Source organism: Mustela lutreola, chromosome 14, assembly GCF_030435805.1.
Source record: "Mustela lutreola isolate mMusLut2 chromosome 14, mMusLut2.pri, whole genome shotgun sequence".
Taxonomy (NCBI): domain Eukaryota; kingdom Metazoa; phylum Chordata; class Mammalia; order Carnivora; family Mustelidae; genus Mustela; species Mustela lutreola.
Genome location: NC_081303.1, coordinates 59158680 through 59302858, shown reverse-complemented (window position 1 = coordinate 59302858; position 144179 = coordinate 59158680). Strand labels below are relative to the sequence as shown.

At 33.6% G+C, this 144179-nt stretch overlaps 1 pseudogene; it reads left to right on the top strand.

Annotated features, from left to right (window-relative positions):
- The first annotated feature begins 41202 nt into the window (after nucleotides 1–41202).
- LOC131814466 (translin-associated protein X-like) lies at nucleotides 41203–132931 on the top strand (annotated as a pseudogene).
- Nucleotides 132932–144179: the final 11248 nt, after the last annotated feature.

Sequence of the window (144179 nt, the reverse complement as noted above, 5' to 3'; positions counted from 1 at the left end):
AATATTGTATGAAACTACTGGATTCGATGCTTCTCTCACTCCATTGTTAAACAAAACAGAGCAAAACTAACAAACACAAAAGGAGAGGGAAAAAAAGTCTAGATTTTGAATGGTAGCCAAAATTTGTGAATTACTTTCTAAAATAATGCATGATCTTAATGGAAGGCAGGCAGATACCCAGAAAAAGGACCTTTTATGATGTGAAATATACTACACTACTTCCAGAGAGAACCTATCCTTTCATGAAAATTTTGCCCTTATCAGTTTCAATTTTCCAAATAAAGCCTTTAGAAATGTTTGTCCTCAAAGTACATCCAGATATACCTACCTTTAAAGGGAGGTGCCCTCTAAGAGAAGACCTACACAAAGACAAAGAAAATAAACCACAGCTGACTACAATTAAAAATAACTCTCTTTCATGTATATGTTTATTAACAATTACATCCATGGTGGGGGGGTGGGGTCTTTGTATGTCTGTAGTGTAAGCTGTGACAGTTGGGTTTTCTTTTTGTAATGCAAGTGCCTTATTTAAGCTTTGATGGTGGAAACATCCACTTCAAAAAGACTCATCCACTTCACAGAGGCCTCTGCTTCACTAAAGGCTATCTAAAATAAACATTTTGTCAGCCACACTACTAGATAAAGATTCATGCCACTTTCTCCCTGTGAGATTCCTTTGTTTTAGAGATCTTGGTTGATTTCTATAACTGACCATTTGGTCCACTGGGTTTTCCTCTTCCCATGTTTCAAATTCCTACTCTTGTGTTTTAAATTCACCAACAGTGAGCCTGTGAAACCCTAGGTCCTTACCCTTGACCCCAATAAACAGAGAAACCCAGGTCAGTCTGTACATCCGATCTCTCTCTCTCTCTCTTTTTTTCCCCCACCCACCAAATTTCTCTCCACCTGTGACTTCAGTGTGTGTCCCCTGGTATGCCTTTTATTCTCCAGGGCTTATAAGCGACAAACTATGTTTTTCTTCAAAGTTTTCTAATGGTTATGGCGGAAGGGCATCTTGGAATCGTAAAAAGAACCACAAAGGTTAGTTTAGTTGTAACACTGGCTAAGAAGGGGAAATGTCTGAGGGAAGCTCACTTATATTTAATTTTTTTTCTTCCAAATTGTCCAGGCATTTCTAACCCATAGCATTACTACAGATAGGCTCAGGCCAGCACAAAACAATGTCTAATCGATTTCTAAATAGTTTCAAAAGAATTTTTTATTTAGAAAAAGAAACAGCTATCAAAAGTACTCAGAGAACCATAGATTTAAACTTGTACAATACAAAATAAAACTTCAGTTCCTACATTAAATAAGATAGTGCATGATTAAACACAAATTTTTTGATTTGTTGCAAACTTCCAAAAAATATTTCCAACATATTTGTTGAAAAAATCTACATATAAATGCATCCTTGCAGCTCGAACCTATGTTATTCATGAGTCAACTGTATAGGACATTCTTGGAAAGGCAAAACTATGGATATAGTAAAAAGATCATTGGTTGCCAGGGATATGCGTGGGGTTGGGAGATGGAGATGAAAAGGCAGAGCATACAGGATGATAATGGCAATAAAAGTACTCTATATGACCTTATAATGATGGCTATATGTCATTATACTTTTGTCCAAATCTATGGAATGCACCATATCGAGAGTGAACTGAATGTAAACTATGCACTTTGGGTGATTATGATCTGTTGATATAATTGCATCCTCAGTAAAACATACCCCATCTGGGGGATTGTTATTGGTACTGGGGGATGCCCTGTGGATGCGAAAAATCTCTATATCCTCCTCTCAAATTTGTTATAAATATAAAACTGCTTTTAAAAATAGTCTTAAAAATAAAACAGAATGTATACGTTTTTATTCCAAATTGCTTTGGACATTCTTGGTTATGTATATTTCTGTATAAATTTTTGAATCATCATACAGTTTCAACAGAAAAACACTCTGGATTATTAATTCATAACACATGAACCTATCAATTAGTTTGGGGGAAAATTCACTTCTTCCCAAGATAAATACTTCCAATCCATGAAAATATACTTTCTACATCAACAATAATGTGATAATCAAGCAAATAAAATTATTTTCCCTTTCTGTTTCTAACTGTATTTTATTTTTAGTTTACTTATTAATTTTTTGGTGGGAGGGTAGAGTAGAGAGAGAAAGAGAGAGAGAAAATCTAAAGCAGGCTCCATACCTGACATGGAGTTCAACTTCACAACCCTGACATCATGCCCTGAGCTGAAATCAAGAGTCAGACACTTATGATTATCATAAGTAATCATGATATTCCTTATGCTCCATGCTTATTTGTGCAGCATAAGGAATAACACAGAGGACAAGAGGAGATGGAGAGGAGAAGGGATTTGGGGGAAATTGGAGGGGAAGATGAACCGTGAGCGACTGAGGACTCAGAAAAACAAACTGAGGGTTTTGGAGGGGAGGGGGTAGGAGGTTGGGAGAGCCTGGTGGGTATTATGGAGGCACATATTGCATGGAGCACTGGGTGTGATGCATAAACAATGAATTCTGGAACACTGAAAAGAAATTTAAAAAATAAATAAAAATTAAAAAGAAAAGAGTCAAATACTTAATTGACTGAGCCACCTAGTCACTTTATTATTTATTTTGAGATTCATTGTACCAATTTTTAAAAATAGACTTATTGAGACGTAAGTCACAAATCATATAAACCACTTAAAGTGTACAACTCACTGATGTTTAGTGTAGTTACACATTTGTAAAACTATCACTTCAATCTAATTTTTGAATATTATATCATTAGCAGTCACTCCGCATTCCTTCCCATCTCCTACTCAGTCCTATGTAATCTAATCTACTTGGCCTATAGATTTGCCCATTCTACACATTTCCTATCAATGGAATGACAGAAAGTGTTCTTTTTGGCTGCTTCTTTCATTTGAGTTGGTACTTTCATGGTTCATCTCTATTTCTGTGTTTCTCTACTTCATTTTTATAATACCTAAATAATATTTCATCATATGATATACAACATCTTACTTTTTTATTCATCAGTTGCTGGAAATGTGGGTTGTTTCCATTTGGGGGCTTTTATAAACAATGCTGCTATAGACTTTATGTGGGCACATTTTTAATTTCCTTTGATTATACAACTAGGAAGAGAACTCCTGTGTCTAGTAGAAAGTCTGTGTTTAAGAAATTTGTTATTCTGGGGCACCTGGGTGGCTCAGTTGGTTAAGCATCTGTCTTCAGTTCAGATCATGATCTCAGGGTCTTGGGATCTAGCCTTGCAAAGGGCTCATTACTTAGGGGGAAGTCTGCTTCTCCCTCTCCCTCTGCTGTTTCCCCTGCTTGTGCTCTCTCCCTCTCTCTTTTTCTCTGTCAAATAAATAAATAGAATCTTTAAAAAAAGAAGTTTGTCATTCTGATTTCCACAATTACTGTTATCATTTTATATTCCTACTAGCAGTATATGTGGGTTCTAATTTCTCTACCTCTTCACCAAAGGTTGTTACTGTCATTTTGATTATAGCCATCCTAGTGGGTGTTGAGCAGCATTTGAGTGAGTGTTTTGATTTGTATTTCCTTAGTGATTAATTAACTTTTGATTTGGCCAATTGTATATCTTTTTGGATAAATAGCTTCTCAGATCCTTTGCCTGGTTTTTAAAAATTAGTTTGTCTTTTGAATACTGAGTTGCCTAAATTCTTTATATGTTCTTTTTTCTTTCACATATTCTTGATACAAATCCCTTAACATTACATAATTTGTAAATATTTTCTTCCATTCCATGGGCTAGCATTTTAATTTTTTCATTGTATTATTGTACAAAACCTAGTTTTTTAAAAAATTAATATATAATGTATTATTTGTTTCAGGAATCATCAGCCTCACACAATTCATAGCACTCACCATAGCACATACCCTACAACCTAGTTTTGATAAGGGTTTTTGTTTGTTTGTTTGTTTTTGTTGTTTGTTTGTTTGTTTGTTTGTTTAATTATACTAAAGAATCACTGCCTAACCCAAGATCAGGAAGATTTTCTCTTTTCTCAATTAAGACTTACATTCTTTTAATTTACATTTTAGCTTCATAAGTTATTTTTAATTTATTTTTGTATATGGTACATGGTAGGGCCCAACTTCGTCCTTTTGCATAAACAAATACACTTATCTCAGAGCCATTTGTTAAAAAGACTACTTCCCCAATGACATGTGTCGACACTCTTGTTGAATAGTAATTGGCCATAAGCAGGGGTTTATTTTGGACTCTTAGTTAATCTATACATCTATCTTTATGTCTTGATTACTATACCTTTATAGTAAATTGAGAAATTTTTTGTAATTTTTATACTAAATTTTAAAGTTAGGAAATTTCTCTAACTTTTTTTCTTTTTCAAAATAGTTTTGTCTAATATAAGTCTCTTATCTTCCCATATAACTTTTAAGATTTGATTGTCAATTTCTACAAAAAAGTCAGGTCTGATTTCGATAGCAGTCAAACTAACTTTCAGAGTATCTTTACAGAATTCTAACTCACATCTGAGTAACTTTACAGTAGCCAAAATCTTTGTTAACAACCATATTACTAAAATGCATAAATGACATATGTTTATATTCTGCTGGAAGTCATGGTTACAAAAATTAGTTCCCCCAACCCCTGCATAAAAAAAAAAAAAGCCAAAAAACCCAAACAAAAAACATTAGTTCCATTTAAAACATATGAACAAATCTAATGGCCAGATAGTAAATTTTAATATTTTCAGGTCTCTAGGTAGGACAAGTCCTAAGTTGCTTAAGTATAAATGAATATGGATGTTAACCAATCTTTAATTTAGAGTAGTAGGAATTGTGTTTCCATCCAATTTGAATAAGAAAATACCACAAAGTTCCATATCATTGTTAGAGAAGGCTGGTATTCTTCTTCTTCTTCTTCTTTTTTTTTTTTTTTGTAAGTTTTTTTTTGTTTTGTTTTGTTTTGCTTTGTTTTGTTTATTTGACAGACAGAGATAACAAGTAGGCAGAGAGGCAGGCAGAGAGAGGAAGGGAAGCAGGCTCCCTGCTTAGCCAGAGAGCCCAATGTGGGACCCGATCCCAGGACCCTGGGATCATGACCTGAGCTAAAGACAGAAGCTTTAACCCACTAAGTCACCCAGGTGCCCTGAGAGGGCTGGTATTCTACTCATAAAATCAATTATTTTATATCTGTTGTGAGAGACCTAAAAATAGAAATAATCTTCAGAACTGAGGCAAGTTTATTGGTAAAATATAGGAACACAAAAGTCTGTAGCTATTTAAAACATATTTGAACCAGTGTGCTTCTTCCATTTATTCTTTGTGATATACCTTGTACTGGTGCATCACACCAGTCTGCATTTTCAGCTGTGGTTGAAGCCATGACTCTCCCATTATGCTCCTTAGTTAGGACCAACAGCATTAGAACCAAAGGTGAAACAGAAATGCAAATTCTCAGGCCCCAATCCACAACTACAAAATCAGAAAATTTGGTGTATTGGATCCTTCAGTTTGTGAATTAACACGCTTTCAAGATGACTCTGATGGCAGCTAAAGTTTGGTAGCCTCTGAGAAATGGTTTGAGAAAAGGATATTCTAAATTTGCCATATTGATTTAACACAAGCCTTGCTTTCTTTTCTCATTTCCTCTCCTGGATTCTGTATTTATAATGTTATTTTAAAATTCTGGTTAGCACCTATTGTAACATCCTGCATGTCTTTATCTATGGTTAGTGTTTTACAATTTAAGAACCTTTTGTGGAGAAGGTAATTACATGTGGTATTTAGGGCACAGCTAAATAGTTAAAGTAATGTTTTATCCTTTTAAAAACTTTACTTGTTATCATGTAGTTTTATTTATAGTAAAATTTAATATTTATTACTTGCAATATATTACAAAGACTTAGTATACATAAACACATGCACACATATATGTACATATACACACATAACAGAATATTATGTGTATTTATATTAGATATATATATATTTATATATACATACATGCATATATATGTATTCAACAACTTACATAAATACATACATATTATTTTAATCATAATGGTTAACTCAGGAAAATAAAATTATTAATATTCCCATTATACAAATGAGGAAACTGAAAACAGAGAATAATGAACTGGCCCCAAATTTAGAACTCTTAAGGGGCAGAGGGATTTAAAAAAGGCAGTCTGGCTCCAATTCATGATGCATGCTGGGGAATATAGACTGAATAAGCAGCATATGTTTGCTTTCCCCATTACGCATGATGTAAAATATTGGCACAGAACATATCTGTAGCAAATGAACTTGGATTCATAAACCATCCTGCAACTATGTGGGAATGATTTCCTATACACTGGCTACTTCTAAGCCAGTTAAGCTGCCTTTTGTAAAGAAAATAACCCTAGATATGTGATGAATACACTTCTGGCAAAATATGGCCATGGTTATATTTCTTAAAGAATAGGATCAAAATCAGATTAATAGTAAAAGTATACTCCACAACCAAGATATACTGTGATATCTTCAGGGGAAAAAAAAATTTACAAACTCAAGATGATGAAACGTTTTTTCCTTGCATGCTTTGGAGAAATGATGGCTTGCTACCCCTGGTGGGGAGAACACTGCTTTAAGTGCTGAACACTCCTCCCCAATCAGAGCACGGAGAAATCTGGACAAATAAAATCCTCCATCTGACTTAAGCCTGAGCTGACAGAGTGATCAGACATGAGGAGGAACACAGCACACACACATCTTTATCACAGTAGAGACAGACCATGGAGACAGATTTACGGACTGGCACATGTTAAGTATTAAATAAAGGTTGCTACAAATAAACAAAATTGCATGATAACAGGTAAAATTTCTTTTTAAAAAAGTCAAAAGAATCCTATTATAACTAATTGTGAGTGAAGGAAGATTATAGGTAGGTAGAAATGGGAGAAGCAAGTCATAGCATCCATTCAATACTCTACATGACAAAAGAATGAGTAAGCTAGATATAATCACATTAATGTTCCTCTGATTCAGTAATGCTTTGGAATGCTTATCTGAACCATGTAATAGAAGCACTTCAAAGTGTGTGTATTCCTGGTTTTAGGAAATGATTTAAGGAATTCTATATATCCTCTGCAAGTACAGCATGCCCTTCACTTCTCCACTATTCTATGAAAAGTTCTATGAATGTGGAAACTACTGCATTATTCAAAATGTAAAAAACTTCCCAACACATTTTATGAAGCCAGGATTACGCAATGACATGAAATACATAAAACAGATAAAGATATTACAAGAAAGGAAACCCAAAGACCAATATTCCTCATGAATATAAATGTAAGAATCCTCAACAAAATATTAGTAAACCAAGTACAATAATTTATAAAAATAAGTATACACCATGAGCAAGTGGGATTCATTCTACTTCTATAAAAATGTTTCAAAAAATAAGAATCTAACAATGTATTCCTTCCACATCAAAAAGATAAAGAAGAAAATCACATGATGATATTAAATGAAACAACAAAGTATTTGGCAAAATACAACACCTACTCATGATTAAATTTTCAGCAATTTAGGAATAAAGAGGAACTTTCTCAACTTGATAAAGAACATCTACATAACAAACACACACACACACACACAAAAAAAAACCTAGAACTAACTTTATACTTAATGGTGAGCATGGACACTTTCCACTTATAACTGGGAAAAAGTAAGGACGCTCTCTTTCATTATACCCATTCAATATTGTACTGAAATTCTTAACTAGTGCAATGAAACAAGAAAAGAAAAAAAATGAGTACAGACTACAAAGAAAAAAATATAAATGTTTTTATCCATGGATGATATGCTTTTCTATGTAGGAAAACTCAAAAATTCAAGTAAGAAATTCCTGGGAAAATAAATGAATATATCAAGAGCATAGGATACAAGATAAAACTTCTAGAGATAAATAAAAGATTAAATAAACATTGACTTGGGTTTGATAATGAGTTTTTATATACAACACAAGAATACATGATACATGAATAATGAAAGTGATAAACTGGACTTTAATAAAATTAAAAACTTCTTCTGTATGAGATAACTTATCAAGAAAATGAAAATATTAGCCACAGATTAGAAGAAGAATATAAGATGTTGCAAAATACATATCTTCTATAGGACTTGTTTACAAAATATACAAATAACTATTAAAACTGAACAACAAAAAATATCCAACCCAATTAAAAAATGGGCAAAAGATCTGAACCTTACCAAAGAAGTTATGTGGACAATAAATAATCATATGAAAAGATAAGAAACATCATTTGACATTAGAGAATTACAAATTAAAATAGTAATATGATACCACTACTTACATATAATCATGGCTAAAATCCAAAAGGAGTCAAGACCAATTGCTGATTATACAACAGAGCAATTCATTCTCTGCTGGTGGGATTGCAAAAAGGTACAACCACTTTTGAAGACAATTTGACACTTTCTGAGAAAACTAAATGTAATATAGCTGCAGGATTCAGCAACAGTGTTCCTATTGACCCAATGATTTGAAACTTATATCCACATAAAACTTACATGCACATAAAATCCTGCATGTGAATATTTATAGATACTTTATTCATAATAGCCAAATATCAAAAGCAACAAAATGTTCCTCAGTAGAGAACTAGATAAACAAGTCATGATACCTCATATAATAGAATATTGTTCAGTGATTAAAAAAAAAGAGCTATAAAGTCATAAGAGGATATGGAGGAGACTTGAATGCATAATCTCCAAGTAAAAGAAACCAGCCTAAAAAGGCTATGTACCACACAATTTGACTTATACAACATTTTGGGAAAACCCAAACTATAGAGCCATTACAAAGATCAGTGTTTGTCAGGGGTAGGGAGGTGTGGAGAAGAAAGATTTAAATAAATGAAGCACAGGGAGTATTTTAGGACTACGAAACCATTCCAATGATACTATAATGATGGATACATGGCACTATGTATGGGTCAGGACCCACAGAAATTTACTGAACAAAGAGTATAAATTAAATAGGAGATCAAGTGATTTCTGGTAAAAATATAACATGTGCAAAAAGAAACTATTATAAATGTATGAAACAATTTCACTTAAAAGAATGGAACAAAAGTTGCTATGTAAGTAATTCTGGAAATAAATGGATTAAGACTAAAGCAAATCAAAGCAAACCAAACAACCTAACAAACTTTATATCTAAGCATTGTACTCTTATTCATTGTCATTTCCTGTGGAGTTACATGTTAACAGTTCTGATACTGCTACACATATATATTGGAAACGAACAGTTAAGTAAATTGATACTGTTAATAGGAATCAGGTTCTTCACTGATGGAAGTGTCTACAGATAAGCAAGTTTAGGTGGCTGAAATGACTCAAGTGGTAATGGATTACAGTTGGACATACTAGCACAACTCATATTTACTTTTTTATAAATTCATATGGTTACAGACAGAAATATGTATAGATGCACGCATATACACTGTTTAGTATACATACATATAGATAGATACTTAGTTGGAAAAATCTAAACAAATACAACCCAGTGACAATTATCTCACCAGGTGCTAAAATTTGGGTTTCTAATATTATTCTTAATTAAAAGAAAGAAAAGCTCCTCGGATAAATATCTAATTCTAAGTAATTGTACAAGATGAGGGTAGAGCATCCACAAAATAATAAAGTGTGCACACACACGTGCACGCACGCACACACACACACACACACACACACAATTGAGGTACGTCGAAGGGACAGAGGAGATAACTGAAAGAACTCCCAATAACCAAAGCTGAAAAAATTTGAATAAAATAAATACAATTATATTAAATTATAACTCAAAGTATGAAATGAATATCATGAGCCCATAGTTATATAAATGAATGAATGAAGAGAAAGAGGAGACAAATATTTTCTGAAAAAGAACTGCAAACGATTTATGCTGATTCTTCTTCCCCAAGGATAAGAAACACAATTCCAACTCCTTTAGGTGGACTTCACATAGTAACTTCCTTTCAGATAGATATACATATAGATTTATAGATATAGATCTCTGTGGATATATATATATATATATATATATATATATATACATAGAGAGAGAGAGAGAGAGAGAGATGGGGGAAAGGGAGAAAGTAACTTTGAATTTGAGAAACCTTTCAAATACTATTTCAGCCAAATAATCGAGGTTAACATAAACAGTGATAGGTACTATTGATATTACGTGCCATTAATAGGATGTGATACAATGTCACCTTATCGGTGTTCTTCCTCCTGCAAACATATAATTCCATTCCAATGAGAAAGAAAAATTCAGATAAATCCAAATTAATTCAAAATACCAGTGCTCCTCAAATCTCTTAAGGTCATCAAAACCAAGGAAATTCTGAAAAAAAAATTGTCAAAGCCAAGAGAAGTATCAGAAGATAGGACTATAAAATACAAAGTGGTATTTTGGATGGTATCTGTAACAGAGTAATACTAGGTAAGAACAAAGGAATCTGAATAAAATAGGGACTTTAGTTAAAAATAATACATCAGTTGATGTTCAAAATGCTCTCAATGAGTTCCAATCTAATCTAAATTCTCTAAAAGCTAGGGTAACTGAGACAGAAGATAGAATTAGTGATCTGGAGGACAAACAGATAGAGAGAAAGGATCAGGAGCAAGCCTGGAACAAACAGCTTAGAAACCACATAAACGGAATCAGGGAAATAAATGATGCCATGAAATGTTCCAACGTCAGAACTATTGGAATCCCTGAAGGGGAGGAGAAAGAAAGAAGTCTAGAGGATATAGTGGAACAAGTTGTCCATGAAAATTTTCCCAATCTCATGAATGGAACCAGCGTTCATGTACTAGAGGCAGAACGGTTTCGCCCCAAGATTATAGATTCTTGATAGTCCTCAAGACACCTAATAGTAAGAATGAAGAGTTATAATTGTAGGCAGACCCTCTTGAAAGCAGCCAGGACAAAGAAGCTCCTTATGTACAGAGGAAAGCCCATCAGAATACCGTCAGACCTGTCCACAGAGACCTGGCAAGCCAGAAACGGTTGGCAAGATATATTCAGGGCACTAAATAAGAAGAACATGCAGCCAAGAATACTTTATCCAGCAAGACTGACACATTCAAAATGGATGGAGAGATAGTCTCCAAGACCGGCAAGGCTTAAAAGACTATACAACCACTAAGATGACACTGCAGGAAATATTAATGGGGGGTTCTATAAAAGAGAAAAAATCCTAAAAATATCATTGAACAGAAATATAGAGACAATCGACAGAAAGAAAGAAAGAAAGATAACACGATGTCAATAAAAACATATCTATCAATAACCACTCTCAATGTGAATGGCCTAAATGCGCCCATAAAACCACACAGGGTTGCAGATTGGATAAAACGACAGGACCCATCCATATGTTGTCTACAAGAGACCCATTTTGAACCTAAAGATATACCCAAACTGAAAGTGAAGGGATGGAGAAGAATCTTTCACGTCAATGGGCCTCAAAAGAAGGCCAGGGTAGCCATTCTCAAATCAGATAAGTTAGATTTTAAACTAAAGACTGTAGTCAGAGATACAGAAGAACATACATAATTCTTAAAGGGACTATCCACCAAGACGATCTAACAATTGTAAATATCTACGCCCCCAATATGGGAGCAGCCAATTACATAAGAAAACTATTAATCAAGATAAAGAGTCATATTGATATGAATACATTAATAGTAGGAGATCTTAACATGCCTCTTTCAGTAATAGACAGATCATCAAAGCAGAAAATCAATAAAGAAATAAGAGAATAGAATGACACATTGGACCAGATGGACCTCATAGATATATACAGAAAATTCCACCCTAAAACAACAGAATACTCATTCTTCTCAAGTGTACATGGAACCTTCTCCAGAATAGACCATCTATATAATGGGTCACAAATCAGGACTCCAGCTATACCAAAAGACTGACATTATTCCCTGCATATTCTCAGATCACAATACTTTGAAACTGGAGCTCAATCACAAGGAAAAGTTCGGAAGGAACTCAAACACCAGGAAGCTAAAAGACCATCTTGCTTAAGAATGCTTGGATCAACCATGAGACCAAAGAAGAACTTAAACAATTCATGGAAACCAACAAGAATGAAGACACTTCGCTCCAAAACTTATGGGATACAGCAAGGCGGTCCTAAGGGGGAAATACATAGACATCCAAGCCTCCCTCAAAAAAATTGAAAAATCCAGAATACACTAACAGTCTCTACACCTTAAAAAGCCAGAGAACCAACAACAAATCAAACCAACTCCACACATAAGAAGGGAAATAATCAAGATTAGAGCAGAGATCAATGAGGTAGAAACCAGAGATACAGTAGAATGTATCAATAAAACTAGAAGCTGGTTTTTTGAAAGAATCAATAAGATCGATAAACCTCTGGCCACACTAATCCAAAAGAAAAGAGAGAAAGCTCAAATTAATAAAATTATGAATGAAAAGGGAGAGATCACAACTCATACCAAGGAAGTAGAAACAATTATCAGAAATTATTATTAACAGTTATATGCAAATAAGTTAAGCAACCTAGATGAAATGGATGCATTCCTGGAAAACTATAAACTCCCAAAATCGAACCAGGAAGAAACTGACAACCTGAATATACTGATATCTAGTAACGAGATTGAAGCAGTTATCAAAAACCTCCCAAAAAACAAGAGATTCCCTGGGGAATTCTAACAAACTTTCAAAGAAGAAATAACACCTATTCTCCTGAAGCTGTTTCAAAAAATTGAAGCAGAAGGAAAACTTCCAGACTCTTTCTATGAAGCCAGCATTACCCTGATCCCCAAACCAGGCAAAGACCCTACCAAGAAAGAGAATTTCAGACCAATATCACTGATAAAAATGGACGCTAAGATTCTCAACAAGGTCCTAGCAAACAGGATCCAAGAGTACATTAAAAAGATTATCCACCATGACCACGTGGGATTCATCCCTGGGTTACAAGGATGGTTCAACATTCACAAATCAATCAATGCTATAGAACAAATCAGTAAGAGAAGAGAGAAGAACCACATGGTCCTCTCAATTGATGCAGAAAATGCATTTGACAAAATCCAGCATCCGTTCCTGATTAAAACACTTCAAAGTATAGAGATAGAGGGAACATTCCTGAACTTCATAAAATCTATATATGAAAGACCCACAGCAAATATCATCCTCAGTGGGAAAGAGCCTGCAGCCTTTCTGTTGAGATCAGGAACACGACAAGGATGCCCAATCTCACCACTCTTGTTCAACATAGTATTAGAAGTCCTAGCAACAGCAATCAGACAACAAAGAGAAATAAAAGGTATCCAAATTGGCAATGAAGAAGTCAAACTCTCTCTCTTCGTAGATGACATGATTCTTTATATGGAAAACCCAAAAGATTCCACCCCCAAACTACTAGAACTCATACAGCAATTCAGTAACGTGGCAGGATACAAAATCGATGTACAGAAATCAGTGGCTTTCTTATACGCTAACAATGAAAATACTGAAAGCGAAATTAGAGAATTGATTCCATTTACTATAGCACCAAGAACCATAAGATACCTGGGAATAAATAAATAAATAAACAAAGAGGTAAAGGATCTGTACTCGAGGAACTACAAAATACTCATGAAAAAAACTGAAGAAACAAAAAGATGGAAGACCATTCCATGCACTTGGATCAGAAGAATTAACATTGTTAAAATGTTTATACTGCCTCGAGCAATCTATACGTTTAATGCCATTCTGATCAAAATTCCACTGGTATTTTTCAAAGAGCTGGAGCAAATAATCCTAAAATTTGTATGGGATCAGAAGAGACCCCGAATTGCTAAGGAAATGTTGAAAAATAAAAATAAAACTGGTGGCATCACGTTACCTGATTTCAAGCTTTACTACAAAGCTGGGATAACCAAGACAGCATGGTACTGGCATAAAAACAGACACATAGAGCAGTGGAACAGAGTAGAGAGCCCAGATATTGACCCTCAACTCTATGGTCAACTAATCTTCAACAAAACAGGAAAAACTATACAGTGGAAAAAAGACAGTCTCTTCAATAAATGGTTCTGAGGAAACTGGACAGCTATATGTAGAAGAATGAAACTCGACCATTCTCTTACACCGTACACAAAGATAAACTCAAAATGGATAAAATACCTCAACGTGAGACAGGAAGCCATCAGAATCCTAGAGGAGAACATAGGCGTTAACCTCTTCGATATCAGCCACAGCAACTTCTTTCAAGATATGTCTCCAAAAGCAAAGGAAACAAAAGCGAAGATGAACTTTTGGGACTTCATCAAGATCGAAAGCTTCTGCACGGCAAAGGAAACAGTCAAGAAAACAAAGAGGCAACCCATGGAATGGGAAAAGATATTTGCAAATGACAGTACAGACAAAAGGTTGATATCCAAGATCTATAAAGAACTCCTCAAACTCAACACACACAAAACAGATAATCATATAAAAAATGTGCAGAAGATATGAACAGACACTTCTCCAATGAAGACATACAAATGGCTATCAGACACATGAAAAAATGTTCATCATCACTTGCCATCAGGGAAATTCAAATTAAAACCACATTGAGATACCACCTTACACCAGTTAGAATGGCCAAAATTAGCAAGACAGGAAACAACAAGTGTTGGAGAGGATGTGGAGAAAGGGGAACCCTCTTACACTGTTGGTGGAAATGCAAGTTGGTGCAGCCACTTTGGAGAACCGTGTGGAGATTCCTCAAGAAATTAAAAATAGAGCTTCCCTATGACCCTGCAATTGCACTACTGGGTATTTGCCCCAAAGATATAGATGTAGTAAAATGAAGGGCCATCTGTACCCCAGTGTTTATAGCAGCAATGGCCACCATGGGCGCCAAACTGTGGAAAGAAGCAAGATGCCCTTCAACAGACGAACGGATAAGGAAGATGTCGTCTATATACACTATGGAGTATTATGCCTCTATTAGAAAGGATGAATACCCAACTTTTGTAGCAACATGGACAGGACTGGAAGAGATTATGCTGAGTGAAATAAAACAAGCAAAGAGTCAATTATTATATGGTTTCACTTATTTGTGGACCATAACAAATAACATGGAGGACATGGGGAGATGGAGAGGAGAAGGAAGTTGAAGGAAATTGGAAGGGGAGTTGAACAATGAGAGACAATGGACTCTGAAAAACAACCTGGGGGTTTTGAAGGGGCAGGGGGTGGGAGGTTGGGGGAACAAGGTGGTGGGTATTAGGGAGGGCACGTGTTGCATGGAGCACTGGGTATGGTGCAAAAACAATGAATACTGTTACGCTGAAAAGAAATAAAAAAAATTCATATATCAGTATTTGTTACTTAATTGTGCCAGATATACTATGTTAATGTAAGATATTGAAAATAGGGGAAACTGTATGTGGGATATATGGGATGTCTCTGAACTATCATGACAATTTTACTGTAAATTTAAAACTATTCTAAAATCAAATGTGGGTTTTTTTTTAAGATTTTATTTATTTATTTGACAGACAGAGATCACAAGTAGGCAGAGAGGCAGGCAGAGAGAGAGAGGGAAGCAGACTCCCTGCTGAGTGGAGAGCCCGATGCGGGACTCGATCCCAGGACCCTGAGATCATGACCTTAGCCAAAGGCAGCGGCTCAACCCACTGAACCACCCAGGCACCCCCAAATGTGTTTTTTGTAGTGAAACTTTCAAACATGTCTTGTATTATACTGACAGTCCTTTAATTTTGAACATGAACTTCCTTGACATTTTAGCCTCAGATATTCAAGTTATTACATTTTTCTTGAAAATTTTCATTCTCCCAAAGCAATTTTTTATGATGAATATTTATTATTATACTAGTTAAATCTTTTAGTGGGTGTTAATTTAAATAAGACTGTTTTGATGATGTTGGTAAACCTTCCTACTAAGCAGTTTAAACATATTTTGTACACAATGAAAATGTAAATCCATAAGTACTTTAGAACTGGAGGCCTTTTGAATTATTTTAGGTAGCTAAATTACTTAAAATTAATTAAATCAACTAAATTTAATTTAAAAATTTTAATTTAATTTAACATTAAGTTTAAATTATTAAAATTTAATAAAATCTCACAAATTACAGGACTGGTGAATCAGCATTTCTAACATTTTTCAGTTCAAGATCTATCATGAAGTTCCTTTAATAATTTCACTAAAGCATATTTCAAAGTGCAATAAATACAACTAGAGTATTTTATGTGAGCTTGGACTAAAATAGGATTTCATCCAAAACCTCTTAAAAATATTTCTGAATTTAAAACACAAGTATGCAATATTATTCACTTTTTAAAGTTATGTTTATTAAGTCTTTTGTTTACTTTTTTGCTTATTTTTCATATATGCTGTTAGAGTGAAAGTAGTTTACATGGAAAATAAACTAGCTGTCTGCAAGGTATGGTGTTCAAGCAAAATGGCAAGTACGCTTTGAATCACAATTCTAGTTTTGTGGTTTAATTGTACATTGTACAACATAATAATCACTAATTCATTCCCTCCTATGGTTACTTTTGGGTGCTACCATATATACACACAGTTTGCATAATTCAAGTCATTGGAACTTTGACATTTATGACAATGAGGCTTCTGAGAGGTGGTTAGTTTTCAAGCTGCTTTTAATAAGGGATATTTGAAAACAATCAGAACTATCCAATAATATAGAACTATCCAATAATATTATACAGTTCAGTATTCTATAGTTTCTAAAATAAATTCCTATTAAAATAATTTCCTACTTGACACATGGGTGACATGTATTTTGAAACCTGTAAATTTGAAAATTTTCTACTTATAGTGTTACTAATTGCATTACTATCAGCATGATTTGTATTCCTTTAAACTTTATTCTGTTGCGCACATTATCAATATCTATAATGTGTCATAAAAAAACCACAAAGTACTTTTTATTGGTCAAGATGAAAAAAAGTAAGAACTTAAGAATTAAATAATGTGTTTAATTTCCATTTGTCTCTACCAACAACCTGTGAACAAACATTAATATCTAGTCTAGTGTATGGTAATTGTGTAAGATGCAGGTAAAAGAGGACATGAAGGGTATTTTTTAGCCTTTAGATACATTGATAAAAGAGAAAAAAAGGTCAGATTAATGGTTCAGCCATCCCATTAAGTGATGAAGCAATGTGTTTTAAGATGGACACAACTGCAATGGATTCACCAAGCACTGGGCTCCCAGAGTGGGATTCTGTTCCCATGATGTTCTGCATATTTATAGAGCAAGAAAAATAGAGAAGCATCTAGGTGTTTACAAGAAAAAATGAAAAAGATGAGGCAAACACTGAAGAAGTTGTTCCCTGCTTAAAAAAAAAAAGGAAAGAAAAAGAAAAAGAAAAAAAAAAGAATGCCTTCACAGATCTGACACTGGTATTAATCTGTTCTTCAGTTGAGCTAGATAAGACCGGCTGAGCCAACTTCTTAAACTACTTGGAAGGGGAAGGATGTGAATTTTCTAGACTTGTGTTTTTTCAGAAGAAAGATAATCCCAACTGAAAATGGTATTTATTATTGACCTTTTACTGAACAAGCTTTATCAAGTAAAGAAATTTCTATTCTATTTTCTAAAAAAAGAACTTTTTTTAAAAGCAATTGTATGAATGTAATGAGTCTTACTGGTAATGTGAGAAATCTGCCCTGCCTAAATTTTCTCTTGTTTTATTTCTGATATCTCAGTAGATAATTAGATTACATTAAAAATCCCAAGTAAAAGGATTTTATACATGAAGAAATTTACATTGACCCTTTTCATTTTGTGATTTAATAACTCTCATCATTTTGTGATGGAAGTGAGTTTTCTCAAAGTCAACAATTAACTTTCTTTTCTCAAATCAGGATTCTCTTGTTTTTAAAGACTTATTTTTTGTTTATGTTTTTTGGTTTCATTTTATTTTTGTTTTTGGAGTCATAGGTTTACAGAAAAATTAAAAGAAATGCATAGAGATTTCGCAGATATACCCTGTATTCAAACATGCATAGCCTCTTCCATTATCAATATCACAAACCAGAATCTACATTGGAACACCATTATCATCCAAAGTCCATTTTCTACTTTACTTTATGGGTCTGGTCAAATGCTAATGATATATACCCATCATTATAATATCACCCAGAGTATTTTCACAGGATATCTGGGTATGTGGTTAAAATATACCTTAGTTTTTAATGTTTTTGGTGCCTACATAAATGGTATTGTGGTTTTACTTTCATGTTCCTCTAGTCCATTGTTGGTATCTAGGAAAACAACTGAGCTCTGTAAGTTAAACTTGTATGCTTCAAACTTGTTATAATTGCTTATATTTTATAAGAATTTTGATGTTGGTTCTTTTGAATTGTCTACACAGATGGCCAAGTCATCTAGTTTTATATCTTCCTTTATACTCTTAAATCTTCTATTTCCTTTTCTTGCCTTATTGCATTAGCAGGGGCTTGCAGTGTGTTGGTGAAAAAGGAGTGATGGAAGGGGACAACTTTGACTTGTACCTGGTATTAACAGAAAAGCTTTGGGTTTCCAACCACTAAGTATGATGTTTGTTGCAAATATTTTGTAGACAGTCTTTATAAAATTAAAATTTCCCTTCTAGTTCCAGTTTACTGAGAAATTTTAGCATGAATAGAAGTGGATCTTGTCAAATGCTTTTTTTTTTTTCTTCTGTTAATATGATTATATGATTTTTGTTAGCCTGTTGATGTGGTGGATTATACTAATTGATTTTCAAATGCTGAATCAGTCTTGCATACTTGGGACAAATCCCTGTCCTTTTTATATTTTTTAGATTTGATTCGCTAACATTTATATGAGAATTTTTGAATATATGTCCATGAAAACTTGTTTTGTTTTACTGTAACATTTTTTGTTAATTTTTTTTAAAGAATTTTTTTTTTTTTTTTTTTTTTTAAAGACAGATCACAAGTAGGCAGAGAGGCAGGCAGAGAGAGAGAGGAGGAGGACGCAGGCTCCCTACTGAGCAGAGAGCCCGATGCGGGACTCGATCCCAGGACCCTGAGATCATGACCTGAGCTGAAGGCAGAGACTTTAAACATTGAGCCACCCAGGTATCCCTACTGTAACATTTTTATTTTGATATTAGGGTAATGTTGACCTCAAATGAATCAGGAAATAGTCCCTGTGTTTCTGTCATCTGAAAGAGATTGTAGATTATTGTCATAATTTTTTCCACAAATATTGGGAAAAATTCATTAGTGAGTCTATCAATCCAGTGCTTACTGTTTTGGAAGGTTCTTAATTAGTGATTCAATTTCTTTAATAGATACAGCCTTATTCAGATCCTCTATTTCTTCCTGAGTGATATATAGCAGATTGTATCTTTCAGGGAATTGGTCCATTTCAGCTAGGTTATAAAATCTGTGGACAGAGTTGTTCACAGTATTCTTTTATTATCCTTTTAATTTTCATAGATTAATATTGAGGTCCACAATTTCATCTCTGATATCAGTAATTTGGAGTCTATCTCTTTTTTTCTTAGTTAGCCTGGCTAAAGGATTATCAATTTTATTGATCTTTCAAAGAATAAGCTTTTGTTTTCATTGATTTTCTCTACTGATTTCCTGTTTCCAATTTTACTGATTTCTGCTCCATTTCTTATTATTGATTTTATTCTGCTTAATTGGATTTAATTTGCTCTTCTTTTTCTTGGTTCCTAAAGTGAAATTGCAGGTTGCTGATTTTAGATCTTTCTTCTTTTCTGAGATATGTATTCAATGCTATAAATTTCCCTTAAGTATTGCTTTTGCTGCACTGAGCCAAAATTGTGTTTTTATTTAGTTTAAGATATTTTAAAATTCCTCTTGAGATCACTTCTTCAACTCATGTGTTATGCAGAAGTATATTGTTTAATCTCCACTGATTTGGGCATTTTCCGGTTATTTTTCTGTTATTGATTTCCAGTTTAACTCCCTTGTGACATGGGGGCAGACACTGTATGATTTCCAACTTTTTAAATTTGTTCAGTTCTGTTTTATAGCCCAGAATGTTAATAAATCCATGTGAGCTTGAGAAAAATGTGTGGTCTGCTTTTGTTGGATAAAGGAGTCTACAGATGTCAATTGTAGCCAGTTAATTGGTGGTGTTGTTGACTTCAATTCTGTCTTTACTTATTTTTAGCCTGCTAAAATCTGTCCGTTTCTGGGAAAAGAATGCTAAAGTCTTCAACGATGATAGTGTCTTTATCTATTTCTCTATTTTCCCTGCACTTCTATCAATTGCTGCCTCATATTGTTTGATATGTGCACTAGGCACCTACATATTAGAAAGTATTAGCTCTTCTCAGAGAATGGTCAGGTAATCCCCTTTTCTTCTCCTGGTAACTATTCTTTGAAAACTGTTCATTCTGAAATTAATGTAGCTACTCCTCCTTTCCTCTGATTGGCATTAAATGACATATTTTTCAATATCCATTTACTTTTTGAAATCTGTATATATCTATATTTATAGGCAACATATAGTTAGGTTATAGCTTTTGCTCTATTATGAAAATCCTGATATTTTAGTTGGTGCATTTAGACACTGACGTTCAAAGTGATTATTTGACATAGTTAGATTAATAGCAGCCATATTCATTAGTTCTTTATGTTGTCTTTCTTCATAACTATTTTTATCTTCCACTTTTTTTCTGCCTTTTGCAGTTTAAATCAAGCATTTCATAAGACTCAATTTTCTCTCCTTCTTTAGCATATAAATTATGCATTTTTCCCCCTCACTTTTTTCAGTGGTTTTCAATACACATTTACAAATAACCCCAGTCCAATTTCAAATATCACCTCACACCAGTCAGAATGGCTAAAATCAACAAGTCAGGAAATGACAGATGCTGGCGAGGATGCGGAGAAAGGGGAACCCTCCTACACTGTTGGTGGGAATGCAAGCTGGTGCAGCCACTCTGGAAAACAGCATGGAGGTTCCTCAAAATGTTGAAAATAGAACTGCCCTATGACCCAGCAATTGCACTATTGGGTATTGACCCTAAAGATACAAACATAGTGATCCAAAGAGGCACATGCACCCGAATGTTTATAGCAGCAATGTCCACAATAGCCAAACTATGGAAAGAACCTAGATGTCCATCAACAGATGAATGGATCAAGAAGATGTGGTATATATACACAATGGAATACTATGCAGCCATCAAAAGAAATGAAATCTTGCCATTTGCAACAACGTGGATGGAACTAGAGCGTATCATGCTTAGCGAAATAAGTCAAGCAGAGAAAGACAACTATCATATGATCTCCCTGATATGAGGAAGTGGTGATGCAACATGGAGGCTTAAGTGGGTAGAAGAATAAATGAAACAAGATGGGATTGGGAGGGAGACAAACCATAAGTGACTCTTAATCTCACAAAACAAACTGAGGGTTGCCGGGGGGAGGGGGTTGGGGAGAAGGGGGTGGGATTATGGACATTGGGGAGGGTATGTGATTTGGTGAGTGCTGTGAAGTGTGTAAACCTGGTGATTCACAGACCTGGGGATAAAAATATATGTATATAAAAAATATATGATTATAAAAAATAAAAAATTAAAAAAAAAAAAAAAAAAGATACTTGAGAAGTGACCTAATACTAGAGGAATGTTGAATGCAAAATTCAAAAACAAGGTTAAAGAGAAGATTTTCTCTCCTATAAATTATTAAAATCAAAATACTTATTATCCTAAAATTACAATTTTTCAAAGTAGCAGTCCCTTTCAAACTAATGGCTTCTTCAAGACGTTAAAGAGAAATAATTTTGATTGGTATGTAATTTTTAGTTTATTAAATTTACTATATGCTTCTTTATTAAGTACAATCAAGATATTGTTCCTTCTTTCAATAAATTTTTATTAAGCATCTTCTATTTCATGGTCTGGCTTACAAAGTGCTTACAATCTAGAGTTTAAAGTCATACACACATGTACTAAGTATTTATAACTTTGTTTCTTTCTTCTTCTTTTTTTTTATCCTAGACAAGTTTTGACATAAATGAAAGACTATTCCAGAAGACAGAAAACTACAAAATACTTACAATCAAAGTGATAGGAAAGATATTTAATGGTACATTCTAAGATAAAGAAAAATAAGAAAGTACTACCTGCATATGAAATGTCAAATTCAAAGAATTCTCCTTATTCCAGTGGCATATAAGTTATTGTTTCCTAAAGGTTCACATTCTATACCATCTATTCTTTGCAAAATTGGTTACTGAAAAGAAGTTAAAAACTATATGTCAACTATATGAAACACGGCTGATTTTAGCCCACCTGTTCACAGTACATCAGGACATGCTTCTAGCTGCTAAATGGGCTGGAAAAGAAAGGGAATTGTGCAAATCTGCAAGGAAATACAGTTGTGACTGATATTTCTGCATATAAAATGTGTCTATAGTAGACAATATAAAGTAAAAACTACAGTTGGGTCTGTAAGTATACTTTTGTCAGTATTCAGAATGCTGTCGTATGAATCAACATATAAATAAAGCAAAGCACAGCAGATGGTCCTTAACAATATATGTACTATTACCAGAACCATTCTACATCTTACAGTATTTTGAATTATTTGCTATATGTGATCTATAAAGAATAAAATTGATTTTTCATTCACATAACAATACAAAAACATGTTTTAATATAAATATATAAAATATATTTTGTATTTATACTATGTTGAGATTCTCTTTTTCTCTCTCTTTGTCCCTCCCTCCTTCCACTCTCTCTCTCTCTCTCATATATTATTATGTATACATTTTATGTATACATATTTTGTTTACACTGAAGTGAAAAAAAGGAAAACATTAAAAATGTAGCCTAACTCAAACTGTAGCATAACTCTGCAAACTGTACTACTTTTTAAGCCCATAGCTAATTATCCCTTTGAAAATACTTTTAAGTTACCAAGTTGATGAGAAACATCCTGCAGTTTCTTAATATCATGCCATTTAACATGGAAAAGTAAACAGTTCTTATTTAGGATCCAACTACCACAATTAAATGTTCCTCAACTTTCAAATTCTTAATCCTTACTTTGCTGAAAGTTTTTTTTTTTTAAGATTTTTTATTTATTTATTTGAGAGAAAGAGAGACAGAGTGAGAGAGCATGAGAGGGGAGGTCAGAGGGACAAGCAGACTCCCCATGGAGCTGGAAGCCTGATGTGGGACTCGATCCCAGGACTCCGGGATCATGACCTAAACTGAAGGCAGTCACTTAACCAACTGAGCCACCCAGGTGCCCCTGAAAGTTTTTAAACTCATTTTTTTTTTTTTTTACCTCAAATTAATGTATAGATTTCCTAAAGGCTTCTAGTTGGATTGTCACTTAAAAACATTTTCCATCTAAATATATATCAGGTACTCTTACATTTACTATAAATGGGTAGTATTGAGATTCATTTCTGTTTTGAAGAAATTAAAAACTGGAGGACAAGTGAAAAAAACAGTATTAGAAACTATATATTTCTAACTAACATCAAGAAGTTAAAAAAATATATTTTTTTCTCAGTAAATACATCACACCTCTGTTGTATTATAGTATTGTGTTATAGTTAAACAATCAATTTCTGACTTAATAACCACAAAATAAAATCTCTATAACACCCAATTGGAAAAGTTTACTGACAGTGAAGTCTCCATGTAGCACTGTTAAAAAGATCAGTGAGGTGTACCTGGGTGGCTCAGTTGGTTAAATGTCAGACTCTTGATTTTTGGCTCAGGTCATGATCTCTGGGGTCAGGCTCAGTGCTCAGTGGGGTGTCTGCCTGAGATTCTCTCTCTCCCTCTCCATTTGCCCCTCCCTCAACTCCCCCCCTCTCTCTTATATAAATAAATAAATATTTTTTTTAAAAAAGGTCAGTGAAAAGGAACAATACAAAAGGCTTTTAAATGTATGCGATTCCATGAAAAAATACACAATTTATTAAGAGAAAATGTTTGTCAATCAAAAATGATTTTATGAGATTCTTTCACTTGATCTGTCTTTGGGATTTCATGCTGTCTTACAGTCCCTTCCCACTATGAATACTGTTCTGAAAATAGTGACTGTGTCAAGAAATCCTGGGAGCAGCTTTTTATACTCTCAAACAATGTTTTAAAGAAAGAAGATAAGATTTATGCCTACTAAATGAACTAGACTTTTCAAATTTTCAATCTTCTCTTCCATCATAATATTGTGTTTTTCTTCTTTTACTATAATGTTTTAGTCTTTTGCCCTAATTTCAAGTGGAAATAAAAGGGACAAATTTAACTAACACTCTGAAACTCTGAATGTAAGTATCCAGAGAGACAATTTTAAACATGAAACTATCTACTTGGACTGTAATTGTTTAAGGTTAATGTGGAGACAATTATTAATGGTTTCTTAACCTGTAGGACAATATTATAGATTACAATTCTCCACAGACAAAACATCTTCAAACTAACAGTACTTAACTTAAGAAATAATTACAAAAGGGAAGAAATTCATTAGCTGTACTTTCTTTCAAAGTAAATCTGGACAATTTATTATTTTAGGCCATCAGGCATATTATGAACATAAAATGAAATGCGCTAAAATAACGTTCACAGTCTCCTCCAAAAGTGGGAGTTGTTTTGTCTTTCTTTCCCCCAGATTAATCGATATTATAGATTTTCCTCATGAATAAGACATGCTAACCCTTGATCAAGACATGTAAGCAACCTTTCACATAGTCTCAAGTACTCTTGAGTGTTCTTCAAGATTCAAAATGATTCTTTTGGCTACTGTTATTAACTTTCAGAGGAAAATCACAAAATCTAAATGATTAAGAAAGGGTTACTTGCAGATCAAATGTGTTGTCTCCAAGGAGCTGTGATACTGAATTTTCACTATTGGATTTATTGTCATGGACTGACTCTTTTCCACTCCTACATCATCCATTCCTACTGGATCACTCTTCCATTATCTCTTTCTGATATTCCTTTAAGCCCAAGTTCTTTTTTTTTTTTTTCCAAGTAATTGAGCTACTCAAGCTTTTATCTTTTATAGTGAAACATATATTTTCAGCATGTGTCCTCAAATAAAGAATTTCCAGGCTATCTTACCTATTTTTTAGATGCATAACGACTTCCACCCCTTTTATTAGTGCTTATAATTTTTTGAATCAGAAAAACTTTCCAACATGCAACTGGAGCTCATATTCTTCAGAAATATTTCCTGTACTTTGTTATTGTCCCAGAAGAAGCAGAAGACTTGATTCTAACACCAACTAGTTGAATTGTACTGAATATTGAGTAGCCCTGGAAAATGTATGAGGACATACTCTGGACATTTCTATAAGGACAACCACATGTGTACAACATACACCTTATGTAAAGGATGTTTCACCTGAATTGTTGATTGGGATGCAATATCTGGAGCAAAGTAAACATGTTCTATGTTCTAAACTTACAAATATATGTAACTGTTATTAGGCTACCATGTTATTGATAAGGTTTTAAGTTGTTTTAATGAGGATATGACTATTTCTCATGAGAAAAAAAGCACCTGCTAGTGCTTAAAATATAAAAGGTAACATCTACTGTTTTCACTTTTGTTGACTAGAGCTCTGAAGGCAGTAGTAAGAATGATGTAACCCTAGACTCAGAGAACGTAAGTCATGTCTAAAACAACCAGTCAGCATAAAAGTACAGTTTGCTTCACCAGCATCAAAAAGCCACAGTATCAGTCTCTCTGTGTCTCCCTAGAGGGCACTAAGCTGGTTGTGGACCATTTCACATATGTCATAAGGTCACTCTAACCCCATTACTCTCTTTGGATTAAACTTTCATGAACAAAGTATCATTTTGATGCACACACTAGAAATATAGATCAGTCAAAGGCATTAGATAAACTACCGAAAGTTGGCGGAAAGGCAGTGTCTCCTTCTCCTCTGTTGGTTTGTGCTTGGTGATGAAGTTAGTTAAGCAGCCATATTAATTAAGAGAATGGCCTCTTGACTGCTTGACTGAAGAGACTATTTGAAAAACATGTGAACAGAAATACATATGTCATAAGTAGTCAACGGTTTGTAGTTTTCTTGGTTGCCTCTTTCAATGGCATTCTTGAATTTCATATTTATCTTGAACCAAAGCCAAAATTCAGAGTTTTCATACAAATATAATAATTGCCAGTTGGCTGAAATAAAACAGAATGCTGAATCTTATCTGGCAACAGTGATCAAGAAACTGAAAACCTCCTGCTGCTGATTCCTCTTTCCTCTCCATGGTTTAATCTTAACAGACAGATTGCAGTGAGCTCAGATTTAGACACCTGCCTAAAATTTTCTTTTGCATTCCAATCTGAAGTAATCAACAAACTCTAGGCTTTCTCCTTGTTATCTAATATTAAGAGCTAAAAGAACCCTTAACAGGCTTCAAGGAGGGGGAAAAAAAAAAGAGCATTTTTCTCTTATTTATTTTGGAATGATGAGCCTTGCTGCGGGAAGGAGAGAAAGGTACATCTGAAGGGAGGGAGAATTACTAAAGATAAACTTCAGTGCCTCAAACTGCTTAAGATCAATGTAATCTTCACATCATGAAGAAAACATAATAATAATATATACTTTGGAAAAGTTACATGATGCACATTAAGTAACTTGAAATCTTTAAAGGAATGAGAATTATAATCACAAGTGCTTTATAGTTTCAAACATTTCGATGACTCTTCATGATTGTATTTTACTTTCATGTCTACCTTTTCAGAATTATATTTACTTTCCTCACATGTGCTGAAAAGTTAGAGGTGGATATTATCCTAGATGTTCATATAATCAGATTTTTACATTTTTGAGGTTGAACCATAGGAAATTAACATTTTTTTGAGGGTCTGAAATTGTTCACTACCGGCAATTTCATATCGCTCAACGTATTTGGATTTGAATATTGACTCACTGTCATGTACTCACAATGTGGTTATCCTTTTATTCCAGCTTTGCTGCCAAGAACATATGTAATTCTAGAAATAAAGTAATAAATTTTTTCACACTTTCTGTAAGTGCTAAAATGTATGTCATTTCATACCTCTGGTGTCATTGTGAAAATGCAGAATTTATATTATGCTATCTACTCTTGTCCTTTTCAAGACATTTAGCAGTGCTGATCTATTGAAACAGCCTGGCCAACTTCTAAATAGCCAGATTTTATCTCAACATATGAACCATAGAGTTGCAGCCAAAATCTATCTTTGAATATGAAATCTAGTTGTTGAAAATTTGCTATGATCTAAAATCCAAAATGTGTCAGTGGCTTTAAGTCTTGATTTGTTGGACTTAAACACACACACACACACACACACACACACACCCATTTATCTAACTAGATCCTAGGTGAACCAATTTCTAAAACAAAGAAAAATACTCACAAATTATTTTCATGCCTACCTGTGTAAAAAAGACATGAGAACTTTCCTCATCATGAAGGAAAAGAACAGTAATAGTTATAAAACTGTCTTATACAAGGCAGTTCTTAAATATATTTTATAAATATACATTTTATGTATTAACTTATGTCCCTAAAAACAAGCTTCATTGAAAAGAGATTTAAACCTCTGTATTCACAAGACCATATTGTCAGGAATTCGATCATTTAGGGCAAGAAAATTATTTTATATTAGTGAGAACTATATTGAAATTATATTTTAATATACCTTAATTCCATAGAAATGACAATACATTTACATGAGAATTTTCTGAAATCCTACACTAAGTAAAACACAGGAAGAAATACCTAGGAATGATATTTGTGATACACCAATGTACATCAGTGTAAATACTGATTTTATATATAAAGATAAATAGTAGTTTATTAAATTTTAATATGATCCATGATCTTATTACCATGTTTATTTTTATAAAATAAGTCACATTACACAAATCTGAGCTTACAAAAGACAGAATAACATAGTGATGAAGGCATCACTAGTGTCTGCTAGATAGGAAAGATATGGCCCAGCAAAAAAAAAAAATCATATGACTTAGCCCAGTGAATTAGATATGCACATATTTCTTAGTATTTCATTTGGAACACTCAGGAAAGTTGACGGTTATTCAAAATGAGCCTTGACAAAGAGGGAGTTTTGTCTCTGAACCTTTATATGTAGCTGGTTAATTCATCCACTATTGATAACAGAGAGTAACAACAAAATAGTTAGCTAATGGAAAATACTTCTATCTCATTATACTTTACTTGCCTTCTTGTTTCCTGTTCATATTCTCCTGTCTTTTTAGCCCTGTTTTAAATTCTTATTTCTCATCATCACCCAAATCCACCCTCACCTCTTTAAGAGACTTACGGTATGTGAAATGCCTTTTAGTGAGCAATTCAATATACAAGCATAATGAATTATAATCATTTTAGGATGAGATGAAAGACTGAATAAACTGAATAAACTGTTGAATACAATTATGTATATCATAAATACAACAAACCCGTTAGATACTGTTTTAATAAGCGAGAAAGCTACAGCAAAGTTATTTTCATGATGTACATGAAGTTTCATCTGTCATGAGATTCTGTGTGTTTCATTTTTAGCATATATCTAGAACCAGAACACTTCTCTACCATCACCACTTTGGTCAAAGCCACCACTATTGCTCAGCTGGAACACTTCATGTTCTACTGCTTCTGCCCCTGTCCCATATGATGTATCAGAATCATAGCAGGATATTATACAATAATTTCAGATATGTCACAACTCATTTCAAAATCCTCAAAAGGCTACCCCTCTCCCCTTAGAGAAAAATACGAAAAGCCCTATTATATTCTACCAGGCTATATGTGATTCGAACATCCATTCCGTTTTCTATCACTCCGTCCTTAGATCATTCTGATCTGTTTTTTGTTTGTTTGTTTGTTTGTTTTGTATTCTTTCTCAAACAAGCCTCTTCAAAATTTGACCCTTTCAAGTACTTTCCCCTCTGCATGGGAAGTGTTTCCCTCAGATACCCATATGACATATTACTTCATTTCTCACATGTCTCCGAGTAAAGACGATGTGGCCATTCAGACATTGCCTAACTCTCCATACAGAACAGAAACTCTGGCTTTCTGTCTCTCCTTTAACATTTTTTTTTCTTAGTTGCTTTTATTATCAGTTGAGATTATATATACTTACTTGTTTACTCTATGTCCTGACTAGACTGTAAACTTCAGGAGGTTAAGGCTATTTCACACACTATGTCCCCAATGCCTGGTCTAATGCATGCTCATAATAGGTAAATAATAAATAACTACTGAATTAATCCATGATCCATTCCCTACCAGGTGTTCATTCTAAGGTAGTCATGGTAATACCATCTCCTATGAAAGGTTTGTTTAAAAAATGGTTTTGTGACAACATAAAAGGAGGTCGCAAGAGGGATGTGGCAATTTTTTTCTCTTCCTCAGATAGCAAGACCTCAGAAAGACTACTCCCTTCTGCCTTTGCTTTTTCTTTGTGGAAAATGATGACTGGAACTGCTGTTATCATCATGTTCTGAGCCTTTACATGCCACAGACACTGTGACTATCAGAGAGGAGAGGCAGAAAGACCTGAAAGAAACCTGATGTCATTTTTGCACTCCCAAATCAATTATCTTGGAGAATACCCTATCTTGGGGCTTCTGATACCCAAGATAATGTATTTCTTGACATTCAAAATGGATGGAGAGATAAAGAGTTTCCAAGACCGGCAAGGCTTAAAAGAATATGTGACCACCAAGCCAACACTGCAGGAAATATTAAGGGGGAGTTCTATAAAAGAGAAAAAATCCTAAAAATATCATTGAACAGAAATGTAGAGACAATCGACAGAAAGAAAGACCTCAAAGGTAACACGATGTCAATAAAAACATATCTATCAATAATCACTCTCCATGTGAATGGCCTAAATGCACCCATAAAATGACACAGTGTTGTAGATTGGATAAAATGACAGAACCCTTCCATATGTTGTCTACAAGAGACCCATTTCGAACCTTAGGATACACCCAGACTGAAAGTGAAGGGATGGAGAAGCATCTTTCCTTCCAATGGGCCTCAAAAGAAGGCCGGGGTACCCATGTTCATATCAGATAAATTAGATTTTAAACTAAAGACTGTAGTCAGAGATATTTCCTTACTCTAAACTTGAGTTACAGCTCTTCTGTTTGTGGCCAAAGCACTGTTTCCCTATCACAAAAGGTGGAATTCTACCCTTGAATCTGAGCTTGCCATATGACTTACCTTGGCCAATGAGACACTGTGACCAAAGATGGAATTTACAAACCACTGGGAAATGGGGGCTTTCATGCACGCTACTTTTGGAACTCTTTAACAGATAATATGTAAACAATTCCAAGCTAACTCACTCAATAATGAGAGACCCAGTATGATGTGAAATGTACAATATTACCACTGAATCAAGTGACAGCCAAACATGTAAGTAGAGTCACTGACTGCCAGATGATTGCCAGTGCATGAATGAATCAAGTCATACCCAGCATACATGCTGCTTAACTGAACTAAAACTAAGTGGTCCCCCAAACTGTAAGCTAAGCAAGTAGGTGTTATTCATACCACTAAATATTGGGTAGATTGTAACATACCAAATCTAAAAGAAATAGCATTTTGACTGATATATACAGTGACAAAGCAGAATTTGTTTCTACAACTATCCTTTCCACATTTTTTTAAATTTTTTATTTTTTATAAACATATATTTTTATCCCCAGGGGTACAGGTCTGTGAATCACCAGGTTTACACACTTCACAGCACTCACCAAAGCACATACCCTCCCCAATGTCCATAACCCCACCCCCCTTCTCCCAACCCCCCCTCCAGCAACCCTCAGTTTGTTTTGTTAGATTAAGAGTCACTTATGGTTTGTCTCCCTCCCAATCCCATCTTGTTTCATTAATTCTTCTCCCACCCACTTAAGCCCCCATGTTGCATCACCACTTCCTCATATCAGGGAGATCATATGATAGTTGTCTTTCTCTGCTTGACTTATTTCGCTAAGCATGATACGCTCTAGTTCCATCCATGTTGTCGCAAATGGCAAGATGCACCCGAATGTTTATAGCAGCAATGTTCACAATAGCCAATAGAACCTAGATGTCCATCAACAGATGAATGGATAAAGAAGATGTGGTATATATACACAATGGAATACTATGCAGCCATCAAAAGAAATGAAATCCTTTCCACATTTTTAATATTAAGAATATTCAATACTTTCATATTCTACACCTACATATCCAATCTAAAGCTTAAAATTTGCAATAAAAAGGGACCAAATGGGATGATTAACAAATAGGTGTATAGAGTAGAAAAATATAGATAGGAAGGATGCTGGGATCATACTGTAAAAAAGATCAATTTTAAGTGAAACAAATACCATTGCAAAGATTTGATTAAGAAAATAACATGAAAATCTTACCTTACCAGATTAATTTGATAGTTAAATGCAGGATAAATTATAGGGGAGAGTTAGAGGCAGTTAGAAAGCTTCTAAATCATTTAAACTTAATGGTTACTCAGAGCAGAAGATTGGGAATAGTGTATTTGTGTCTCTGTGTATTTATGTATGTATTGTGATCAAATAAGGTTAACAGATGCAACAGACAGTGTGAGGGAAGAATTGGCAAATCATTACCAACTGATTGTAGGTTACAATGGAGAAGAATACAACAAAAATTATATTTGTCCTGGGTGATGGCAAAGCACATAAATCAGTCATTCAGGAGAAGTGTTCCATTTCACAGGGAGACTGAACTGGTTTCAGATGCACTGAATTTTGTCTGATCCTGACATCTCGAAATGAAATTAATAACCAAACGAGAATTGTGGCCTTCACATGCAGACTGAGATCATAATAGGAATAAGTAATGAGAATAATGGGGACTCTCAAGACACCCTATTTAATTTTAAATAAAATTTAAAATGATTGAAAAATAATTTCACAGATGTTCAAAGTATGTTCTTCCCCTGAGACTGATTTGTAGACTCACTGGTTTAATCACATTACATGTTGAGCTAGTTAATATATAAACAGCATTCCAGCAAGAATTCAAAGCTTTTTTGATTAAATTCCTAGAAAATAATTGCCAGAATGCAATTAGAACTTATACTATTGCACTTTGAAGGCAGAAGTCAGAATGTGTAAATGTGGTTAGTCTAAATTAGCTGTAAGATGTCAGGACTAGACAGATGATTTTATTCTTTACAAACTAGCTTAATGTTAAATTCACTTTTCAATATCCTATATTTACACCTATGGCCAATTTTACATAAATATGAATATAAAATGAAAATTTATTTTTAGTTTTCTGTAAATCTTTATTCTCCTAAACTTCTCACTAGTTCACATAATTATCTTTCTACAGGCTCTAATAATATACTTAGAATTCAAATCCCATTTTCATGTGTTATTAGTACTGTTTTTATATACAAAATAGATACTTCATGTTAACATCCTAACCAAAATAATGATTACAGTGACATATTACTTTTAAGCATGGATATTAAATTATTAAATTGTTAACTATTAAGATCTTAAAATTTTACATATGGACTTTATTTTTTAGAAGGTTTATTTCTTTACTTTAGATTGAATGTGAGAATGCACATAAGTGGAGGGGCAGAGGGAGAGGAAGAATCTCAAGCATGCACCTTGTTGAGTTCAGAGCCTGATGTGGGACTTGATCTCAAGTTGCTGAGGACCTGAGCTGAAACCAAGAGTTGAACACTTAACTTACTGTGCCACCCAGGTGTGTCCCATATTTTTACATATGAACTTTATATGCCACAAAGAGAAATATCAATTAGACTAAAAACAAGTATGCTAATTAAATTTCAAAATACTCCATTCATATTGCAATTGCAATAGACTTTAAAGGTTTCCAAAAGCTCATATTGATCCCATTTTTATAATATTTAGATTATATTAACAAAATTATATCACATTAATATAAATAAAAATATTGCTATATATAAAATATCTGAATTAATTAACATTTTAAATTTTAAAACATTTAAAACATTTAAACATTTAAAACATTTAAAATTTTCTGATTAAAATTTAAAAAGAACAGAATTCTAATTACTAAAGTAGAAACTAATTAAGATAGGACAAAATGAACTTAATATAAAAATATATGAAATATATTTAAATTAAAAATTTTCTAAGAAAAGGATTTGTACAAATATTTATGTGAAGAGGTTGTGAGACATTTCAGAAAAAGATATCATTTTACTTTAAGTTAGTTAGCATTACAAAATTCCCACTTAACTACTTTACCTTATCTATCACTGTTACATTTACATATTTATGAAATGTAAAATCAATTGAGCTTTCTCTTTTTTTATTTCAATAATAAACAAATGTTTTTTGAATACCATGAGCTTAGTCAAAGATAGGTGATCTTAGATACAAATAATGATAAACACTCTGGATGTTTATAATGTAGTCCATAGAAAAATTATAGATGTAAAAAAAAATTAAGAATTAAATTTACTTTTCTGTTCATCCATATTGTACCTAACTCGATGTCTTTTAAGAAAGAGGGAAAATAAACAGGGGAAAGAAAGAGGGAAAATAGATTAAAAATTTATGTGCAAAAGTGAAAGTGTAACTATTCCTGCATTGCACTAAAGGGTTGTATTAGTTCTCTCTCTCTTTTTATTAAGGTTTTATTCATTTATTAGACACACAGAGAGAAAGAGAGTGAGCACAAGCAGGGGGAGCTATAGGGAGAGGGAGAATCAGGCTCCCCATTGAGCTGGGAGATGGATGCATGATCTGAGCCAAAGGCAGACCCTTAACTGAGTGAGCCACCCAGGTGCCACGGTTGTATTAGTTTTCTAAGCTACATAACAAAAAAACATAAATTCAGTGACTTAACACAATATACATTTATTATCTCATTTTCCTTGTTTCACAAATGTAGATACAGCTTAACTGGTTCTTTTGCTTAGTATCACAAGACTAAAATCAAGATATTGTCTGGACTGGATTCTCATTTGGAGTTTAGGGTCCTTTACTTACCTCACGTTGGGAGCAGAAATCAGTTCTTTTTGGTGGTAAGACTGGGATGCTCAGTTCCTAGAGCCAACTCCCTCCGCCCTAAGCCCCCACCAAGGGAGTTCACTACGGTGATATTTGTTTCTTCAAGGCGCGCAGGAGGAAATCTTTCCAGCTTTGACTGTTCTTTCAGGTAATGCCTGGACCCTATCCCCCCAAAATATCCCTTTTGAAAACCTGAAAATCAACTGAGTAGGGACTTTATTTATAGTAGTTTACCCTCGTCTGTGATCTCCCATTCTTTAGTTTTAGTTACCCATAGTCAAAGGTGGTCTGAAAGCAGATGATCCTCCTGTGATCAGTCATGAGGTCATCATAGCCTGATGCAACATTACAATGCCTACATCATTCACCTCACTTTGTCTCATCACATAGGCATCGTATTATCTCACAACATCATAAGAAGTAGGGTGAGTACTGTACAATATTTTGAGAAGGCAAAATCACATTCACAAAGCTTTTATAATACCATATTACTATAACTTTTCTATTTTATTAGTTATTAATCTCTTACTGTGTCAATTAATAAATTAAGCTTCATCACAGGCATGAATGTACAGGAGAAAACAGTATATACAGAGTTGGGTACTATTTGCTGTCTTAGGTATCCACTGGGAATCTAGAACATATCCCCTGCAGAAAAGGGGAAACTACATTACATCTCCAAATTTCTTTGGCTTTTGCTATGTCCTATCAGAAGCAAACCACATCTCTTTTCACACTCAAGGGGAAGGGATTACACAAAGATGTGGATAACTGGGGGAGGAAACCAACTCATTTTAGAATTCTCCTAACTATTACAGCAATAGGAGTGTAGCAATAGGAGTGTAACTTTAGTACTGTTCCAATCAGAGAAGTGAAATAAACGTGTTTGAACCATGAGTTTTATATTAAATTTTATCCTTAATGATTCATAATTTCAATAATGGTGATTATACAATGAGGATTACAAAGAAAATGGAGGCTATATGTATCACTAAATGCAAACTATATTAAGATTTTCAGTTTTAAAATTTCATTATTTGAATATTATGATTTCAAAATCCTGTTTGTCACATCAGCAAAACCTAACTTACATGTTTTGCATTTTCTAATGAATACTATTTATAGAATCATTTGCTTATTCAACAAAGTTATTAACTGTCTGAAGTATGCCTGTAAATTTGTCAGATTCTTAAAAGTAAATATTCCAAGATAAGAAGACAAAAGTCTCAAACCCTAAGGGATTCATAATCTAGTACATATACACTATATAAACACACAATCATATTCAGGTGGAGTTAGTACTAGTGGGTTATGGAAGGCTGGTATAAATAGGATGGGATGGAAAAGTAAGGCTTCCACACTTACTATGGAAACAGTACCTTAAAGAAACAATCTTTGGATATTGAAAAAGTATATGAATTAATAAATATACATACGGAAACATGCATACATGTTCTATAGAAGAAAAATCAACTTACTTAATATATTATTATAAAGTTTGGAAATAGTCCTTAAGAACACCCTCACGTCTGACACTAATTTCGTGTCTGAGAGACTTCAAGACCACCTTCAGTTTCAATAATTCCCTTGAAGGACTCACAGACTCAAAGGATACAGATTAAAATCACACAGGGCAGAGTTCAGGAAAGTTCCACACAGAGAGTTCCAGTTGTTCTCTCCCAGTGGAGTGATAGTATTAAATTTCTTGGCATAAATGGGTGATAATATGCAGAATATTGCCAACCAGGGAAGCGTATCTGAGCCTTGGTGTTCAGAACTTTTATCAGGGCTTAGCCATGTAAGCTACTTAGAGGTTGGTCTCTCATGTTGCAGACCTCAGCCTCCAGGCCTCCAGAGACTGGACTAATACTCTGTGACCTAAAGGCCCCTCCAAATCACAATGTTAGACTATCCAGTATAGCCCATGATCCCAAGACACACAAAAATATTCTTATTAGACATTCTTACTATGATATTTTAAGGGCTCAGAGGTCATTTTCCATCAACCAGGAGTAAAAGCCATACTTCTTATTGAGTAAAATTAATTCTAATTTGTAAAATGAGATTGAATATTTTATAAAAGTTGAAAGTAATAGACATAAAGTTTATCTATGAGTTTTTTCATTACTGACCTGAAATTGCTTTCAATTATTCACAAAATATAACTTGTTTCTATTTTACTAAATTTTTATAAATCAAAGCTATGGTATATTGGACAAAATGGGGGGAAAAAAGCAATAGTCGTTGGAGGAAAGAGTATGTTATAAAATAATTAAGTATAAAGTCTGCAGAAGTAAACAAAAAAAATATGAAGCAGGATCTAGAATATGGAATTTATCTTGAGAATACTGGAGACACTACACTAAAGAGTGGTAAGCAGGGGAGTTACATGATCAGATTTTATTTCAAAAACTCATTATGGGCTTCCATGTTGAGAATGGTTAGGAAAATGTTAAGTCTGGATAAATAAAAGCCAGGTAGAAAATAAGAAAGTCTGAACTAATATTGTAGTGGGAGTTAGAGAAACATTCACAAATGTCAGATATGTATATTTGGTAAAGTCAATTACAAAGGGTCATAGGAGTAAAGAATGAAGAAGCAGGAGGAGTCACAAATGAGGACAAGATTATGGGGCTTGCATGCGGGGGTGGGGCTTGCAGAAAAAGGAGGTTATGGCAGACAATGTTCATTAGCTGTGAATTATCTCTAACGCTTCTTTTTTCCATTTCTTTTTGCAGATTCTAAAAAGTCAAATGCTCATTCTTACACTCTATTATTCACTATACTTAGTTCTCCACTTTATATATATGTCAGGCTTGAAGGCAACATAATAAGATGAAACCAGTATTTTAATAGATCCGTGACCTATATTGCACATTAATTGTTTTAAATTTGTGAGTTACACAGTGATATATATATATATATGTATGTATATATATATATACATACATATATATATATATACACATACACATATATATATATACACATACACACACTAATAGTTCAGTGAACCTACATGAAGTAGAAACAGAATGCTGGTCTAGTTCATTTATCTTTGTTTTTGAAAAGGTTATGTGATCTAAATAGCTAAAACTGTTTATAAGTATTAAGAGTATTAAAAAGTTTTGAATGGAATGTTATGAATGAAAAGTGAGGCTGCAATATCTTAATAGAGAAGCAGTATGCTAAAACAATCTTTAGATATTGTAAGGATATATATCTATATTTTTATCTATCTATATTCTGTAAGTGTATTTGCATGAAAAATAACTTACATTTTTTGAGGGCTTATTATTTATAAGGCCTTGGCATTGCTATTGAGTCACTTTCTTTAATCCTTTTAACACTTTCAACAAGAAATTAAACAGATATATAATCATCCCCTTCTAAAGTTAAAGAAATTAATCATATCCACAAAGATCTTACCATTTGTTTGGGGGCAGATCTTGTACAAGAATCTAAGTGTCGGGCGCCTGGGTGGCTCAGTGGGTTAAAGCCTCTGCCTTCCGCTCAGGTCATGATCCCAGGGTCCTTGGATCGAGCCCCGCATTGGGCTCTCTGCTCCTTGGAGAGCCTGCTCTCTCCTGTCTCTCTGCCTGTCTCTCTGCCTGCCTCTCTGCCTACTTGTCATCTCTGTCTATCAAATGAATAAATAAAATCTTTTAAAAAAAAAAAAAAAAGAATCTAAGTGTCACAGACTTTAAGCCTACAGTATTAGCTTCCAGGTTCCTACCTTCCAAACCAGCAAGCATTTATTCAATAGGTAGTTTTACTAGTTTTAGCAAATAAAAACACAGAACATTCAGTGAAATTTGAACTTCAGATAAACAGTGAATGATGAATAATTTATAGTATAAGTATCTCCCATGTTAATATTTAGGACACGCTTAATAGCCTTCCCCCAAAAGTTGTTTACCTAAAATATATTTCAACCGGAATTCTGTATTTTTTCGTGATAACCCTACAAATAGACTGTCATTTTTTAGACAAGGTGTAGAGACCTGACCATGAACACTTGCACCTGAAAGTGAGTTCCAAGAAACTAAAGTCTGTGGGAGATTACAGATCATTTCTCAGCAAGCAGAGTTGCAAATGACTTGGCCATTTATTGTGACTCATAAATAAGAAAATACTATCTAAAAGAGTTATTGGAAAGGGGCATGTTTTATATTCTTCTAGACAATGTCCTGTAGTACACTGCATGGTGAGAGCAGTAGTGACCCTATAATGTTTATATGTGTTTAGTCTTAGGAATCTTCTGGTTGCCTGTCTTGAGTAATTTTATTCTGTTTAGTGCTAAGTTGTTTTTACTTCAGTGTGTTGGTCCTTTACTTTAAAAGCTGTAATGTTATGCATTAATGAGTTGAGGGTCAGGTTAAATTAAACAGCTATTTAATTAATTTCTCAATGCCATATTTTCACCATTCAGTGAATAAATGAGAGATATCAGTTTTCTCTCTATATCTTAGGCTATTACATATGTCTAGGAATTGTGGAGGAAGAATACCAGTTAATATGCTAAATTGCTTTCTCCCTTGCTTTGTCTCTCTTGAGAATTTTTAATCTACTTTAATATACCTATACACCAACTCGCTACTCTACCAATTAACCATTCATTACATAATTATCTCCTCCAGCTGAGAATTCCACTTCTTTAGAATAATTTCCCCCTTGTTATCATTCTTGTAACAGTATTATTTGTACTCTTTACTTAGTGATTTCCAGTAATTTGAATTGCATTCAAATAATTCAGCTAATTTACGGCAGACATTTTTTCAACTTTTCTTGGATTTTTGTTATTGAAATAGGTATCCTCTAATTTTTAAGTCCATTTCAGAATTATCAATCTCTCTTAGAATTTTACAAAATGTACTAACATCTCTTTTCAATGCAGAATTATAAAAAGTTCCAGGATACTAAACATATGGTAGAGGAATTCAACATTTACCAAAATGATTCATGGAATGAATATTCTGGATAAGTAATATCATTTTGTGATTCTGAGTAATTAGGGAAAGGAAACAAATATATTCCCATTGAAAAGTTTTTTTTTTTTTTTTTAAAGTTTAAATCAGTCATATTGGTGTCCAGACTAGCTGTCCTACTATCAAGATTAAGAGAACTGTTTTCAGGCAATGGGATCAGGCAGCACAAGGCCCTGATACTTCTATAAAGGGAAACTCAAGAGTCTGAATTTCACACAAATTCCCAGCTACTGATCTATGGATAATATCCCAATTAACCACAGCCCAGAGCTGCGAATCTAAGAGAGAATGAAATCCCACAAAACTGAGAGAGTAGAGACTGAGGCAGGTGAACTGGCTGGAATCTGTGGGGTTAAGCATGATAGAGAGCAACACTTTGCAGAATGGGAGCTCTATAGGTCAGGGTTAAACTGTCTTATGTACAAGGGCCAGAAAATTACAGACACAAAATGAGGCCCTCAAATCTAAACAGATAATCAACTTCTGCAAGGTTGACCAACAACAGAACAGTGCTGGTCATGGGGAATTGCAAAAAAGCAGCATCTGGGGACATCCATCCAATTAGAGAGTTTGCCTTAACAAGTAGCTGAGATACCAGAAAGACCTCAGAATAAGAATCACATCCTAACAAAGGTGAAACCCAAGTCCTGAAGAATATCCTTCGAAAATGTTATAAAATTTGAGCATTGCTAACTGAGTGAGACTAGGAAACACCTTCGGCTTCCCTTGGGTCTCCATCAAGAAAGTATGAAAACAAGTCTAAATAAATTCAAAAGATCCATCAATGACTAAACTGCCAGTTTAAGAAAAAAATAGAAAAATGTAACAGAATTCTACATTTCTGTAAGATAGTATCCGCAATATCCAGTACTTAATTAAAAACAACAAGAGCAACACCAAAAACAGCTGTCATCAACAAAGCAGCTAAGAGGATTGACTCAGTGGGGAAAGAACAGTCTTTTGAACAAATAATGCTGGGACAACTGGATAGGTAGCTACATGGAAAACACTGAAGTTGGACTCCTACCCTCACATCAAACACAAAAATTAGCTAAGAATGGATAAAAGACTTAATATTAACTAAAGTCACATAACACTTAAGAAAAAACATAAGTGTACATATTCATAACTTTGGAGTGGGCAATGGTTTCTTAGATATGACACCAAAGCGCTCGTGCGTGCAAACACACACAAAAAGATATGTTGTACTTCATCAAAATCAAACACTTCTGTGCTTTAAAAAAAAAAAAAAAAAAAAATCAAGAAAGTGAGAAGACGATCCACTGAATGGAAGAACATGTTTATAAATCATATTTCCTTTGCAAAAAACATTTTATTTATTTATTTTTTTTTGAGAGAGAGCAAGTGAGAAGCATAGTGGGGAGGGGCAGAGGGTGAGGGAAAGGGACTTCCCACTAAAGAGGGAGTACTATATGGGGTTCTATCCCAGGATCCTGCGATCATGGCCTGAGCCCAAGGCAGGTGCTTAACATACTGAGCCACCTACACGTCTCTATAAATCATATTTCTGATAAGAAACTTGTATCCAGAATATATCAAGAACTCTTACAACTTAATTAAAAGACAAAGTACTCTTTTAAAAATGAACAAAGGCTCTAAATAGATATTTCTTAAAAAGAGATCAACAACAGGCCAATAAGAATAAAATTAAAAAACAAATGCTCAACACCATTAGCCAGCAAACAAAACCCAAGCTGCAATGAGATACAACTTCACACCCACAAGGACGGCTATTATATAAAAAAGACAGATAAGTCAATTTATGGAGAAACTGAAACCCTCATTCGTTGCTGGTAGGAATGTAAAATAATGCTATCCCTTTGACAAAGGGTTTGGCAGTTTCTCAAAAATTCAACACGTAGTTACCATAACCTAGCAATACCGTTCCTAGGAATCTACCGAAGAGAAATAAAACGTGAAGTTCCCAGAAGCTTCACACAAAAAGGCTCATAAATGTATTAACCGCAAATAACCTTCCCAAGGTGGAAACAACCCAAATGCCCATAAACAGATGAACAAAGAAAATATCGAGTACCTGTGAAAAAGCGTACTTGTTCACAAAAAAGAAGGATGGTCAGCCTTGGCGCGTGCGCACTCCCTGCTGCTGGAGCAGGCCGAGCCCGCGCAGGATCTCAGGCGCCTGCGCAGTTACGCTGGTGGCGGTGGCGGGAAAGCTCCCAGGGGGCGGAGCTCGTTTTGAGCCTCCGTGAGAGGCCCTGCCCTGACTGGGTAAGACGAGGGAGGTGTGATGGTCAGGACGCTGTGCAGACAGGTGTCAGAACCCCAAGGAAAAGACGTCAGATCTTTCACGGAGTTTGTGGCGGCCTTACGGGTACCTTTCATAAATACTTCCGCTTAGACTGTCGCTGAAACCTTTCCTTTCGGGTAGCCTCGCTGCTGGTCCTCCGTGCTCGCTTCGGTGGTCTGCGGGAAAGCCCAGGCAGCAAACTCATCGCAAAGGTAAAATCCCCTGCCCTGAGCATGCGACCACCTTGCGGTTTAGCCTTGGGTTGCCGGTTTAGCCTTGGCTACCGCTTACCCTGGCGGGCAGACCCTTGAAAGGGCACCTCTTTTGTGAAGCCCGACCCCAAAACACGAGACTGAGCCCTCTCCCACCGACGTGAGCCTCCGCCTCTCGACAGCACTTCCTCCTGACCTTTCTTGTGCAGTCCCAGCCTGGTCCACTGCCTGGAATGGAACACAACTAGGAAATATGAATTTACTAGCATAGGGCTATGAAATTATATGTTTGTTAAGAGCCATAATGCTGTGTGTAGTGCCAGACACGGAATGGGGGTGTGTGTGTGTGTGTGTGTGTGTATGTCTATATGTATATATATGAAATGAGTCACCTATGGCCACGAGTTTCCCCAGTGTTGCCAGAATTTTTTAATGGCCCCCAGTAAGGAATACTGCTTCTCATGGAGCTAAATTCACGAAAATATTAGGAACCCTTTATTATGCATTATATTCTAACTTTGTGCTTATGTTAAAATGTCTTTATAAAATTAAGATGTTTATAATAGGGGTTTGGGGTAAATTTGATAATCCATTTGGCAAAATAAATGATATCTCCTTTTTTACATACCCCCACCCCAAATTGAAGTTTTGTTACATAGTACAACGCGGACGGAAAAAACGCCAGGCATAAGAGACATTATGTGTATTATTTTTATTAAATGTGTAGAATAAGAAAAGCTGCAGAGATTAAAAGTAGATCAGTGGAGGAAGACAGAATGACTGCTAAAGGGTGCATGGTTTCTTTTAGGGGTGATCAGAATATTCTTAAATTGATTATGGTGATGGCCTAACGTGAATATACTAAAAGCAACTGCCTTGTTCATTTTAAATAAATGGTTTAATTATATGGTATGTTAAATTTAATTCAATAAAGCTTATACCTCCCCATCAATGATCATACAAAGAAACAAAAGTGTATATGTAATCCGTAGACTATGGAAAAGCAGTCACTAAAAATCAAACCTGAATGGTACAGTCTAACAGGGGTTAGACTGAGCAAATACACATTTAAGGCATCCATTACAAATAACTTAATTAAAGGAAAAATATCTGAATTAATTATAAATGTTAATCTTACCAGATAAATGGAGGTGATGATAAATAGAAAATAAATCTAGAATTAGCTAAAACTATAGATAAAAAGAGAGCCAGTAGATTGAGGACAAATCTCAATTATCAATTTGAAAAACCTAGGGATAATGATTGAAGAAAAATGAACAGAGTCAGGAACTGAGTGGGACAATACCAAATAACACATTGGGACAGAGAAAACATTCTGGAAAATAATCAGCTAAAGCCTTTAAAATTCTATGAAAATTACATTTAGGTTACAGTAGCTGAGCAAAACACCAATGGCATAAATATAATCACCAGGTACATTAAGGGAAATTAGTAAGAAAATCAATTGAAACCTTAAAAGCAACCAGAAGGAAAAAAACAAAAACAAAAACAAAAGTTTTGTGCGGGTAAACAATGGTTAAGAGTTATTGCTGACTTTTTATCAATAATAGTAAAGCCAGAAATAATCAGTGATATGCTTAACATACTGATGAATTTATAATATGTTGAGGTAAAAGATATCATAAAAGAAGACGAGATATTAAATAGAGTTGTACCGTTTAATTATATTTACAAAGATGAAAGTGGGAATTTGGACATGAGGCTCTTAAGTGAGACAGGAGCTATAAATTATTTGTGTGAAGATGATTAAGTGTCTCAGAGATTTAATTCTTGGACAGAGTTCTTAGTATTATTCTAGACATTGTACAGTAAGTACAGACTACATCAATGAACAAATAGGCTTTGTCCCTGTTTGAAGTAAGGACAAAAGCAGAAGGCAATTGTGAAGAGTCTTGTAAGGAAGATAATTATACTGATGTTTATTTAATTAGAGTTGAAATAAGTAATAAGGAATATTAAAGTGTAAAACTTGATAAGGATTATGTGGAGAGTTATTTTGATAGTGATATAAAGCAAGAAGATGTTATATAAAATTTAGCAAATATTTCCATAATGATGTTTCTATTTTGTTTTATCCCCAATTTATGGGGACCTATTTTAAGGCAATAGCAATCTTGTTCACATTTGGATCTGTTTGCTATACCTAGCCCTGTATCTGACACAGCACAAAATACACCTTCAAAGATCATGGTGTTTTCAACAAGAGAAGCAAATTCCATAATACAGTAAATCCTAGATAGATTACTGTCAGATTATATGTCAGGTCTTTAAAAAAAATGATAACTAAGTTAACATTTTCTGGGTGGAGAATAACACCCAGGTATATTTTCAAGATGCCCAATTTTGAGGTCATATATTTAGAAAGAGCACACTTTCTATAGTCCTTTTCTTAAATGTCCTTTTATGTTAACAAATTTAAATATTAGGAGAAATTTGTTCTCCTGGCATTCAGGAAACTTTCTGGTGTTTCTTTTGTGAATACTTTTTTGACTTGGGAACTCAGTGTTCTCTGTTTTTCTTATTTAGCTCAATTTTAATTATTAAGTAACAGTGAGAAATATTAAATTTTTCAAAAATGAGAACTAGATACCTGATTATTTTATTTTATGATACCTAAAATCTAAAAGTCTAATTTTTTATTTAACTATATTCTATTTTATTTTGTAGCATAATATAGAAAATAACATAAAGTATGTATTACCATACTAATTTTAATTATACATTCCTTAAATTGCCATTGGCTTATAAGATTCTTTTTCACTTTTGGTCATTTGAAACTATTTAGATGTTTGAAAGAAAAATTCAATTTTCATCTCAAAGTTTTCTTTTTCCGATGATTGGCTATTTCCAAAGTATAGAATGATGCCAGAAAATTTTTCTGATTCAAATAATTCATTTTAACACATATTTATTTTATTGTGTTAACGTAGTTAAATTTTTTTTTGGAACTGGTAGTGGAAAGAAAGGAAAGGAATTTGTTCAGATTATTTTTAACGTTTAAATTGAATCTATTAACACAACTAGCAAACATATGGCTAAGGAAAATGTTTACATTTCAGCAAAATTCTTTCCTCTTTTCAAATCTTAGCAATTACATATAGTTTTTAGGTCCATAATACAAAAGCGATTGCCATACATTTGACTAAAAAGGAAATGAATGTCTGAGGGCATTAGTATTAATACTAAATCTTTCACACCTAGATTACTTGAATTTCTACCAACCAAGCTAGTAGTTTTAGTTACTAATCCATAGACAAAGACTCTATCACATATCCATTAATTTATCTAAAAGTATTCATGGAGTCTTTATGATTAAACTAGATAACAAAAATTCAAAAATAAAATAAAACACAATCCTTGTTATGAATATTTTCACAGTTTAGTCTGGGGAATATTCCTCTAAAGAAAAAAAATAATAAAAAATATGATAACTGCATCAGTAGGATTGGGTGATGTTCGTCTAAAATAGGTACAGTTTCCTAAGTTCCTATATTTATAATCATCAGTGTTCACAGTTTGTTATCTGAGAATGGTTGAGAGATACAGAGATGGTATTAGTATTTTAATTTGGAGCTGTTAAGAGAGTTTAGAAATGTCTGTTGATACATAATTATAATGTACATCTCCAGGTATACACCAGCCTGAGTGTAATCAACATGAATCATAAATAAAAATAATATATTCAACTATCTATGATGCAATTTCTAACAAAAAATCTTTTTTTTTTTCCCCCAAATCTCAAAATTATGAAAAGCAGGCCACTTCTTGGTTAGGGTTTATTAGCGAAAACTCATAGATGTTAACCATCCTGTAGGTAAAAGTCATACCTAAATATTCTCTATCAGGTATCAATAAACTTTTTTCTAAAGGGCTTGGTAGTAAATATTTTTGACTTTGTGGGCCATATGGTGTCTATTGCAATGACTCACTCCTACCACTGAGCAAAAGCAACCGTAAAAAATCAACAAATTGGTATGACACTTTTTGGCCCAGTGGCAAGCCGGATTTGGTCCACTGATTGTAGCTATTCCATTTCTATTTGTGTATTCCCACAGCTAGCACTGTAGACGTGTTGTTTAGTATCTCAACTAACATGAAAACTATGTCTTCACTTAAAGAACATAGACACTATATAAATCATTGGATTTGCTTCCTGGTTGCATTTTCTGGTACTAATCATGTTTTTTTAAAATTTTTTAATTTAATAGAAGTTAGTAGTGAGAATAAAAAAACAATAAACAAAGTAAAATTCTTTTAGAATAGCTTATCCTAAAAACTGTCTTATGATTTCCCCCAGTATGCAATACCATAAGCAGAATGTTTAAATGTTTTGTCAGAAAGTGTTCCATGTTAAATTCAGTTTAATGAATGTCTCTTAAACAAAGGTTGAGGTTAAATGTTAGACCTTTGTCAAAATATGCATGGTGATATTGAAGAGATTGTGTACTGTGACATCTAAAAGAGGAATTGACTACTTTAAATGATTCCTCATATTTATTTTACTACTAACTTCTAACTTCTAACATCTGTATAGAAAAAAACACATCAAGTAGATATGATATGTATGAATAGTTTGGGGCTGGCTTATGTCACTTAGTTTATAAAATTCTTTGATTCATTTATGTACAATCATAAATAATCACTTGAAATATGGCAAAGAAGCATAGTAAATTGGCTACAAAAACATGGTTATTTATAAAGTTATATGCACACACACCAACTGATTTGATCAGGAAATAAAATACTCATTATATCACTTCTTATGTCAACATTGAAGATAAACAATGAAGATATTTTAAAAACTGGCATTTGGCTTTGGATAGTGGAGTATTGTGCCATTTTTTATTAGAAAATAAAATGTACAAATTCTTAATGGTGATTAACATAATAAAAAAAGAAAAAAATCTCTATGATTCTTTACAACATGGATAGTTACTTTAAAATATTGTAAAAAGTGTTCAGAAGAAGAATATTGGAATATATTTTAGGAAAGACATAAAAGTTTCTAGTAGTTAAGGAAAAAATGAACTGTCTTTAAGCTATGCATGCATTGTCTTTAAGAGATAAGCTTTGTGTTACTCTGCTCTACTGTAATTAAAAGAATTGTTAATTCATTGTGCAAAGAGGAGATGGCTCTTTATTTTAGACAGCTAAAATATATAAAGAAACAAGTTAAAGGTTAATGGAGGAAAACAGAAAACTAAAGGATTAGGATCTGAGAAAATGTACCTACAGGAAGATGAAGTTTTCTATATTCTCTGTGCCCCCAGAGAAATTTGCAGATTCCTCTACTTTAGTATTTCAGTTCAGTACTCTAGTCTTCTCAACTGCACTGAAGAATCCTCCAGGGCAGAAACCATATTTCTTAGTTTGTATATCCACGGTTTTTAGTGTAGTAGCTGACCCATAGTTGGTTCTCAATAAATCTTGGTTGAGTGGATATATTGCCTGATTACAGAAGGGATGACAGACTGAATGTGTGCTTTCTTTCCTCTGGTAGTAAAGGGTTTTGGTTTCCCTCCCAGATAATGCCATTAGCAGTCGGCCATTGTCCCTATCCTCCAGCTGCAGTGCCTGTGGACTATTGGTTTACAACTTTGCCCTTCTCTACAGACTTGCCCTCAGCTTAAAGGTGGTTCAGAGGATGGTGTTATGTTTTTACTCTAGACGTGAATTTCACCAGCTAAAAAACTTTAGGTAGCAATGATTAATTTACAGTGCTGACAGGATAATTAAAATTAATTTATAAAACTCACATGCATGCCCAGTGTAATTATGCATAGTAAAATTTCTACAAGTATGCGCAGCATCCCCAAAATAAGTGGTACATATTATTTCTAGGGAAAGAAATGTTCCTAAATTCATGTTGCTTTATTAATGAGTCGTGCAGTTAATGAGAAAAAAATCTTGTAATTTTTTTCCAAAATTGATTCTCGACTAAGATAAATCTTCAACTTCTGAAAATGTAGGAATTATATTGACTTGCAAATTTGTTTTATTCGAGTAGGACTATATATTATTTCCTTCACAAAGTTTATGAGACCAGTTAATATTTAAAATGTTGGGAAAGTAACATGACAAACTGCAATTTCTTTACTGCTCACCACTCAAAGCAATTTATGTATTCAAATAAGTCAGAAACAACTTTCTGTTTTCACTTAAAATATTTCATCATGTCACCTACCTACCATTATAGTTCAAGATGCTGATACTTACTTGAATATCACCCTAAGCTGAAGAGTTCAATTAATTATTTTATTTGGCTATCAGTGTGCAACTCATATTCAAGTTTCTAAATAGAAAAACAAAACAACAACAAAACAACAACAACAAACCCAAAACCCTGTAAGTGATATAGCTTATAAGATGTGGTAATGATATTGCTAGCTTCCATTTCAGTCATTGTTAATTTGGAGGAGGGAAAATATGTTAAAAATATTGAAAAAAAATTAAATGTATTATTTAATTCAGAAGCCAGGAAGTAGAAGTTACATTTAATTCAGAAGTAGACAATTGCTGTTAGGGGCACCATGCACCAAGACTGCTAAGTATTTTGCACTTTCGACTTTGAAAAAATCCACTTTGATGTTGCAAATCAATCTTTCTTTCCTTCCCTCCTTCCTTCCTTCCTTCCTTGAATGATTCTCAGCAGAGAGGAGACAATGGACTCCAGAAAGAACAAATTGAAAACATCTAAATCAACTGAAGTACTCAAGTTGGATTTATTATTAAATTAAGTAATATTTTCTTACATGGAGGGTAAAGTGAAAAGGAAGATTCAGTGTTGACTTAGCAGCATTAAAAATTATTGGAAATTAAAATTTAGTATGTTATTAAAAATAAATAGACGTAATTTTCAGATATAAAATCAGGCATATTTTTGTACATTATTTTAACAGCATAGTAACTGTAGTATAGTATTATAGTATTTTAAAATTAGGTACAAGAAGAAAATAAAGACAATGAAATTCAGTTAAGAATGTTAGGTCCAGAGAACTAACATTACAAAATATTGAAGCTACTTAAAATTATAAAAGCTAGAGATAAAAATAAATGACAAAGAACATTCAGCTATACCATTTATCAAAGACATCACTTTTCCAGTAGTTAGGTTTTATGAACAATATCTTTAGAGTATTTCCTCATATATGGTACCTTTCTGGAAGAAAGAAAAAAATGCAAAAGAACCAAATGCATATAATTATTTTCTCACTTTTAGTAAATAATCCCATTTCCAAGGTAAATGCAAATGGTTAAGCTTAAAAACTAAAGAACTACTTAATGTGACAGCAGACATGAAAAACTTGCTATAAACCAAACAGGGCAGATTTCCTTGCTCAAGACCTGGTAGTGCAAATTCACTTAATGTCAGCAGAGCTAATTCCAGCAGAGTTGACACTAGGGTGATTCAGACCTTAATCTGTTTATATAGTCAATTTGGAGAGTCAAAGTCTTTGTTATATCTAGAAGTATATTTCTTAGACATAGTGTTGTCTCAATTTTGAGGGAAAAATATCAAATGTATCTGAAGTTTCTGTGAAGTTTTATTAGGTCTGTTTTGTGCTTGTTTTCTATTTAAAAACAGAAATTTAAAAAAATGCTAAAGTCTGTTATTTTTCTACTGTTTAAGGTTACTTTTAAAAAGGTGACAGAATGTGTAATTCCAATAAAATCCTAGGCCGTCCATAAAAGATATATGTAAGTTTATTCTCTACATAAAAAATAAGCCTATAATGTGATGGAGAATATCATAAAATTTTAAATAACTTTTTGTGTCACCAAATGTATTCTTCTCTATCATTTGATAGAAAATTTTTCATTCCTTACTTTCTTATCAGTACATACTTAATTGAAGATTAAGTTGTATGTTAGAATGAATATTTATGTAATAGACTCATAAAATGGACAGTCTATATTATATCCACCTTTCTCTTGTCAGAGAATTAAGAAATCAATACTACTTTTGCCAGAAACTATCAGAAGAAATAAGATAATCTAAGAAAATCTAGTCCAAATTGCACAACATACAAATATGTATCTGAATATATATGAAAATATATGTATATGTATGATGGTTTTGAAATAGCCAGGGATATTTTGAAATTCCTGTCATCAAGGGGTGGAGTTATTTTTTTGGTTTTTGCTCTGAAACTATAAGAGTTCCTTATATATTTTGAATATTAACTTTTTATCAGATATATGGTTTGCAGATATATTCTCTGATTTTATAAGTTGCTTTTTCACTCTGTTGATCATTTCCTTGGCTGTGCAGAAACTTTTAGTATGATGTAGCTCTACTTGTTTGCTTTTGCTTTTGTTGCTTGTCTTTTGGTGTTGTATCCAGGCTACAATCATCAAGATAATGGTCATGAAGGTTTTCCTGTGTTTTCTTCCAGAAATTTTATAGTTTCAGGTCTTGTGTTTATTTTTTTTGTCCATTTTTTTAAAGATTGAGAGAGTATGGAGCAGGTAGTAGTGAGGAGAGGGGGTAAAGGGAGAAAGTGAGAAACTTAAACAGACTCCACCCTGAGTGCAGAGTGTAGGGTCGAGGCAGGGCTCCATCTCACAATGCTGAGATCATGACCTGAGCCTAAACCATGAGTCCGCCATTTAATGGACTGGGCCACCTAAATGCCCCTCAGGTCTTATGTTTAAATCTTTAAATCATTTGTGGGTTATTTTTGTGCATGGTGTAAGATAAGGGTTCACTTTAATTCTTTCACATGTAGATAATCTAGTTTTCCTAAAATCATTTGTTGAAGAGAACATCCTTTGGCCTTTGTGTTTTCTTGAAATGTTTGTTGACTATCAGTTGACTGTGTAGGAGTGGGTGTATTTCTTGAGCTTTCTGTTCTGTTCCATTGGTCTGTATATCTGGTTTTATGTATATCTGTATTATGTCTATCTGTATATCTGGTTTTTTTTGCCAGAATCTTGCCATTTTAGTTATTGTAGCATTGCAATATAGTTTGAATTATGCAATCAGGAATGTGATACTTCTAGCTTTGTTCATTCTCATGATTGCTTAGAAATGTACAAATGACTTGAATAAACATTTCTCCAAGCAAAGACAGGAAAATAACCAACAGGTATATGAAAAGATGTCCAATATCATTAATCATCAGAGAAATTCAAATCAAAAGCACAATGAGATATTATTTCACATTTGTTTTAATGGCAATCATCAGACAACACCACCACCATATAACATGTGTTGGCAAGGTTGTGGAGAAATTGGAAACACTGCATACTGTTGTTAGGAATCTAAAATGGTGCAACTTCTATGTAAACCAGTTTGGAAGTTCCTCAAAAAATTAAAGATACAACTACCATAACATCTAGCAGTCCCACTTCTGGGCATATATCCAAAAGAGTGAAATCAATATCTTAAAGCAATATCTATACTCTGATGTTTATTACAGAATTATTCATTATAGCCAATATATGAAAACAAACTAAATGTCCATTGATAGATAAATGGATAAAAATGTGATATAAAGAATACTAGCCAGTGTAAATGAAAGGGATATTTCATTTAAATATGATTAAAGTAGAAATACTAAATTGCTGTGAATTTCAGTATTACTCACATTTCTGTCTTTCACTAACAATATTTGTATATACTCTTGGCAGTATAGTCTCAAATAATGGGTTAATGGGTGGAGCATTTGTGTGTGTATGCCTTCAAGGGGACAAATGTTTTACTAAAGAAGAGAAACAGTAAAAGTGGAAATAGAAACGTATAAATGGGCATTGTAATTCATTTTATAAAGTAATTGAAGGTGTGACTTGAAAACAGATGTGAATTTGAGGAGTTTAAGTAGTGCAAATGATTGCGAGTTCTCTAAGGATGTGACGTTTAATTTGAAACCTAAAACACTGAAAAGAACTGGTCATTCAGAGTTCCTAGAGAAGAAAGTTGTAGGTTTGAGGCACCATGAAGCACTAAAGGTCTTCTACAGGAAAAAACTTAATCTGTGTCCGGATGGAAGGGAAATTAAATAATAGTTGAGTGAACACTAGTGAGACAACACATTTTACGTATTTGTACATTATCTAAACATCCTTATCTCAAAAGTGACATATTTTTACTGAAGATATGTTCTCAAAAACTATCGGACTGCCAGGATGTTTATAAAGCCATTAACACCTATAGGAAATCCATTCTGGTCAATTTAGATACTGACTGGGAATTGTTTGTATTGGCTGGTTTTACATTCACCAAATAAGACACACATGAACTGAAAAATTGTGACATCTTTAATTTATCAGTCTGTAATTTACTTATTAGAAAACAAATGTTTACAAAATGATAGAAAGCTATATGGTAATAAATTTATACAGACAATGATGGCTGCTCCCTAGGATATTTTTTAGTCAACACTAATTGAGAAGGAAGTTTATATCTGAGAAAAGGCCATCTTTTATATGAAAGGAAACAATCAACTCTAGGTATTATTCTCTATTCACTAGAAAACAGAAATATATAAAAAATTTTCACTTAAACTTTTTCCTTTAAAAGACACAGGAAAGAGGGAATACCTGAGTGGAATCCCATGAAAAGTTAGGAGATCAATGGGTTTCAAATCTTGGTGGGGTTAAAATATTGCAGCCAAAATACTGGAGAATATTGTTGCTAAAAACATACAATATGGTGGTCAGTGAGTATGATGTTTTAAATTAAAATTTTGGAGAGCTAGATGACAATTTATTATGACAATGCTAAAGGTATGCCCATAGAAGTCATTAGATAGGACAAAGTCAGGTCTTTAGTAAGTATTAAATACCTGGGTTTTTTAAGGTACTTTTAATAGCAAAACTGGGAAAACTCATTGCTCATCAGTAGATTGCTAAGAAAAAAAAAAACATTATTTTGTATTTTGTATTTTATACAAAATACAAAATAATGCCATTGCCATGACCATGGAAAATTTGATAAATAGTAAAGACAGTTTACAAAACAGCATGTATATCATTTTTTGGAAGATTAAGTACATAAATGTGTATATGTTTGCTGATCTTTGTGAAAATATAAAGAATAGTAATGCTTGGTAGGATGATCAAAAGTGAGTCATCAGTCATTATATCTTTAATTTTTAACGAACATATACATTTTTGATAAAACAGCAAAATATCTTTGCAAACATTTAATATTCAGATGAATATTGAACACATTTTAAAAATTTAAAAATAGCCATTTTTTAATTAGTTCAGATTCTCTTCTTTCTTTCAAGTAGAAGGAATTTTTTTAGGTAAAGCTTCCTCATCACTCAACATTTTCTAATATTTCTAAATATCCAGTGATTGTTTCTACTTGGACATGGGCAACACTACTTCAAGGTACCTCTCTAATTTATCTTCAAAATGCAAATTTTGATTATTTTATTGTATTATTTACTCTGAGATACAGATTTCCTATTGCCCCACTATTTTGTGCACTACAAAAATTAATATAACAGTGTTGTCAACCATTAATGATGGACAGTGGACTTCATTTTTCTTTCTCTCCACAGCCACTGGAGCTGAACCTTTCTCCCACTCTTTTGAACACAGCTTTGTTTTATTCTGTATTTGTTCAAAAGAAAAAGTTCAGTTATATAACTCTTATGCTGTAAATGTAATTTCTTTATACTTAGAGCTAAACTGATCTGAAGCTAGTGACAAAACTTTAAATAAAAGCACATAATTAAAGTAATGGTGAAATATGAAAAAAGATATATTTGCATATCTCTGCACGTGATTAAATGCTGCTGCTTAATCATGGTTAAAAAACATATGATAGAGCAAGAAAATGTAAATTTTTTCTTCCACTCATAACCAAGAGAATTAGATTGTAAAAGGAGGATTTATTGATGATTCATGGAAATCAATTTCTTTAAAAAGCATTTTAAGGACATAAACAAGCATTGTGGTTACCCAGGGCAAAATTAAGCATAAAAACATATTGCCTCTGAGGCAGAACAAAATCGTTTCTTGCAGGGAACAATATTGCATAGTCGCAGCATGAGCTTTGCATTCTATTTCATGGAAGAGACTGAGGAAAGGAAAAACATAAGCTTCTGTCCATGATCACAGAAATCTAAAATTCCTGATTTCGATATGTGTGTTGGAGTTAGAAAATTAGGCTTACTGTATGTAATTGGAAAGTTAATTAGTATCATGTTTCTATTACTCGGTTGTAGCTAAAGCATTCATTTTACTTAAAAATAATGGGTAATGTTATGATTAAGTACTTGGACTATTTTTTGAATCTCCCCTTGTTAAGTTGGCATAAACAAAACTCTTATTTTACTTTTTACATGTCACAAAGGAAACATTTAGTTTTAAATGTTTTCATAATGCTGTTTGCGGTAGTTGATGGATGAAACCATATGGCACATACACTGACATATTTTTGTAATACCAAGTAATTCTTTGCTATTCATTTTTCCCTAAATGTGTATACCTGTAATACCTTGCTTCCCTTTCTGTCTGCTGTATCTGTATTACTTTAACTCAGAATAAGGGTTTGGGTTAGTAGTTTCTCTTAAATCAAGCAGAAATGATATCATATGGCTGAACGGGTGCATGAGCGATTTGAACTGCACCTCAGCCACGGGAGTGAACTACCCTGGAGTATTTAGTCATCCAACAACATAATCAGTCCTGGGTCTGAAAAGCAGCCCATGTTCCAATATGGGATTTTTACTTTCCTGCACATTTCATTACTGTGTCACCTGGATTGCTTTACTTTTTTTTTTTTTTTTTTTAACTAGTTCCTTAAAAGCAGCCTTTTCTGCTCGCAGGTAATGAAAAAAGCAAAGGAATAGCAATATCCAGGAAAAAAAAAAAAAACAGCTGAATACACATAATCATCATGAAACTTCACACTGTGATATATTATCTCTGATGCAGTAGAGCAGATGTACTATATTTAGTTTTAATATCTAGGAAACAGCATGGATTCAAAATTGTGCATTCGTCAGTCCTCATAGGAAACTATTTCATTTTCCATAATTTTCTCTTTTCATGGATACCAAGGATATAGTCTCTCTTTCTGTTTTTTTGCTATAATTTTTATATAGATGTTGGAAAGATTCCATTGTAACCTTTCTGAAATTCTGGATTCATCTGCCATTTTTCTGTTTGTAAAATTTCTCCATTTAAAGCTTTAGAAATGTTGTTTTGCCTCAAAGTTTTTTATATTTTTAAAGACAAGGACATCTTTCTGGATAAAATTTAATTTTGGTCTTATGTGGAATTACCATTCAGATTTTAAACCACTTTCATTTATGTTGGTGCATTTGATTAACTGGATAAGTAATTTCCTTTAATATCCCTAAAGATTTCTATCCTCATTATGGTTAGCTGTCTCAACAGCAACTTTTTGAGAGAATGAATCTTCTGTAGTTCTCCTGATGTCGAATTTATTTAGAAGTACACAGCATGACTCTAGAAGGTGTTTTAAATTTTAGACCACTGTGATCTTTTGTCCCTCTCTCACCTCTTTTTATTCATGAACAAATGAATTTATTCATGAACTGACATTTTTAGTACCTATATAACATCACTTTCTATTTAATAATAAGACCATATTTTTAGGGGCACCTGGGTGGCTCAGTGGGTTAAGCCGCTGCCTTAGGCTCGGGTCGTGATCTCAGGGTCCTGGGATCGAGCCCCGCATTGGGCTCTCTGCTCAGCGGGGAGCCTGCTTCCCTCTCTCTCTGTCTCTGCCTGCCTCTCTATCTACTTGTGATTTCTCTCTGTCAAATAAATAAATAAAATATTAAAAAAAAAAGACCATATTTTTAGAAATGCTGGTAAGGTTGATGTTAGAGTTCCTTTTCCTTAACTTTCAATGTATTCAGTCATAATTATTATTATTAAAATTTATTATTATTATAAATTTATGAATGTAGGTTATTATAAAAAATGTAATGAAGAGGATATCTAATAGTAACAAATATTATCCTGAAAGACCAGATGGACATCACAGCTATTTTTAGAACATTCCATCCCAAAGCAACAGAATACACATTCTTCTCTAGTGCACATGGAACACTCTCCACATTAGATCACATCCTGGGTCACAGATCAGGTCTCAACCAGTATCAAAATATTGGGATCATTCCCTGCATATTTTCAGACAACAATGCTTTGAAACTAGAATTCAACCACAAGAGGAAAATTGGAAAGAACTCAAATATATGGAGGCTAAGGAGCATCCTACTAAAGAATGAATGGGTCAACCAGGAAATCAAAGAAGAATTTTAAAAATTCATGGAAACAAATGATAATGAACACATAGCTGTTCAAAATCCATGGGGCACAGCAAAGGTGGTCCTGAGACAAAGTATATAGCAATGTAAGACTTTCTCAAGAAATAAGAAAGGTCTCAAGTATACAACCTAACCCTACACCTAAAGGAGCTGGAGAAAGAACAGCAAAGAAAGCCTTAACCCAGTAGGAGATGAGAAAGAATAAAGACCTGAGCAGAGATCAATGAAATAGAAACCAAAAAGAACAGTAGAACTAAACAACGAAACTAGGAGCTGGTTCTTTGGAAGAATTAGTAAGACTGATAAACCCCTGGCCAGACTTATCAAAAAGAAGAGAAAGTACCCAAATTAATAAAACCATGAATGAAAGAAGAGAGATCACAACCAACACCAAAGAAATACAAACAATTGTAAGAACATATATTGAGCAACTAGTCAACAGCAAATTTAACAATTGGGAAGAAATGGATGTATTCCTAGCTATACATAAATACCAAAACTGAACCAGGAAGAAATAGAAATCCTGAAGAGACCCATAACGTAAGGAGATTGAAGCAGTCATCAAAAGTCTCCCAAGAAACAAGAGCCCAGGGTCAGATGGCTGCCCAGGGGAATTCTACCAAACATTTAAAGAATTAATACCTATCTCTTGAAACTGTTCCAAAAAAAATAGGAATGGAAGGAAAACTTTGAAACCCATTTTATGAGGCCAGTATTACCTTGATCTTAAAACCTGACAAAAACCCCATCAAAAAGAATTACAGACCAATATCCTTGATGAACACGGATGCAAAAATTCTCACCAAAATAGTAGCCGGTTGGATTCAACAGTACATTAAAAGGATTATTCACCACGACCAAGGGGGATTTTTTCCTGGGCTGCAAGTTTGGTTCAATATCCACAAATCAATCAATGTGATACAATACATTAAAAAAAAAAAAAGAAAGAAAGAACAAGAACCATATGATACTCTTAATAGATGCTGAAAAAGCACTTGACAAAGTACAGCATCCTTTCTTGATCAAAACTCTTCAGAGTGTAGGGATAGAGAGTACATATCTCAATATCATCAAAGCCATCTATGAAAAACCCACAGCAACTATCATTCTCAATAGGGAAAAGATGAGAGCCTTTCCTCTAAGGTCAGGAGCATAGCAGGGCTGTCCACTATCACCACTGCTATTCAACATAGTACTAGAAGAGCTAGCCTCAGTAATCACACAACAACAACAACAACAATTAAAAGTCATCCTAATTGGCAAAGAAGTCTTCAAACTCTCATTCTTAGCTGATGATAGGATACTTTATGTGGAAACCCCAAAAGACTCCACTCCAAAACTGCTAGAACTCACAAGAATTCAGTAAAGTGTCAGGATATAAAATCAATGCACAGAAATCAGTTGCATTTCTATACACCAACAACAAGACAGAAGAAAGAGAAATTAAGGAGTCAATTCCACTTACAATTGCACCCAAAACCATAAGATACCTAGGAATAAAACTAACCAAAGAGATGAAGAATCTGTACCTAAAAAACTAGAAAGTACTCATGAAAGAAATAATTGAGAAAGAAATTGAGAAAGAAATTGAGAAATTGAGAAAGAAATTAAAGAAGACACAAAGAAATGAAAAAATGTTCCATGATCATGGATCGAAAGACCAAATAATGTGAAAATGTCTATGTTACTGAAAGCAAATACACATTTAAGGCTGCCTCTATCAAAATACCATCAAATTTCTTAAAAGAAATGGAACAAATAACCCTAAAATTTACATGGAGCCAGAAAAGACCCCGAATAGCCAGAGGAATGTTGAAAAAGGCAACCAAAGTTGGTGGCATCTCAATTCCAGACTTCAAACTCTATTACAAAGCTATAATCATTAAGACAGTATGGTGCAAAAACAGACATATATATCAATGGAAAAGAATAGAGAGCACAGAAATGGATCCTCAACTCTATGGACAACTAAAATAGAAATATTTACTCAGAATATGCTGAAAACTCTTACATCTAATAGTTAGAAAAAAAAATGTAACAGCCCAATAGAAAATGGGCAAATACTTGAACAGAAATAATACAAAAGAAGAAATATAAATGATCATTAAACACATGATAAGATGCTTAACCCTTAATTCATGAGGAAAACAAAAGTGAAATCCATTATTAGATACCTCTACACATCTACCAGAATAAATTAAAAAACAAAAGCAGAGAAACCCATAACAAAACACTATTTGGAGCAATGATGAGGGAACAAACAACTGAAACTACTATATGTTGATGATAGGATTGCAAACTGTTAAAGCCATTTTAAAAAACAGTTTTTCAATTTCTTATAAAATTAAACATTCTTTTGCTACATGAGCAAACAGTTTCATTACAATACAATTGTAATTGTATTTACTGGGTATTTACAAAAGAGAAACAAAAACCTACCTTGATGCAAAGTCCTGCACACAAAAGTTTGTAGTAAATTTATTCATAATAGCCAAAAGCTGGTAATAACTTAAATATCCACCAATAGGTAAATGGACAAACCATTTGAGGTATACTCTTTAAATAGAATATTTAGTAATAAAACATTTTTTTATGTTATAACATGGATGTATGTCAAAACATGCTGAATGCAAGAATCCAGACACAAAAGAATGTATGTAGAATTCTTTCATTTATAAGAAATTTTAGGAAAGATAAATCTAATCCATTGTGAAAAAAAGCCCCCAAAACCAAAAAACAAAACAAAACACACATACCACACATGTGTTTGGCTACCTGGGACTGGAGGTATGGAGAGTTTGAATGTGGTGGCACTCAAGGAAATTCTGTATTTTAATGTGGTGGTTACATGGGTGTTTGAAGTTGTCAAAGCTTGTTGAAGTATACATTTAAAATGGATGCATTGTAATTGATATAAAATATACATTAGTCAACCTGATCTAAAATAAATAGAACTAACAGTAGTTTTTAGCTTTGGTCACACATGGTATTCTTAAGTCAGTTTTTTGTTTGTTTGTTTTTAAGACTGTATTTATTTATTAAAAAGAGAGAGAACTCAGGAATGGGGGAGGGACAGAGGGAGGTGAATTATGCACCCCACTGAGCAAGGAGCCCCATGTGGGACTTGATCCCAGAATCCTGAGATCATAACCCAAGAAGAAGGCAGAGGCTTAACTGACTGAGCCACACAGGCACCCCTATTAAAGTCACATTAAAGTATATTTTAGCTTTATGGTGTTTTATAAAGTGAGAAGGATATAATTTGAGAAAATTATAGATTCTTATTTGTCATGAATAACATTTTGGGATAGCTATATGATTATATTTCTTTTCCTTGGGGAGGGGATCTATAATTTCTATAATCTCTACTCAGATCAAAGCATGGATTTTTTTTTTTTCATTTTTTAGGTTTTATCTTAGTCTGTTAAATCATTTTCAATACTTTCCATTTAATCTGTGTAATTTATTCCCAGTATTCAGAATTGGGAACTGTTTTCTATCATTGTACTTGGATTATCATTTGATATATGATACGTATTTTTGTTGTTTTTAAGTATTGTGTTGACCCAGTTTTGAAGCTCTGGCTGGGTTCTCCTTGAGCATCTTGAGATGACTAATTAAGTCCATACCCCAACTGCTTCCCTAATAAGTCAGCTTTTCAACTTCAGGACCACTGTTATCTGTCCTAATTGCCTGAGGCCCAGTACTCAACACCCATATGCTAGAGAGTATGAAATCATTAAAATTAGCCAAACCATAGCTAGAAACTTTAGTTAGTGCATTTACACTTGCCATACATACATTGCCCCCTATTAACTCCAGCTTTCTATTATCCTATTCTGTGGTACAACCTCTGTGTAGTCCTTATGATAAACTTCTCTTACTTAGAGCTACAAGAAACAGAGTTCTGCTTTTCATCTCTCTGAGGCCATTTGTGTTGCATCCTGCTGTTGAAAGAATCTTTAAATTTTTTAAAACCTTTGTAATACATGTTTCCAGATGGATCAGGAATAACCTGATATTTGAATTTGGCACAAGAGCTTAAATGCTAAAGCAATAAGTTTCTAGATGTACATTTAGCAGTAACTACAAAACAACCTCAGAAAGTGAAAATCTTTTTTTTTCCTAAGATATTTAACTCGGTGTGATTCATGTTGTCCATACTGAAGAGTGTTATTACTATTTACATTAATTTGAAACATAGCCAAAGCCTTTAATTATCTTTGAGTTCTAGTTTATTTAGCATGTTTTCATTCTATATAAATAGCTTAGATGAATAAAGATATTAGATAAATATTTGCAATTTTGGGGGGATTGTAAATTCTAGTGTCCTGTATAAGTTAAAAAAAAATACTATTTTTTCATGTATGTGCATACATAGCCCTAAATTCTCATATAGTATGGTTATTGAGATATTTTTAGACTACCTCTAATCTAATTATTACCTAGATTCTCATTTTTAGATGAATGTTGACAAGTAGGATTACTGCAATACAGGTTGTGTAGGATAATGGATTGGGAATGAAGGGTTGTGGAAACCAGCCCCAAATCACACCACGTTTGTGGTACCTTCCTTCATTTACTCAGTCATAACATAATAACTGTGATTCAGGATGATGTCTTTGATTGGCTGAAAAGTAGACTCAAGATAATGTTAAATATATAGAGAGTACCATTAATGCTTTGTAATGCAATCTCCATGTCCTTTTATTTTAACTAAATCACATCTTCCCTGAACAATATTTCTGGGTCACTCTGCTTGATCAACTAATGGGTAGTTATTATGGGTCTCAAACTTGAATTAAGAATTTCAAATTAATCTTCCTCTCAAACTTTAAGTTTTTCATGAGTTATTATTATCTTCATAATAGTTAAGAGAAGACAAGTATTTACTGAGTGCTGGATACTTACTTATTTTGCCAAACACAATTCCACATTGTCTCTCCTTATAAATATTTATATATCCTTATAAATATTTATATTTATATTTTATATATTTATATTTATATCTATATATTTATATATTATATATATAGATATAGATAATATTTATTGATATAAATTAATATTTTATCATATAAATATTACATATTTATCACAAAATAAATATTATGACTCTATTTGTTGGGTTTCCAATAGTTAAAACAAATTTAGAGGGTGAGAAATGTTGTAAAAATATAAGGCTTCCAGAAGAAGATTTCTGTAATCAGATAATTCTGGTTTTATTGTTGGCTGTAAGTGAAACCCAAATGTGTGATTTTGGATAAGTCACTTTGCTTTTAGGGTTTTCACTAGTAACATTGAGGATGTTGGAATACAGAAGCTCCAAAATTTTTCCTGCTCAAAAACTGCTTGATGTTATATCAATATTAATGTGCCAGTATTAATAATCCCAGTTTAAATCAAGGCACTGAACATTTTAAGAAATTTTATTTTTGTCTCCTCTGGTTTCCTTTCATTTTATTTAGTAGAAACAAACTTTCACTAACCCTGGATGAAGATTCCTATAGTCTCATGAAATTTTCTCTACTTTTCTTTTTGTTATTATAAAGTACTATGGTAACTTTAATTCATAATGTAATCAAAGTGTGGTAATGAGAATTTCTAGTTCTATTTAGTATTTAAAAGCCCTGAATGAGTTAGCATAAACTATGATAGTCTTCCCCATCCCATTAATAATACTGTAACAAGAAAATTTCACATGTGGCCTAGGACATCATTTGTAGTTAATGCTACATATTATATATGATATATTAGCTATTATTACATGTGAAAAACACTTTACATAGGGTTTGCGATTTAATACCATGTTTTAGGCCAAAATAAAATTTTTGCATGTTCAACATACTAGTTTTATTGAGTTTACAGAATATTTAGAATTTAGTGAATAGAGTGGACAATAAATAAAAGTAAACTGAACATATATAATTTAATTTGAATAAATATATGGCCTGATTTTCAAAAATATGCTCCCTCTTTTCAATTTGCATAATTTTTGCACAAGCATCTTTAAGAGAACGGTTTCTTTCTTTGTCATTCAGGTAAGGATTCCACATTTATGAATTAATAAGAAAAGGCCAAGATAGTTTAACAAACTTGAATCATAAAAGAGTGGCATGTTTTCACTAGTAGTAGAGAAATAAGCATAATAGGAAAGATATTTTCATGACTCATGGTAGATATTCTGGTCTTCTAACCTTTCAGTCAGATATCCATCACTAATTCCCTATTTGTCCTATGCATAACCAGAATTATCAGTCATCCTTATTTCCTTCCTATCTGTGCTCCCTCTTAATGGGTCACAGATTAAATTATTTGAGGTTTTGCCTCCAAACCATCTCAAAGTAAAACCCTGATTACTTTAGATCCCTTTAATAACACTACATTACAAAGACACTTCCAGGTCATAGTGAAAGTTTTCTTTATGTTAAAGACAAAAATCTTACTTTAGATTGCTGAAAAATGTAAGATTATTATTGAATTATTCAAATAGATTCATTTTAACTCTTGTTTTAAAAATTATAACATTGTAGGGGCGCCTGGGTGGCTCAGTGGGTTAAGCCGCTGCCTTCGGCTCAGGTCATGATCTCAGGGTCCTGGTATCGAGTCCCACATCAGGCTCTCTACTCAGCAGGGAACCTGCTTCCCTCTCTCTCTCTCTGCCTGCTTCTCCATCTACTTGTGATTTCTCTCTGTCAAATAAATAAATAAAATCTTTAAAAAAACATTATAACATTGTAACATTTAAAAATGAAGGAAATTCCTTCTCAAATGAATTTAAGAAGGGAAATGGTTGTAAGTCTGATGTATCTTAGTTGGACTAGTTTTGGTAATTTGTTCTTACTGAATCTTTTAATTTTTTAATTTTTAATTTTTTTAAAGATTTTTATTTATTTGAGAAAGAGAATGAGCAGGGGAAGGGGCAGAGGGACAAGTAGACTCCCTGCTGAACAATCCTACCACCTTGAGATCATGACCTGAGCTGAAATCAGATGCTTAACTGGCTGAGCCACACAGGCACCCCTTATATTGAATCTTTCTATAAAATTAGTGTTCGCCACTTAAAATTGCTTCCTATGGAACAGTACCATGGTTTATTTTAATGCTCTAACACTTGCTCTTAGATGCATTCCAGACACTGTGAAGATAACTAATAATGGTAAGTAAATCACTGGTCTTCTTAACCAACAGTATATTTAAGGAAATAAATTACTTCAGTATGGTTAATGATATACAAATCTTAATTTGATTATTTTAAAACAGACAAAAAATTATTCATAATAGTAATTTTAAAAATGCAAATGAAAAATAGATTTGCTTCATACATCAAAAATGTTTGCAAATTGTCTTCATGAATTATATATATACATAGCTAATCACAGCCATTATATTTTACAAATTTTTGTAAATGGCATCATCATGCACTGATGTTATGGGAACCAAAATGTTAAAGTATTGAATTGGGATTCGTAAACCCTTCTATGGTGCACCTATATTCAATTTTAAGTACCGTCTAATTGTTTGAAGTTGTACACTTCAGGGAGAAGACAGATATATGGAATACGTTTTCATTCACAGACATATATATTAGTGGTATCTGCATTAATATGCTAATACTTATGAAAATTAATTAAGGAGGTATAATCTTCATTCCATATGGGACCACTAAATTAAATGTGACTTATTTAAATAGTAAAAATGATATCTTGGTTTTTTTCTTAACAAAAGAAAAAAAACTATTGCTAAATTATTTTACATTTTGATTCTGAAGTTATAGCCAGATATTTGATAGTTTGGGCTATTTTCCAAAAATTTTGTGCTAAACTGATGAGACAAATCACCCCAATTCTCTGTATTTTTCCTACACTCATATTTTTGAAAAATGAGTTCACATCTTCTCCCACCTAGAGAGAGAGACTCTGTGTTCCCCTCTGGAGTTGAGTGGCCTTTGGTTTTGCTTTGGTCAATAGAATATCACAGATAATGTTCCTTAAAAGGCCTTGCAGATTCTGCTATCTTTCCTAGTATTCTGCTTCCATCATGAGGATAAGCTCACACAAGATTTCTGAAGTATGCGAAGCTTGTGGAAAAAGCTCCATCATTCCTGGTCAAGACCATTCTACATATGTGATTGAGTCTTATAGAGACCAGAAAACTGTCAAGTCCATCTAAGCCAAGACCTGTATTATATGTATTATAGGGATAATATGTGGTTGTTATTTTAATCCCCAAAGGATTTGGTTTATTACACATATGTTGTGGTATTAGAAAACAAACACTTTAAAAATTAGTAGCTATGCTGTTCATTCTAGTTGCATGTAAATATTCTGAAAAAATACAAATTATTGGAGAGATGGACAGGGATGGGCTAAATGGGTGATGGGTATTAAGGAGGGCATTTGTGATGACCCCTAGGTGTTATATGTAAGTGATTAATCACTAAATTCTAAACCTGAAACTAATTTTACCATATAAGCTGACTAGAATTTACATAAAAACTTGAAATAAAAATAAAATTTTGTTAACCCCCAAAGTCCTTCTTTAGTGAATTTTTCTGTTAAAACAAAACAATGAAAATAAAACAAAGGTAAAAAGATAAATAATTTGTTGTAAAGTTGTTTTTAACTTTACTGAGGTGTATAATTGACAAAATTGTGATGTATTTAAAGTGTGAACATGATGATTTGATTGATATATGTATACATTGTAAACTGATTCCCTTCTTCGGTAAATTTATTCCTCAATGCTTTATTTTTTTATGTTATTATAAATGGGAGTGTTTTTATAAGTCTTTCTTTCTGATAGCTTGTTCTTAATGTATAAAAACATCACTGATTTTTATATATTGATTTTGTATACTACAACTTTCTAGTCTTTGTTTATTTCTGCTCTGATCTTTGTTTTTTTTTTTTTTTTTTTTTCTCTGATCTTTGTTATTTCCGTCTTTCTACTAACTCTGGGCTTATTCTTCTTTTTCTAGTTTCTTGAGGTATAAAGTTAAGTTGTTACTTGAGATCTCTTTTTTTCTTAATACAATGTTTATTGCTGTTAGAACTGCTTTTACTGGGTCCCATAGGTATTGCTATGATGTGTTTCAATTTTTTTCTCAAGTTATATCTTTGATTTCATTTTGATTTCTTCCTCTACCTATTCAAGAGTATGTTGTTAAATCTCCACATAGTTGTGAATTTTCCAGTTTTCTTTCTGTTACTGATTTCTAGTTTCACACCATTGTGTTTGGAAGAGATGCTTAAGATTTCAATCTTTCTAAATTTGTTAAAACTTGTTTAATGTGGTCCTCAGGGACTCATGAACAGTAGATCCCATCACATCTCAGACCTTGGTGATTTGGAGCAAGGCCCTCAGGCAACCACCTTAAAATTTGGGGCACTAGACTTGTGCAGAAGCTCCATCCAGGGAGAAGCAGATTTGGTTTTATTTTTGGAGTAATAGGAAGAGAAGTCAGGGAAGTGCTGCCAGTTCTTTCAGTCCCCCAGGAGGATCTTGACTAGCTCTCAGACAGAGGCTGATTAAATGCCCAACCTTGGGCATCAGCTGGGAAAACATATAGTTTCTCCCCATCTAGGGAGAAACTGGGTACTTGGTGTTTTTGCTTGATCCCTCTGGGCTCAGAACAGAGAAACAGCCACAGAAAGTTTTCATGTGCCCATTTAAAAATTATGTCTTTATTTAGTTTGTCCCTGAGGGACTCACAAATGCTAAGCCTGTTGGCCTAGAAACTGTATGATTTGTGAGCCTGGTCTTCAGGTGGCAGCTGTAAATTTGGGATACTTGGGGTAGCTGGGTGGCTCAGTTAGTCTTCATGTCAGGGTTGTGCACTCAGCCATGCTGGAGCCTATTTAAAAAAAAAAAAAAAAAAGGTTGGGACGCTAGATACACAGTCCAAACTCTTCACTCCTCAGGGAGAAACTGGGAGCTGGAAATTCTCTTCGGATTCTTCTAAAGTGCTGTGCCAGGGGTGGGGTTTTTGGTAAAGTGTGTTTTGCTTTTCCTTCCTGTTTTGATCTGAGTATTTTCTTATTCTCCTGATGTGTAAGAGTCACTCCACTAGTTTCTGAGTTTTCACCAGAGGGAAGTGATCCATGCATGTTTGTCTGGGAAGAAGGAAGGTTAGGAAACTCGAATTCTTCTATCTTACTCTGAAACAAAGTTTTATATAACCAAGTATATTTCTTTTCTTACCTTTTGATGTCTTGAAAACCTTCCTCCCATAGCCCCTAAATTTGCAGTCATTCTTCTCTCTTGTCAAAACCCTTTTAATCTAACAATGTAATTATAGCAATATGAGGTAAATATTCAGAAGATAACTTGATCTTTATTTTCATATTGTATTCTAAGTGCAAAAGGCTTTGCCATAAGTAGAAAAAGAACGTTACAATCTGGTGGTCTGCTGCATTATGCCATTTTATCAGAAAGATTTTTTATTTCTTTATCCCATTGAAATACCTCTTTAAAAAATTTCCAACAGTCACAGAATTTGTGATAGTTCTATTACTCTCAATACTAAACACAAATTTAGAACACAAACCCTGAAATATGAACATGTCAACTTGACTTTTGTAGAAAAATGTTTTAACTCTTGATAATCATTCATGAATTCAATTTAATATTCTCTATTTACTCTCTTATAGTGTCTGACTTATTACTACATGTTCATTCATTATAGTTTGTTTCTCCCACTAGAATGAATACTAAAGGAAGGAAGGGACTTCTTATCTTTTATTGATTGTCCACTCTAATATCTATAATATGAATTGTAGGTACTTCATAAATTATTGAAAAAAATGAATGAATTCTATTCAGTTCAATTCAGTGAATGTTAGACTTTCTTCAAATGCTAAATAAGTAAGATATTGTCTCTTCTTTCATGGTTTTACAAAAATCAAGTATAGCATTTATTAGGAGTTAAACTAAAGGAGGGTCCTTGTTGTGATGAGCACTGGGTGTTGTGTGCATGTGATGAATCACTATACTCTACACCTGAAACTAATAGTACACTGTAATGTTAACTGGAATTTAAATAAAAACTTGAAGAAGAAGATAATACTGTATTTATGCTATATAGAAGGAGTATGTAAACAAAGGGTTTTAGAAAGAATGAATTTTTAAATGATAATAATTAAAATTTGAGTTCAGTTCTGAAGAGTGCAATGACATGTGAAACAACTCTCAACACTAATATAATCAGAAAATCAAAGCATGTCTTTTTGAAGATGTCAGGGCATACTAAACAAATGACAGGTTTTAACATACAGTTAAGATAATGAATAGCAATATTAGAGTGATAGAGACCAATTTAACCAAAAATGAATACTTTCTTCCAAAAATTACCTGACACGTTTTCATGAGACGAAATGCTATTGAAGCCCTCTGAATAGTAGTATAACTTGGTCAGATCTGTGTTTTAGAAAACTAATTATTTTGGCCGTACAGCAGATGGATTTGAAGCTGAGGAGATTGCCAATAGGCATACCAGTCTAGAGGCAATTTCTCTAGTTTAACTGATATATAATGTGAACAGGATTTGAAGAATGACAGTAGGGATGGAGATAAAGAAACAATTTGAAAGTTATATCAAGAAGAAATTGTAGACCAATCCGATATATTTGGTAAGAGAGAGGGAGGATTGAAAAATTCCTCCAGAGTCCTAGACAATGGTACAGATGGTAAAGCTAAAATTTTAGGTCAGATACCCAGGGAAAGCAAATCTAAGCATGCCAAATTTATTCTTTCAGTGCGTATATATAAATAGATGTATAATACTTCTTTTTTAAAAATGTCCAATGGAAACCCCTAATTCATAAATCAAAAGTTTTAGTCAAATTAATTTTCAGCATTTCCACTAATCTGCAATCAAACCTTTGTTTACATTCATTCTAGTCCTATTAACTTTCCTAACTATAAAGATATTCCACCGTTTTCAGTTTTATACAACGATTTGTATATTATCCTCTATCAGTAGGCTTATTGATTAAATCATACATTTAGTCAGCAAACACTTCTTTATCAGGAACTGTATGCAGGTAATGGGGTAAATTCTAGGAGTAAGAAGATGAATAAGGCCAAAAAAGAATCAGACTTTCAAGGGAGTTTATGGCCTCATCTAAGAGGTAGGGAAGAAAAATCTGTCTTTATAATGGTATATATCAGCTGTAGTGGTCAAGTGTGTGTTCTTCATTCTTGCTTCTACCTATCAAACAAATGGCCTAAAAATGTCTAAAAACCTAATGTCTTCTTAGCTTCTTCTCTGATTGCTGTATCTCACAGTGGTTTTTCTCATGTCTAAATATAAGCATTGTTATCTATATCATTCTGTTATATTTTTTAAATTAAAATTATTGAGATAATTATAAATTCACATATAAGAAATAATGCAAAGAGATCTCTCATGCATTTTGTCTTCCCAACGATAACATGGTACAAATTTATAATATCTCAACCAGGATATTGGAATTATTGTAATTCATCAGTCATATCCGAAATTCTCCAGATTTACTTATATTCACTTATGTGTGTCATAAGTTCTGAACAATTTTATCACACCTGTGTAGGTTTATGTAGCTTATATCAGTCAAGGTACTAAACAGACCCAAGACCACAGTGATCTCTGTGTCACCCTTTTATAACCATAACCCCTCTGATACCTTCCTGCCCTTGGTCCCTAACCCCTAAACCCTGGCAAACACTGTACTGTCCTCAATTTCCAAAATGTTTTCATTTTCAAAAAATGTTGTATAAATGGAATCATACAACATGTAAACTTTAGGAATTGGCTTCTCCCCCCCCCCCCACGTATTAGTCCCTGGAGATTAATCTATGTTGGTATGTATAATAATAGTTCATTCTTTTTTATTGCTGATGAGTATTACATGGTTTACATGTACCAGCTTCTTTAAGCATAGCCATCCACTTGCTAAGGTACATCTGGAATGATTCTGGGTTTTGGCTTTTTTTTTTTTTTTTTTTTTTTTTTTTTTTTTTTTTTTGGTAGAAAGAGAGAGTGAGAGAGAGAATGAGAGAAGGTCAGAGGGAGAAGCAGACTCACCATAGAGCTGGGAGCCTGATGTGGGACTTGATCCTGGGACTCCGGGATCATGACATGAGCCGAAGGCAGTTGCTTAACCAACTGAGCCACCCAGGCAGCCCTGGGTTTTGGCTTTTACAAATAAAGTTGCTGCAAGTTCTTGTACAGTTTTTTGTTTGTTTGTTTGTTTGAGTGAAAGTTTTCATTTCTCTGAAGTAAATGCCCAAATGTATTTTCTGAATAATATAGTAATTGTATGTTAAGCGTTATAAGGAAATATCAAACTTATCTATGTTTGTGGCTGCAGCATTTTACATTCCTACAATCAATGCATGAGTGATTGGATTTCTCTTCATTCTTTCCAGATTTGGGTGTTGCCACCATTTTATATGTAGCTACTATTGTAGCCATATCCAAATCTTTGTATTTTTTGCATAGATGGAGTAATTACAAATAACTTCGATAATTCTGACTTCTTGGACGCAAAAGGTGTCACTTAGATCCTCCAGTGTTAGACTGTTGCTTCAGTTGTTGGGCGTAGGGTAGGCAGGCAATCTTCAACATCCTTAAGGATTGCCTCAGTGGCACAGATTGCATAAGGCAACATCCTTTTTGAAGATAGACCACATCTAATGGCTGACCGATAAGACAGTTTAAAGATGTGTCCATCATGACTCGACTTGGGACAACTGAGGAATAAGGCTAGTATTAGTTCCAAAGCTCACTCTGGAGTTGGCTGAATATGTATGTCAACTCAATTTCTCTCTGCCACTTCCTGTTTACTTTTCCTCCCTTGAACAAGTTTTGATCTGAAGTGTGGTCCTTCACATTTCGCACACTAATGGCCATCTCTGATTCTTTTCAGGGAACCCAACCTTCAATACTAATATGATTTAATTTTTCATTGTTTAATTTACTTTATGTTCTGTTATGAATTCCTGAAATTTGATTAATGTTAGAGATTAGTAGTTGCTTTCCATTAACTTCCATTGTTGCTTATTAACTCCTATCCCTGAGCTTTAGACCTGGCCTCTGATATTTTTCTAAATGATGCTGACTTCTTGTTGCGGTTTTGCCCATTGAGGGCTCTCAAGTGATGGTGGATTGCTGGAGAAGGAAGGGACACATTCCTTTCCCTTTGCTTACTGCTCCATCAGTGTCACCAGCACAATTCCTACCACTTGGCTCTCTACCCGAATCAGCCCCACCACATCCCTCAGAGATACCTGTGACAACCCCCCCTTTCTCTCCTCAGCAGTCTGACTTTGGGCTCAGTAGGGATGCTCCTTCAAATTGTACCGTTTTAATAGTTTCAAACTCTTCTCTTTGTTCTCCAGTGCTAGGTGTGATAGCAGCTTCCTGCAATTACTAATGACCCGTCAGTATTCCCATTTGGACTTTTTGGTTCTTAAATAGCAGATTGCCGATTTGTAATATTGTATCTGTCTGTTCATGCTTCCATCATTTTTATATGAAAGAAGTTAATAAAATTCATGAGTTAAAAAGCAATGTTTTATAAAAATGTAAAGTATTTAGGGTTATTATGAAAATGGAAAAGATATACCCATCAAAATACAAGGTTATTTTTTAAATTAATCTAAGTATTTCCTAACAATTTTATATGCTCATCAGGGTAAGTACACTTCTTAAGCCCCATCATCTATTTAACCTGTCCCTCCCCTTCATCTCTGGTGATCATAAGATTGTTCTCTATAATTAAGAATCTGTTTCTTGATTTGTCCCTCTCTTTTTTTTTCCCCCTTTGCTTGTTTGTTGTTTCTTAAATTTCACATGTGAGTGAATTCATTTGGTATTTGTCTTTCTCTGACTAACTTATTTCTCTTAGCATGATATTCTTTATGGTTCTGTAATTTGACTATTGTAAATAATGCTGCTGTAAACAGAGGGGTGCCTGTATTTTTTAAAATTAGTGTTTTTATATTCTGTCCATAAATACCCAGTACTGGAATTACTGGATCATATGATAGTTCCATTTTTAATTTTGAGGAAACTCCATAGTGTTCTCCACAGTGGCTGCACCAGTTTGCATTCCTACCAGCAGTGCATGAGGGTTCCTTTTTCTCCACATCCTCTTTAAGACTTTTGTGTGTGTGTGTGTGCTTTTGATTTTAGGCGTTCTAACAGGTGTAAGGAGATATCTGTGTGTGTGTGTGTGTGTGTGTGTGTGTGTGTGTTTTAAACAGTTTCAAATTTTTATTTAAATTTAAGTTAGTTAACATAAAGTGTAATATTCATTTCAGGTGTAGAATTTAATGATTCATCACTTAATTACAACACCCAGGGCTTATCACAGGTGCCCTCCTTAATAGCCATCCCTAAAATTGTTAGTTTGAATGGAGGGCTCTTCTTCACAAATTCATTCTTAGTTTGGTGCTTATTCATGCAAATGTACTATTTTTGGTGCAATTGTAAATGGGATTATTAATTTCTCTTTCTTCTCCTCCATTATTGGTGTATAGAAATGTAATAGATTTCTGCACATTGATTTTGTATCGTGCAAATTTGCTAAATTTGTTTACCATTTCTAGCAGGTTTTGGTGGAGTCCATCTGGTTTTCTATATGTAGTATCATGTCATCTGCAAATAGTTAAAGTTTTACTTCCTCCTTACTGATTTGGATACCTTTTATTTCTTTTTGCTATCTGATTGCTGTGGCTAGGACCTCAAGCCCTATATTGAGTAAAGATGGTGAGAATGGACATCTTGTCTTGTTCCTGACTTCAGGGTAAAAGCTCTCTGGGTGATGTTAGCTGTGGATTTTTCACATACAGCCTTTAACATGTTGACATATGTTCCCTCTAAACCTACTTTGTTGAGGGCTTTTATTATAAATGGATATGGTACTTTGCCAGGTTTTTCCCCCTTGTGTTTATTGAAATACTATGGTTCTTACCCTTTTTCTTATTGATGTGATGTATCACATTGATTGATTTGTGAATACTGAATCACCTTTGCAACCCAGGAATAAATCCCATTTGATTGTGGTAAATGATTTTTTTAATGCATTTTTGAATTCCATTTACTAGTCTTTTGTTGAGAATTTTGCATCAGGATCATCAGGGATATTGATTTGCCATTTTCTTTTTTAGTGATGTCTTTATTTGGTTTTGATATCAGGGTAACGCTGGTCTTATAGAATGAATTTGGAAGTCTTTTTCAAAATAATGCAAGATAGGATATACATTTCACTTAGAATATAATTTTTTAATCTACCTTTATATCACACATGCATAAAAATAGTACCTGAGGGGCACCTGGGTGGCTCAGTTGGTTAAGTATCTGACTTTGGCATGGGTCATGATCCCAGGGTCCTAGGACTGAGCCCTACATTGGGCTTCCTGCTCAGCTGAGAGCGTGCTTCTCCCTCTCCCTCTCCTGCTCCCCTTTCTTGTGCTGTCTCTATCAAACAAATTTTTAAAAATCTTAAAAACATAGTATCTGATGTAGTGAAAGAGAATAGATATTTACTGAGTGACGGAGTGCTATCATATGCTTTTTTAAAATTATTTTTTTATTAACTTTTTTGAGGTGTGGAAAGGAAAGGGAGAGAGAGAATATTAAGCAGCCTCCATCCCAGTGCAGAGCCAGCCATGGGGCTTGATCTCACAACACTGAGATCATGACATCAGCCAAAATCAAGAGGAGGGCACTGAATTGAGCCGCCCAGGTGCCCTCTTTTACATGCTTTTCAAATGTTATTGCATTTATAGATCTTGAGAAATGAGGGTTTTGTGGGGTTTTTTTTTTCCTTTTTTTTTATTTAGAAAGGGGAGGTGAGGGGCAGAACAAAGGGAGAGGGAGAGAGAGATTATTAAAAGCAGGCTCCATAGGACGTGGGGCTCTATCTAAACAACCTTTTAGATCATGACTTGAGCCGAAATCCAGACTCAGACACTGGACTGACAAGCCAGCCAGGCACCCCTGAGGTTTCTTGTTTTATTCATTATATAATTTGAATTGTAAGACATTCACTGCTACCCATTTGAACTACTCATTTGTACTGAAGTTTTCAGTCTGGATTTGTAGTGAGAGTGTAGTAAGTTCATAGATAATTTTTCCTGCAATTCAAGGAGGTCGTCCTCTGCATTGCTTGCAGTAACAGAAATTGGGGGAAAATAGTTTAATGTACAGCATAGAGGAGACTGGTTGAGTAAAATAAAAGATAACAAGCTTTTAACCAGCTATTAGATTTATGCTTCAAATGTATTTAAAAGTAATGGAAAATAGTCTTCTAAATGGAAAATAGATTTAAAAAAAAAAAGAATGAGGAAGAGAAGCAAGAGACTTCTCTAGGAACATTATGCAATTTGCTTTTCTTTTGTTATGCAATGTAAATATTCTTCAAAATATAATCTGAGAAATACTCTTAACAATCTGTAATATAAGAAACTAGGATGGGGACGCCTGGTGGCTCAGTTGGTTAAGCCGCTGCCTTCGGCTCAGGTCATGATCCCAGCGTCCTGGGGTTGAGTCCCACATCAGGCTCCTTGCTCGGCAGGGAGCCTGCTTCTCCCTCTGCCTCTGCCTGCCATTCTGTCTGCCTGTGCTCGCTCTCTCTCCCTCTCTCTCTCTGACAAATAAAAAAAAAAAAAAAAAAAAAAAAAAACTAGGATGATATTAGACTTCATCATGTGTTGCTGCTATAGGTAAACTTTAAAATAATTGAATCTATTTATTTATTTTTCTTAAAATTTACCTACTGAGCAGAAATTTGGCAAATGCTTATAATATTCTGACTTCAAATTGCAAGTACTATCCTAAAACTATCAAATATCTGTAGATAAGTAGATATTTAGAGTTTTAGCCATTTGGGTTAAATAAATAAATTACTTAATTTTAATAGCAATATGGACATTTATTATTGACCATTCTTCATCAGATTTGGAGGAATGGAAATTTTAGTTTCTCAGTTATGACACACTTGTACTGTGGGTTTAATCTTCAGAATAAACTAGCTAATGAAGGAAAAATTAGGAAACATTTTGTGCATTTCTGTCTTCATAAAGTTTTTTTCTACAACTATTCTTTTAATAGACCAGTGCAAGTTTTAAGTGTACTCAGGTTAAAGTTTCACACTTCTGCATTTTCTCTTTGTCATCTACATTATTTTCTTAAAAAAAAAAAATAAGATACGAATAGTATCTTAGACTTGAATAAAGTCTAAATTTTCTTAGGGATAGGCTATGTATGGAAACAAGACATTTTGAGGAAAGTAAAATTTAATGTCTGGTTAAAATGTGATTTAGTAATTGCTTTTATTTTAAATGGGCACAGAGGGAAGAAACTTAAGTATTATAAAAACTGAGAATCAGGTAACTCAGCACTGAGAGAGGATCATCATAGGTACAACAATTAAGTATTTGATAAATTGTAAAGCATCTTGCTAACAAGGGGCCTGAGGCAGTCATAAGTGTGAAGGCAGCTGTCCAGAGAATCTCAAAAATGAGCAGACCTAAACTTGCTTATGCATATATATGCATTATTTCAGTTTAGTGTAGTCTCCAGATTTTACTTCTAAGATTTTCCAATGTATTCTTCATTGCAAAACGATTGATCATATTAAAATCTTCCCAATGACTTCTTGTTACAGTTAGAATAAAATCCAAATGTCTCACTACACCCTATTAAGGCCCCTTATGAATTGTAGACTGTTTAACATTCTAACCTCAGGTTTTGTATGTTTGTTTGGGACAACTTCCAGAAAAATGGATAAAACTGAAGCCACAGATCATTTCTTAATTTCTGTGTCAATATACTCTCACTGTTTGCACCAGCATATTCCTTTAAACCAATTTATCCTAATAAGTAGTTTGATAATCAACACAAATGGAATGCTGATGAAGAATTACTTCAAGACCCTTGCTAGCTGTAGCCAATAATATAAAACTGTTATTTCACAAGTAATTTTATGAATTTTTATTTATTTATTTGAGAGAGAGCACAAGCAGGTGGGAGCAGGGGGCAGACAGTGGGAGAGGGAGAAGCAGGCTTTCCACTGGGCAGGGAGCTGGGCTCCATCCCAGGGTCTTGAAATCATGACCTGAGCTGAAAGCAGTCCCTTAACAGACTGAGCCACCCAGGTACCCCTTACAAGTAATTTTAATAATCCCTCACAAGTAATTTTGATTGTAAGACTGGAATGCTATGCTTTAATTCACATTATCCCAGACCCCAAACCCAATATAAAATGCATTTTTCTTACTTGCCAGTTTGGAAACAACATTAAGATGAATACATTAGTAAGATTAATGAATTCAGTTTCATCTGGGCAACTGGATTTTATGACATTATCTACAGGGACATCAACAGTCCTAGAGTCCACATCAAAATCCAGATGTGATTGCCTTAGTTTTACAAGTCAAGAAACTTACTCAGAATCTGTGTGATCTGTTGGGTCCCTTGAGTCTCCTGCCACAGGGGTCTCTCCGTTTATGAAGGTGTGGTTTGTCATGGTGACATAAGTGCAGGATTGAGTCTGAGCTCCAGTTTCTTTTCACCACACCCTCTATTTTCTTCCCAAGAAATCAAGGTATTTCTTTTTAAGGATTCTTTGACTATAGGCAGATTTGAAATATTTTTGGTGGAATCTACCATGTAGCTAATGACTGTTTCTCCTCTTCCTTTTTTGTTGGGAATGCATTAAGACAGTTCTGAGGGAGGTCAACCCTGGGTTCAGAATGTCCCTGTCTTCATCCAGACTGGAGGGCTGTTGAGTAAAAATGTCTCTCTAGACTGATTTCTTACATGAGCAATTTTGCCTTGAATTACTTTTCAAAACTTTAGAACATTCCTCAGTCTATTTTGTTTTACCCATGAAAATTTAGTCAGAAAAATGACTTCTCTATACCTTTCTACCCCACTGATAGACAACTTTCAGGTTGAGTACCAGAGCCATGAATTGATCACCAAGATATCTAAATAATGCTTACCAGACCCTTGGGGATTTGTCTGAGATTAAGTCTATACTTTTTCCTTCCCAGAATTCTCTTATGTGTAGTATATTATGTTTTTGTGAATGCACTTAATTTTTCAAAATGACACAATGCTACCCTGTATAGTTAAGAATTACAATGGACACTCTAGAGAACTTTTTATATGGACAAAATTATCCATCTGAGAACTACCTAATGAACAAAATAAAGCAAAATTTCAAACAGAATGGTCTGTGTTGTTTGATTAGTATGGGGAATTTCTGAAAGAAACTCACTCAGATATCAAAATTGAATCCTGAATAAATTCTTTGTTGAAGATAAATCCCAGATATGAAAAATGTTAAACTTTGTATTTTCAGAGTCCCTCTCAATTTCAACCTAATTTTATTCTACACCCATTCTAAGCTCCACCAATGCAGGATGTCCTTGTCCCTTTTTCTGATCTTCTCATGTCTGTTGAAGGATCCAAAGCCTCTCAACATCAAACTGTCCTTAAATAAAATAGCCCTTCTTTATTTCTCTGTAATGCCAAAGCAAAATTTATGTATTTGAAAACAGTGATGCCATAGGCACAGCTTTGTGTTCTGCTTTGTGTAATTACTTTTTAATGTTTAATGGTACTATTTTTAATGCCCCCCCAAACATTAACATAACACTTAAGCAGTTACTTCTTAGTAGTTTATTGAGGTACCTGAATTCTTTTTTTTATAATTATTTATTTATTTATTTATTTGACAGACAGAGATCATAAGTAGGCAGAGAGGCAGGCAGAGAGAGAGAGGAAGGGAAGCTGGTTCCCTGCTAAGCAGAGAGCCCTATGCAGGACCTTGGGATCATGACCAGCCGAAGGCAGAGGCGTTAACTCACTGAGCCACCCAGGTGCCCTGAGGTACCTGAATTCTTTCCACAATCCCTGATCTGATATATTTAATATTATGGAACCTAATGTTTAGCACTAAGGAAGTTGAAGTTTCCTGCTGTTTTACTATTTTGGGTTTGTTTTTTGTTTGTTTGTTTTAAAGATTTTTTTTTTTTTTTTTTTTTTTTTTTTTTTTTTTTTTTACAGACAGAGATCACAAGTAGGCAGAGAGACAGGCAAAAGAGAAAGAGAAGGGGAAGCAGGTATCCTGCTGAGCAGAGATCCTGATGTAGGGCTAGATCGAAGGACGCTGAGATGATGACCTGAGCAAAAGGCAGAGGCTTAACACACTGAGCCACCCAGGTGCCCCTGTTTTACTATTTTGTAATATGAGAGTGATCTTTTGCTATTTTTTAAATTAAAATGATTTGAAGTATAAGATAGATTCCATGTTTTAAATTCTATTTCCATGTTTTAGATAAGAAAAAATACAGAAGTATAAGAAAAATATATAGAAGAAAAAATATACAGAAGAGAAGAAAAAATGCACAAAAGTTAACATTTTGTTAAAATAAGTACAGTATCTAGGAGATGATGTATACATAGGAGTTAATCTTTCAATTCTGAAAGGCTGTAAGTCGTTCAAAGCTGTCATGTGTTGGTCACTAAAAGTATATTTAGAGTATAACTGAGTTTTATTAGCTACTGCGGGCAATAGGTCCCCACCTCTTCTGAAATTTTCTGATAACACTGAATGTTGGTATGAATGTGGAGCAAGAGACTTGCTCATTTATTGCTGATGAAAAATGGTAGCTACTTTGGAAGATAGTTTGACAATTTTTATTAAGTAAACTTAACCCATAAATCAACAATTTGGATGCTAGGTATTTATACTAGTGAATTTAACATGTTTTATAGTTTTATAATTAAGTTATTCACAGAACTTACATGTGAATTTTTAGGAGGTTTATTGATGATTGCCGAAAACTCAAAGTAATCAAGATGACTTTGCACATGAATATCCAAACAAACTGCACTGCTTCTGTACAAAGTAATGTTGCTCAATAATAAAATAGAATAATCTATGGATACAAACAACAATATGTATGAATCCTACATGCGTATTTTGTTAAATGGAAGGAGACAGACCCAACTGAACATATATTGTAGAATCACATTTATATGGAAAACATCAGTGGTCCTCAGAGGTTGGGGCAGGGAATAGTGGTTGACTATAAAAGGGAAACAAGGAAACGTAGGTGAAGGAAGGAATGGTCCTGTATAGTATAGAATGGTGAATAAATGACTCTATATATTTATCATAGAACAGCATATCACAAAAGTAAGCCTCACTTTATGCAAAGTAAAGAAAAAAAAAAGATGAAATTAATCACAATGTCTGGGGAATTCCTTGGTGGAATATAGATTGTGCCAGATAACTAACTGCTATACGTGTATGAAAAAAAAACTACACTGAAGGGAGGGAGGTAGGAGCTGACCTAAGTTAATTAAAAAACAGTGTTTTTCAGAATTGTAAAGCTAAAGGCAAAAGAAACGGAAATAAATATCATATAGATTCCAAAAGTAGTTTTATGTAATTTAGAAATCAACAGTGTATGGTCTAAAATAACGCATTTGATTTACAAAGATATTTCATAGAAGAACGCGATGATATTAAATGTTAACTTAAAAGATTAAAGACTTTTATCTAAAAGTAATTTTAAAATTAATGTCACATATTATATTATCTTTGGAAAATATAGTAATTCACATTTACTAAATGGACATTTTATTAAATTTTATTCATATCTCTGAATGTAAGTATAGTAAATAGGCCAAAAATTTGTTTTTGGAAATACTTCATTGAGGAAATAGAAAATTTTCTTATTTTCAGGGTTATTTTACATGTAGGTGTGTTTTGCTTTGGTAATGAAAACCAAATGTTCCATCTATAAAACTTTATAGGGATTTAGCTTAATGGTGCTTAAGCCTTTCTTAAGTCCCATTTCCTTAAGAATTGCAGACTTTTTCTTGTCTATTCAACAAACATCCATTGCATCACTGCATATTGGATTAAGACACTGTTAAAAGATATAGCCAATGAATGAAATAGGTAACAATTCTTGTTTATGGGATTTACATTTGTGATTTTACTTTAAAATGTCAAGATTATTTAAGTTATGTGATTTAGAAATATATGTGTTTTGGGGCTCCTGGGTGGCACAGTCTATTGAGCATCAGACTCTTGGTTTCGGCTCAGGTCTGATCTTAGGGTCATAAGATCAAGCCCCACGCTCAGTGTCTGCTTGGGTTTTTCCTTCCCTCTCCCCCCTCTCCTCCCACCACTGTGTGTGTACTCTCTCTCTTTCTCTCTCTTTAAAATAAATAAATAAATATTTTAAAAATATGTATTTCATAATAGATGTTTCAAAATGATGTAGTGAAATAGCATCATTTCTTGTGGGACTAAACAGAAGAAAGCAGTTTATAAAGATACCTAATTATGACATGTTATAGCAACAATACCCTGTAAGTTTTCTTTTGGGATAATAGAATTTGACAATAATGACTAAATATTTATACTATACTAAAACTTTGGTTCTGGAAGGATCATATAACCTCTTACTTCTATACCCCTTGAACTTGCTATTATTAGTCATTCAATTCCTGTGCATTAAATTGCCAATATTTTTTATGAGAAATTTGCCAATAAAGAAATAGGTATTTTTATTTAAAGATTTTTATTTGATAATTTTAAGTCTTCACCAAAAGAAACTTTGGGGGAAAAAAAAGCTTATAAAAAGTTTTTTAAAAAAAATATAGAAATATATAGCATTTGTCTTTGAAATGTTTGAGAAATCATTTTCAATTTTGTTTTTATTTTATTCTATTTTAAGATCAATTTTGATATATTTATGGTGTGAAGTTCATTTTCAGAAATAGAAGTCCAGTTTATTTTTTATTTTATTTATTTTTAAAAAAGATTTTATTTATTTATTTGACAGACAGAGATCACAAGTAGGCAGAGAGGCAGGCAGAGAGAGAGGTAGAAGTAGCCTCCCTGATGAGCAGAGAGCCCGATGCGGGGCCTGATCCCAGGACCTGGGATCATGACCTGAGTGAAGGCAGAGGCTTTAATGCACTGAGCCACCCAGGCACCCCAGAAGTCCAGTTTATATCACTGGTTCTACCAGAAAAATAGAACTAAGCTAAACAATTCCCATGTGGCCAACACATAAAACATAACTTTATATGACATCCTAATGTACCAGCAAAATTTTGGTGTTATAAAAAAAATCGCAGTACATCTTATCATGTATACATTGAGAGTGAACATGTCGTTTTTTTTTTAAAAAGGCATAATTTTATTTATGTACATCAAGGAGAAAGTATAACTAGTTTAAACAGATTTTATATAGATAAACAAAGTTCATAAAGAAAATTCTAATGAGCATGAACAATAAAGCAAAATATTAAAATTTTAATAAGTTTTAATATTTTCATCATGCAGTGAAATAAAGTGTTATCTGAATATGAATACATAGGTAATCAAAATAAGTGATAAATCCAGGTATCTATATCTCATTACTTTTGACTATGTATTATGTGAGTAATACATTTCAATTTACAGTATTAAAATAACTTCAACTCTACTCCCCTTTATCCATGTACCACAAATTGGTATCTATTTAAAGATTGCTAGTAGCATGTGGATATTATGTAAGTGTTGTAATACTTACAGTATTACAGCCTATTTTACTATTTAGAGATCTTCATTTGTCATACATGATTTTCCTGAGCAAATTAGGAATTTTAGTTAGCTGATTATTATTTGTTCATTCATTCTTTTTTTTTCTTCCTTTCGAATTATTTTTTATTCCTTTTGAATTATTATTTACATATATTTACATATATTACATATATAGGTCAAAATTTAAAAGATACAGTAAGGTGTATGATGAAAAGAAAATTATCTTTCTTTTTTCTGTGAGACTTTTTATTTCCACTCTTTCTGCTTTCTAGCTTTATTAAAGTTTATTAATGTGATTTATGTTTATGTCTTCAAGTATAATTTATGTACATGAATAATATACATCTACTCTAGCTTTTAAAAATTTGGAAATCAGTGTACTTAGAGTAGCTCACTTTTTAAAAAATATTTTATCATTGTTCTCAAAAATTTACATAATGTTCTATAAATATAATTCCACCTTTTCTTTTAGTCCTTATTCAGTAAAGCAGTTAAATACATTCAATGCATCTTGACTGCTAACTTGCCATTTTTCTTTTGGTGGATGATATATGTTTTCTAAGAATTTCCTCAAAACGAACTTAGAGTTCAAATGAACTTCCTAGGAACTCTGGTTTCTTGTAAGTTCAAAAATATTGCTCCCTTGTTCCTGTTTCATTCATGTTTGAATGGTAGTTTGGCTAGCTATAAATTTATTAGGTCACACTTTCTTTCTTTGAAGATTGTATAGGTGGTTTTTCACAATTATTATAACATCGAGAATTGCCGTGGGAAGTTGAAGTTCAGCCTTTTTTTCCACCTGATAGATGAATCATATATATATATATTTTTTTTTTTTTCCCTAGCTGCCCAAAGCATTCATTGATACACATACACACAGACATACACACACACAAGAAATTTGAAATTCGATTAACTTACCAGGTTTTATTTTATAGTGCATAATTTTAGGTCGGTGTCTCCTAGAATATAGCATTCTCTTTAAAGAAATAGATTGAATTTTTTTTTTTTTAATATCTGAAAGGTTTTTCTCATATTTGAATCTCTAAATATTTTTTTAAATTTTTTCGATAATTTTGATAGAACCAATTTGGAGATATTAGTTAAGAGTGTAAGCTGTTTTGGATCTTGCTTTTAAAAAAGTATTGGTTATTTTAGTTTTCTTTATATTGTGTTCAGTCTTCTGTTTATCCTCACTTTATTTTGCTCAGTTTTTAGTCTTATTCTCTGTTGTTCCCTATTGTGATTTTAACTATGTGTATTACATTTGTTCTACTCCCACTTTAGCTTTTATTTCTAGGAAACATTTAAATTTTTATTTTTGAATTTTAACAGCCTAGGTTTTATTTTCTTTTACCACTCCTTTCCTATGGAAAAATGTCCATTGCTCTTGTGTTACCAAGATGATGACTTCAGTAGTTTTATAATTAACTGATATTTTTTAACAGTTCCACAGCAACATTTTTGTGATGAGTATTTTTCTTTTTATGGGTTTTCTTTTTTTTTTTTTAATTTGATCTATTTCCTTATATTTCATTCTATGAGTCTATTATTGTTACTTTTGAATTATTTCTCTTTTTTGAATCAGATGATTCTTCATGGGGTAGAATCCAAGTTCATGTTCCTGGAATTTCCCCCATATTTTAGGGCTATTCAGGGATGAATAAGATCTCCCCAGCCAGTCAAGTTTAGCAACAGAGGGCTGCTCACAACACAGTGTATCTCTCCTCCCCTTTGCTGAAATGTAATATTCCTGTCTAGACACACAAAAAAGGTGCATGTGTTCCTTCAGCCCCTGCCCTTCAAGCTACAAACCCAGCAAAGTCCCACAGCCAGTCTTTGTAAGGCTTTCCATAATCAGAGATGAAGATTGTTGGTTTACACTTTAGAGTGTGCTCCTTGATAAAGTGTGCTGTTAGCTTTTTTAACATCTGTAGCTGTGGAGGTGGCTCAGTGGGTTAAAGCCTCTGCCTTTGGCTCAGGTCATGATCCCAGTCCTGGGATTGAGCCCCAAGTCTGAGTTGGCTCTCTTCTTGTCAGGGAGCCTGCTTCCTTCTCTCTCTCTCTCTGCCTGCTTCTCTGCCTACTTGTGATCTCTATATGTCAAATAAATAAGTAAAATCTTTAAAAAAAAAATTAAAAAAAAAAGTGGATATACTGATCTACATTTTGCTGCACACATTATTTGACCTCCAAAAGCTTTTGGAAATAACCTCTCCTGTTTTGGGATTCAGAGTTTTAGATACTTTTGATTTCTTTGGATTTGATATGTTAATTTTGTTTCTCATTTTGCTGTTTTCTTTTGGGTGATTACCAAGAGAATATAAAAATAAATGCAATTTTTAAATGGTTGTTTCCCCAGATATTTAAGAGCAAGAGAACAAGTTTTATTAGTCAATGTAGTGTTTTTCTAAATTTATCAGACATAAACCAACATTGTAATTATGTATTTGTAAATTCAGGTTTGGCTTATATTTAGTGATTTAATTCCTATGAAAAGATGCGGTTGCATGTTCTTCCTATTTCTTCTAACTCATTATTTAGATACTTTGTCTCCGTTCATCATTTTTGTTCATCATTTTCTTATTCTGTATATACTCTATTTCCATTTTTTTCCACTACATATTCCTGTATTTTAAGACCGACTCTAAATTCACTAGTTTACATTTTTCTATGTGTTTATTTGTAACCTAGCTTTCATTAGCAGAGCCTAATTCTTCCATCTCTTATAAGTGACAGACTGGCAAAACAAATAGCTCATAGAGAAATAGAATCAAACTTAGTTATTTCTTTAATTTATTCATACACACAGGTATTCATTCATGATTTCTTCAAATAACAGCAACTTCCTGTTTATTTCCTCACACCTTGATTCCACTAAGCACATAGAGTTCCCACCTAATTCCTTTCCTTCCCCCATTTAACTCAACTAAGTTGTGAACTAATGTCAAATCTAGGCATTTTCCCTACCAAAATAAAAGAGAAGTTCATTATAAAGATATTGATGAATATGTTATATTTATTTTGCTCCCTGCAAGTTCTTTTTTAGCATTATTGCCTAACTGATTTTATATTTAAAAAAAAACTTTCAGACTTTCTATTCATTTATAGATTTGAAACTATCTCATATTTTTGTTGTTAGTTTTACTTCTTGGCAGAGTAATGATTCACTAAAAAATTCTAAATTTACTTTGAATCTCTGTTGTGATAATGTTTTTTATGTTACATATAAAAAAATTGAAAGTTAAGCCCCAGATTCCTTTAATAGTTATGTTGGTTATCATTTTATTTTATTTATTTTTTTTTAAGATTTTATTTATTTGACAGAGATCACAAGTAGACAGAGAGGCAGGCAGAGAGAGAGAGAGGGAAGCAGGCTCCCCGCTGAGCAGAGAGCCCGATGCGGGACTCGATCCCAGGACCCTGAGATCATGACCTGAGCCAAAGGCAGCGGCTTAACCCACTGAGCCACCCAGGCGCCCTGGTTATCATTTTATGATTTTGTTCAGATAGGTATATAGTTGTCTTTGAGGGAAAAAAATCCTTTTTCAAAGTACATAATGTTTGAGAATGGTTTCTATATTAGTTTTAGTTTCTTGGAGTTTCAGAAAGGGGTTGTAGGGCAAAGCAAGGGACAAGACTAGAATTTCTAATTTTGAAGAATGTTTCCAGTTTTCCTTTAGGAAGAATATAAGGAATGATTGTAGTACAACTTCTGAGCCACTTATACTCAAGATATTGTTACATATTTCTAAGATGTCAATAGACTGAAGAATGGTGACCGGAGGGAAATGCAGCCAAAGCCCAGAAACCAGGTGAAAATCTATTTGGAAAAGAACCAGTCTAAATTTTATCTCTGAACTCAAAGAGAAAAAAATATCATATTCAAAGAAGAAAACAATAGGGCAAAACTTTTAGAAAAATGTATAAGGTAAATGAAAATGTATCAAACTCAAAGATTATGTTGATGAATCCCATTCTTTCTATAATACGCATTGCAGGAAATTGTTCAGGTGCACTCTGCTTGCATATTAATGCAGTGATTGTGAGTATAATTTTGAGTATTAGGGAGTATTAATGAGTATTAGGGAATTATCAAGATTGATCTATAAAATATGAGCTTTTAGCTGTTAGAATTTAATTCCAAAATCATAAACACTCTAAGTAGCTAACTTTCATATTTGAACAAGTAATGCTATTTCCAGGTTAAAACACTGTGCTAACCTAATTTATAAGAGCAAATTAAGTAGAGTAGGCTATTGTAATAAAACAAAGAGAGTCAAAATATATAATGACTCACATAAAATGAAATTTCATTTCTTGTTCATCATATGCCAGTTCAGGTCAGGTTATTACAGGTCAGATTTTCATGCTCTAGAAAGAACATCAGTTGTCACCCAGCTGAGCCCGCAGAGGACAGAAATTGTGTGAGAGGAATCCTTCAGAATAATTGTCACTTAGAAGATGTAAAACACAATTAATCCTTTCTATAAAAAGAAATAGAGGATAGTCACACTTAACTTCATCTGATTGAAGTCCTGTCATAAAGCAGATGCTTGAGTTTTCTTGACAACGGGATATAAAAGAACATACTAAGTCCAATGCTTCCGTGAGAGAGGAGAGTTTTTAAATTTCTAACAATTAAGGCCTATAGTGAATGTATAAAGTATCTATTTTTTTTTTTAATTTTAAAATTACATTTCTTTAAATAGAACCTTTGGACACCTTTTTTGGGTTGTGAAATTTTAACAAGATGTTTTCAAAAGAAGAGACATTTCTCTACATTAATCCTTGCTTCTACTAAAATGAAGCTTACAAAGGTCAGAAGCAGATGGAGCCTTCCTGCCCCTCCTTTTACTGTCATACCTATGGAACAGCAGGGTCCTCCAAACGAAAGGGCAGGAGTGATGTTCCCTATAATGAATAGTGCTATTTTGTTACTTGACCTTCAAGACAGCCTGAAAATTTCAAGTCAGAGATCAGTGTGGGAAAGCAAATTGATGAACGGGAACACTGTAATCTTAGCTGATAACTCTTTAAAAGGTAACCAAAGCGATTTCTTTTGCTCCCTGGATAACGATAAACTTTTCAAAGAACTTAAAAAAAATCCACTGGAGCATGAGGAAAAGTGAATATTTTGAATGGCTTTTTCAAGACCTTGGGTCATGTTAAGAATCTTGAGACAGTCATTTTTTACAAAGGGCTACTAAAAATGCTGAAAATACCCAAAACTAGAAATGAGAGTAATAAAAGACTATATGTAAACAAGGATTTGAAGACTTGGAGGAACTTCCAAGAGAAGTTCAGAAAGAAGAAAAATAATTAAGGGTGGGGGTGGGTGGGTGGAGCAGAAGACCTTTTAAGACAGGACCAAAGCTAAATCTTACTTAGTAGAATTTGGACTGGTGCCAGAGGCCATATTATCAGATATAAATATTAGGAAAACATAACAGAAGCAAAGGGAAACATTGAAAACACTTATTTTTTTTAAAGTTTTCTTAAAAAGAAGGAATGAGAAAAAGTTCAAAATGTGCTAATTATATTTTGTTTTATTTTGATAATTCTTACTGACTTAAATCCCTTAAGTCATATGCATGTATACACGCACATATACGTATACACATACATGAAATACATATATATACACAACACATATATATATGAGTGTAGAGGAAAATGAGGATATTTCTAACCAGATAAAAGACAGTCATTATGCATAAATGTATGTAGACTTAAACATATATTTAGTCCAAAATTACCGTGTTTAATATACATTATAAAAGTGAAAATACTAAATAAAGCATTTCACAGAGTCAACAATATAATTTACTTTACCCAGATAAAAATAATTGTCTTACTGTAGTCACTTTTGTTTTAGTAACTGTTTCGATGGTTCAGATTAGCTGTATGACTGGGAAAAAGGGAATGATACCGTCAAAATAGGGAGCCGTATTAGCAGATACAGTGTTTTTCCAGCACACTTACATTTTCTGTTCCCCAGTAAAGCAACTAAGACTGAGAATACTAAAACAGCCAGCCTTAGAAAATCCTGTTAAAACTGAACACCATACACAATGCTGGTTCAGTCCCATACTCTTCCTTGTTCTTAATTTGGCCACAGGTTCTATCCAGGTAGTGCTGATTGCACTGTTTTTCCTCATATTTGTCCTTTTAATCCTTGTTTTCATAAATCAATAGCCCCATGTCTTGCTTATGTGTTCTTTAAGCAAGCTACTTTAACTATTTTAAATGGTAAAGCCCTATATTCCAATATTTTGTTGTATGTTAGGAATTCAGCATGTTATTTTAACTGCATTAGTGCTTTTATTATTTTTATCAGGATAGTTAAAGCATAAGTTAATGTTCTTGTTGCACAGTTTCTTCAGACTTTAGTTGTTCTGCCTCAAAACCTATTTCTCCATAGGTATATTGGTAATTTTCATGTACAGATTTGCATCATGCTATTTTATTAAAAATATGTATGTTGCATTATTGCAGATTGTCCATACATAGTAAAGCAATTAGTTAGGACTTGAAAGGGGACTACAGTTGATTGACTCCTGGTAAAATATTTGATTATGACTGACATTATACACAGTAAAATCAGAAAGAGTACATTAAACATCATTGATGATAAATTTTCATTTTTTACACAGCAAAAATTTCTATCACATAGCCAATATAAGAAAATAGATAAATATGAAATTGAAGTCTGTTTCTTTTCTGTTATAGTCTTATGCTTTTTTTCAATATAAACTCCTGATTGTTTTCAATCAAGTTCTAGTTTAGATATGGAACAGAAAGTCTATACTGAAATCACATGAAAGCCTACCCAGGTCAAAAACTATAGTTTTAAACTATAGCTATATATTAGGTTGTGCTTCATAGCACACACAAGAATAATTTTATGCTGCAGTCAACTCTACAAAATGTTGCATACATGCTATCATCGTGTTCACAGATACTAGCATTGCCTTTTATTTAAACTGTGAGATTCCAACATAAAGCACAGGAGACAGAGGAAAATTGTTAATTATGAAGGAGAACGAAATAAATATCTGTACAAAAATCACTGGATTTGCTGATCTGGGTAAATAGAAACCTATTCTGAGTGAGGGGAAAACTAACTGGGAACTGAACACAGTTTGAAAATTCTTTCCCATCTATCACAACCCATCGGCAACATTTAAATGACAGAACTGGGCGAACTTGGGTTGCTCTAACAAGCTTTAGCATCAGTGGCAGAGCTGAGAATGCAACATTCACTCATTTTTTTGAAACAGTGTTCTGACAAAAATGATCTGAACTCAATTTATTTCTTACCTGAAAAAGACTTTTAAAAGCTGAAAAGGAATGATACCGATTTTCCAGGGTTTCTACATCTACAGAAATCTGTAGCCTCTTTTGTCAGCACTGGGTCTTCCTTCCTCCCTTGATCAAAAACAAAACAAAACAAAACAAAAACAGGTCAGTTATTTTGCTCCTGAGCAAGTCAACTGTTTAAACCTTGTTCTTTGAGGTCTGGGATTTTTTTTTTTTTTCCTTTCTTCTAGTTTGTGTGTTTAAAATTGAAATTTAGACTTGGAGCAGGGCTGATTAGATATTTACCTTAGTGACACACAGAATACTGAGAATATAGAACTGTTGGTAATAAAGACGTAATTATCAGAGTTTTGCTTCTGTGGTGAATCATGTTTAAAAATTTAATCTAACCCCATTAGATTTAGAAGATCACCGTGAAAACCAGAATGATTCAGAGCCTGTATTATTAATATTACTTTTCTTTGATCTGATTACTACTTAACTTATAATTCAAGTATATAAATTAAAAACTCTGCTATTGTCTCTATGGAAATTAATAGAGGGAAACCTCATTTAGAACAGGGGAGGACAGGCCTGAAGAGGGAACACTCAGGCAAGAACTTTCATCTCAGCTGATACTTCACAGGTCCTGGGTGGGAAAAAGTTCACATTTCCCCAAAAGAGGAAACAAACATTTTCTCCTAGCCCAGGGGAAGCCTAGCTGATGAGGGAGCAGAAGGCAAGCTGAAGATAAAGCAGAAGCTAACAACCTGCAATATCCCCCCAGAGCCCTCCCCCACCCTCCTGGGGGGACAGGTGTGACTGTCTTCCTGGAATCTCCCAATTATGTTAATGTTAATACCTTGCTAGAGAGAAAAACAATCTCAACCTGACAATGGCAAGTCCTCTGGTATCTTGTAGGTCCTCTTTAGCATATGAACATTTTATTGGAACCTCCCTTTTTCTTTCTCTCCCTAACCCCAAGTAACCTGCCACCCCCCACAACCCCAGGGCAGCAGCTCTTCATGCCCATGGGTCCTGTCCCTGTGCTTTAATAAACCACCATTTTGCACCAAAGACATCTCAAGAATTTCTTGGTCATCAGCTCCAGACCCTACCACACTGAACTTTACTTAAGTTCTGAAACCATCATAGTCACTGAGAACCTGCCACAGGTCTGCCAATGAGAAACCATCACCATGCTGAATGCTGGCTTTCCCCCAGTAGAAGTGGTTCAGAGCAGCCCTTCCTCCTTTTTCTCTATAAAGTTCTTTTCCTTTGTTCTTAGAATTGCCTAGGGTTTGCCATAGTTTGCATGTCCTGAATTGTAATTCCTCTGCTATTCCCTAATAAACTCATCTTGCTGATGAAACAACAAAATATTTTTAAGAGTAGCATGTCTACCTAATTTTACCACTAACTAATTGTGCGGATATGTTTTTATGTGTAAAATGAATATTTTTAAATTCAAGTTTTTAAATTGTCCATTTCTCTTATTTCATGAAAGAGATTGTTAGATTTTTTTTTCCCTTCTCCCATATTAACAGTGAAGATAGCAGTTAAAATAGATCCTATTTAAGATCTCATAAACCTACACTTTCTTTAGGTAGGCTGTAATTCTCTCTATTTTTATCCTAGGAATCCTTACATTGATATTTTTAGTTACCATTGAACCTAGTAAATACACACCTCAGAAAACATTTTGAAACTTCAATAAACATTCCTGGAGGAAGGAGTGAGAAACAAAAATTGGGTCCTCTCCACTTTCTTCAGAAAAATTAGCATTAAAATAGGTTTAATACAGCAATAATGGTGAGTATCTTCATGTATTCAAGACAATTTTTACTTTATTTACAACAATTAGGACTACCAGTAAACTCTACACATAGAATTGATTTGAGCTTTTGAAAAGAGTACTAGCAGATTTTAAAATTAAGGTAAAATCTGATAACTGAAAATTTCCATGTATATTTGCAAAATTAAACATTATACCAAAAATTATAATGATTAATGGGGAATCAAATTCCATAGAACATATTTAAATACAAGGATATATAGAGAGAATAAAATATATTGTAATAATATGCATTACCTATTTTACAGTAATAGATGGGTGTATGTATGCACATTGCTCAAATATTTAAGGAACTTCTTTATTGTATCTAGTTCGTGCAAATCACAGAAAAATTTGAAAGCATTCTTTATATTAGAATGCATTCATTTGCCATAAAATTCAACACATTAGGGAAATTTATGTTTTATTCTATTGAATTAAATATTTTATGATTAATGTTTGAATATTAAGTCCTCATGCAGTGACATGACATTTCACTAGTGCATTAATGTAGTACATTCTAAACATTTATTTTGCTGGTGGAAGATATGAAAGGAGGACAATGTTTAGTATTGTACATTTTTTAGAAACCTGATTTTTATCTCCAGACTGATTAGCAAGAGCAAACTACATAGCTAATCATAAACTAGACTGAAATGAATATTGATAAAGCACTGTGCAATTAAGTCAAATGATTGAAAATGAAGCAATTACACAATAACTTGTTTCTAACAAAGTGCAGGACAGATACATTTACCAACCCGGAAAATTGCCTAATTATTTTTTTTAACACAAAATGAGCTTATGTTTTGGAGTTTATTGCTCTAACATGATTTTTGAAGAGTAATGTTATAAGGAATCAGGGTTGTTTTCATATATTGTTATTAGTTATGAGGCTGTATATATAACCTGATGATTTTGAAGGTTGTGTGTTGAATTTGTCACTACAGAAGCATTTATTTTTCTTAGGAACTTTGATTTCTTTTCTTTTTTTTTTTTTTTTTAACCAGGAAATCTCTTTTCACTTGACAAAATTCATTATGGAATAGAAAATTGAACAGAATTTTAGCTTAATTCATCACAGTGTTGTCTGAAGAAAAAGAAAAAAAACCTCTAAATTGAATTCTTTCTTAGCCAAATACCTTTATTTTTTGCTTACACTTATGTACATACTGTTATTCCTGCATAAAAATGCCCTTTTTCTTGACTCACAAGAATACTTTTACCAACATCCAATATTTAGACCAACAGATCCTTTCTGAAGTAGTATTTTTCACCTTTGTCAAAAGAAATCAATACTCATAATTTTACGAAGTTATTTAAACTCTAGGTGCTTTACTTATTTGTGTATGTATTCTTATCTTCAGTAGGCTATGAATACTGAAAGTAGGCACTTCATTAATTTTTTTTATATTCACTACATAGAAACTGTGGATGGTACATAACAAGCATTTTATAATAAGTGGTTATAGCAAAGCCCTATGTAGATTATTAAGATGAAAAAGGACAAAATATCCAGCATCATCATTGCATTAATTTAACTTGATTTTTTTTTTCACTTCAGTGCAAACAAATCTGTAACATCCTTTACAGTTTCTTTCCCACGGCATCCTCTTCTTGTCTTCTGCCCTGAAAAGTAGGAAGTGGAGGGGTTTTATTAATAATTGTGACAAAATTACAATGGTCATATTTTACTGTACTGGCAGTTCCATCTCCAACCTTAAACCTGCCTTTTGTTTCATTTCCAACAATCCAGGAACTGTTCCCTGGCTAAGGCTATACAAAGATAGTCTTCCTGTTCAAAATTCAAGTTGTACTGTTGCTTCAGTTTCAAATATCTGCTATCTTAATCTGTATGAAATGTAATAAACACCTGAAGAATTTTAGTAACCAAACTTTCCTCTTCCATCCCAGTGAGTACTTTTTTTTTTTTTAAGATTTTATTTATTTATTTGATAGAGATCACAAGTAGGCAGAGAGGAAGGCAGGGAGTAGGGGGGAGAAGGCCCCCCACTGAGCAGAGAGCCTGATGAGGGGCTCAATCCCAGAACCCTGAATCATGACCTGAACCGAAGGCAGAGGCTTCAACCCACTGAGCCCCCTACGCGCCCCCCAGTGAGTACTTTTATTGAAAGGGAGATATTTTATCAGTTTGAATAAATTGTAATTAGGACTGAAATTCCCTGGAACGAAAACTTATAAGCATAAAGCAAGAAGACAGCTACCAGTAATTCAACTAATAAGAAGAAGATAATAAGATATCTTAATTTTTATAATGTTAGAAAATGTTTGTAGGTATTATTTAATATGAACCTCTATCAAAAATCTAAGTCAAGATAGGCTTTATTGGGCGCCTGGGTGGCTCCATGGTTTAAGCCTCTGCCTTTGGCTCAGGTCATGATCTCAGGGTCCTGGGATCGAGCCCCACATCGGGCTCTCTGCTCAGCAGGGAGCCTGCTTCCCCCCTCTCTCTCTGCCTGCCTCTCTGCCTACTTGTGATCTCTGTCTATCAAATAAATAAATAAAATCTTAAAAAAAATAGGCTTCATTATCCACCTGTGGTTAATAAGGCAAGTGAGCTCAAGCTCATTCAAAGGCTTCTAGCTTAAGCAGCATTTTAATTGTAATGGCAAGCCTGAAAATAAATTACCACTTTAAACTTTGGTACTTTTATAATTCTAATCCAGCTGTCACCAAAAACAATATTGCTAATATCAGTAATAAATCTACATACAGTTACTTTAACACTTTTCTCAATGTAATACCTTTATTTGGATATTGAGTGTTATACTTTAAGGTGTTTTCTATTAAAGGCTAAAAATTCAGATTCTTCCCTTTTTCTTCCAGAGAGCTTTGGAGTTCTGTCATAGCTTACAGTTGATTTGTTTTTGTTTTTGTTATTTCATTTCCATTATCCAAGAAAAGTTTGTATATAGTAAGAGTAGAATTATTCCTCCTCTGTGTGTGTGTGTGTATGTGTGTATGTATATAAATTTAAATTTGACAATATCACCAAAACCTACCAGAAAATAGTAGGTCAAACACCAAATATTTTCTAACTCTAATGTTCTTTGGGCAGAATACTTGGTAGAATTCTGATTTATTTTGTATATGCGGCCATGGACCTGTCAATCACAAAACAGTGATAGCACAGAAATAAGTGAACTGTAAATACACTGCTACAGGCATTCTGATATCCAACTGAATAAACCCAATCACATTTCAGTAGACAGACCAAGTCATATATCTCAACGGATGGATGCACAAAGGTGATCATGAGGATGATTTAAAAATAAAAGACTCAATATAATTCGAATTATTTTGGAGTAAGTTCCAGAGCATGAGCAAAAAAAAAAGGACACATATAAAAGCTGGTTCTTAAATGAATGCTACATAAAACCACTGAGTTTTCATGCTTTTCAGTTGTATAATATATATCTACCAATATAAGCAATATTTCATCATTCAAAACTAACATGGATTTTGAGGCATACTATAGATGGGTTTTTACCCACTGGGAGCACTGGATGAGTAACCCAGTTCAACTGCTGATACTACAAAATCAGCAAATACAAATAATGAAAACTTATATAATTAGTGTCATATTAATTGTTGACACTTCTTAAGTTTTCTAGTTCACAAAGATTTAGTTGGAAAACAAGCATATTTTTATGGAAAGGGTGTTCAGTCATGGTAGAAATTAGTACATTGATTAAATTCAGAAACTATTCCTTAACCTCACTTTAGTTATTGTCATATACACTTATTTATTCAACAGACTTTAAGAGCTAGTGCTATTGATTCATCTACATATATTTATATTATTTTTACTGTAAAGAGACAGGAAACAAATTTTACTTCAGTAAGTGCTTTAAATAATCTATTACTTTAGTCTTCTATAACTTTAAGATACTAACTTGGAGATTCTCTTCTTTGTTAAAACAACATATCTTTCATCTCTTCAATTTTAATAAAATTTATTTAGTTTTATTTCCAGAATGTTAGGGTTCTGTTTCCCAGATGGCTGTCTGACAAACTCCACAGATGTACTTATTAGCAAAACAAGCAGAACTGGGGAAGACTACTAAAAATAACCATTTAAGTCAAGTCCCTGGAAATTGTCCTAAGGAGATAAAGCCAATAAAGGCATATTCAGGACAATAGAATACTTTGTTGCTCTTAATTAATTCTGTGGCAGATTCTGTGGCATTTGAACCATGACCTCCTCCCTTCATTCTCACGTCAGTTCAGCAAAACACAGAATCTCTATTCCACACAGGCCTGGCCAAAAAGATGGGATCCCTCTCCCATCAGTTCTCACTGGAGAGTTACTGTATTTCACTGGAAGGGAGAAAATCAGTATTCCTCATCTTCAACTCTAACTAGAAGAGTAGATTTCTGGTGAGTGTAGCCAGAAGCGTGGGGCTTCTTCCTTGCATCCAGACTCTACACATTGGATGGATATTCTCCCCAGGTACACAGGCAGAAAGTACAAGGCCCCCAATTGCCTTGTCATCGTTCCCTCGGAGAGGAAATCCTAATACCACAAGTATCAACCCACTAGCACGTAGAGGAATGACCCAGCGATTTTGCTAGAAGAAGCAGTCCATAAGAAAAGACAAATCTGACACTTTCCCTGAGGACACTGAATTTATTTGAAACAGAATGAGGGGGGGGGGAGTTAAAAATTATGGGTGTTCTTTAAAACAATTACTCCTTTTAATTAAGAGCAACAAGGTATACTATTGGCCATCCAGTTTCCTAGAGAGAATCAGAACTAGAGACAGCTAACAAGAGTTCTGTTGGGATTAGAACAAAACTCAGAGAAATGACCTCAAGAACTACCCCTGCTCAAATGTAATTGGACCGGACTATTAAAGAATTGTTGCCCCAGGGCATCATTAAAAATTAGAATAAACAGCCAGGAATTAGGGAAGTCTGATACCAAATAAGGAAGTGTAATACCCAATGAGGCAGACAGTTTAACAGAGAGATCAGGGGAAAAGATTGTCAAAGAGAGACCTGCTAACACCACTATGATCCCAAGGACTGTGCACATCCAAAATTGTACTTTATAGAACTACAGAAAACGCTACACACTGCAAGGGGAATGACTTTCCCTGCTATGGTAGCTTAGCCAAGTGACAAGTACACAAAAACAAAATAAATGTTCAGGGAGGGGGAGGGGGAATTAGCATCCAGATTTACTATATTATATTAAACGCCTATTTCTCAACAATAAATTATGACACATGCAGAGAAAAAGGAAAGTTTGACCCATGCACAGGAAAAGAGCAGGCAACAGAAGCTTCTTTTGTGAGAGGGGCCTGATACTGGATCTAACAAAGGCTTCCTATTAGTCATTATAAATTTGTTCAGAGAACTAAAGAAAACCATGCAAAGAAGCAAAGGAAGACAGGAAGGTAATGTAATAGTGAGTATCAGTTCCCATGAAATAGATAGCACACTGTAATAGATATTATGATAAAGAGTAAAATGGAAATTAGGAAGATGAAATTGCAGTAACTAAAATGGCAAATCCACTAAAGGACTCAATGGTACATTTTAACCAGCAGAAGACTTGACAATAGATTGACAGAGACATGCAAAGTGAAAACAAACTAAAATGAAAAATGAACTGAGCATCAGAGAAATGTGAGACACCATAAACTTCATCAAAATACACACAATAGGAGTACCAAAAAGAGAATAAAAAGAGTAAGAAGTAGGGAAAATATTGAAAAAAAAAAAAAAAGAATGGCTGAATACCAGCCTAGGCTGAATACCCTAGTTTTGCTGAAAACTGTTTGTCTGCAAATCCAGGAAAATCAGTAAATTCAAAGTACCGTTAAGTGCAGAGATCCATGCCCAGACTCAGCAAAGTAAACTTACTGAAAGATAAAGACAAAGTCATGAAAATCTTTCCCTACATTAATACCGCTGGTGTGCCAACAGTCACATATGGGCAAGGAATCCTTGCCCATGCAAATTCTGATTGTTAGACTGCTGAACATCATGTACAGTAAAATAATTATAAAATTCTCTTTCCTAAGTCTATCAGCGTTTAATCAAATCTCGTTATTCTTTAGTATTTTAAAATTAATTTTATATTGACTTTTACTTATATCCCACAGAAAGCTTTTCAAATCCTTTTCATGCTCCTTGAGCTTCCAGATGAATTCTGCGTTTTTTCTTATTACTTCTATTATACTCAAACGATTGATGTCATATTGCATAAATTCTTCAATTTATTTCCAACTAAAAATGTCTTTTGTGTATCTTTACTCCTTTAATCTTCTATTCTTACATCAGAGTAAAGTTTTTTCTTTTCTCCATGCCAAAGCTATTTTCTCAGCTTATACCTTCAATAATGTTCTATCCAACTTTTCCATGTATTTTTCCCCACCAATTTTCTAATCACTTTAATATTTGCTTCCCTGTCTTCCCAGCCCATGTATTATCTCTCTTTCTTTTTTCCTGCAGAACTGATCAGGTTAGTGCTATAAAAACAAATAGAAAATTAAGGATGTCTGGGTTGCTTAGTAGCTTACGTGTCTGCCTTTGGCTCCAGTCGTGATACCAGGGTCCTGGGATCAAGTACTGTGTTGGGCTCCCAGCTCAGCAGGGAGCCTGCTTCTCCCTCTGCCTGCCTCTACCCCTGCTTGTGTTCTCCCTCTCTCTAACAAATAAATAAAAAATCTTTAAAAATTTTTAAAAAATTAGGAGTCTTTCCTTAACTGAGTTTTTCTTAAGCATCTATAAACACGAGAATAATCACCCTTCTTTTCATTACCTCACCATGCACTGAGACCTACTTAATTTATAACTTTATTTATATTTCCTTCTCATTTCTTTTTTATTGTTTAATTTCTTCCACAAACTGTTTTTCTTGATCTTTTATTATTGAGCTCTAAGTAATGGCATTTTCATAAAATTCTTTAATATTTCTTGTATGTTTTAGCACCTAATATGTAGTATGATTTTCAAAAGTTTTCTTATGTAATGAAGACTGTTGTACTTATTCACCATTGCAATTATTGTGTTGAATATGCCTTGATTTGGGAAGTTTAATGTTCTGTATATGAAATATTTATTTTCTCCTGAAATATGTTACTTCTTTACCTTACTATTCTCATAATTTGCTCAATTATTGCTTTCATATATAACGTATTATTAAAGTGTATACATGTAGAATGTTAATGGTGAATCAAACAGCTTACTATTAAATAATACTCATTTCCCCCCAAAAAAATGTTTTCTTGTTATTTACTATAAGTAATTATTCAATTTTATTTTGGTTATTTTTTTTCTATTACGTATTTTTCCATTTTTCTTTCAACTCACCTGTTTTATTTTACATATATTTTAGGTATGCCTTTTAAAAATACACCTGCAATAGCAATAGTTTAGAAAACTATATAAAATTTGTTTTGCAGCAAAAGTGGAGAACTGTATGTAAAGAAAGTATAGCAATTATTTCTTTGTATTTTAGGGGTTTTAGACAGGACACCCTCTAGTTGGTATTAGGAATGTGTTCTTTTTTTTTTTTTTTTTTTTTTTTTTAATGAGTTGTGGGTTTTTTGAGGCTCCAACCTGATTAGTCCTGATTAGTGCACGGTCAGCCCTCAACTAAGGCTGAGCCATCTCTGACTGAGGTGGTTTTGTTTGCTTTTGTTTTTTAAAAATCATGTATTTGAAACAAAGTGTTGTGCTCGTCTCAATGGGAATGGTGTAAAAAACTGAAAAGGCCTTATGTGATATGTATCTAGTTAATAAATCAATCTTGTAGAAAAACAAAAAAACACCCACCAAACTATAGGAATGTTTCATTCTCTTACAAATGTCTGGAATTAAACAAGAGTTTTCAAAACTCTACCTACATTAAATGTTTAATGTCAAAAGTTGAGTCCTTGGAAGAAGACTACAAAAGGGTATGAATTGTGCAAAGTTGGTTCTGAGGAAGGAGGGACATTTTAACTGCCGACCACACCCTTCCCCCAGAACTTTAATGTTTCGTTTTCCTTCTACACACAAAATACACCTACCTGCCCCCAGTCCTAAAACCATCAAATTTTCATCCAGTTATGATATTTAGACAGTCTAGAAGTCCAGAATCTCATCCTCTAAATTAGGACCAGATGAAATTAAAGCACCTTAGGTATACTTCCCCCAGTACAGCTGCTCAGGGCCAGTTCTTTAAAATGCAAGTTCTATTTCACTAAGCATAATAGAACTTGCATTTTAAAGAACTGTCCCTGAACAGCTGTACTGGGGGAAGTATACCTAAGGTGCCTTAATTTCATCTGGTCCTAATTTAGAGGATGAGATTCTGGATTTCTAGACTGTCTAAATATAAGTCAATCAGAGAAAGACAATTATCAGTGATCTCCCTGATATGAAGAAGTTGAGAGGCAACTTAGGGTGTTTGGGGGTTAGAATAAATGAAACAAGATGGGATCTGGAGGGAGACAAATCGTAAGAGACTCTTAATCTCACAAAACAAACTGAGGGTTGCCGGGTGGGGGCGGGGGGGATTAGGGAGAGGGTGGTTGGGTTATGGACATTGGGGAAGGTATGTGTTATGGTGAGTGCTGTGAAGTGTATAAACCTGACGATTCACAGACCTATACCGCTGGGGCTAATAATACATTATATGTTAATTAAAAAATTTAAAAAAAACTACAATTGAAATGGTATGAAATAAAATAAAATAAAATGGTAGAAAAAATAAAATTAAAAAAAATGCATGTTCTATCATTCCAAGAGGATAAGTCCCAGTATGCAAGCACTTTAAAAACAAAACCAAACCTCTGCCTACAAGATTCCTGCTAAACTCCCATTGGCCAAATCCAGCCACATGGGGTATCCTAGACCCAAAGGGGGACCCATTATGCAAGAGAAAGAGCATCAGGAACGGAGATTATTGGCTGCCACATTGAAATAGTCTACCATGTGCTTTCTCTAAATCTTACAATTGCTTTTTTCTTCTTTCCTCCTGATTATAAGAACATAAAATTTTTGCTTCTGCTGATTACTTATTTCTCCAGCTATTTCTTTGAGACCTTGCATAATCAATCACTTCCCAAATTGGACCTTTCAGCTACATAATCCACTAACTCCTCACATAAATCATTAATGCTTCTGAAGCCTTGAAACTTATTGTTTCACAGTAGATCTGTAGGTCTTGCAGGTGTCATACAGAAGCAGCGAGAATCAATACATACTCTATGAACAAACAAGCCAAGAATGAAGTTTTATTTTAAGGTTGTATTATATTCTTATTTTCTTCTTCTTAAGCACATATGGTTTGCCACATAAAGTCCCATTCTGTAGAGAAGCTGTTTTACAAAAATTGATACTTAAAACAGTTACTTATATTGATTTTAATTACCTTAGATATTTGCCTTGGTATCATTCATATGAGCACAGAATGAAAAAATCATGTGTACGAGTCAAGACCACTCACTTGTATTTACCTAATTTTTAACAAAATAAATCCAGAAACATTATCCTAAAATACTTTGTTTGGTGGCCTATAATTACAATCAAATATTATAATAGAATAATAGGATAATTTATTCTTTATATTGTTTTTATCCTTATATGTATAGTATTCACAATGTACTTCCAATATCAGTACAAATTAAGCAATAATTATCACTTGTGAAAGGTTAGTTAAGGCATTATACTGGAATATGAGCTCTAAGTGGGCAAGGGGTTTTGTTTTGGTTCCCTGCTCTTATCTTTACTGCCAGGAGGTAGTACCTGAACTATAAACAGAAGCTTACAGTGTATTGAATAAATGAATGAAACAAGTGGAGAGGGAGTAATGCACTCGTATCTTCAAAATCATATTAGGAAGAAATGTAAGGATAATACCAGAAAATTTAATATGTGAAAACCTATTCCATAGCAAGAGGAAAAAAATCACATGTTCTCAAACCAGTGCCCAAAATGCATTTGTATAATTAGTTATAGCAAATGTTTATTGGAAGATTCCAGTTTTTCCACTCCCTGATTTTGGTTAGTCAAATAATTCGTTTTTCCCTTCTTCTTTCATTTTTAAATACACATGGATAATCACACACAACTTTCCATGAATTAAGGTATTTGAATCAAGAAGAAAAATGAACCTTTTGCCTACTAGTCTGTTAATTTTATTTTTTAATTTGCTGTGTATTTTATATTCAAGGTTGATCAATGTGGAGAAACCACATATAGCAAAAAGAACAAATAATCTGTTCTCCTAATTGTCATTTTTGAAAGCTCCCAAAATATTTTAAGCATACATGTTTATAATATCTTATAATGTAAACTGCTAATGCAAAACTAATTTTAATTTTAAAAAATTTAAAATTAAGAAATGCGTGTATCTTTTCAGATTAGTGTTTTTGTATTCTTTCCATAAATATCCAGGAGTGGAATTACTAGATCATATGGTAGTTCTATTTTTAACTTTTTGAGGAACCTCCATCTGTTTTCCACAGTGGCTACAACAGTTTGCATTCCTACCAGCAGTGTATGAGGGTTCCTTTTATTCTTCATCCTCACCAATACTTGTTTCTTGTGGTTTTGATGTTAGTCATTCTGACAGCGGTGAGGTGATATCTCACTATGGTTTTGATTTGCATTTTCCTGATGATGAGTGATGTTCAGCATCTTTTCATGTGTCTTTTGGGCATCTGTGTCTTCTTTGGAAAAATGTCTGTTTATGTTTTCTGCCCATTTTTAAATTGGGTTATTTGGGGATTTGGGGTATTGAGTTGTTTAAGTCCATTATATATTTTTCATACTAACCCTTTATCAGATATGTTATTTGCATATATTTGCTTCCATTAAGTAGGTTTTCTCTTAGTTTTAAAGATTGTTTCCTTTGCTCTGCAGAAGCTTTTTTATTTGAATGTAGTCCCAGCAGTTTATTTTTGTTTTTGTTTCCCTTGCCTCAGGAGACACATCTAAAAAGATGTTACTACACCATATGTCAGAGAAAATATTACCTGTGCTCTTAGGATTTTTAAGCTTTCAAGTCTCACATTTAGGTCTTTAATCCATTTTAGGTTTCTTTTTGTGTGTGGTGTTAAGGAAGTGGTCTGGTTTCATTGTTTTGCATATAGCTGTCCAGGTTTTCCAGAACTAGTGGTTGAAGAGACTGTCCTTTTCCCATTGCTTATTCTTGACTACTTTCTTGAAGACTAATTGACCATATAATTGTGGGCTTATTTCTAGGTTCCCTATTATGTTTCACAGATCTCTGTGCTGTTTTTGTTGTTGTTGTTGTTGTTGTTTGTTTGTTTGTTTTGTTTTTGCTAGCACCACTTTGTGCTAACTACTAAAACTTTGTAATATATCTTGAAATCTACTCAGTCACAGAGAAGAATGAAATCTTGCCCTTTGAAACAACGTGGATGGATCTAGAGAGTATAATGAAATGTTAGTCAGAGAAAGATATATGCCACATGATTTCACTCATATGTGGAATCCGGGAAACAAAACAAACGAAACGAGAAAAAGAGACAAAGTGAAAAACAGACTCTTAATTGTAGAGAACAAACTGATAGTTACTAGAGGGAAGGTGGGTGGCGAATGGGTGAAATAGGTGAAGGTGTGGAGAGTACACTTAGGATAGGCAATTGTTGAATCACTATATTGCATACCTGAAACTAATTTAACACTCTATATTAATTATATTGGAATTTAAAACAAAGAAATGGTGAATTACCAAGTTTTTGTTTGTTTGTTTGTTTGTTTTGTTTTGTTTTTAGAGAGAGAGTGTATATGTGAACAGGGACGGGTTAGAGAGAGAAGTAGGGAGAGAATCTTCAGTGGGCTCCACCCCCAGTGTGGAGCCCAGCAAGGGTCTCAATCTCATGACTTTGAGATTGTGACCTGAGCCAACATCAAGAGTCTGACACTCAACTGACTGAGCCACCCTGACACGCTATAAATTTCTATTTTTAAGGAGATACTAAATTGGCATCATTCAGTAGTAAATTAATTTTTGATCACTATACTTTGACTATTTTTCATGAGTCAGCGAAGCTTGGATTTTCACCTCTGGTTTTTTTTTTTTGTTTGTTTGTTTTATTTTTTTGTCTGTTTTGTTTTGTTTTTATTTTAAACTCCATATAGCTAAATATATGTGTTAGGAATGGATTAGGCTATATGGCAGTAAGTACTGAAACCCTAGCTTGAGACCTAAGTCTCTTTATTCTTTGATTAACAATACAACAAAAGAGTGAAGTAAGTGCTCTTAGGCTTGTCAGTAGCTCTAAAATGTCAACAAAGTGAGACAATTTAAAAAATAACAACAAAGCAAACTAAATTGACTCTGACACCCGAACTCAGACAGGTGGCAGCTTGCCTCTGACTGTGCGCACCTAGAAACACAAATAAATAATCTTCAGGAAATATTAGCAAAGATAGAAGAACATTCTTCAGTCAAAAAATAATTAAATGTGTGCATATTCTGGATAACATGGGTGCCTGTTGCTCCTTCTTACCTCCCTTTTTCATTTTTGTACCTGTTAGCTAAAGGCAAAGTTAAACAATAATCTGATTGCCCTTCCCTCCTTTTTTTTTTTTTAAAAAGATTTTATTTATTTATTTATTTGACACAGAAAGAGAGAGAGAGAGAGAGTCCAAGCAGGCAGAGTGGCAGGCAGAGGGAGAGGGGGAAGCAGGCTCTTTGCTGAGCAAAGAACCAGACATGGGGCTCAGTCCCACGACTGGGATCATGACCAAGTCGAAGGCAGACACTTAACTGACTGAACCATCCAGGTACCCTGTACTTTCTCCCTAAATCTCCCAATAAAGAACAGACTCTTATGTACATTATACCACCCCTAACTCACCTGGAACATGCCACATTGTATAAAAACCCTTTCAAATTATATACTACAGACTTCCTTGATGTGTCTTTCCCTTACTGTTTCAAGTTAAAAAGCTTTTATTTTATTTTTTTTTAAGATTTTATTTATTTATTTGACAGAGAACACAAGTAGGCAGAGAGAGAGAGAGAGAGAAGCAGGCTCTGCACTGAGCAGAGAGCCCGATGCGGGGCTCAGTCCCAGGACCCTGGGATCATGACCCGGGCCGAAGGCAGAGGCTTTACTAGTGGGCTTTAACAAAATAGGAGATATCTTTGCATACCACTTTTTAATCTTCAGGCTCTTGGCTTTTTATTCCTCCTTGTTTCCTCAATGTCATAAGAATGTTGCTGTAATTTCACACATGCCATTACTCCTATATACTAAATTGGAAGAAAAAAAATGAAGCCACAATTCTTATTTTTCTCTTTCAAATTATCTTCTTATACAGTAAGCATAATATTTTCCAAAATAGCCCAGATAGGTTTTTCTATATGCATCACTGACCTCTAATAAATCAACCTTGTTTGGAAAGGAGATTGGAAAAATAAGTATAAATAATAAAATGATAAAAAGAAATGGTAATTCTGTGTTTTGATTAGACAGATAATGATCTATCCTTCAAGAAAATTAATTCTTTGCAACTGATTTATTAGGTTAGAATCACTTCACCTTGATTAAAAAAAATAGTGTTTGTGCCTAAAATAATAATAGTAATAATAGCAATATTTTCATCAAACTTAAAAAATGAAGGATAATGATAGAATCTTCATGCAGTTTCATAGAAGAGGAGAATGTGGAATTAAGGAATCAATGAATCTTACTATGTGTGTTGAAGGTCCACATCTGTAGAAGTAACTCTTATACTTAGGGGCAAAAATACTCAATACTTAAAAAAATATTCAAAGTCATTGGAAAATCAAAAGGAGACTGTGTGTTTGGATTTTTCACACATGGCCTATATTTTTTACTGAAATTTGACTGTAGGATCAGATGATGAGAATGTCCACAAGCCACCAAGAAATTATGAAACCATAGTTCACAACACATCAATTTTTACAAGTTTCCTTTTAGATTTGAACAACCCAAGTTTCCCTCCTTTTCACTTCTAGAAATAGCTTCTTAATCCACGGGAAAATTAGAGCTTTAAATTCATAAGAAAACAAATTATAAAAGGTTGTTTGCAATGGAATTGTGTAATATGTATTTGAAAAGACATTCAATATAAATTTTGAAAAAAATGTATGTGTTAGGTGTTTGAATATAATGGGAGCCAAATACATATTTGTTTATGTATGATGAATTTGTATTTTTCGTAGTATTTGTTCAAAAGAACATAAGGAATATGGCCCTGCTCAATATTGAGCAGAAAATGAGAGTTCGGACAAATCCAATTCCAAATCTTAAATACTTGATATTTTAGGAACCCATTTTGCAATCAGCTGCTGCATCAAATTTTGTTTTCATTTCCATAACAAAATTAACGGTGTTTCTGCCTCACATAGTAGTTCAAGTGTTCCTGTTTGGTGGATGGCTTTCTACCATGCAGACATTCAAAAAAGCACACTCCTTCCATTTTATGGACGATATCACTAAGGGCCATAGAATTCTTTATGAAGGAGGAAGAAAGAGCTATCAATTTCTGATACAGAACAACTGTAACATATTCACCAGAGCTCTGGAAATCAAAGTGAGATCATTTTGAGAGATTATTTTGAGAGAGGCTCTTACAAGACAAAATTGGCCAATGGGCTGGGCCACATGTGTGAACGTCTAGTGAATGTCTAGACTCGAAAACCCATATTCTTCATCTTGTCTGTGGCTAACTTTCAGTGAATTTTGAACTCATAGTGTGAGCCTGCTTCTCCCTCTGCCTCTGCAGAGGAATTTTCACATTATAATATTTTTAATATGCTGGTCTTTTAATTTCCTATAATTTAATAATATTATAACCTGATATCTTGCTCTGCATGCCACTCCTGTTTGTGCTCTCTCTCTCTCTGTCAAATAAATAAAATCTTTAAAAAAATTAAAATGTAGCTCTTTTCAGATTTGGGGATTCTTCTTCTACAATTATAAAAAATTGATGAAGAAAAGAAATGCATAGTACTGCTTATATTTATCTATCATCCAACCAGGTTTCATACATTCTGTACTCATTACAAATAAAGTAGATTATGTATGCATGTTAAAAATGTTCTATGAGGAGAGAGTTTTTATGTCTGCTAGTAAATATCATTGTTCTTGGATTTTCTACTGTCAATTTAGTTAATCTGCAAACTATGTTTTCCAGAATTCATGTTTCCTAATCTTTACCTTAAAATTATTTTGTTTCAATTTTTAGAAACATAACAAAGTATACATTATATAACCAAAGAAACAATCCTAAATACTTTCACTATTGAAAGTTTGGAGGGAATGATACACAGTATCATAGTAAGAGGAATCTTGGAAAACTATACTCTGAGAAGCAACTAGATATTTGAGTAAAATGATACAGATGGATGGATAGATAGATTGATACTTACCTTTATGCTTATAGAAGCCAAGCTGTGATTACAATATTTTCGTTTTTTAAACTATGAAAGCTTTTATTTACCATATAATGACTTAGTAGCCATAATAACATGTGGAATTTTTACTCTATTGAAGAAAAATTCTGATTTATAAATATTTGTGTTTCTATGAAATGTCATTATTTTAGTTAAGCTTCCTTGAACTTAATTTAAAAATTAGCACTGTATCACAAAAACAAGAGCATAAATTTGAGATGGAAATGTATAGCTGGTATAAAGAATCTGTGATCCCAATAATTTTTACATTTGAAAGTCATGAGGCTTTCATATAAGTCTATCTCTTCAATAGAAAAAGATTTGTGTTTTTGGTAAAAGTATTGAACAAGTATATTATTAAGAGTGAAACTTATTTAATAATAAAATAATAGTAAAATACATCTAGACATTGTTCTGAATGTTTATGGCCTTGTAATAAATGAATTAATAGAGAATCTTTGAAAAAATATCTTGGCCTTAGATTTAATTAAGTAACAGCTGAACCACATCTGAACTTCGGTGTAGTACACAGTGTGAAATAGAATTTTTAATGTAAAGGTTAATGAGTTAATTAGCCACATTTAAATGTTTAATTCAAATAAATGCTCAACCAGTTAATTGTAAAGTTCAGCCATTTTGTCCCCTTTGCTTATTTGCTCTAAGATTCTTTTCTGAAGATTGATAAATGGTATAGCACAGAAGATTAAGGGGAGGAAACACAAGAATTTGAGTATGTTATTTTGATAAGGAATGCACATTGTAATATGAAATACTTGATAAAATCTGGTGAATAATGATCTGGTGATGGTAAAGACAGTCTCAAGTTAGCTTTTATAGTCATTTGTATATTCCTAGCATTTCATTAAATTACTCTTCTTTGGTGGATTGCAAATCATCTGAAAACTAAAGAATTCAAAGATTTTTAATAAATCCATTTCCAGTTAATGTCTTGTACCTCAAATGAGTATTTCCACTCCAATCTCTGTCATAAAGTATCACACCCATCTTCACAAAGAAAAATGAAGGAACAGAGCATGGATACATATTACATGATATTTATTTCTCTCTTATCTATTCTTTACTTTTGAAATATGAATAGTTTTATTTCTGTAAGAAGGATGTGGGAAAACATCTTTAAGGTGTTATATTTACTGATTGTTTTAAATAGTTTTAGAAATAATTATATACTATATGTAATGAGGGAATTATAGGTGGAATTTTCACATTATAATATTTTTAAAATGCTGGTCTTTTAATTTCCTGTAATAGAATAATATTTTAACCTGATATCTTGCTCAAAAATAGGAGTCTAATACACATTTTACTAGAATGCATATAATAATTTTAACTAGTTATGCAGTTTAATATACCTCTATCTTTATGGTTGCTATTTATTTTTGTATCTTGGTTCATCTCGGTCATTTGAGTTTTTGAGTTTTGAGTTCTAATTCATCATTGCCAGAACCACAAATTTCCATTGGAATGGATCCACATTCATTAGCTCTATCTGCTTTTACCCACTGTATTTCTTTTATCTGCAAACCCTTCTTACATTTCTGGCTTAAATGCAATTTGCTCATCAGCATTAAACACACCATTCACCATGCTACACTCAAAAAACAAAATTGCAGGATTATTCAGAGAAAACAAGCACTTGACTCCTTTTCAAAACTGTCCTCAATTATTTCTCAATTCAAAAGAGAAAATTGAAGTCACACTTCTGTTACTATAACACGGAAGCAGAATTTCAGAGAAGCCACAAGACTTGAGTCAATCACAATTATTTCTATGATATGAATAAGCTTTAAATAAAAAGACTCAACACTTTAAGTACATGCTTCAATTAAGAACTGAGGGTTAAATTTACTCTATGGGATAAGAGAGACTGAATTTAGTAACTTAAGTAACACCAAAGGCAAAATAAAAGGTAATTTATCCTTTAATACATTACCATATATTTCAAGTCTTGAAAATTATCAATTATTATATAAGCAGAATGATCAAAATTGTAGCTATTCTAGGATTTTCATTTAAGCATCAGTATGAATTAGTGACGATTATAAAAGATTCTCATAGGGAGGGATTACTAGTTAAAGCTCCATCCATAATTAATCTTTTTTTTACAATTCAAATATACACAATAATCACTGAATAAATTTAAATTTAAGAAACTTTCCCTGTTAATAACTTTAACTATTATGTTTTTTTATTAACAAATTATGTTTTATTTGCCCCAGGGGTACAAGTCTGTGAATTATCAGGCTTACACATTTCATAGCACTCATCAGAGTGCATACCCTCCCCAATGTCCATAACCCAGCCACCCTATCCTTCCCTCCCCAACCCCCCTGCAGCCCTCAGTTTCCTGGGATTAAGAGTCTCTTATGGGTTGTCTCCCTCCTGATCCCATCTTATTTCATTTTTTCCCTCCCCAGGCCCCATGACCCCTACCCTGCCTCTCCAGTTCCTCATATCAGAGATCATATGATAATTGTCTTTCTCTGATTGACTTATTTCACTTAGCATAATACCTTCTAGTTTCATCCACATCATTGCAAGTGGCAAGATTTCGTGGGTGTTTTTGGTGGCTGCATAGTAAAATAACTCTTATTTTTTTACTGACTCCTATCACTCATATAAAAAGTCAACACAAAACTTACCTCTATTCCTTTTTTTTTTTTAATTAGCAGCTGTTTTTTGAACTCTGTAATTATTTTGCCACTACTAGTTATCAGAGAAGTGTTTATTTTCCTGTGAATTACAATTTTTTTTCTCTACTGCCTACTTGAGATAATTCTGATTTTGCCCTATCAGTTTATTCCTCATCTATTCCTCATGGGTAACTTATGTTTTACTAGACAGTTTTCTCAGGTGCAGTTGATGTACTATCTGGAGAAAAGGAAGGCATAGGAAGTAAAGAGTGTGAAGCTAAGACTGGGAGAAGTGAATTTATAGGAAATTTGCAAGGGGAGCCTTTGTGATGAAATGAAGAAGCTCTGCTTCACAAAGTTACACTTCTCCATCTCTTTGCCTACAGTTCTTGCCAGTTATGGATTTTTTCCATTGTATCAAAGGACTCACCACTATCACATTTGGCTTACGATGTAGGGCTTAGGGGGAAAGGCAGGGAAAGGTGTGCAAGTTCATTTTGAAGATATTATGCAGAGGTTGCACATCATTTCGTTCATATTTTATTTAACAGAAGTTGGCTACATGGTTACATTATGCTTCAAGGTTTTTTGGCTTTCTGTTGCCACTAAAACTTTAGTTTTATTTTCCATTACTAAAATAAAAATGGAGAGAACAGCTATTTGAAGACAACTAAACTCATCTGCTTAAAAAAAAAAAAAAAAAATTGCCCTGAACAAAATTTTCTTTCACTCACCAACATATAACATCTTGATCAGAAGCATTTCACTGACCCTAGTTTACAGAGAATTAAATAAGTAGTATCAGCCATTCATAATGTCATTCTTGATTTTGTGAAGTGAATATTCACAGTTAAACTTACTACCGGAAAATTAACATATATCATTTAACTTTTGGGTTTTTCCCCCCTATTGAAAGAGTATTTATTTTTAAGTTTTTATTTAAATTCCATTTAGTTCATATAGATGTAATATTAGTTTTAGGTTAATATGTTTGAATCTTCATAAGTATGTTTCTTAAATAGTGATTTCATTTACATGCTTATTTTATGTTCAAATTTGTCTCAGTTAGAAAAAATAGACCTTAAATGAAGAGTTATTTATTTTATCATCAAGGTTTGATATAATGTTAAGAATAATCAACTCCAGAAAATAAAGACTACATTTGTTATTAAAAAATTACTTGTTCTCAGGGGCTCCTGGGTGGTTCAGTGGGTTAAGCCTCTCCCTTCAGCTCAGATCATGATCTCAGGGTCCTGGAATCGAACCCCACATTGGGCTCTCTGCTCATCAGGGAGCCTGCTTCCCCCAGTCTCTCTGCCTGCCTACTTGTGATCTCTCTCTCTCAAATAATAAATAAAATCTTTAAAAAACTACTTGTTCTCGGATGACTATTTTACTTTGGTAATATGCAAATCAGTAATGAAAGTAGCATGAATTAATGAAACCAAATTAGTAATTATTTAAAACATACCTTTAAAATACATAGTTTTTCTTTTTATTTATTCTTTTATTTCTTGAATATTTCCAGATTTCAAATAAACATACTAAGTAATGTTATTTGTATATTAAATGCTAATCAGTTCTAAATCATGAACTACATCCTAAATTTAGAATATTTTACTTACCTGTAGGTTACTGGTCATAAAGCTGAGAAAATCAGCTCATGTAAGTTACATTAATTATAACACACAAACATTCTTCATGCCAAGTTTATAATTAAGACTGTTTATTTTGCAGGATGTGCAAGAGCAGCTGTGGGCTATATCTGAGAGGAGTTATCTTTGCATTTTTCGTTGTTGCTTGGTAAGTGCCTAATTTTTTTCTTTGGTATTCCCTCTTATAAGGATTCCAATTACAAATACGATGTTTTCATTCTACTCTGGGTATTTTAAAATCACTGTTTTTTCAAGCTTTAACAATGGACATGCTGTTTTCATGTAATTAATAATTATTATTATAATAAATAATAATAATAATAGAATGTATTTAATGAGGCAGAGGCAAAATACACTAATAAATATACAGTCTGACTTTTCTGACTTTAGAAGCAAAAACAGATGTAGACATCAGTGTTGACAGATGATTGAGGAAATTAATACTATACGACAATTCATTTGGTTAAGTTAAAAGGCTCCTCATGTTTTCTTTATATTTGTGTTGTATCCTCAGACAGTATTTTTATAAGCATGGCATTCAGGTGTAGGGGGATGAAAAGGAGCACATAAATAAATGAATAAATAAATCTGACTTTAAATAAAAGTTAGATCTTGTTTATAGTTATGTGGAAATCTCTATTCATATCTCATAATGAAGAACAATGATTTTATTTTTAATTGGTTTGTAATCTCCTTTCTAATTTAATTTATGATATCCTATTAAATCATAGTTATATAGTTTAAATACATTTTCAAAAAACACAGCTAGTTTAGCTACGGTGATAGATGCTTATTCTTGTAATGAGACTTGTCTCTGTGACAGATATGGGCTTTAGACTGGACTTTATGTATGCTTTAAGCAGAGATGGTATGTGTCTGTGGGATATCTCTCTTGGGCAACATGTATGTGAGTAAATTTTATCCATTTAAGGAAAATGGAGTAAATGATCGGTGACTACAAAAGTGGACTACATGTAGCAGAGGCTGTGTTGTTTCTTCATTGAACTATTGTAATTTTCCTTATGCCTCAAAACATATTTACAGTTCCTCTTGCTTTTATGCTGGGTCCAGAACCTAACTCTAACAAGTTTGAAGTGGGAGAAAGTAAAATAGCTCCTTTCAGGTCTGAATTCTAAAACCTCCTGAATGAGATCTTTCTGTTTTGTTGTCTTTCTTTGCACTCTCTCTCTCTCTCTCTGTATATGTATATGTACACACACACATATACATATATATACACACACATATACATATATATATAAAAAGGCTCAAGAAAAAATAATTCTGCACTGTCCAGTAGAGTAGCCACATGCCACGTGTAGCCATTGAGAAGATGAAATATGGCTAGTGCACTGGAGAAACTTCATGTTTAGCTTAAATTAATTTATGCTTAACAACCTACATGTGGTTATAGCTAGAGCAGTGGAGAGCATAGTCCTAGAAGTCCTAGAAGGTGTCAAAATTTAGAAGAAGCCAAGATCCTAAAACCTCACATTGAATCTTTCCCATTGAAAACTATAATTAGACCGTGTTATAAGAGATACATTTAGAAATTGTTAACACAATAAGATATTTTGATTATGTCTTGTAATAATCAGAGTTAGTCATCATGGCTAATATAACAGTAATATCATATTTATATTTGTAAATCTCAACATTTAGTCCAGTGCTGTCACATTTTTGGTGAATAAATGAATTCATATTTGATTTTCCTATACTCTGTAGGTATTAAAAGAACATTTGTTGAAAAATAATATATGGCCTATAAAGCAATTCCGTTGTTATCATATATAAATAAATATGCATATATAGGTGTGTGTATATATATATATACACACACAGACTTCAGAGCATAGTCAAATAATTCCATGTGAAAATAACATGGCCTAGTTTTCCTATAATTCTGAACGTAGTGCTTTAGCAGTAAACTCAATGTTCATGTTGAAGTTAAGAGATTTTTATGACCCTTCAGTAAAGCAACTGAGTGTAAAAGAGCTTAAGTAAAATCATCTTCGGATGACCTTTCCCTTACCCTTTCAATTGTTCCTTCCACGATGTTTATCAATGACTCATTTACTTGCCTTGTGATATTTCAAGATTTAGGTGTTTTTATTAATGAAATTTTAGGACTTAAAGAGTAAGGCATGTGGCAATTTTCTGAGAAAATTTGAACCCATGAAGATGTGAGTTTGTCTCTCAATTGCACACTGGTCTTTTCCGTGAATAATATATTTAGTGAAACAAACTAAGCACAGCTAAGCAGATCCTTCTGTCTTGATACTAGGTATCCAGTGCATTTGGTTAGGTATCCAATGCATATGACTTGGGGACAGCAGAGAGGCTGATGAGTATTCCCAGGGACTTTTTCACCCTAACACTCCTATCATACTTTGCCTCTGATAATATATTCTCTTGGAGGCAATGCATTTCCATCATTTAATGATTACTCTTACTTGGTTATTAGAACTCCTGGTATACTCACTATGCCGTGACTCAGAAACACTTGCATTGTTCTGGGAAAAAAATTTATAGCACATATATAGAAGGAAGTATAGAAATACTTAGAAAGTCTTCTATAATTGCTTACTATGATTTTTTTTCTAAAGAAATTCTGCCCCTATTTGGGGTTTTTTCCTGGGACAGAACCTGAGGAAATATTTGTGAATCAAAAATACAAAAGGTGCCTAATTCATTCCTGTCAGTAGAATTTGTCTTCTATTGAATTGGTCAATGCCATACAAGTTGTTCTTTTTTCCTTAAGTCAATAACATAGTCCCATAAGGAAATTAATAATAAGGCTCTGTTTTTATATACATTTTTAAGCCTTTTAAGCTTTTCTTCTTAACCTATTTTGTTTTTGGACAAAGTTGCTTTTAATTCTGAAAACATATGAATTCAATTTCTATACAATTTTTCTCTTCTCATTTTTAAATTAGATAAATATAAAATACACATTTTATATTTACATAAAAATATAAATTTTTATCCATAGGTTGGGCAAGTGGAATAGGGTACAGAGCCAAATGATGTTCAGTAAAAAAGACAGGTATGTATAGGAACTGGGTTGTATGCAGAGAGCTGGTAGTTAGGAAGAGGAGCACACATTTCATTCTGACAGGAGGAAAAGGAGGCATGGGGGCCAAGGCAGGTAGCTGGGTAGAACTGGTGACAGTTTGTGAGAGAGACCCATAATCTGATTTCCTTGTCTGAACTGTTTTGATAGAGGTGGCAAAGCATGAAGAACAAAATAATATACAATACTTGCCCTAAAACAGCACTCAAGTATTTTAGGGAACTGAAATATATGTTGAGGTAGCAATACCAATACTTAGCGTCTTATAAGAGCCCTGAAGTGGTCATTGAGACTACTGCAGTCATCTAGATTTGACAAACTACACCTTCTCTTGCCAATGCCAAGGAGAAGGCATTCTACTTGGGTTGAGTGCATCAGTCCATGTTGAAGTACAGTTAATGTCCTATCAATTTATTGTCAGCTCAAATTGCATATTTCTATACTTTGAATGGATCAGAGCTGAAGAATTTGCCTTCTTTCATGCCTGACTGTATTATGGTCAAGAGATTTTTCTTTGGAAAGTAAGTAAGGCTTAAGCCTGTTATCACTGAGTTTATTGAAATGAATAAGCCATTGCTTCAGGCAAAAGTCTATACAAATCAGTTTGATAAACCTAATTACCACTTTTTATAACACCTTTGGGCCACTTTGAAATAGAGTCCAAACACCATACAGTGAATGGCTGACTTTCCCCAAAAGCACTGAGACATTGATTTAATTGAACTTTTTCCAAACAAAGAGCAGTTTCAATTTTTCTCACTCTCGTAAAATATAAGGAAAAGCAGAACTCAAACATATCCTGACAGTCCTTCATTTCAACTCTTAAGGCCTCAAATTCCTCTTACGAGCATCACCAGTGTCATTAGGTAGGAGGTTTAGTAGGTTTACATTTACACTTTGTTTTTGGCTTAACTTTATTAAACTGCAAGATATGCTAGTACATAAAATGCCTGATTTGCAAGGATTTATTCCCAATGTTCTCACACGAAAGCATTGCTGCATACACTACTATCTGATTTGTTTTATCAGCTGTTCCCATTCCTAACTGCGTTGTCACCACTTCCTGCCTACCCTTCATTATCTACATTAATTTCATATGAGTCTGGGTAAAACAAAACTATGTTTAGGCCACTCTTTAGACTTTTGTGTGTAATTTTGGCATACCAAAACTTCTCAGAACTGTTTTTACAGATTATCACAGTACCATTCCAATTTCCAAATGTATATCTCACTGTTGTTCAGTATTAATTAAATCTTTAGCTTAACCATTCATATACTTTTACTCAGAACCTATTGATATTTATTTTAATTTTGAAAGTAAGCATTATTAAAGTATACTATCCATTTAGAAAACCTTATAAATCATAACTATGTACCTTAATAAATTTTTATAGTATGAATATATTTGCTTAATCAGCATGTAGGTCAAGAAACTGAACATTAGGAGCACTCCAAAAGCCGTCTTCATGACCCTTTAGGAAGTTGCTTCCACCAAGGGTAACCAGGATCCAAATTGTTCAAAGCCTGTTTTGAACTTTATACTTAAATCATATTGAATAAACTTTTTTCTGTCTACTTTTCCTAAACATTATGTTAATGGGATTCATTCAAGTTGTTGTTTATATTTATACTTTTTCTGTATTCTAGCAGGTTTGAGTTCTCAGCTCTTTATTATTGTTTATGATACACAGGAAATGCTATTTCCTAGCTTCAACTTCGTTTTCTGCCAACCTCCCTCTTGGAATTCCTGAACATTTCTCAAGTCTCAGTTCAAAGGCTTCTTCTTCCACAATGCAGTCCTTGTCACTTTTTTTTCTTCCCCTCTGTTCTCAGCCAAAGAATAGTCCTTGATATTCTAAATAAACCTAAAATGTGTATGATACTTCTAATATTGTACTCTGTATATTCTGCTCAAAGAAGTCAGTTTCAGCTACTAGAAGATAGAATGCTGAACCAAGTCAGACGCAGCCTCTTGCCTTACTTTGCAGTTAATGATTGTACAGTTACTTGTACTACATCTTTTCCCACTTACTGGATTCTAGATGCAGTATTAGATAATGGCATCATTAAAAGCAATGCAAACCTTACACTACACCAAGGAAGATAGACAAATTGTAGTATTAATATTCTCCCACAGATTGTTAAATTCCATGTAAATGAATTCCATTTTAGTCAACATTTCCTCATGGACTTCCCCTAGCTATTCTTTCCCATTATTGGACAAAATACAGCCCAAATGGCCTTTGTCAACATTTTAATCATTTCATCCAGATAGGATGGGCTTTGCTTAATTTGTTTCGGATATCATGGAGAATGATGTTATATGCAAAACAAAAGACTGTAAAAGTATTTATCATTCATATAATCAGATTTTTTTGGAGAAAGCAAATGACTTGAGAGAGAAGGGAAAGTGGCTCTGGGGCTCTTTGGTAATTAGGAGGTAGGGCTGGGATGATGATCTCCACACACCTGCTGGGGCTTGCAGATCTGAACTTCCTGTCTGTATCAAAGTAGGGGGCACCCAGAGCTTCTTATCAATGTGCACTGACTGATGTGGGGAAGAAGAGGAAGTCAACAGCAGTGGTGGGGCCTAAAATCTGTGAATCAGTCAAATGTTGAAAAGGGAGTCAGATTATATTTCAGTAAACTTATTGATTTTGTACCCTAAGATTCAAATAAAAATTCAGAGTATAGTTGTTTGTAGATATGGTGGGGAGTTAATACATTTGAGCTTTTGTTTTCATGAATTAATACAAATAGGTCCCTTGCTTTTGCCTAATGGCAGAGGAATGGAGTTTTTTGGTGGCTTTTGTCGTGGTCGGTTGGTTTCAGGCATTTTGCTATGTGCACCAGATTCTGATAAAAGATGGAGAAACAAATGATGGTAAAAGTTCTATGCCATTTATTCTTCTTCTACCCACTTAAGCCTCCATGTTGTATCACCACTTCCTCATATCAGGGAGATCATATGATAGTTGTCTTTCTCTGCTTGACTTATTTCGCTAAGCATGATACGCTCTAGTTCCATCTATGTTGTCGCAAATGGCAAGATTTCATTTCTTTTGATGGCTGCATAGTATTCCATTGTGTATATATACCACATCTTCTTGATCCATTCATCTGTTGATGGACATCTAGGTTCTTTCCATAGTTTGGCTATTGTGGACATTGCTGCTATAAACATTCGGGTGCACGTTGGGATTGGGAGGGAGACAAACCATAAGTGACTCTTAATCTCACAAAACAAACTGAGGGTTGTCGGGGGGAGGGGGTTTGGGAGAAGGGGTTGGGATTATGGACATTGGGGAGGGCATGTGATTTGGTGAGTGCTGTGAAGTGTGTAAACCTGGTGATTCACAGACCTGTACCCCTGGGGATAAAAATATATGTTTATAAAAAATTTAAAAAAAAAAAATGACTCATATTATACACCAAACTAAAAAAAAAAAAAAAAAAAAAGTTCTATGCCATCTCCTTCCCATCCCTGAATTCAGTGCTAGTTTTGTTTTTTGTTGTCATTGTTGCTGCTCTTGTTCATTTTTTGTTTTGTTTGGATTGGTAGTCATTTTTGAATCTGTGCTATCCGGTAAACGTTTAACAACCACATTTTCCTCAAAAGGAACCACAAATTGAACTTGACTTGTATCACAAGCTTATTTACATGGTGCAATATTGGTATAAAAGTCTATTTCAAGCAATCAGCAAAGTCATGCCACTCTTTGAAATCTTTAGGGATTAATGTCATGGGACGTGAAGTAGCTGACAAATATTTTCTGAGATTTGAGTCTTCAGTGCCTACATGCCAGGGGCTAACTGAGAGCTGAGAGACAGCTATGGTTCTCTTTCTGAGGGCCTGAGAAAACTACCGGCAGGCAACAGCGTGCTGTGCTGTGCTGTGCTGAACAGTGTTCTTCTCACACAGAAGCCACATGGAAAGCCATCAGGAGGATAGTGAAGCAGAAAAACACTATCTGGCTTCCTCCTGCGTACCAGAGATATAACTCTGCTGATTCCCATCCTGAATACCTGGGATGGGCAAGCGGATATTTTGAGGGCCTGTGAGAGCAGATTGAGACTAAGACAATATATTTATAATATCAATTTTTAAATCTAAAGTTGTTGAGGAGATGTGTTAACAGGAAAAGCTACTGGCGTTAGCATTGATTAAAAACAACTGGGAAAAACAAAACAAAACTGGGATACAACTATGACATAGAGATAAAAATTAAACTTTAGACTGAGAATATGAATATAATTCCAATTACAATGAATAATTCATGTTATTCGATCAAGACTACTATTGACAAAGCACAGTAAGGATTATTAATCCTTTAAATGTGAAGGTTTAATCCGATATTTGATTTGAACTTGGTGACATATTTTTAATTTTCATAATTCAGGCTGTTTGTAGTGTGCCCATTTGTACATGTAATGACTTAATTGCTCATCATTTAGATAATAAAAAGAGAGTCAAAATTACCAATTGCAGTGATATTTTTCCTTTTTATACCATGAACTATGTCAGTTAACCTCTGGGCGGTAGAAAAATTAATACACAGTGGCTGAATAATTGATAGGTATTTTTTTTTTTACCTGACAAGATAACTGCTGGGCGGGCCTTCCTTGCCCAGTATCTCCTCCCTCAATGAGCTGCTTTTATCCTCCTGTACCATTGTTCTTTGTTTAAGACTTTAAATCTCAGAGTTTCAATCTAGCCATTATACATTTTTTGCTGTTGAAACAGTGAGAGAAGAACTACAACAACAAGGATTTCTTCTTCTCTTTTTTCTCCTATTTTTTTTTAATTTTTTATTTTTTATAAACATATATTTTTATCCCCAGGGGTACAGATCTGTGAATTACCAGGTTTACACACTTCACAGCACTCACCAAAGCACATACCCTCCCCAATGTCCATAATCCCACCCCCTTCTCCAAAATCCCCTCCCCCCAGCAACCCTCAGTTTGTTTTGTGAGATTAAGAGTCACTTATGGTTTGTCTCCCTCCCAATCCCATCTTGTTTCATTGATTCTTCTTGTACCCACTTAAGCCCCCATGTTGCATCACCACTTCCTCCTATCAGGGAGATCATATGATAGTTGTCTTTCTCTGCTTGACTTATTTCGCTAAGCATGATACGCTCTAGTTCCATCCATGTTGTCACAAATGGCAAGATTTCATTTCTTTTGATGGCTGCATAGTATTCCATTGTGTATATATACCACATCTTCTTGATCCCTTCATCTGTTGATGGACATCTAGATTCTTTCCATACATAGTTTGGCTATTGTGGACATTGCTGCTATAAACATTCGGGTGCATGTGCCCTTTTGGATCACTACAGCCATACCACCCTGAACGCGCCCGATCTCGTCTGTCTCCTATTTTTTTGTTTTTCTCCGTCCCTTGTCCTTCCTTTTCTTCCCTTTCCTCTTCCCTCCATCCCTTCTTCTCTCCCTCCTTCCTTCCTTCCTTCCTTCTTCCTTTCTTTCTGTGGGAAGAGAAAACCATCAACCTAAATGGTTGCTCTCTCACTAGCCTAAACTGTAAACTCAAAAATTCTACGTTCAGTGGAAGAACGGCCTCTATAGTAGAATAACACAAGGGAGAAGGAAGTTGACATGGGATTTGGGGACATCAATCTTCAACATCTATAAATGTGGATCTTACATTAGTCTTAGTTGTATAGCCCAGCATCCAACTCCTACGTTGAGAGTACACAGACAAGGAAAAAGAAAGCAAAAAACCTGACGCTTCAAAACTCAGCTATTCAGGACATTGTTGCTGTCATCACAGAACGTTAACTGCTGTAGATCACTCTACTTTCACTTTGAGGGTTAGCCTAGAGGGTAACAACTAGTGCAGTGCTATCACTGATGCCCAAGAATCAGTGTCTCAGGACAAGAAAGATATTCCATGGTGTAATAATTGGTAAGAAGGAAAAATATCGGGTAGCCATACAAGTCTGGCAAATGCCTGCAACTAATCCTTTTGGAACTACCATGAAAGTCATGTACCTTCTCTAACCAAAAAGTGCACAGGTTCTCGTTCTCAGTTTGTTTGTTGTTGTTAAATATGAAAATACAGAGCTCGTGTTGGGATCTCAGGGCAGTAGGTGTACAAAGAACACATTGTGAAATATGTTTTTGCTTAAACATTTAGTGGGATTGGAATGAATGGTCTAAAGTCAACTCTGGCAAAAATATACTTTGCTTGATTCCTTAGAACTTGCAGTTCTAGGGAGTCTTCTTATTCTCTTTTCTCAAAAGATTTCTCAGATCAGTTCGACTCCTTTCCTGCCATTGTGTCCCTGTGGTTTACAGACAAAACTCTTCGGTGTGCTCTCTTAGTGCATTCACCCGCCCATCTAGAAAAGAGGAAGCACATCTCATGTTTTCCAAATTTACATTTTTCCCATAGTAGTAAGATTTAGCATAATGTCATTCATCTTTCCTTCTCTGTGCTGTAGTAGTTTTATATAGTCAGGTGGCATTTTCCCTGGATGTCTGATTTTCTCTTAATGATGTGCATTTCTTTTGCATTTTGGATACTATTCTTTCAGAGCTATGCTTTTGAAATCTTTTCTCTGAAATACTGCTCTATCCTTCCATTATCAACAGAAATTACCAATTTCCAAAATTGTTAATTTTTACTTTCTTGATTTATTCATTTTGTATGCTTTTGTGAAGGTTCTTTTCTTTAAAAATTGAGGTCATGAACATGTTCTACAATTTCTTCCCTTTAGTTTTGAAGTTTAAGTTTATCTAGAATTGAATTTTGTGTGTAAAGTAAGGAAATAAGTTTACTTTCATATAATAATAAAGTTCCCATCCTTATGGGAACAATTTAAATAATTGTTCCAAAACAATTATTTTAAAGACTTATGATATTATCATTGTAATATAGCAGTGTTTACTGTATCTGTTCACCTCTTTCAGGAGTTTCTATAATGCTCTATATTTTAATTGGTTAATTAATCTACAAGACAGCACCACAGTGTCAAGTACCTGAGTTTCGTATCAAATACTGACATCCGGTAAGCCTAGACATCCAAACATACTTTTTTTCAGACTACTTTTAGAAATTGACTTCCTCATTTAAATTTTATACTTATTTTCTGAAAAATCTTGCAAAGGTATTTGTAATGGGTCTATAGAATTATTTTGGGGAAATTAATATATTTACAATATTGAGTTGTCCCTGGCAAAACGTTTGGCTAACTTTTATTGAACGTACTGTGGAAGGCAGAGTATATACCTTCCACACTGTAATGTTAGTCAGAATGTTATGCTATATTAAGAAAATTTCTATGTTATTGCTATTTCTTTCTTCTTTAAATAAAACATTGCAAGAAAAATATAAACAGGCTAGACACATGCTGACTGTAAGTTATAATGGATGAAGAAAAGGTTCTCCTAGAATTGCTTATGGATTTACAATTTGATGAAGAACTTGGAGTTTTGGAGCCTTTGGCTTCAAATTACAAGGCATAAGAGTTAGAAGCTGTGACCCTGAAGTATGGTCTTCTGAAAAGATAAATATTTGTCTCAAACTCCTCGTAGGACACATCTTCTTTTATGAGTTTCTACCCTGTGATGGAGGCCAGCATAGAATGAGTCAGCATATAAAAGGGCACAAGGTCCCAACCAAGCTGCTTGTTTCATAAAGCAAAACAAGTTGACAGATGAGCAGAACACAGAGACTGCTTAATATAATATAAAGCCCTCAGGCTTAACAACAGGATCTGTAGTTGTAGACAAGATCTGTAGTTGCATGTACATAGAAATGACCAGAAACAAATGGACTTTTTTTGAGGAGTTGTCTCACTAAGCATTGTATTGTCAAAACACAAAAAGTAAAGCATGGCCTGTAAAACTTAAAATTGTTCAACCCTTAGAGCACAAGTAAGAAGTAGGCCAAAAATGTTGTGCATCACCTAAATGACAGCTGATCTGAAGATTCGCATCTTTCAGCAACTCTGGAAAAGCCTTAGGTATTATCTCTAAAATACTACTTCTTTTCCAACTTTATTTCCTCTTTTATAGACTGTGATTAGCTAATTTTGTATCTTCTCATTCTATTTTTCATGCCCTATAATATCTGTTAGTTCTTTCTATATTTATATCTCTCTGTGCTTCACTTTAGTTAGTCACATCAAAAATTCCAGCAATTTAGTGTGTGTCTAATCTGCTAGGGGTTTTTGTTTTTAGAACTTAGAAACAATTTTTTTTTCATGTGTGAATGTGCTTGTGTAAAATACAACTATAAAGTTTCCAAATTTCATAAGCTTGGGTGCCTGGGTGGCTCAGTGGGTTAAAGCCGCTGCCTTCGGCTCAGGTCATGGTCTCAGGGTCCTAGGATCGAGTCCCACATCGGGCTCTCTGCTCAGCAGGGAGCCTGCTTCCCTCTCTCTCTCTCTCTCTCTCTCTCTCTCTGCCTGCCTCTCCATCTACTTGTGATCTCTCTCTGTCAAATAAATAAATAAAATCTTTAAAAAAAAAAAAAAAAGGAGTGCAGGAAGCAACTTTATAAAAAAAAAATTTAATAGGCTCTTTTTTAATCTTTTGTTCCTGGCTCATTTTTTGTGATTCCTTTTTTATTTCATATGTATTTCCTACATAATAATCTTATATTTCAAATCTAATGATTTCAGTGTTTTTAAATACTTGGGGACTGTACCTAAGGTTTGCTTTTTTTTTTTTTTTTTTTTAACCTTAATTTTCAGAAAACAGTAACAAAATGGTTATTTGCTTTCAAGGTTATCCTTCCTTTTGTTTTTGCTTATTGCCTTAGTGTCCCTGTTCTTATTTTGGTGTACTGCTTTTCATTCTATTTTTTTAGTCAAATTTGCTTTTATTTTTATTTTGTAGCTCAGCTAAAAAGTTTCTAATATATTAAGCTCTGCCTGCTGCAATTTGTATAGATTATACTTTCATTTAGAGAGATGACTGTTCAGAGTACCCAGTTCACATTATTGCCACCAACAGTGAATTATTTTCAGCCTAATCATATTATAAAACACATAAATTCATTTCATCTAAATTTTTACATGTGATTAGCTTTAAAATTCAGTTAGCACACGTAGAAGGAATGTCTACTGCAAGCCATGAACTTTGTTCAATACTATCTCAGTATTTTTAGTGATTAAAGTTCTCATGGGGTGACAGATATGAAATCAATCAATTAATAAAGTATAATAGGAAATAACTAGATAAATACCACGCAGTGTTAAGATGGTGATGACCATAATATTGTGTTGTCGCAACCATAAACTCTGACTGATATGTGAGGTTTAAAGAAGGCAGTGTGGGAATACAGAGAAATGAGAATTTATATGTGCCTGTAGGGGTCAAGAAAGGCTTCACAGGAACAATGCAGACTGAAAAAATATTGAGAAAATGAATATAGCTTAAAGTCATGTAGGGTCAAGTGGGCAGAATAGTTTTCAGAGGAGAAAAAAAATCATATATTGAAACACTTCTACTTTATTATGTCATCATTGGGGATTTGGTAAAGAATTTCAGTTTCCAGTAAATGCTAATAGTGCTATTTAATAATGGGAAGTAAAAGGAGAGTTAATAAGATTAATAAAGAGTGATTTGAGAGAACCTCAAAAGTAGATGATTAACTTGTAAGTAGCGGAATCGGGATGACGATGAGGGAACAGAGTATTAATAATAGATTAAATATTGAAAATGGATGGCATCTAGGATGGTTTCTGGTTTGTAATTTGGGCAAATGATTAAGGAGAATGTCATTAATCAATATTAGAAATACAGGAGAATAAGAAGGAGACTCTTGAAGATGTTTAATTTTGGATTAACTTGAAAATGATCATGAACATTTAGGAAATGATGTTTAATGTTAAGTATATAAAAATAAAATTTAGCATGAAGTGAGATAAAATGAGATGTGAATTACTGACTTCCAGTTTTTGCATGGTTTTTCTTTGGAGAGTGTATAAAATATAAAGAAGAAGTGAGACGGAGTCTTGAGCAAGCCAGTACTTACAGAATAGACAGACAGTAGAATAGTAGCCTACAGAAGTAAATTGCAATATCTTTTGTTTTCCTATTCTTAGTACATTCTTTATTTTGTATTTGTATAATTTGAAAATGACTGGACTAATTTTAGATACATGTTTGTAGCCAAAATATAAATCTTCTCTCAAGTTGACAAATTGTTTACTTACTTCTATAGAATAGGTATGTTGATGATGTTTTATCATGCTATTTTAAGAAATTGTTCTATTGGGCGCCTGGGTGGCTCAGTGGTTAAGCCGCTGCCTTCGGCTCAGGTCATGATCTCAGGGTCCTGGGATCGAGTCCCGCGTCGGGCTCTCTGCTCAGCAGGGAGCCTGCTTCCTCCTCTCTCTCTCTCTGCCTGCCTCTCTACCTGCTTGTGATTTCTCTCTGTCAAATAAATAAATAAAGTCTTTAAAAAAAAAAAAAAGAAATTGTTCTATTGTTATGAAAAATTAACCTAATAAGTAAACTTCTTAACATTAAAACAAAACTTATACTATGGCTCTGGATTTTGAAATGATGAGAATTTCTTAATGTTCTCAGTTCTGTTTGTCATCCTGCTTATTATTATTATTCCTCCCATCATCTATCATAAGGGTACTCATATTGTAATGTTTTATATTGGTGAATACTATTATGTTTGCAATGCTTGTGTTTGATAAAAATCTGTTGTATTTCCTTTTTCTCTTCTTTTTAGAACTGCTTTAAACATAGTAATTTTCTTTGTTCCCCAATTCTAAAACCACATAATTTGCTGTCTCTTAGCAACAGAGTAGAGAGGCTACCCAATGCATTTATTTATGTGCTTGATTTCTGAAGAGAAGTACACATACTATATATCATTCAAGGAGTGCCTGAAAGCACTTTCCCTAGTCAACAAGACTGTTTTCATTGGCTAACTAAAAAGGTTTAATGCATTTTGCTTGGCTTATTTTTTAAGAGATTCCAAAATATTTAATCATACTTGTTATAAAAAATAGGTTGAGGGTTGAAACCACTCTCCCCCACCAAAATTTTAAAGTGAATTCAGAGTAATAGAGAACAACGGCTAAGTAAGACTTATTTTAACTGGAGTGCTGACTGAATGCCAAATTTAAGACAAATGTGAATAAAGTTCCTTTTAAAAGGAACAGTCTGTAATCAATAAGTTCACCTCTAAGAATCTATGAGAATACTTGCAAATCCAGTGACTCTCCTGATCCATTTTGGGCAACTTAATTCACTTTAAGTTGAAAATTTACTAATTAAAATACCCAAAGATATAACTATAAACTGTGACCCTGACTTAGCAATTACTGCTCTTTTCTCTCCAATATCAGGACTGCTTTAATTTTTGGAAGATGTAATGGGAACAGAGCTGGGGCTGTGAGTTTGCTGGTATTTTAGCTTCCTGTAGTCACCCTCAAAAATTGCTCCAAGTTTAATGGCTTAAAACTACACAAATATTCCTATATAGTCTTGAGGAATGAGCCAAAATCAAAAAGATCTGTCGAGCTGTTTCCTCCAGAAGGTTCTGAGGGGAGCATCTATTGCCTTGCAGTTTCCTGCTTTTACTGACTGCCTGGACTCCTTGGCTTGAGCCCTTTCCTCTGCCTTCAAGTTGTATCTCTCCAGTCTCTGCACCTGTCACTGGAGAGCTCTCTTCTCTGATTCTGACTCTTCATGGGTCCCTCTGATAAGGTCCCTCACAATTACGTTGGGACCTATCCGGATAATCCCGGATGGTCTTCTCTTCTCAAGATCTTTAATTTAGTCACATCTGCAAAATCTCTTTTGCTGTAAAAGATAACATTCACAGGTTCCAAGGATTAAGACATAGACATATTTGGAGGACCGGTATTCAGGTTACTGCAGGTGATTTGTTCTCTTTTTGCCTGCTTTGAACTTCTCTCCTCTCCTCAAGGAACTTTTCCTCACAAAATCCTCCTTTTTATTGTATGTTCCTTTTTATATGTTTGATGTCATGGAGGGGTCATAGACTTGTGAAACTAGCCCTTCTAATCTTTGAAAAAAACTGCATATGGTTATTTAACACTACATTTTGAATTTTCACATGTTTTATTTTGGGGTCTAATTGCCATTTGAATTTTAACATTTGTTACATGTGAAAACCTGGGGAAAGAACATTTCAGATACAGAGAAGAGCATGTTCAAAAACTCTGTGGCATGTGTAAGTTTGACAATGTTCAGGGAGAGAAAGGAATTTGAGAGGGCTAGAATTAGCATTGCTAGATAAAATAGAGGATACTCAGTTAAAATTGAATTTTAAATAAAAAGATACATACCTTTTTCCTTTTTTTATTTCCTAGTACTATATCCCAACTATTACCTGGCACATACTTTAAAAAGAGGGTTTTTTTGTTTTGTTTTGTTTTTTGTTTGTTTGTTTTTTGTTTGTTTGTTTTAAATCTGAAATTTAAATTTAACTGCATGTTTTCTCTTTTTCTTCATTTTTTGGTTAAGTCTGGCAACCCAGGACAAGATCATGGTGAATAAGGGTATGTGTAGTTGATGAAATTAGAAAAATAAGAGTTCTATTATTCAGGGACCACAAAGCCAATGTAAAATGTTTGCAAATTTTTGCAGTTCAAAGCCATTGGAATGTTTTAAACCTTCAAATGATAGATCTAATCTTACTTATATTCCTGGATGATTACACTGGTGTCATTGTGGAAGAAAGGTCATGAAAATCAATGCTTGAAATTGAGGAGACAGTATGAGTAGCTCTTTGATCAGTCTTGGTGAGAGATTATGGTGACTTGAATTTGTAATTCAAGAGGTAATGAAAGTTGAGCAAAGTGTCATTCACTTGGGATACACGTGTTCCAACTCAGTGAGGGGCATAGTGAACGTGGTTGGGAAGAGAACAGATTAATGTAGATTCAAACAGGATGTACCCAAGATTGGGAAAAAACTTCTCAAACATCCAACCTGACTGAGTATGTTAAGTGGTGGACAGGAACTTTTATAAAAACTAACTCTGGGGAAGTGATTAAATTTCTCTCTAATAAGGAATAACAATATGAAATAAATAAAATTTCCATATCTCTATCATTTCATGATATAGGGAGGAATTTCAAGAGTGTTAGCATGTTTTAAGAAGATTCTATTTTTTCACCTATTATAAAGGTGCCTGGGTATATATTGTATTTTACAACTATAAGAAATCAACTATTAAAACTTTAGCACCGTTTTTGAAGAGAAATTCAGTTTCCTACTTTTTATTATATTTTCTATCATTAAATAGGTTTTATCAGCAAATGTATCAGCCACAGTATTCTCGTTATTTTTTCCTCATAAATTAGTTGAACATAAAGCTCTAAGTATGAATTTCACAAAACATTATGTTGAGTAAATAATTACATTTTATAAATAGAATAATGTAGTTTTTGCTATGATAAGTAATTGAAAAAAATCATTAGTAAAATAAACTATGCACACAAGATAGTTTCATTGCCACTTTATAAAAGATTATGAATTATTTTTAAAAATTATGTATATTATTCCCTATATAATCATGTCATTTTAAAAAAGAGGTACAAAAATCAGGTAACAAGATAATTTTACATATACCACAAAACAAATGAAGAATTTAAAAAGCCCTAATGCTTACAATATTTGTCTTTTCCCTCAAAATTTTAACTCAAAATTGTGCATTTGCTTTAATTTCAAGGAACAAAAGTTACCTGGAACTAGTAAATATGTTTAATATGTTGTTTTTTATTACTAACGTATTACAGAAACATATATATCAAATGTATGCCATTATCTCATTAGTGGGGATTCTCCAGTAGGAGTTACCTATTTAACATGAATATATTTAAAGTTCATGATTGTTTTCCAGATGAATTGTGCCTTTTAAACTGATACTAGCGATGTGTCACTGTTTCTGTTATATAGCATTAATGCTACTTCATCAGTTAATAAGATTATTAAAATCTGATGTCTGAAATTTAGAAAAAAAATGTAGGACCCTTATTTATTTATTTATTTATTTATTTATTTTTATTTTTATATGTTATGTAACCTAAAATTTTTCTGTGATTTATCTAATCATTCAGCTAAAGAAGGTTTGTGCTGTCCACACATTAAATTTCCTTTAGGTCTTCATAAACTTTAGCTATGTTTCCATGACCAAAATAAAGGCTTTCTTTCCTCTCTGATCCTGTTTTGACATCTCTCAGTTACACCAAATGTCTAAATTAATTTTGCTTGAACCTATGGTCTATAAAGTGATTGACTCATATTCTGAGAACCTACTTTATGTCCTCTCAGACTGTATCTCTCACAACAGGGTAGCTATAATATCCATATTTTACAAATGACAAAACTGGAATTTAGGATGATTAAGAAATTCAGCTAGTAAATTATAGTACTAGAATCTCCACCCAGATCTTTTTACCATACAAATTTGACTACCGCTCACTAGATCCTGTGGATTTCATTATATCAAGTCCATTTAGTATAAAAAGAGCCATCAAACTTTTAGCTATTAGATATAGAAGAAATTGCTGTCCGTGCTTACCAAACCTTAAGATTTTCAAAACTTCCTAATAATGAGATTTAAAAATGCTCCTTCAGCCTCCTCAGATTTATTGATCTTTTTCATAAATTATATTATTATAAAAGAATTTCTCTGTGTTAAAGATTCAACTGACATTACAGAGGGTTGGTGAGGAAGTGAATTTAGCCTTCTGAGATTTGTTAATGACTTATCAACCAATAATTCCCCATGTCCAGCAATACTATCAATAAGCAGGATGATTTATTAAGAACTAAGAATTCAACAGAAAACAAAAATCAATGCTCTGTCTCTTTTTGGAATCAACATTTATTTTATGCTATTGGTTAAAATAAAGTACTAAGACATACCAATCGATTTGGATACATATTACTTAAGTCTACTCTAGGTAATTAATATCATTGATTTCTTGAGCATAAAATATATCAGTCAAATAAAAGTGCTTTTCTTAGTAAATATCAAAAGTGCAGATAAAAAATAAGGAGACTTTAAAAGTCTACTGTTAACAGATAAGGCATATAGAGTTAATGGACTGTGGACCCTACAATCCATCAATTGTCACATAGCTGCTATCTAGTGATAAAATCAATGCAAGTGCTTTCAAATACACAGCACTGCTTCATTGAGAACTCTAACCTCAATATGTCATCACACAGGTATTTAAACATCAGGAAAGATGTAGAAAAGCTTCAAATGGTTTTGAACTTGAAAAGCCTGACAAAAGATTTATATATTTTACAGATTTGTTTTCTTCTAGCTCAGTACACAATTTCAGAATATATCAATCCATCAACCATTTTTCAAATGGTTGTAAATAAGTTGTAGCCAGGATTTTACTACATCTTACACTGACTAGTTAAATGTATTCCCTGACTTAAAAGAAGATAGAGAAAATGTATAACTCCCAGAGTACATAGATAAGCTTCCTATCCAGTATCTATTGTTAAGATATATGATTTTGAGTTTTAAAATTAAAGTCATCTTAAAACATTTCCCTTTAAATAATGTGATTTTCTGCATCAACACTCCCCAAAAGCAGTGATCTAAAAGTTATAAATGGGCTTAGAATGAATTTAAATTGAAATCCGATTTATATAGTGTGGAGAAATTTTAGTTCTAAAATAATCTATTTTTGTTTGGTGTGTTAGGGATAAAGATTGTTGTATAAACCTCACACATGATTTTTAGTATAGCAAATGTAACTGCCATGTAGAAAAATTGTTGCTCCTCTAATCATTACATTGGAGGGATATTGACTTATTTCCATGCCCCTGGGGTTAAGATATTATTTCATCAAGATTCATGCTAGAACTAGAGAATTCTTTTGCAGTTAATTAAAAGTTGATTCAAAATCAAAACAATGTAGATGCACAAATACATAAGAGTAACACAACCCATGATTAAGAAAACAGCATCAGCTATTTTTCAAAACCTTGTAATTTTCTTTCACATGTTATCATTTCATGTCAATAGTATTAATACATGCACTATTGGTGAATTTGGGAACATTAAAGAAAACTATACTTGGCAAATTCAGTTTCTCTATTTAGATGACTTAATCTATTGAATACATTTTATTTAATTCTTATGGTTTAATAACGTGAATGAACATGTGGTATACTTTCTCTTTCATAGGGAAAACAGAGGACTGACTAGAAGATTGATTGGGCCAGCAGAGCACAAATAGATATTAAGCAAAAGGATTATACAGAGAGCAATCTTGATTCTCAGTGCTGTTTTTAGTCTTACTCTTTTTTAAAGATTATGTATTTATTTTTAGAGAGAGACAGAGGGAGAACACAGATGGGGGGAGGGACAGGGGGAGAAACCTCAAATTGACTCTGCGCTGAGCATGGAGCATGATGTGGGGCTTGATCTCAGAACCGTGAGATCAAGACCTACGTAGATATCAAGCATCAGTCATTTAACTGACTGAGCCACCCAGGCACCCCACTGCTTTTATTCTTTTAACTGCATTGTCTACCAAGAAAATACTGACTGGAAATTTCTGATTGACTTCTTTTCAGAAGAAATTTTTTGTCTATATATATAATAAACAATACAGTTAAAATCATCTATACTTGGAAGCATATCACTTCATACATGTACATAAGTTCCTGCAAGATAATGTAATTGGTCAGATGATTGGACAGCATGCTCATTTTAGACTATTAGAATTTGTAGAAATATTCAGAAATTAGAATCAGGATTAAAATAAGAAAAATTTTAAAAATTGGTAATATGTAGGGCGCCTGGGTGGCTCAGTGGGTTAAGCCACTGTCTTTGGCTCAGGTCATGATCTCAGGGTCCTGAGATCAAGTCCCACGTTGGGCTCTCTCCTTGGCGGGGAGCCTGCTTCCCTCTCTCTCTCTCTACCTGCCTCTCTGCCTGCTTGTGATCTCTGTTAAATAAATAAATAAAATCTTTAAAAAAAAATAAAAAAAAATAAAAATTGGTAATATGTATTAGTTTTGTAGATATATTCAAAAGCTTTATGTTTAGAACATTTTTATTATAAAGAAAAGAGATGTAAGACTTTTGCTTTTTGTTTTGTTTTGTTTTTAATTTATTTACTTTTTAAGTTTATTTTTTGTGTATGGTGTGAGAAAATGATTCAGTTTCATTCTTGGGAATATTGCTGTCTAGTTTCCCCAACATCATTGGTTGAAGAAACTTTTTTTTTTTTTTCAGACCAAGAGAAAACCCAGAAATGAGGTGGAGTCTTTTTTGTGTTTTCTACATAGAGTATCATGTTATCTGTGAATAGTGAAAGTCTGGCTTCTTTCTTGCTGATTTGGATGCCTTTTATTACTTTTTGTTGTCTGATTGCTGAGTATAGGACTTCCACTACTATGTAAAATAATAATGGTGAGAGTGGATATCCCTGCCTTGTTCCTGATGGTAGAGAAAAAGCTCTCAATTTTTCCCCATTGAGATGAGATTAACTGTAGGTTTCTTGTATATGGACTTTATTATGTTGAGGTATGTTCCCTCTAAACAAACAAAATCTAAAGCCAGTAGAAGAAAGGAAATAATAAAGATTCAAGCAGAAATGCATGATTTGATATCGATACTGGAAAACAAACAAGCAAAACCAGTGGAACAAATCAATGGAACCAAGAACACTGGTACTTTGAAAAAACTAATAAAATTGATAAACCTCGAGCCAGACTTACAAAAAGAAAAGAAAAAGAACATGAATAAGTAAAATCACAAATGAGAGAGGAAAAATAAGAACAGTTATAAGAGAATACTATGAAAAAAAGACATGCCAACAGAAAGGACAACCTAGTAGAAATGAATAAATTCCTAAAAGCATATAAACTGCCAAAGCTGACAAGGGAAGAAATAGAAAACTTGAACAGACCAATAACCAGCTAAGAAATTGAATCCATAACCAGAAATCTCCCAGTAAACAAATCCAGGGCCAGATGGTGTCACAGGCGCTTTCTATCAAATTTTAAAGAAAAGTTAATACCGATTCTTCTCAAATTATTCCAAGAAATAGAAAATGAAGGAAAACTTCCAAATTCATTCTATGAGGCCAGCATTACCCTGATACCAAAACCAAATAAAAATTCCACTAAAAAAGAGAAGTACAGGCTGATATCCCTGATGAACATGGATATAGAAATTCTCAATAAAATAATAGCAAACTGAATCCAACAATATATTAAAGGAATCATTCACCATGATCAAGTGGGATTTATTCCTGAGTTGCAAAGGTGATTCAATATTCATAAATCAATCAATATTATATACCACATTAATAAAAGAAAGGATAAGAGCCATATAATCATTTCAATAGATGCAGAAAATCATTTGACAAAGTGTAACATCTATGCATTATAAAAACCCTCAACAAAGTAAGACTGTCTTGAATTAAAAGGAAAATAACTGTTAAAAGGAAAATAACTTGGAATATGTGAATCCTACTTTTTTAAAAAAATACTAATTATATTAAGATTACCTTCTCTGTAGTACTGGTATAATTACACTAACAAAGAAGAAGTTGGAGAAAATATAACAACATCAAAAAAGACTGAAAATCTTTTAGATGACACCTAATATATAATATAATTTCATACACATAGGAAATAAAACCATGGAAATAAACAATATATTATAAGGTTTCAGTATTTAGAAAATCTATAATAATTTTTATCTTCATATTATTTGTCTTTGTTTTTGTTTTATTTCTTTTCAGTGTTCCAGCATTCATTTTTGATGCACCACAGCCAGTGCTCCATGCAATATGGGCCCTCCATAATACCCACCACCAGGCTCACCCAACCCCCCCACTCCACTCCCCTCCAAAACCCTGTTTGTTTCTCAGAGTCCACAGTCTCTCATGGTTTGTCTCCCCCACTGATTTCCCCCAACTCACTTCTCCACTCCATCTCCCAATGTCCTCTGTGTTATTCCTTATGCTCCACAAGTAAGTGAAACCATATGATAATTGACTCTCTCTGCTTGACATATTTCATTCATCATAATCTCTTCCAGTCCCATCCATGTTATACAGAAGTTTGGTATTTATCCTTTCTGATGGAAGCATAATGTTCCATTGTATATATGGACCATATCTTCTTTATTCATTCGTCTGTGGAAGGATATCTTGGTTCTTTCCACAGTTTGGTGACTGTGACCATGCTGCTATGAACGTTGGGGTAGAGATGGCCCTTCTTTAGACAACATAATCATTTGTCTTTAAAAAGTATATCGTTTCTCAAAAATTTAATTTATATCAGAAAATGTTTGACACATTTTATAAGTACTTGAAAATGTTATCAAAGCATGACTTTAATTGTTACCGTCATTCTTTTTCCAATAAAAATACAATGGCAATTTTTAGTGTTCTTCCTATTTTAAAAGTTTAAATGAAATGGTATCATATAAGTTTGTTTGGAATAAAATCTGCAACACACCCAAATTAGGTAAAATAAAAAAAAAATCTTGGGATGAGTTGCCTTGAAATTATTTAATTTCAGATTCAAATTCTTCTGTAATTTTCTGACAATAATTATCATATAAATGTGAGTGATATACTTAGAACGTGGAAATCTTACGCTAAGTCTTTAAACATTGGCCCCAAAGTAATCCATATCACATTCCGCTAACAGTTCATTAGCCATACAAATCATAGTTAATATTTGACATCTAGTTTCCAGTCCAAAGGGTTTGGAAGTTGTCCCTCTCATTCTCATGAAAAGAAAAAAGCCAAAGAACCATTCATCACTACCTCTCTTGGATCCAGGAGAGAATTACAGTCAAGGGAAATCAGTGCGCTGAGAAAGTGGAAAGAAGGCAGATGCAGAGCCTATAGTTTATTGGGAGCAGAATCAGACACTGGAGCCAGCATCAGTAATAATAGTAGTAGAAAAAAATGTCACAAGTAGCCCAGGAACTCTCAGGAGAGGCCATACATCAATTCCATAGAGCCATTACTACAGGACTGAAGGAATATGTGGAGGCTGTCTCTTTTCAACACTTCATCAAAACATGATCACTTATCAGTATGGATGAAATTAAATAATTGATATTTACAACAGGAGAATATAAAAAGAAAATAAGACACACGTACCCCCCCACACACACACACTTCTGATACACAGAAGAAGCAGTTTGGAACTTGGAGACTGAAAATCACACTTTTTGATTACCTTTTGGGAATGGCTATTTTAACTGGAGAGTTGATGTGGATGTATATAAACAGTGTGGGGGATGGGGACATTGGCACCCCCTTTCAAGTGAGCCAGTTTTTATGTCAGGTTTATGATGAGTTTTCATTCACTGGCAGTACTGGACCTTATGAGATTTCTAAGGAATTTTATTCCTTAAAACAAAGTTTGGCCAAAGTGGAGAATGCTTGTTATGCTTTAAAGTCAGAGGTTCAGAACTTCCAAAACATAAGCTGGCAGATGTCTTTTCAGTTAAAACCGAAATGATTGACCAAGAAGACATTTCTTAGAATACCATACTCAGCTGTTATACTCTTGAGAGACCAGTTTGTAAGACTGTTCTTTAGTATTTCATTGGACTTTATTGTGGCTTTTACATAGAAATGTTTTCAGTTGTACTTGTTTTAAGATGTACATAAGCTGTGCTTAAAAATTATTGAAACAAATTATTTCTTGTATCTTACTCATCAAAGTTTACATAAAAATGTTTACATATATGCCTGTTTGAATTTTTGCTGGCTTAAACTTCTATCACTTATCTTTGAAATGTGAACATTCTTTAGATTGTACCTTCTGTCATATCTATTTTAATTTACATTGTGTGAATTTTGCAGTGGTAATATTTAATGGAAGCCATTTATAATTTAAATTGGTGATTTTCTTATATATAGAAAATATATCTTAGTTATATAACTGGACTTGAATTTCATGTTTAAATTTCTTCATGGTATTTTTCCAAATAGGTTTATTCCTTAGAACAAGAATTAAAAATTATTAAGTTATCAGTATTATGAGGTATATAGTGAGAATTCATTTTACATTCTGGTCATTGTTTAGACCACTTTGAATCCATTTGAAATTGCCTTCCAGGAAAATTTTTGGATATCCAGATTTTAGTTTTTATCCTTTATCACAGAAAGTCTGACAGTCAATTGGAGCTAACATTATAATATTTTCACTGGTGTTTGAGTTCAATTGTACATATATCTGAAAAGTTTTTAGTAAGGATTATTAGTAGTTATTTTATTGTCATTATATTACAGTAGGCATATTTCTTATAAGATTCATCTATAAGAAATTTACATCTAAATAATTATAATGAAGTTTGAAACTTTTGAAATATTAAGTTAATTCAAATCTTTATAGTTGTCCAGTTTTGTTATTTAATAGTATAAAAAGTTGCCGAAGAAAATTTAGCCTATACAATTCACAAATATGACAAGTCCCAAAACAGTTGGGAATAACAATGGTAGTCTCTAATAGTGTTTAGAATTCGAATTTGCTTATTGAAATTAGTTATAGATTATTCCCTGTGATGTGATGCTGGCTTGAGCATGACACTACTGGCTGACAACCAGACATTTCCATTTGGTTTTGTGAGTTTTGAGAATATGGATACTGGGTTTTATTTTTGGAAAGATTAGCTGTTCTGTTTGCAAGGACTTGATTCTTTGAAAGTGAAATTCCCCACCCCACCTCCAAAATCACATAATGGAAGCTAAAATGTAGACATGCCTAATAAATTAAGTTGGTTGGTTTATTTTGGTGGTAATAGTTTTTTTTTTTTTTGAAGACATAGTGCTAAAATATAGTCTTTTTTTTCCATATTTGAAGACATAGTGCTAAAATATAGTCTCATTACATAATTTTGTTTCTTCTGCCATTTGCAGTTAAATTTAAATGTTAAAAGTAAAATAATACATGGATTGATGAATGTCTTATGGATGTTTAAAACTGAAATCTTTAAATAAAATATTACAAGATAGAAAAAGTAAATTAATGAGTCAATGCATGAATTGATGGATTATTTAAAAAAAGAAAACCTATGAGATTGTGATAACTTTCTAACAAATATACAACTTCCCTTGCAAAGACAGTAGTTTGCAATACAAACTAGTTCGTGATAGATTTAAGTGATTTACATTCTTCTGAAAATCTCTTGGTTAATCATGGATTACAGTTGACCTTACTATATAGATCTTAAAGGGACTTTTTCTTTCTCTCTCTCTCTCTCTCTTTTTTTTTTTTTTTTTTTTTAAGAGAGCGTATAGGGAGGGGTAGAGGGAAAAGCAGAAAGAGAATCTTAAGGAATCTTAAGCAGGCACTCCGCCCAGTGCAGAGCCCAAGGTAGGGCTCAAACTCACAGCCATGACCAGAGCTGAAATCAAGATTCTGGCACTTAATCAACTGAGCCACTCAGGTGGCTCTTAAAGGGAGTTTTTCTTAACCAAAGCAAGTTATTAGCTAAAGAATATTGGTCTTTGTTATAAACCAAATGTTTGTGTTGCCCTAGACTCATATGCTGAAAACTGATTCACTGTGTGATGGTATTTGGACGTGGGACTTACGGGAAATCACAAGGGTGAAGATCTCAGGAATGAGATTATTGTCCTTATAAAAGAGATTCCACAGAGGTCACTTGCTTCTTCTGCCATGTGAGGATACAGCAAGAATACAGCCATTTATGAACTGGAACGTGGCCTTCATCATACACTGAATCTACGGGCAACTTGATTTTTGACTTCTAGTCTCAAGAAGTATAACATATAAATGTTGTTGAATCCATCCAGTCTATAGAATTTTGTAACAGAAACTGAAATGGACTAAAATGGAAGTTGGTTCTAAGAAGTGGAATGCTTCTGTAATCAATAACTAAAAATCTGAAAGCAGCTTTGGACCTAGAGAATGGGTAGAGCCTGGAAGAATTTTGAAGTGATGTTAGAAAAAGCTTACATTGCCATAGACCTACACTTTTAAAGGCAATTTTGGTGACAGCTCAGAAAGAAAAGAGCTGTAGAGAAAACCTCAGACTTGGAGAATATTTATGTAATCCTGAAGAGAATGTTGGTACAAATAAGAGCAGTAGAGGCCATCCAGTGAAGTCTCATAAATGCAGAATATATTATTGGAAACTGAAGGCAAGGCAAACCTTGTTATAAAGTGGTTGTTGGGTCCATTATCAAAGGAACGAGACTGAGACAAGGTTACGCAAAGCCTTATTCTATGTCAAGCATTGGAAGTTAGACTGACCAGCCAGGGAAACGAGGCTGAGACAAAGTAAAAGTTATGTAAAGCTTTCTTCTATGCCAAGCATTAGAAGTCAGACTGACCCGCCAGGGCCGCCTCCGAAGAGAGCAACGCCCCTTGGTCTTACAGGCTAGTTTTTATAGGGCACAATCGCAGACATCTGCATTTATGGCTTTGGCTGATTGGATGTCTCCTACCTGTGTGTTTTAGTAACGGTTACCAATGGCCTTGTTTTAGGTGTTGTATTTTAGTAATAGTTACCTGGAACTGGCCTTGTTTTAGGTGTGTGTTTTAGTAACAGTTACCTTGTTTTAGGTGTTGTGTTTTAGTAATAGTTACCTGGAACCGAGAATAGTAACTGCTGAGGCTTTTATTAAACAACAAAATGTCTACCTAGGCAACATGGAGTCACTATGGCTAAGTAGGCCCAAGCAGGCACTAGGGGTTCACATGTTAACGTGGAATCGAACCCAACATGGTAGAGAATTTAATTGCGTTTGTGTTCTATTGTTTTGTGGAAGGTAGAACTTGTGAGTAAGTTAGGTATTTATCTGAAACTATTTGTTTAAGGTTTTTTTTTTTAAATATTTTATTTATTTGACAGAGATCACAAGTAGGCAGAGAGAGGCAGAGAGAGAGAGGAGAGAAGCAGGCTCCCTGCTGAGCAGAGAGCCCGATGCGGGGCTCGATCCCAGGACCCTGGGATCATGACCTGAGCTGAAGGGAGAGGCTTTAACCCACTGAGCCACCCAGGTGCCCCTGAAGCTGTTTTTAAGCAAAGGGTTGAAACTTAGCGTGTCTCCTTCTGGATGCTTATAGTAAACCATGAGAAGAGAGAAATGACATAAAGATGGAATTGTTACCCTCTGATATCAGTCTGAGTGTTCCCACTCCTCTTTACCTCTCCACTGATGTCTTCTGCCCCTGTAGAGATACAGAAGTGTAAGATTTTTACATCTCAGCCTGATATCCTGGATGTTCAGGCTAAGTAGATATTTAGCTCCCTTTAAGGGACTGGTTGAAATAGGGTCTCCTACTTCTCTACCATCTTGCTCCTCCCAAATCTAAATATGGAATTGTTAAAAAAAAAAAAAAGGAAGTAGAACTTACAATTTGGGGAAATTCCCAGACTATCCATATTGCAAAATATGAGAACACTAACGGCGTGGCCAGTTGGCCATTTGATAAGATCTGTACGAGTCAACCATCTCAACAGAAACCAGGTGCTATTGTTCCAGATCATGGAAGAATGATCCCAAAGGTAATTCAGAGATTATCAAGGCTGCAAAACCAGTCACAGGCCCAGAATGCAAGGACCTGGGAGACAGTGTGGTTTCAAAGAGAAGCCATGCCTGTGGGACCCAGCTGCACACTTCCTGCACAGTGCCTGATGCCACCTCTCATTGCATGCTCCCTTCACACTCTGGCACCAAGCTCCTCCCCTGTCCCAGGTATGATATTGGTAGGCCCCAGTCCAGTGATGGCCTCCTTTCAGAAATGCACAGGAAGCAAATCTGGCAGTTTCCTCTAACTAAAGTTGTAACGAGCAAGCAGAGTGTGAAAGCCCAAGGGGCATGTCTACCTCTACCTGGATTTCAAAAGATGGAGCCACCTGTCAGACTGGAGAGACCCAGACAGTGAGCCACTATAGGGCTGTTCCCCTGAGCCCTGGGAGTGACACTGCTGCTCTCAGAGGGCCATAAAAGCAAAGCATTGAGTCAAAGAAAATAACTTTTGAGATTTAAGGTTTATTGTTATTTTCCCCCATTAGGTTTCAGACTTACCTGGAACTTATTACCTCTTTATTTCTTATTTCTCCCTTTTGGAATGGAAATGTTTATCTTATGTGTGTCTCACCCTTGTATTTTAGAAGCACATAATTTACTTGGGTTTACAAGTTTCACATCTGGATAGCAGGTTGGCCTCAGGATGAATCATACATACAGTCTTACCCGTATCTGATTTTGATGAGATTTTATACTTTAGCCTTTTGAGTTAATGCTGGAAAAGTTAAGACTTTGGGGCTGTTGAGATGGAATGAATTTATTTTTCATGTGACAGATACATGAATTTGGGGGAACCAGAGCAGAATTCTAGAGACCATGACCGCTCCAAAATTTGTATGTTGAAACCTAATCCCCAGTATGATGGTATTTAGTAGTAGTGTTCTTGGGAGGTGATTAGATTATGAGAACAGTATCCTCATAAATGCAATTAATGACCTTAGAAAAGACCCCAAAGAATACCCTTGCCTCATCTGCTATGTGAAGGCACCATGAAAAGAAAGCCATTTATGAACCAGAAAGACCTTTCCCAGAAATGAATCTTCTTACACCTTGATCTTGGACTTCCAGCCTTCAGAATTACTAAGATTTAAGTGTTTGTTGTTGAAGCCAACCAGTATGTGATATTTTGTTATAGCAGCCCTAATAGACTAAGAATATCACTCATTCCTCCCATCAATTCACCTAAAAATAACATGAAACATCACTACTTCCTCTCTCCCCACCAGGATCCCAAAAGCATAAACCTCTTCTATTTCTATAAAGAAAATAGAACAAAAACAAATAATTTCATATAAAAATTAAAAAATCACAAAATATGGTACTTAAAACCATAACCAAATTGACATTTCACATATAATCAGCTTCCATCAACTTAACCAACTTTTAGATCTCCACTTTTTTCTTTGTTTTTGTTTCAGACTTACTTCCTCTCCTACTCTGAATTTATTCCTCTCTCCTGTTCTCTTCATTATTTATTTGCTGGGAAATTTTTAATATGACTTAAAACATTACTTAAAAATCTGCTGTTGTAGTTCCATTGTACAAGTTTATACCAATCTTAATTGTTTTTATAGGTAGATTGCTTTATTTACTTAGGTGTTTAGACAGAAACATATGTAAAAGATACTTTGTTATGAAAGGAGTAATGAAGAATATGATCTATCTGGAAAAGAATCTGTATCAAGTAGTCTAAGAAATTTCACAAAATTTAATAATAAATGAATAGTCTCTGAGTAATATTGAGAAAAAACTCATTCGAGAGTTTCAGAGTTACCTTTTGACCACAAAATGTTAGGAAAAATGTTATAAATCATAGAAGTCAGCATTATTGGATCTGTAAGAAATTGTATTAAATCAAGGTTACATATATTAAACATAAAGCCTAGTCATAACTTATTTATTATAAACCATACATTTCTATTTGTTCACATCAGTGAAATATAGATGAGATGGTGAAATGAATTAATTATGAATTGCTTCCTATTGAATGAATGCTAATGTTATAGTTATTGATTTTTTCTGTGATTTTTCCCCTTCAAATTCAAGAGAAAATGTCCTTCAATTTCAGTTTAACCTTGTTATTGTATTATAGTCTATGAATGTATATTTCCATTATTGAGTATTCCAGTCTATTAGACCCTTTATAATTATACTCTGAATACCTCCCCTAACCTTTAGTCCTGAAGACCTATGTTTTTTTTTCCTTTTTAAAGTAAAGCTTAGGGCAGTTGGGTGGTTCAGCTGGTTAAGTGTCCAACTCTTGATTTTAATTCAAGTCATGATCTTAGGGTTATGGGGTTGAGTCCCACATTGGGCACTGTGTACAGTACAGAGTCTACTTGTCCCTCTCCCTCTACTTCTTACCCCCTCAGTTCTCTCTCTCAAATTAATAAATAAAATCTTTTAAAATTTTTTTAAAAAATAAGTTAAAGCTTATCAGTTTAAAAATCAAAGATAAAAAAAAAAATCAAAGATCATAGTATGTGGGGAGAAAAAAAGATCAGACATGAAAACTAATACCCGCTGGTCACTAACAAACCTGAGTAAGATAAGAAGACAAGACAAAAGAGAAGGTAATTGTAAAAATCACATGATGTCATAATCAAATCTTCCTCTTAAAAATCTTGACAAAATGTGAAAATCTTTTGTATCAAGGCAAAGGAAACCAGCAAAAATTGTGAATATTTGGGGAGCTATATTCTTGGATACCAGCAAAGTACAGAGTGATAATATGGGTGTTTGGGACCATTTTTCCTTCTGAAATGATTATTGATTTAAGAAGGGAAAGCAGTGGCAGTAGGCTGAGAAACTGAGCAGAGATTTTTTTACAGTCTCATGGGAATTTGAGGACCCTTTCGATAGGAAGACTTCATAAATTTCCCAAGCTATTAATTGAGAATCTGAAATGTCCACATTGGAATGAAAGGTGAAGTATAAATACTAAAGTTTGATTTCACATCATCGTAGTCTCTAACTGGGTTAACTCATATGGGATTGCGACTGTATTATGCAGAGAATAGCTGCTTGCCCCAAGAAACCATAAATGTTCTGAAGGACAACAAAAAGCCTCTTATATGTATCTCTCTCTCTCTCTTTCTCTCTCTCTCTATTCCTATTCCATAGGAATATGTGTGTGTGTGTGTGTGTGTGTGTGTACATATATATGTGTATATATATGTGTATATATGTGTGTGTGTGCGTGTACATATATGTGTATATATGTGTGTGTGTGTGTATAAAAATTAAACAAAACATTTGGAACACAACCTTTTTAAAAAGAAGAAAAATTCAATATATAATATATAAAGTGACCAGAGATATTTTTTAAAAATTTCCAAACATTTAAAATAACTTTAAAATAATGATGATAAATAAATCTAAGGATATAAAAGACAACAAAGAAAATATTGGCAAATGTTTAAAAGGAGAAGCAAATATGAATAAAAAAACTAATAAATTATGAGTGTAATATATTTAATGAGCAATAGAGATAATGAACTGAAAAATAGATTGAGAAATACTCAGAATGAAGAATAGAGACGCAGTGGTATGAAAATATAGATGAGATCATATGAGATATATAGAACAAAATAAAAAGACTAACAAGAATATACTATTGCACAAAAGAAGAGTTAGAATAGGATAGAATCAATCATTGAAGAGATTTTTGGGAAAGATAAGTTTCAAAATGGGGAGTAGAAATCATGCTACATAATATGCAATTGACACATGAAGAATGCCACATTTAAGTCCACTAAAGAAAAACTGAAAATTAATGGTTGAGTAGGTTTAAGTTTTTCATATTTTTTTTCTTTTATATTTGCTCCCATCTGTTTCTTCTTTCTTGCTTTATTGTTGCCCTTTTTTTTATTAATTCTTTTTTATTATATTTTAAACAATATTCTTTAAGGCATTTTTTTAAAGCTTTACAATATGGATTCTTAAATTACTATAGAATTCCATGAGCTAATTTTATGCCATTTTACTTATAAGATAGAAGTCTTAATAGAAGAATATATTTTTATGAGTCCTAGTCTGAAATCTTTACTACTGTTGACCTTTATTTTACTTCTTAATATATTATTCATCCCATAATATAGTTGTTTTTATGACAAATACAAAATGAGGTATTAATTAATACCTCATTGTTCTGTATATTATACTTGAATAAATTCCCAGTGGGTAATAACAGATATATATATCCCAAGAAGAAAATAATCTGTTTCTAAAAGATTTTAATTTGGGCAACTTGATGATAGGGAAACAAACTTCACAGAATAATTTTATTATTTTTGTACAACCAGTAAACTATGTCTTATTAAAGAAATTCAAAAATGGGAAAACAGGCTTTACATTTATAACATATTTGCTATTTCTTATGCTTTTCATTCCTTTGTGTTTATTTCTATACTGAAACCTCCTTTCTGCTCACCCATTATATTTATCTTTCCCAGGAGCCAAATAAGACTTTTTTTTTTTTTTTTTAAGATCCTAATAGTATTTTAAGCTTGCAGATCATATAGCCTATGTCACAACTACTCAGTTCTGCTCTTGTCTGACAATTGCACCACTAGACATTATGTAAATGATTAGGTTTAGCTATTTACTATTGCAACATTATTTGTAAAAATAGGTGGCCAGTTTGTGAGGCATAATTTGCTGCCCCTAATCTTTTATATTACTTCTTTGATCAAATTTGTAATTATACTTTTAAAGTTTGCATCTGTCAGTGTTGAAATCCATGTCATATCTGGATCTATTTCTATTGACTGTTATTGTTTTCCTTCTGATGGGTCACATAATTTGGCTTCTTACCATGCCACATATATATTTTTTCTTTTTAAAAACATTTTATGTTGGTCATTATGGGCATTGCTGTTGAAGGTTGAAGTTTTGTGGTATTTCAATAAAGAGTATTGAATTTTATTTTAGAAGGCAGGTAATTTGCTGGGAACTGAACTTGATCATCTTGAGCCTTATATTTAAGTTTTATTAGTGATACACTATAGAGAACTTACTCTAGGTCTAGGGTAGTACTACTGATAATGGAGCCCTTATGGGAAACTCAGCTGAATATTTGGCCTATTCACTTTGTGTTTTTCACTCTGGCTTGTGCATGCCTCTAATTTTTAGTATAATGTAACTTGTGGAATCTCTGTGGAGCTCCCAGATGCCTAGTTATTGTTTTGTGCCAAGTCTTTCAGGGTCTCACACTAAGCACACACAACTGAATAAATATTCATCAATAATTCTTCTTCTCCTCCTCCTCCTCCTCCTCCTCCTCCTCCTCCTCCTCCTTCTTCTTCTTCTTCTAATTGTTCTTCTTCTTCTTCTTCTTTGAGGTAATAAAGAATTTATTAAAAACTATTTTTCATCAAGAGGCAGTTAAAATTTATCATTTAACACCCAGACCACTACCAAAAGAGAGAATGGAGGGAGGGCTAAAAGGTATGAATCATTGACTAAAGGACCAACACAGACAACACCTGGGGCGGGTCAGTGCCAAAGGATTGGGATATTTCCTCCCCTGAGATTAGGAGCAGTGGTGGCATGGAAACCTAGAGCACCCTTGGCCCCTGGCATGGCCTAGACTTGGCAGAAACTTCTCTAAGAGGGACTAGAGTCAGAGGAAGAGCCCTCAGTAGTGTGTATTCATCACACAGGTTATTGGGCATTCTGCTCAGTCCACTCCACATTGCTGAGATTGTACTCTATGGTCATCTCTGAGAATGAAGTTTCCTTTATGCAAATTTTTAAACCCATAAAACTTTGGAAAAACAGGTGGTCAGCCAATGGGACATCATTCATCATCCATTTCTATAGAGCTTAAAATTATATGACTCAACCATTCCAATCTTCCTAAACTGCATTTAAATCCTGGTATCACACTATATTAAGAATCTTATTTAGCGTAAACTATTCCAAGCTATATAAGTTTTCTGACACATTAAATAGTTTATAGAAGAACCCCATAAGGTTGTTGTGAGAATTAAGTTAGATAATTCATGTACAGTTCTTTACACTGACAAATAACAAAAAATAAATAATGCTAACCACTATTACGTACATTTAGGTCATTATTTTTTATTATGACTTTACTGTCATTTGTGTTTTATCTCTGACATCAGAAAAAAAGTAGTGCTATATAACTTAAAAATGCCTGCATGCCTGGGTGGCTCCATCCGTTAAGCATCTGACTCTTGGTCTCAGCTTAGGTCTTGATCTCAGGGTAATAAGTTTAAAGTCTTTGTTGAAAAAAGCCCCTATTTAAAGGAAAAAAACATGTCATGGAGATGGGTTAAGGAGGGAACTATAGGTAGGAAAGACCTTCAGACCTCTCTGCCCTTGAAAAGCACGATATTTAAATCCATATCTAAAACAGGAGATTTTCCTTAATGTCACAAAAACATCATTTTTATTTTTCTATATTAACTCCTGTTGGTCTACTGTAAATGCAGCTTTAGTAACTTGGGACTTATCTATAAATTATAGGATGTTAGGTTCTCCTCTTTAACTTAGAATGCAGCTTTAGTAACTTGGGACTTATCTATAAATTATAGGATGTTAGGTTCTCCTCTTTAACTTAGAATGACTATATTAACATGATTAATATTGTAATGCCTTAGGCAAACATCATTATTCTCTTCTTTTCCATTCACTCTAAAATTTATTGATCTACAGTGACCAAAAACACATTATCATTCTCTTTGTAATATTTTCCACAAGGATGGAAACTGTATTGAGTAACCTTCCATACTTAGAAACTTTTCAAGCCTTACCAAGTGTAAATGGCTAATTAATTCCATAAAACATAACAGTATGTTTTACAACCAGAGGACAACTCTAACACTGAATAAAAATCATGAGGACAATATAGAATAATTCACATAATCAAGAAATAACCTCAGTCAAAACACATGATTGTAAATAGTCTCACACAAATAAACGCTTCTTTTACTTAGGAGACAACTTAATTGAAGTCTATACATCTATGTCAAAATCATATTCTATCTAATATGAGTTACAAATAATCTAATAATCCAATAAGCTTATCCTGAGAGTTTTGAGATCTTCTACTCAAATTTATGTGAAATGTGAGTACCCTAATTTGAATGAAGAAACTTCATGTAAAATCAAGCAAAATCCTATGATGGATTAACTGATCTTTAAACCATACATACATAAGCTTTGAGTTAAAATAATTCTCAACCTGGAATATCGTTCT